The 121,896-nt window shown below is 38.8% G+C and overlaps 3 protein-coding genes and 1 non-coding gene across 5 annotated transcripts; 2 read left to right on the top strand and 2 right to left on the bottom strand.

Moving 5' to 3' along the window:
- Nucleotides 1-10,325: 10,325 nt before the first annotated feature.
- LOC113196270 (non-histone chromosomal protein HMG-17) lies at nucleotides 10,326-10,597 on the bottom strand. Its single transcript, XM_026408065.2, is given in 2 exon segments — nucleotides 10,326-10,348; nucleotides 10,351-10,597. Coding segments are annotated over 2 exon segments (270 nt in total).
- Nucleotides 10,598-46,500: 35,903 nt separating this feature from the next.
- On the top strand, nucleotides 46,501-89,738 carry Dmtf1 (cyclin D binding myb like transcription factor 1). 2 transcript variants are annotated; one of them, XM_026399345.2, is made up of 18 exons: nucleotides 46,501-46,613; nucleotides 55,346-55,459; nucleotides 56,579-56,695; nucleotides 58,272-58,394; nucleotides 67,322-67,416; nucleotides 70,978-71,092; nucleotides 72,206-72,282; nucleotides 76,799-76,956; nucleotides 78,167-78,199; nucleotides 78,959-79,068; nucleotides 80,675-80,903; nucleotides 82,185-82,336; nucleotides 83,531-83,740; nucleotides 85,373-85,458; nucleotides 87,733-87,888; nucleotides 88,282-88,659; nucleotides 89,285-89,432; nucleotides 89,626-89,738. In XM_026399345.2, exons 3-18 carry the CDS (start codon nucleotides 56,587-56,589, stop codon nucleotides 89,733-89,735), a joined length of 2,289 nt encoding a protein of 762 aa, XP_026255130.1. In that variant the 5' UTR covers nucleotides 46,501-46,613; nucleotides 55,346-55,459; nucleotides 56,579-56,586; the 3' UTR covers nucleotides 89,736-89,738. The 2 variants fall into 2 exon arrangements, with proteins under 2 accessions (XP_026255130.1, XP_026255131.1); XM_026399346.2 differs by lacking the exons at nucleotides 46,501-46,613; nucleotides 55,346-55,459; nucleotides 67,322-67,416 and having other exon boundaries at nucleotides 56,609-56,695.
- On the top strand, nucleotides 79,361-79,433 carry Trnah-gug (transfer RNA histidin (anticodon GUG)). Its single transcript has one exon. It is a non-coding gene; the product is annotated as a tRNA-His (tRNA).
- Nucleotides 89,739-91,189: 1,451 nt separating the features above from the next.
- Nucleotides 91,190-111,055, bottom strand: Tmem243 (transmembrane protein 243). Its single transcript, XM_026399347.2, has 5 exons — nucleotides 110,889-111,055; nucleotides 110,111-110,394; nucleotides 93,316-93,366; nucleotides 92,154-92,258; nucleotides 91,190-91,323 (listed from the first exon to the last, which is right to left on the bottom strand). Exons 2-5 carry the CDS (start codon nucleotides 110,186-110,188, stop codon nucleotides 91,201-91,203), a joined length of 357 nt encoding a protein of 118 aa, XP_026255132.1. The 5' UTR covers nucleotides 110,189-110,394; nucleotides 110,889-111,055; the 3' UTR covers nucleotides 91,190-91,200.
- Between the last annotated feature and the right edge of the window lie 10,841 nt (nucleotides 111,056-121,896).

The raw sequence follows: 121,896 nt of genomic DNA on the forward strand, positions 1-121,896 counted from the left end.
ATCAAAACTACTCTAAGATTTTATCTCACTCCTGTCAGAATGGCAATTATCAACAATAGAGGCATTAATAAATGTTGGTGAGGATGTGGCCGGGGGGAGATACACTCATATATTGCTGGTAGGATGGCAAATTGGTTCAACCACTATGGAAAGCAGTATGGAGATTCCTTAGAAAATTGGGAATGAAACCACCATTTGACCCAGCTATCCCACTCCTTGGTTTATACCCAAAGGACCTAAAACATACTATAGTGACACAGCCACATCATTGTTTATAGCAGCTCAATTCACAATAGCTAGACTATGGAACCAACATAGGTGTCCCTCAATAGGTGAATGAGTAAAGAAAATGTGGTATATATATTCAATGGAGAATGATGCTGGTCTTGGGTTTAGTATATATAGCTTTTACAATGTTGAGGTGTGTTGTTCCTACTATCCCCAGGCTTTCTAGTGTTTTGAACATGAAGTTGTGCTGAATTTTGTCAAATGCTTTTTCACATTGCATTTTTAGACAGTGCTCCTGTGGAATAATGTGCATTCAATGAATGATGGGATTCTAATGCTGATAATATCTTTTGGCAGTTGATCTAGATGTCTCCTCCAGGTTTAAAGAAGAGTGAAATTATGGCATTTGCCAGTAAATGGTTAGAGTTGGAGAATATTATGCTAAATAAAATAAGCCAGTCCCACAAAACCAAAGGCCAAGTTTTTTCTCTAATATGTGGATGCTAATTCACAATAAGGTGGAGGGAACTAGGAAAGAATAGCATTACCTTAGATTAGGTAGAGGAAAGTGATGGGAGGGAAGAGGAGGGAATGTGGAGATAGGAAAGATAGTAGAATGAAACAGACATTATTACTGTATGTTTATATAGGACTACATGACCAATATGATTCTGCAACATATACACTCAGAAAAACGAAAAATTATATCCCATCTATGTATGATATATCAAAGTGCATAAATTCATTCTACTGTCATGCAAAACTAATTAAAACAAATTTTAAAAATTTAAAAATGCAATGGGAGTTATATTTAAAGGGCAAGAGTGCTGATATTAATTAGAGAAAATAGAGTAAGGGAATTATGGCAACAGATTCTTTGATTCTACTAAGTGTTAAGTGTTTTTTAAAAGCCATGCTTCAAATTCTTTTTTAGATAATTAATACAGGCAACTATGATGGAATGCTGTCTCATTAGGGAAGTAATCTTGCAGCACCTTTCCCACCACTAGCTCATGTTCAGACAGTTATGTTCACAGTAGATTGTGTGGAAACATAAGAATGTTTATGCCAGTTTCATAGCACAATGATGTAACAATATATTAATGTAATATTTTATATTTAATTTTTATTAAATTTAGGTTTTAAAACTTAAACCATTAAAATACCATAAGAATATATACATTAAAATATAAATTTTATATTAATTATTATATATAAGTATACAACAATATTATTATGAGAAAATATAATATTTATAATTTAATAATATCAAAAGGTATAACATAAAATGCTATAACATAATTTTATATTATATTATTATAAATATTATAAGAAGAATAATTAATACAGAATGATTTTCCCCTATCTCGGAAGGGTCTGACAGTCAATTTCTCCCTATTCTTAAAGACAGGGAAAGGAATGGGTTCTTAATTTAATGTACTTCAGCCTATTATGAAGGAACACAGACTAGGTTTGGGAAAGAGAAAGAGGAATTTTAGGGAAGTCTATGAAATTTTTTTTAAAAAAGCAAAGATCTTCATAAGACCAACAGGATATATGAGGATGAAGGAAAGAGAAAGTGGAATTTGGGGGTGGGCTGGGGGCTGGAAAAGTTTCTTAAGATGTTTAGAGCTCCATGGTGTGTGCCTGTAGTTTCAGCTACTCCAGAGATTAAGACAAAAGGATCACAAATTTAAGATCAGCCTGGGCAAATTAGCAAGATCCTATCTCAGAAATTAAATAATAATAATAATAATAATAATAATAATAATAATAATAATAATAAAGGGTTGGGTATATATCTCTGCGGTGGAATGTCCATGGGTTCAACTACCAGTACCACCAAGAAGATAAAGAAGGAGAGGATTAAGGAGAAAGAAAGGAGTAGTTGGAAGCCATGGATCAAACCTATAATTAATCCCAGTGACTCTGGAGGCTGAGGAAGGAGGATGGCAGGTTGGAGGGCAAGCTCAGCAATTTAGTGAGTGAAGGGAAATTGAGGGACGAGAGATGAGTAAGTCAGAAATGAAACATGGAGACCAGGCAGAGATACACACGACAGTTTATTTGTCAGAGCTGAAAAATAAAGGCCATCTCTCTATAGGAGAGAGGCAAAACAGGCTTGGGTTCTGGGACTTTTGTAGGGCAGACTCAGGAATCAGAGCTGAGCGGGTCCTAATGTGGGCAGTTAAGGGTTGGGTTGGTATGAGGGAGTGGTGAGCCTTTCTCAGAAGTGCCCTTGGGCAGGAAAGAAACTTTTTCCTTAAAATGAAGGCTGTCACTTAAGATGATCATCCAGATGCTAAGCAAGGACCTTATAGTAAGACCCTAAGCAACTTATTAAAACCCTGTCTCAAAATAAAAAATAAAAAGGACTGGCGATGTAGCTAAATGGTAAAACATTCCTGGCTTCAATACCCAGCACACCCAATATAAAGAGAGTGGGAAGAACATCGCCCAGGATGATCTGGGTAGATGGATGTCGCCAGTGGCACTATTAATAATTCCTCCGGGATGGATTGTCTTTAAATGCAAGCGTATATTCAATCACACCAATCATCAAATATAAACAATTAATCAATACACACTAATTAAACATTATAAGCTAGTGACACAAACCTAAGGGCAACCACGAGCCCCCAAAATACCTCCACTGCCCGGTGACTTCTTGTAGCCAAAGAGCAGAGTTGTCCCTGTCTGGTGGTTCTCTCCAGCCAACAACTGGATGTCAGGAAATGGTGGAGTTGCTCTGGGGATGGACAGTAAGGCGGCCTGTCTCTCTGATATCCTCCGAATAGCCTTGTTGATATGACAGGACAAGTGATTTAAATATAGTTCCAAGTTGGTGGTGTATGTTGGTGATTGATTTCACCCAGTGAAAGTCAACGTCCACTGGTTTAGTCCAGTGAGATAATGTGTAATTGCAACAGGACATGTTCTTTGTGCATGTCCATGGAGCTGTGCTCCCTATCAATTGTAACCGGTCATTGTTAGGTGTGCCTATTGCTAGTGCTCCTTACAGCTCCTTATCAATTGCAACCAGACATGACAGAGCATGCCTATGGCTGATGTTCCTTATGGTCAGCAACTTAATGAGTCCCAGCATGTTCCAACAAGTCCATGGCTGATGCTCCTTACAATTGAGAAAGCACCTCTATGAGGATTATTGGTCTTGCACCCAGGAACTTCTTGGGAACTGAGCCACCACTTGCAGTTGTCTTGCTTTCATTCAAGAAAAAGTCTCCAATACCTGTACTAGAGGACAGTGATAACTGCCTTCCCTTGGGGTCCATGAGGATGTCATGCCTCTATCATTTACCCCTACTAGGGATAGGAGGACTTGCAGTCAACACCATCTCCTACCTGTTGTGATGGGCAAATGTGCAACTTACGCAGTCGAGGGGGAGAAATAAAGAATGTCCACATGCTTCTGTACTTTCAATGCTTTATTTACTCAAATCACTCAATATAATTTCACTCTATAGGTTCTTTTTAAAATTTTATTTATTTTATTCATTTTAGTTGTTGATTGACCTTAGTTTTTATTTATATCTGGTGCTGAGAATTGAACCCGTGCCTCAAACATTCAGGCAAGCACTCCACCACTGAACCACAATCCCAGCCCCATCACTCTATAGGTTCTTAATCAAGAAAATGACAATCCTAATGCCAGGCACTGCAATAGACATAATCAATCCACAGCAAACAACTCTAGATTAATTCTAAACACTGCAAACACTCTTAATCATGACAGGCTCATGACAGACATTCCCTCTACATGCTAAGCTCAAGTGTCAGATCTAAAGTCCTAAACCTTAGGCTCTAAATTCACCGGATGCACACACACTCAGGCTGCAGTGATCAGGTCAGGGACTGATGTAGGCTTCTCCTGGGGTGGTGCTGATGGCCAGTTGAGGAGAGGGTCATGGGGAGAAGTTGCATTTCTCACCAGGATCAAATTGTGACTATAGAATTTGAGAGTGGTGAGGAAGATGGAGAGGATCAGGCAAACGATGATAAGAGTTGGGATGTCAGTCCAGGTCCTCATCAGGCTCTCTGGCATGAGAGAATCAGTGTCGGCTGGCTGAATGTCTGTTCATTTGCTCCATCATTCATACTAAATTTGGGGGCTTCTGGGGGCTGGGGTTGTGGCTCAGCGGTAGAGCACTTGCCTAGCATGTGCAAGGTGCAGGTTCGATCCTCAGCACCTCATAAAAATAAATAAATTTGGGGGCTTCTGACCACCCTTTCAATCCCTGAGCTACTACCAGATTTCTCAGTGACATCATTTGCCCTGAGGTTAAATCATCTGATGGTTAAAGTATCAGGTGGTCCCCACCCTGATATTCTTGCCTATCCCCCTTATGGGGCAAGGGTAACATGACATAGACCTCACTCTGAGTTTGTCAGGTTGGGGAGAAGTTGCCTCTAATTCCAGCAGCTTGGGAGGATCACCGGTTCAAAGCCAGCCTCAGCAATGGTGAGTTGCTAAGCAACTCAGTGAGACCCTGTCTCCAAATAAAATACAAAATAGGGCTGGGGATGTAGCTCAGTGGTTGAATGCCCCTGAATTCAATCCCTGATACCAAAAATAAATAAGTAAATAAGTAAATAAATATAAAAATAAATGCTGGGGAGTGGCTGTGGATATGGGTTAGTGGTTAACACCCTTGGGTTCAATTCTTGGTACCTCTGGCCTTGCTATACCTCAGAAGGATTCAATCTGAGGTCAAATAAATAAAATATTTAGTCACCAAAGTAATAGATTAAATAATTCAAGTAATCTCTTTATTAGCAGAGACAGAATATTTGTGAGCCTGTGAATATTCATTATCATTGTTTTGTTTAATAAATAGTTATTTTGTGCTAGACACTATTCTAATTCACCAAGAATTTGTGTGGTAGACACTATTTTAAAACAGTGAAGATATTAATTCATTTGATCCTCATAACTGGCCTATGGGATGATGATGATCATCATCACCTCTCATAGATAAGGAAATTAAAGTCCAGAGGTTAAGTAACTTCCTTGAGACAACACAGTCAATAAGAGTAAGAGCCAGGAATTAAAATTCAATCAATCCACTTCCATCAACTGTTCTTTCCCCATACCCTGCCTGGCACTGGGGATTGAACAATAGGAACACTGTACCCTTGAGCTACACCCCCAGGCTCTTTAAATTTTGAAACAGAGGTTCTCTAAATTGCCCAGTCTGTTCTCAAACTCAGCCTCCATAGTAGTTGGGACCATAGGAAAGCACCAGCCTCTATGCCTGGTCACAGAGCATGCTCTCTACTAAATCAGGCTTCATCATCATCCTTGCTGCCCTTGTTGTCGTCGTCATTGTCATCACCACCATCGTCTTGAACCATAAACTGAAGGTGATGCACAAGGCATTAATGTGTACATATTAATTGATTATTAAAGTTTTGTTTACACAACAAATATTTTCATAAAATGTGTACATCACTCAGGTAACCTAAATTATATTTTAAGTAAAAATTTTGACTTGCAAATGAAAAAGTACATACAGAATCATTCAAAAAGGTTAAAAAATTGTTAGGTCAAAAACTATAAGAAGGGATAGGGTTGTAGCTCAGTGGTACAGTGCTAGCCTAGCATGTGTGAGGAACTGTGTTCAATCCTCAGGACCAAATAAATAAATGAATAAATGAAATAAAGGTATTGTGTCCATCTACAACTCAAAAACATTTTTTTAAAAACTGTAAGAAAATTTAGGGCCCATTCCTTATCTTTTCTTGTTTATTTGTTTGTTTGTACTGAGGACTTAACCCAGGGATCTTTACCACTGAACTACATCCCCTGCCTTTTTGATTTTTTATTCTGAGACAGCAATATTAAGTTGCTTAAGGCTTTGCTAACTTGCTGAGGCTGGTCTTGATCTTGTAATCCTCCTGTCTCAGCTTCCCAAGTCACTGGGATTACAGGCATGTGCCACTGGGCCCACCTACTTTCTCATAAATTTGCTACAAAATTGTTTCATTAATAATTCCTACTCATGCCAGGCCCAGTGGCACATGCCTATAATCCCAGTTGCACATGCCTGTATTCCCAATGACTTGGGAAGCTGAGAGGAGGATCACAAGTTTGAGACCACAACCAGCAATTAGCCAGGACCTGAGCAACTTATCAAGACACTGTCGCAAAATTTAAAAATAAAAAAGGGTTGGGCACTAACAAAAGAGATGAAAGATCTTTACAATGAAAACTATAGAACTCTAAAGAGAGAAATAGAAGAAGACCTTAGAAGATGGAAAGATCTACCTTGCTCATGGATAGGCAGAATTAATATTATTAAAATGACCATACTACCAAAATCACTATACAGGTTCAATGCAAGTTTGGCATTCCTCATAGAAATAGAAAAAGCAATTGTGAAATTCATCTGGAAAATAAGAGACCCAGGATAGCTAAAGCAATTCTAAGCAGGAAGAGTAAAATAGGTGGCATCACTATACCAGACCTTAAACTATACTACAGAGCAATAGTAACAAAAAACAGCATGGTACTGGCACCAAAACAAGCTAGTAAACCAATGGTACAGAATAGAGGATGCAGAGACTAACCCACAAAATTACAACTACCTTATATTAGACAAAGGTGCCAAAACCATGCACTGGAGAAAGGATAGCATCTTCAAAAAATGGTGCTGGGAAAACTGGAAATCCATATGCAACAAAATGAAATTAAACCCCTATCACTCACCATGCACAAAACTCAACTCAAAGTAGATCAAGGATCTAGGGATTAAACCAGAGACTCTGTGTCTAATAGAAGAAAAAGTAGGCCCTAATCTCCATTTCGTGGGGCTAGGCCCCAACTTCCTTAATGAAACACCTATAGCATAAGAATTAAAACCAAGAATCAACAAATGGGATGGATTCAAACTAAAAAGTTTTTTTTTTTCTCAGCAAAAGATATAATATGTAAGGTGAATAGGGAGCCTACATCCTGGGAACAAATTTTTTACTCCTCACACATCAGATAGAGCTCTAATATCTAGGGTATATAAAGAGCTCAACAGGATAAGCACCCAAAAACAAATAATCCAATCAATAAATGGACCAAGGACCTGAACAGACACTTCTCAGAAGAGGATATACAATCAATATAAATATACGAAAAGATGCTCTTCATCTCTAGCAATCAGAGAAATGCAAATTTAAACTACTCTAAGATACCATCTCACTCCAGTAAGAGTTCCAGCATTATGAAGACAAACAACAACAAGTGTTGGCGAGGATGCAGGGGAAAAAGGTACACTCATACATTGCTGGTGGGACTGCAAATTGCTGCAGCCAATTTGGAAAGCAGTGTGGAGATTCCTTGGAAAACTGGGAATGGAACCAACATTTGACCCAGCTATTCCTCTTCTCGGACTACACCCAAAGGACCTAAAAACAGCATACTACAGGGACACAGCCACATCAATGTTTGTAGTAGCACAATTCACAATAGCTAGACTGTGGAGCCAACCTAGATGTCCTTCAGTGGATGAGTGGATAAAAAATGTGGCATTTATACACAATGGAATATTACTCAGCTGTAAAAAAGAATAAGATCATGGCATTTGCAGGGAAATGGATGGCATTAGAGCAGATTATGCTAAGTGAAGTTAGCCAATCCCCAAAAAACAAATGCCAAATGTCTTCTCTGATATAAGGGGGGTGACTCAAAACAGGGTTGGGAGGGAGAGCAAGGGAGGAAGATTACCTCTAGATAGGGAATAGAGGTGGGAGGGAAAGGGAGGGAGAAGGGGAATAGCATGGATGATGAAAGGAGACCCTCATCATTATACAAAATACGTGTATGAAGATGTAAATTTGGTGTCAACATACCTTATATACAATCAGAGATATGATAAATTATGGTATAAAGGTGTATTAAGAATTGTAATGCAAAAATAAATGAATAAAAATTTTTAAAAATCACACACAAAAAAAGGGTTGGGCAGGCTGGGGCTACAGTTCAGCAGTAAAGGGCTTGCCTCATAGATGCAAGGCACTGGGTTCAATCTTTAGCACCACATAAAAATAATTAAAGATATTGTGTCCATCTACAACTAAAAAATAAAAATTAAAAAAGGCAGTAAGGGGGCTGGGGATTTGGCTCCATGGATAAGTGCCCCTGGGTTTAATCCCCAGTATCAAAAAAATGATAATAATAATTTCTACTTGCTCTCAAGTTAATAGAATGACCAAATACAAAGCACTTTATAAGCCATTCTAAAAATAACAAAAAACTGTAGAAATGTAAGCTACATTATCTGTCATTTATACCCCAACAGAAACAGAGCAGTCTTCATTTGTATCCATTATAAATGGACACATAGATGCATATACATCCTTGGAAAAAAACTTAAAGCCTGGGGCTGGGGTTGTGGCTCAGTGGTAGAGTGCTTGCCTCACATGTGTGTGGCATTGGGTTCAATTCTCAGCACCACATATAAATAAATGAATGAAATAAAGGTCTATCAACACTAAAAAATATTTTTAAAAATATTTTTTAAAAATCCTTAAAGCCTATATAATAATATTCAGTTCATGTTGATTGCCACTAGGGAAATTTGATTACCACTCTGACAGGGACTTAATTTTTCTTGAATCCCTCTCTCTCTTTTTTTAAAAACTGAGATCAAATAATGATATAAAGAAATAGCACCAGACATAATTTGACTAGAGGGGCAATAAAGAATTCAATTTCTGGGGCGGGAATTGTGGCTCAGTGGTAGGGTGCTCCCTGGTATGTGTGAGGTGTTGGGTTCAATGCTAAGCACCACATGCAAATAAACAAATAAAATAAAGGTATTGTGTCCAACTATGATTAAAATTTAAAAAGGGGGGAGGGCTGGGGATGTGGCTCAAGTGGTAGTGCGCTCACCTGGCATGCGTGCAGCCCGGGTTCCATCCTCAGCACCACATACAAACAAAGATGTTGTGTCCGCTGAAAACTAAAAAATAAATATTAAAAAAATTCTCTCTCTCTCTCTCTCTCTCAAAAAAAAAAGAATTAAATTTCTGTACATTGTAGTGGTACCCACCTGTAATTCCAAAATAAAAAGAACTGGGATGTAGCTCAGTGATAGAGTGCTTGGCTAGCAAGTGGGAGGCACTGATTTTGATCTCCAGAACAAAATAAATAAATAAATAATAGTTACAACTTCAAAAGTTCTAGGCACAAATTTAGTAACTTATTTACATTATTGCATATCTAATGAACCAAAATATTGTCCAGAGCTTCTTTTTTTTCCAAGCCAAACTGTATCCAGCTTTATTAAAGATACTTTCATAAACAATTTCAGGTATTTCAGGCAGGACATGGGCAGTCTATCATTAATAGTATACAACAACTTTCAAACTTCCTTCTTGAATGGACCACCAAAATCAGAAAGCCACTATAAAACCCAATGAAGTCTTCATTTGATGCTCTGAATAGGGAAAGTTTAGAGTGAGGGTTGACATTTCACATTTAGCATGTTGTTTAACAATTTTTCACAAGCCTGACTTTCAGGAAATGAAAGGAAAATGGCAAAAATTATTAATCTGAAGATCCACAATCTAGGAAAGGAACTGCTGCTCTTCTGAGGGACACTATTCTCAATGATGTCACTGGAAAGTCCAGATTGCCCCAAACACTGGTAAAACCAATTGTTGGGAATCAGGTCCCAATAGGTCTGAGTTTAGGGGAATTAAGTCTATGCCCATTGGCAGAGAGGGACAGGGGGACATACAGATGAGTTTGAGTTTTTCCATACCACAAGGCATTTGTGCCAAGGTGGCTATGTGTGCCAACATCAGGGAATCCCTTCCTCTTGGGAACAAAGAGGAAGTCTCTCAAAACTAGAAGGGAAAGGTATCTTCCCCCACAGCAATCCAGCTTTGGAGACATTCTACTAGTGACATATGCTCCTTCCCCCCCCCCTCCAAAACAACCATGAAGTGTTCTGTGTGCTAACAACATAGCTTTAAAAAAAAAAGGTAAAACAAAATTCTGCATTTTCATAAAACTTGATAAAAAATAGTATTTCAAACTGTACAGTTACCAGAAGTACACCGTTATCAAAAACGCACACACTTCACTTGGCATCTCCAGCACCTCAGCTGTCTGTGCCTGGTCTGTTTCGGCATCTCCATTTTCTGCAGGGTTATTCCCATCCTTGTCAGCGTCAGCTTTTCCCTTTTTCCCTTTGGGTACCTTCTCTCCCTTCTTTGCAGGGGCCTTTTTAGGCTTGGGATCCGGCTTTGGAGGAGCAGGTTTGGCAGACAACCTTGCAGATCTTCTCTGTGGTTCCTCTTTCACCTTGGCTTTATCTCCTTTAGCATCCCCTTCAGCCTTTCTCTTAGGCATGGTGGCGAAGGTGGCGGGACATTACTAGTAATGTTTTCACAGGAGTGTCGCTATTGTGTCTATCTCTTTGTTTGTTTTTGGTACTGGGGATTGAACCCAGAGGCAATTAACCACTGTATCACATCCCCAGCCAGTTTTTTTATATTTTGTTTATAGATAGGGCCTTGGTGAGTTGCTTAGGGCCTTGCTAAATTGCTGAGGCTGGGGTTAAACTTGCATTCCTCCTGCCTCAGCTTTCCAAATTGCTGGGATTACAAGGCACTGCAGGCTTTCTATTTTTTTTAATGATTTTTTTTGAGTTCTTATTTTTTATTGTTTTTTTATTGTTGGTAGTTCAAAACATTACATTTATTTTGATATATTTCACAGTTTGATTCAAAAGGGTTATGAACTTCCATTTTTACCCCGTATACAGATTGCTGAATCACATCAGTTACATCAATTACATTTCCATTGATTTACATATTGCCATTCTAGTGTCTGATGAATTCTGCTCTCTATCCTATTCTCTACTATCTCCCCTCCCCTCCCCTCCCCTCCCCTCTTCTCTCTCAACCCCCTTTACTGTAAAACACTTCTTCCACTTGTATTATTCTTTCCTTACCCCTCACTTCCTCTTGTATGTAATTTTGTATAACCCTGAGGATCACCATCCCTTTCCATGCAATTTCCCTTCTCTCTCCCTTTCCCTCCCCCCTCTCATCTCTATTAATGTTGATCTTCTTCTCCTGTTCTTCGTCCCTACTCTGTCCTTAGTTACTTCCCTTATATCAAAGAAGTCATTTGGCATTTGTTTTTTAAGGATTGGCTAGCTTCACTTAGCATAATCTGCTCTAATGCCATCCATTTCCCTCCGAATTCTATGATCTTGTCATTTCTTAATGCAGAGTAATACTCCATTGTGTATAAATGCCACATTTTTTTTATCCATTCATCTATTGAAGGGCATCTAGGTTGGTTCCATAATCTTGCTATCGTGAATTGTGCTGCTATGAACATCGATGTAGCAGTGTCCCTGTAGCATGCTCTTATTAGGTCTTTGGGGAATAGACCGAGAAGGGGAATAGCTGGGTCAAATGGTGGTTCCATTCCCAGCTTTCCAAGAAATCTCCATACTGCTTTCCAAATTGGCTGCACCAATTTGCAGTTCCACCAACAATGAACCAGTGTATCCTTTTCCCCACATCCTCGCCAACACTTGTTGTTATTTGACTTCATAATGGCTGCCATTCTAACTGGAGTGAGATGGTATCTTAGGGTGGTTTTGATTTGCATTTCTCTGACTGCTAGCGATGTTGAGCATTTTTTCATGTACTTATTGATTGATTGTATGTCCTCCTCTGAGAAGTGTCTGTTCAGGTCCTTGGCCCATTTGTTGATTGGGTTATTTGTTGTCTTTTTGTCTAATTTTTTGAGTTCCTTGTATACTCTGGATATTAGGGCTCTATCTGAAGTGTGAGGAGTAAAGATTTGTTCCCAGGATGTAGGCTCCCTATTTACCTCTCTTATTGTTTCTTTTGCTGAGAAAAAACTTTTTAGTTTGAGTAAGTCCCATTTGTTAATTCTAGTTGTTAACTCTTGCGCTATGGGTGTCCTATTGAGGAATTTGGAGCCCGACCCCACGGTATGTAGATCGTAGCCAACTTTTTCTTCTATCAGACGCCGTGTCTCTGTTTTGATATCAAGCTCCTTGATCCATTTTGAGTTGACTTTTGTGCATGGCGAGAGAAAGAGATTCAGTTTCATTTTGATGTAAATGGATTTCCAGTTTTCCCAGCACCATTTGTTGAAGATGCTATCTTTCCTCCATTGCATGCTTTTAGCCCCTTTATCAAATATAAGATAGTTGTAGTTTTGTGGATTGGTTTCTGTGTCCTCTATTCTGTACCATTGGTCCACCCACCTGTTTTGGTACCAGTACCATGCTGTTTTCGTTACTATTGCTCTGTAGTATAGTTTGAAGTCTGGTATCGCTATTCCACCTGATTCACACTTCCTGCTTAGCATTGTTTTTGCTATTCTGGGTCTTTTGTTATTCCATATGAACTTCATGATTCTTTTATCTATTTCTACAAGAAATGCTGTGGGGATTTTGATTGGCATTGCATTGAACTTATAGAGAACTTTTGGTAATATCGCCATTTTGATGATGTTAGTTCGGCCTATCCATGAACAGGGTATATTATTCCATCTTCTAAGATCTTCTTCTATATCTTTCTTTAGGGTTCTGTAATTTTCATTGTATAAGTCTTTCACCTCTTTTGTTAGGTTGATTCCCAAGTATTTTATTTTTTTGGAGGATATTGTGAATGGAGTAGTTGTCCTCATTTCCATTTCAGAGGATTTGTTGCTGATATACAGGAATGCATTTGATTTATGCGTGTTGATCTTATATCCTGCCACTTTGCTGAATTCATTTATTAGCTCTAATAGTTTCTTTGTAGACCCTTTTGGGTCTGCTAGGTAAAGGATCATGTCATCTGCAAATAGTGATAATTTAAGTTCTTCTTTTCCTATTTTTATGCCTTTAATTTCTTTCGTCTGTCTAATTGCTCTGGCCAGTGTTTCGAGGACTATGTTGAACAGAAGTGGTGAGAGAGGGCATCCCTGTCTTGTACCAGATCTTAGAGGGAATGCCTTCAATTTTTCTCCATTCAGAATGATGCTGGCCTGTGGCTTATCATAGATTGCTTTTACAATGTTGTGGTATGATCCTGTTATCCCTAATTTTTCTAGAGTTTTGAACATAAAGGGATGCTGTACTTTGTCGAATGCTTTTTCTGCATCTATCGAGATGATCATATGGTTCTTATTTTTAAGTCTATTGATGTGGTGAATAACATTTATTGATTTCCGTATATTGAACCAGCCTTGCATCCCAGGGATGAATCCTACTTGATCATGGTGCACAATTTTTTTGATATGTTTTTGAATCCGATTCGCCAGAATTTTATTGAGGATTTTTGCGTCTAGATTCATTAGAGATATTGGTCTGTAGTTTTCTTTCTTTGAAGTGTCTTTGTCTGGTTTAGGGATCAGAGTGATATTGGCCTCGTAGAATGAATTTGGAAGTTCTCCCTCTTTTTCTATTTCCTGAAATAGTTTGAAAAGTATTGGTGTTAGTTCCTCTTTAAAGGTTTTGTAAAACTCTGCTGTATACCCATCCGGTCCTGGACTTTTCTTAGTTGGTAGTCTTTTGATGGTTTCTTCTATTTCCTCTATTGTCATTGGTCTGTTTAGGTTGTCTATATCCTCCTGACTCAATCTGGGCAGATCATAAGACTTAAGAAATTTATCTATGCCTTCACTATCTTCTATTTTATTGGAGTATAAGGATTCAAAATAATTTCTGATTATGTTCTGTATTTCTGAAGTGTCTGTTGTGATATTACCTTTTTCATCCCGTATGCTAGTAATTTGGGTTCTCTCTCTTCTTCTCTTCGTTAGCATGGCTAAGGGTCTGTCAATTTTATTTATTTTTTCAAAGAACCAACTTTTAGTTTTGTCAGTTTTTTCAATTGTTTCTTTTGTTTCGATTTCATTAATTTCAGCTCTGATTTTAATTATTTCTTGCCTTCTACTTCTTTTGCTGTTGTTTTGCTCTTCTTTTTCTAGGATTTTGAGATGAAGAATGAGATCATTTATTTGTTGGTTTTTTCTTTTTTTGAGGAATGAACTCCAAGCAATGAATTTTCCTCTTAGAACTGCTTCCAATGTGTCCCATAGATTCCGATATGTTGTGTCTGTGTTTTCATTTAACTCTAAGAAGTTTTTAATTTCCTCCTTGATGTCTTCTAAAACCCATTTATCATTTAGTAACCTATTGTTCATTCTCCAAGTGATACTTGATTTTTCCTTCCTTCTTTTATCATTGATTTTCAGTTTCATTCCATTATGATCAGATAAGATGCATGGTATTATCTCTACTCCTTTATATTGTCTAAGAGTTGCCCTGTGACATAGTATATGGTCTATTTTTGAGAAGGTTCCATGTGCTACTGAGAAAAAAGTGTAGCTACTTGATGTTGGGTGGTATACTCTATATATGTCAATTAAGTCTAGGTTATTAATTGTGTTATTGAGTTCTATAGTTTCCTTATTTAACTTTTGTTTGGAAGATTTGTCCAGTGGTGAGAGAGGTGTGTTGAAGTCTCCCATGATTATTGTATGGTGGTCTATTAGACTCTTGAACTTGAGAAGAGTTTGCTTGATGAACATAGCTGCATCATTATTTGGAGCATATATATTTATGATTGTTATGTCTTGTTGGTGTATGGTTCCCTTGAGCAGTATGTAGTGTCCCTCTTTATCCCTTTTGATTAACTTTGGCTTAAAATCTATTTTATTAGATATGAGTATGGATACTCCTGCTTGTTTCCGCAGTCCATATGAATGTTATGATTTTTCCCAACCATTCACTTTCAGTCTATGTATATCTTTTGCTATCATATGTGTCTCCTGTAGGCAGCATATTGTTGGGTCTTGTTTTGTGATCCATTCTACTAGCCTGTGTCTCTTAATTGGTGAGTTTAAGCCATTAACATTTAGAGTTATTATTGAGATATGGTTTGATCTTCCAGCCATATTTGTTTATTAATGTTACTAAACCTGTTTTGTTTTCCTCTTTGATTACTTTCTCCCTTTTACTGTCCTACCTCCCGCTGTTGGTTTTCAATGTTATTTTCCATTTCCTCTTCCTGAAATGTATTGCCAAGGATTTTTTGAAGAGATGGTTTTCTAGCTGCAAATTCTTTTAACTTTTGTTTATCGTGGAAGGTTTTAATTTCATCTTCCATCCTGAAGCTTAATTTCGCCGGATACATGATTCTTGGTTGGAACCCATTTTCTTTCAGTGTTTGAAATATGTTATTCCAGGATCTTCTAGCTTTCAGAGTCTGTGTTGAGAGATCAGCTGTTATCCTGATTGGTTTACCCCTAAATGTAATCTGCTTCCTTTCTCTTGTAGCTTTTAAAATTCTCTCCTTATAATGTATGTTGGACATCTTCATTATAATGTGTCTAGGTGTGGATCTCTTATGATTTTGCACATCCGGCGTCCTGTAGGCTTCTAGGATTTGGGATTCTGTCTCATTCTTCAAGTCTGGGAAGTTTTCTCGTATTATTTCACTGAATACATTGTTTATTCCTTTGGTTTGGAGCTCTGTGCCTTCCTGTATCCCAATGACTCTTAAGTTTGGTCTTTTAACGTTGTCCCATAATTCCTGGATGTTCTGCTCATGGTTTCTTAGCAGTCTTGCTGAGCTGTCTATGTTCTTTTCAAGTTGAAATACTTTGTCTTCATTGTCTGATGTTCTATCTTCTAAGTGATCTACTCTGCTGGTAGTATTCTCAATTGAGTTTTTAAGTTGGTTTATTGCTTCCTGCATTTCTAGGATTTCTATTTGTTTGTTTTTTATTACCTCTATCTCCCTGTGAAATTGATCTTTTACTTCCTGGATTTGTTTGTCAATGTGATCTTTCATTGTCTGATTTTGCTGTCTCATGTCTTCCTTGAGACTCCAGATCATCTGAAGCATGTATATCCTGAACTCTTTATCTGACATTCCATCTGTTGCAGCTATTACCTCTTCTAAAGTTGAGTTGACCTGCATTGCTTGTGGTCCTTTCTTTCCTTGTCTTTTCATGCTGCTCACGTTTCTTTCTGCTTGGTGAAACTGTTGTGTTTATGAGGTTTTTCCCCTAATTATTTATATTGCTCTTGTATAGTTGAAAAATCTCCCTTGCAGGGCGGGTAGTGGCTGTGTTCCTCCTCTAATTGGGGTGATCTGTCTACCGCACTGGTGGGCCGCTAGGCCTGCTCTGCCGGTTGTTCGCAGGTCTACCCACCCTGCGGGTGTGGGTGGTGGCTCTGCTCTGCCCCCACTCCAATTGTGGCGATGTGACTACCACCCCCTCGGGTCGTTGGGCCTGATCCGAATGCGGGTGGCTGTTCTGCTCTGCCCCTACTCCAATTGGAGTGACGTGTTTACCATGCTGGCAGGCCTCTAGGCCTGTTCTGCTGGTGGGTCTCAGGTCTGCCTGACTCTGGCAGTAGGGGGAGTTGGGGGTCGAGAGTCTTTTGGTCCTTGCGGTCACGTCCTCGAAGAGATTTTGAAGTTTCCCGGTTGTTCGCCAGGTGGGCGGGGCTGTTAGCAGAGCCCGGAGGGCATGGCCATGTGCTGGGCCATGCGGGGACTCTTCTAGCTGAGTCGGGCCACTGGGAGCCGCCTGAAGAGCGGGGCAGCTGTGTTTGCGTGGCTAAGATCCGGGCGGGTGGTTTGGCTGCTCGCAGAGCGAGAGCAGGGCCTCCCGGGAGAGCCGGGATGGCGGGGGCGTCTGCCGGTTTGGGCTGCCACTCCACTCCAGGCCACCGCCGCTTTCAGAAGCTGCTGGTGGCTGCGGGATTGGACCTCTGCGCCCGCCGGGGGGGCCACCTGTAGAGCCGGGTAGCTGCGGCCGCGTGGTTAGGAACCGGGTAGGTGAGGCGGCTGCTCCCAGAGCGAGCGCTAGGCCTCCCAGGGGAGCCCGGATGGTGGAGGCCGACTGCTGGTTCGGGTGGGGCGGGCCAAGCCGCTCCGGGTGCCGGCCCGCTTGCAAAGGCGGTTGCTGGCTGCAGGACTTAACTTCTGCACCCACCGCGGGGGCACCTGTAGAGCCGGGTAGCTGTGGCCGCGTGGTTAGGAACCGGGCAGGTGAGGCGGGTGCTCGCAGAGCGAGAGCTAGGCCTCCCGGGGGAGCCGCTTGCCGGAGCGGCTGATGGCTGCGGGATTAGACCTCTGTGCCCGCGTGGCCGTCCAAGATCCACTTCTCTGGGACAAACTGTCACTTCCAATAAACCTACCAGTTCACGGCAGCTCTCCTCTTAAGGGAATTATGCTAGAAGTTCCTCCGTAGGTAGGCTGCAGCTGTTCCGATGGGTCTTTCTTATCCCGTTAAAGTGGAGACTTTGGAATCGCTGCTTCCTCGCTGGCCGCCATGTTGGATCCCAATCTTTTTTTTAATGATTTTATAGAACTGTTTTAAGGGTTAGTAAGCAATTGAAGCTTTTATTTAAATAAGGTATTAAAGCATTCAATAGTGGCAGTAGGATTATAAAGAATGTGGAAATTTCATCATTAGCCCGTGAGTATGTAAATTTTTCCTGTGAGATGAGTGCCTTCACAACACTCAGTTGTTTGGGTTTTCATAAAAGGCAGTGTGTATTCTTGATGTCTTAAACCCAAAAAGAGACTTCTAAAGTGCATATATAAGCCTTGTTATGAGATATAGACAGGTTCTAGTTGAACCATCATGATCTGAGATTGTCCGTCTTTAATTTACTAGGTGTAGATAGCAGAGACCTCCATACCTTAATTTGCTGACCTGGGGATACATGGGTGCCATACCATGGAACTATAGCCCCAGTTATTTTAAACTTAATTTTAAGACAGGATATCACTAAGTTTCCTAGCTGGCCTCAAACTTTTGATCCTCCTGCTTCAGACTCCCAAGTCACTGGGGTTCCATGCACATACCTCCATACCTGGCTTCCAACTTATTGTTTTATGTACACCATTCATTTAAAATTTGGTAGTTTTGCTGAGTGTAGTGGTGCATGCTAATAATCTCAGAAGCTCAGGAGGCTGAAGCAGGAAGATCATGACTTCAAAGCCAGCCTCTGCAACTTTGCAAGGTCCTAAACAACTCAAAACCTTATCTCTAAATAAACACCAAGTAGGGCTGGGAATGTGGGTCAGTAATTGAGTTACTCTGGGTTTAATTCCTGGTACCTAAATAAATAAGTAAATAAAATTTTCTAGTTTGTTATGATATAAAAGTTTCCAAATTTCAAAATGAAAAGAATAAGAATAATAATTTATTCACTTCCTTTATATACTTATTGGTAAAAAAAAAACAATTATGCCATCATCCTAAGGTACTGAGTAATGCATATATCACGATTTATAGTGAGAACAGGTTTATGCTAATCAACTAATTTGAAAGAAGTGTTTGTGAGAATGGCACAGAATTCTTATACTTTGTATCACTTTGTAACTTTCAGAAATTCTTCCCAGCTCATCAAAGGTAAAAATACAGTGGAATATTGAGAATGAAGAAGAATGCTATGCAATTTCCTTTCTCTATACTTTCACTAAAATTAAAGTTAAAATTTGAACTTTGTTTAACCATTCACCTCTATGCATTGTGAAATCCTGCTGACTGTCATTTGTTGTGTATGACAGAAATGAGGAGATGATTTAATGAATCAGAGTTTATTGAAATACAATGAGAATTGTTGTGTAGATTTACAATGCTCAGACGGGAGAGAATAATGTAAAAAAAAACCTCATAGAATACACCATGTAGATGTAGTACTTTAACTACATAGTAGGGTTTCCAAAATTCTTAAAGTCCACTTGTTCAATTAATATGGAAACAGACCTTGTGAAAAGTCAAGTCTCATTGAAGCTGAGGTTTTCCTGTACAGGAGCAGTTCTTGGAGAAGCCAGCTTGACCATCTCCATGGACAGTCACTATAACAGATAAGGTCTCTTATTGCTAGTTGGTAGCAGGTGGTATTGGTGGGTGATTAATTTGCAGCTGATGAGGCTTTGCCTTGTCACTGCTTGGCTCTAGGCTTTCAGAGAAGTGTCATGGGCTTTCACATGACAGTCTGGCTCTACCTTAACCTAAACTCTCAAGGTGTCTGTCAAACTCTTGAGTTAGGATCTTTTCTGAAGCTCAGTAGTTTAGATCAGTAGCTGACATGTGGGGAGTCTGATGGGACATATGAGGTGGCAACACATCATGCTCTAGCGAGGAGGGAACACACTCCAAAAACATCAAACTTTAGAATTATTTAGAATCATTTCATAGTTACATAACACACAGTCCAACACCAAAACCAAGCCACCCTCTGCTCTGGTTCCAGGCTCAACCCATGGACAGTGGACACAAGGTGTCATTATTCCAAGCCTTTGTACATTCTGAAGTCTGAAAAGGCTATCCGGGAACTATAAGAAAAAAGTGGGTAGAGAGAATGAGTTCTTAGATGAAGAACCCGACTGGTCTGGTGGCCCATGCCTGTAATTCTAGTGACTTGGAAGGCTTAAGCAGCAGGGTCGCAAGTTGGAAGCAAGCTCCAGCAACTTACAAAACGCTGTTTCAAAATAAAAATGGCTACAGGTGTTACTCCATGATAGCGTGACCCTGGGTTCTATCCCCAGAACTGTCTTCACCACCTCCCTCTGCCTCCAAAAAGCCTGTTTGCTCTTGCCAAAAGGGCTGTGGGGTCCAGAAATAGACAAAGCATTCACACCGGGTTCCCTTTGATCACAGCCACTCTTTTTTTTTTTAACATTTATACTTTAGTTGTAGTTGTCAACACCTTTATTTTATTATTTTTATGTGGTGCTGAGGATCGAACCAGGGCCTTGCACGTGCTAGGTAGAGTACTTGCTCTACCACTGAGCCACAACCCCAGCATCCCCCCTCCACTCTTTACAAGGTTGGCCTCCTTCTCCACACCTCTTCAAAAATCTTTTCCAAGGACTTTATCTTACCCCCAAAGTTTGTAATACTGATTAAAATTACATTCATTGTGACATCTTGTTTTCAAAATTAATGGTTTTTTGACCCAAGCAGGGCATGTGTTCACTCCAGTCACCACATGTGTCCCTTATTGAAGTTTGACTCTGCGTATTTTTTATGTTGCTTGTTCCTGAGGACTTGAACTTTTTATGTATGTTGTGAAAAGGACTTTTTTTTTTTTTTTGGTGGTGCTGGGGATTGAACCTAGTGTGGTGTGTATGCATGGCAAGCACTCTATCAACTGAGCTATATCCTCAGCCCTGAAAGGGACTTTTATACGAGGTTATTGCTGATTCAGTGATTTTTCTAATGATTTTCATGAGAATGAGGAATGAGGAATTTTCTCTTTCTCTCTCTCTCTCTCTCTCTCTCTCTCTCTCTCTCTCTCTCTCTCTTCTACTTTGTGTAATTGGTTCAGGTATCGTCAGGTAGTAGAAATGTTCTTCAGCACTCCTGCCTGGTCTTTTGATCTTTAGCTCATAGCCATGAGGCTGGTTATAGAATTCAGTTGTATATGTGTAAAAAGGCTTATTCAGGTCAAGTGGATGTTGACCTTATAAAATATGTTCCTGAGGCTATGAGGTTAGATTCAGGTTCCTAATGTTTACATTTGTGGTCTTGTCTCTAGCTGGAAATGTGGCCTCTTTTATTTATTTATTTATTTTAGGTACTGAAGATTTGAATCCAGTGATGCTTAACTACTGACTCACCTACCCAACACTTTTTAATATTTTACATAGAGATGGGGGTCTCATTAAATTGTATAGGACCTCTATAAGTTGCTGAGGCTGGCATTGAACTCATAATCCTCCTGCCTTAGCTTCCAGAGCTGCTGGAATTGCAGGTAGGAGCCACCATTCTCAGCTTGAGGCATTATTTTCAGGTTTTTGTATCACTATTAGAGTTTTTAAAACCTCTTCCATTGTTGTTGTTACTGTTTGAGAGATCCACACAACCCAACCATGGCATTTTTCTCTGTACTTGAACTTTATTTCATTTAGTCAATGACTACCTGTGAGTCAAATTTGGCCTGCCACATGTTTTTCTAAGTAAGGTTTTATTGGAAAAGTCATGATTGCTTTCTTGGCACAGGAGAACAGTTAAGTAATGGTGCAGACTGGATGATCCACAAGGCAGAATTATTTACTGGTTGGCCCTCCAAGGAGGCATTTTCTACTCTGTGTATCCCTATATCCTTCACCTCCTCTGGACAAGGCTTGTGGCCTGTGTTAGTTATGTTTTTGTCACTAACAACAAAGTACATGACAAGAACAACTTAAAGGATTAAAATTTTATTTTGGCTTGTAGTTTTAGAGGTTCAGTCCATGGTGGACATACTCCATTGCTCAGGGCCCAAAATGAGGCAGAATATCATGGTGGAAGGTCATGATGGAGGAGTGCTGCCCCATTGTTGTTGGCCAGGAGACAGAAAAGGGGAAGGGGAAGAGACCACAGGGAATATGGGCCCATTCAGGAAAGGTACCCAGTGACCCACTTCCCCACCTGCTTATGATTCCCACTCATTTATTCTATTCAAAATAAGGTGAACTGATTTAGGTCACAGCTCTAAGTCTAATCATTTCACCTTTGAATAGTTCTGCATTAACAGTTTTTCAGGACACTTCATGTCCAAATCATAACATGATCCTTTTCAATTTAGACTGCAGGGCCCTTGCTTCAGTAGTTTCCTTACCAGGAAAAATACTTCCCTTAAAAGGGTATACTCTCTAGTGGGGGAGAGATTGGCAATAGGAAATAAATTAGTAGATGGTGCAGTAAGTTGCAAAGTGATTGAGCGGAGGGTTGAGAGGAAGCAGTGGGATAGCACAGTGGACACTGAGGCTCTTCCCAGGCCTGGCATCCATGAGCTCTTCCATTTGTCCTTCAGCTTTGACCCTTCAAGTGAAACTGGACTTTTCACACCTCACTGCTTCACCTCCCCAGCTGCAGCCAGTGCCCTTCTTGGTCTCTACAAACTGTGAGTATTCAGGGGAAGAACCTACTGGACAAAGTCCTAGGGTGAGTGCAGCTGAAAATGCACACAGGGGTGTGTGGTTGGGGGTGAGGAGCTTCTGGAAGAGGGAATTGGAAGGGAAGTGTTGTTAGGTGGCCTGGCCCATGCAGATGCAACAAGGTGGACCCTCTTTCTGTGTCAGACCCCTTGGTGGGTCTCTTGGTAGTCTGTCTTGCTTTGGAGTTTGTACTTGACCTGTGGGCATTGACCACATGATATTGACATGGGAGTTATAAGGATTTTGGTCACTTGTGTGTTTTATAAAATGATAGAAATAATGGACCCACATTAGGACTGTAATGGAAATTCAGTAGAAGTTTGTAAAGTCTGGCACATGGTTAAGTACCAGCAACATTTGCCAAATGAAGTAAAAGAGTTGTATTCCACATAGTTATCAGTGCTCAGGAACTTTGGTTTTTATGCTTAACTGTTAGTAATAGTTGAGTTTTATCTTCTATAAGATGGAAGGGAATGATCAACTTTAATTTCCATTTACTATTCACTCAAATGGTTAAATATAGGTTTTTTTTTAAGAAAAATGAATATAAGATGTACTTAAGGAATACATTTGTTATTGGTTCATGTTAATGTTTTTAGCCATGTTTCCTTACTGGGAGGCACATTTATATTTTCAGTATAAAGATTTTATAGAAAAAATAAGCCAAGTGCCTTTATCTTAAAATTAATAATAATTTCAGTTATGTATTTAAAAAATTAAAATACTTTTGTATTGGTACTTGTCATCAAGTTCCTTTAGGTTAAAGACTCCAGGATATTAATTGTGAGGAACAGAGACTTAGGCAAGTGGTATATTTCTGGTGGTGTAACTAATAATTTTATTAAGTCAATATTTGTGGTTATATGATTGAGGTTTTATATATTTGCTAAATATTTTTTAAGAATAAGTTTAGGGCTGGGGTTGTGGCTCAGCAGCAGAGCACTTGCCTATCATATGTGAGGCACTGGGTTCTATTTTCAGTACCACATATCAATAAATAAAATAAAGGTCCATTAACAACTAAAAAATAAAAATAAATAACAAAAGAATAATCTCACATGAAAAAATATAAAGATGCTATGTTAGCTTTTCATGGCTGTGATCAAAATACCTGAACAAGAGCAATTTGGAGAACGAAGAGTTTATTTTGGTTCATGGTTTCAGAGGACTCAGTCCATGGTCAGTTATCACCAATGATCTGGGACCCAAATGAGGCAGAATATCATGGCAGAAGGATTTGGTCAGGAAAGCTGCTCAGCTCTTGGCAGCAGGGAAGCAAGGTAGAGGAGGAAGGGGCCAAAGAAAAATATAGTCCCTATAATGACCTACTTCCTCTATTCATGCCCCATATGCCTATACTTTTCACCACCTCCCTCTGGTCCATTCAAATTATTAAGCCATCTATTAGATTGACTCACTGGTAAAGTCAGAACCTTCATGAACATTCACCTCTGAACATGGTGGCATTGCCTTAATCATGGGCTTTCCAGATTTAAAAAAAAAAAGTAACAGATTCTATTATTGGTTCTATTTAGGATAATTTAGTTGTTATAACTGAGTTTCATGATGTAATTTGTTTCATGACTTTTTTTTTTTTGTAATTTCTTTTATTTATTTATTTATTTATTTATTTATTTATTTATTTTTTATTGTTGGTCGTTCAAAACATTACATAGTTCCTCATACATCATATTTCACAGTTTGATTCAAATGAGTTATGAACTCCCAATTTTATCCCGTATACAGATTGCTGTATCACATCAGTTACCCTTACATTGATTGACATATTGCCTTTCTAGTGTCTGATGTATTCTGCTGTCTGTCCTATTCTCTACTATCCCCCCTCCCCTCCCCTCCCCTCCCCTTTTCTCTCTCTACCCCTTCTACTGTAAATGACTTCTTCCATTTGAATTATCTTGTCTTACCCCTCCTTTCCTCTTATATGTCATTTTGTATAACCCTGAGGATCGCCTTCCATTTCCATGCGGTTTCCCTTCTCACTCCCTTTCCCTCCCACCTCTCATCCCTGTTTAATGTAAATCTTCTTCTCAAACTTTCGTCCCTACCCTGTCCTTGTTTACTCCCCTTATATCAAAGGGGTCATTTGGTATTTATTTTTTAAAGATTGACTAGCTTCACTTAGCATAATCTGCTCTAATGCCATCCATTTCCCTCCAAATTCTATGATTTTGTCATTTCTTAATGCAGAGTAATACTCCATTGTGTATAAATGCCACATTTTTTTTATCCATTCATCTATTGAAGGGCATCTAGGCTGATTCCACAATCTTGCTGTCGTGAATTGTGCTGCTATGAACATCGATGTAGCAGTGTCCCTGTAGCATGCTCTTATTAGGTCTTTGGGGAATAGACCGAGAAGGGGAATAGCTGGGTCAAATGGTGGTTCCATTCCCAGCTTTCCAAGAAATCTCCATACTGCTTTCCAAATTGGCTGCACCAATTTGCAGTCCCACCAGCAATGAACAAGAGTGCCCTTTTCCCCGCATCCTCTCCAGCACTTATTGTTGTTTGACTTTCTAATGGCTGCCAATCTTACTGGGGTGAGATGGTATCTTAGGGTAGTTTTGATTTGCATTTCTCTGACTGCTAGCGATGGTGAGCATTTTTTCATGTACTTATTGATTGACTGTATGTCCTCCTCTGAGAAGTGTCTGTTCAGGTCCTTGGCCCATTTATTGATTGGGTTATTTGTTATCTTATTGTCTAATTTTTTGAGTTCTTTGTATATTCTGGTTATTAGGGCTCTATCTGAAGTGTGTGGAGTAAAGATTTGTTCCCAGGATGTAGGCTCCCTGTTTATCTCTCTTATTGTTTCTTTTGCTGAGAAAAAACTTTTTAGTTTGAGTAAGTCCCATTTGTTGATTCTAGTTGTTAACTCTTGCGCTATGGGTGTCCTATTGAGGAATTTGGAGCCTGCTCCCACAGTATGTAGATCATAACCAACTTTTTCTTCTATCAGATGCCGTGTCTCTGATTTAATATCAAGCTCCTTGATCCATTTTGAGTTAACTTTTGTGCAAGGCGAGAGATAGGGATTCAGATTCATTTTGATGCAAATGGATTTCCAGTTTTCCCAGCACCATTTGTTGAAGATGCTATCCTTCCTCCATTGCATGCTTTTAGCCCCTTTATCAAATATAAGATAGTTGTAGTTTTGTGGATTGGTTACTGTGTCCTCTATTCTGTACCATTGGTCCACCCGCCTGTTTTGGTACCAGTACCATGCTGTTTTCGTTACTATTGCTCTGTAGTATAGTTTGAGGTCTGGTATCGCTATACCGCCTGATTCACACTTCCTGCTTAGTATTGTTTTTGCTATTCTGGGTCTTTTATTATTCCATATGAATTTCATGATTCTTTTATCTATTTCTACAAGAAATGCAGCTGGGATTTTGATTGGCATTGCATTGAACTTATAGAGAACTTTTGGTAATATTGCCATTTTGATGATGTTGGATCTGCCTATCCATGAGCAGGGTATATTTTTCCATCTTCTAAGGTCTTCTTCTATGTCTTTCTTTAGGGTTTTGTAATTTTCATTGTATAAATCTTTCACCTCTTTTGTTAGGTTGATTCCCAAGTATTTTATATTTTTGGGGGATATTGTGAATGGAGTAGTTGTCCTCATTTCCGTTTCAGAGGATTTGTCGATGATATACAGGAATGCCTTTGATTTATGCGTGTTGATCTTATATCCTGCCACTTTGCTGAATTCATTTATTAGCTCTAATAGCTTCTCTGTAGACCCTTTTGGGTCTGCTAGGTATAGAATCATATCATCTGCAAATAGTGATAATTTAAGTTCTTCTTTTCCAATTTTTATCCCTTTAATTTCTTTCGTCTGTCTAATTGCTCTGGCCAGTGTTTCGAGGACTATGTTGAACAGAAGTGGTGAGAGAGGGCATCCCTGTCTTGTACCAGATCTTAGAGGGAATGCCTTCAATTTTTCTCCATTCAGAATGATGCTGGCCTGTGGCTTATCATAGATTGCTTTTACAATGTTGAGGTATGATCCTGTTATCCCTAATTTTTCTAGAGTTTTGAACATAAAGGGATGCTGTACTTTATCGAATGCTTTTTCTGCGTCTATCGAGACTATCATATGGTTCTTATTTTTTAGTCTATTGATGTGGTGGATAACATTTATTGATTTCCGTATATTGAACCAGCCTTGCATCCCATGGATGAATCCTACTTGATCATGGTGTATAATTTTTTTGATATGTATTTGAATCCGGTTCGACAGAATTTTATTGAGGATTTTTGCGTCAAGGTTCATTAGAGATATTGGTTTGTAGTTTTCTTTCTTTGAAGTGTCTTTGTCTGGTTTCGGAATCAGGGTGGTGTTGGCCTCGTAGAATGAATTTGGAAGTTCTCCCTCTTTTTCTATTTCCTGAAATAGCTTGAAAAGTATTGGTGTTAGTTCCTCTTTAAAGGTTTTGTAAAACTCTGCTGTATACCCATCCGGTCCTGGGCTTTTCTTAGTTGGTAGTCTTTTGATGGTTTCTTCTATTTCTTCTATTGTTATTGGTCTGTTTAGGTTGTCTATATCCTCCTGGTTCAATCTGGGCAGATCGTAAGACTTAAGGAATTTATCTATGCCTTCACTATCTTCTATTTTATTGGAGTATAAGGCTTCAAAATAGTCTCTGATTATCTTCTGTATTTCTGAAGTGTCTGTTGTGATATTGCCTTTTTCATCCCGTATGCTAGTAATCTGGGTTCTCTCTCTTCTTCTCTTCGTTAGCATGGCTAAGGGTCTGTCAATTTTATTTATTTTTTCAAAGAACCAGCTTTTAGTTTTGTCAATTTTTTCAATTGTTTCTTTTGTTTCAATTTCATTAATTTCAGCTCTGATTTTGATTATTTCTTGCCTTCTACTTCTTTTGCTGTTGTTTTGCTCCTCTTTTTCTAGGATTTTGAGATGAAGTATGAGATCATTTATTTGTTGGTTTTTTCTTTTTTTGAGGAATGAACTCCAAGCAATGAATTTTCCTCTTAGGACTGCTTTCAATGTGTCCCATAGATTCCGATATGTTGTGTCCGTGTTTTCATTTAACTCTAGGAATTTTTTAATTTCCTCCTTGATGTCTTCAATAACCCATATGTCATTCAGCAACCTGTTGTTCATTCTCCAAGTGATGCTTGATTTTTCCTTTCTTCTTTTATCATTGATTTTCAGTTTCATTCCATTATGATCAGATAAGATGCATGGTATTATCTCTACCCCTTTATATTGTCTAAGAGTTGCCCTGTGACATAATATATGGTCTATTTTTGAGAAGGTTCCATGTGCTGCTGAAAAAAAAGTGTAACTACTTGATGTTGGGTGGTAAAGTCTATATATGTCAATTAAGTCTAGGTTATTAATTGTGTTGTTGAGTCTATAGTTTCCTTGTTTAACTTTTGTTTGGAAGATCTGTCCAGTGGTGAGAGAGGTGTGTTGAAGTCTCCCATGATGATTGTATGGTGGTCTATCAGACTCTTGAACTTGTGAAGAGTGTGCTTGATGAACACCGCTGCACCATTATTTGGGGCATATATATTTATGATTGTTATGTCTTGTTGGTTTATGGTTCCCTTGAGCAGTATGAAGTGTCCTTCTTTATCCCTTTTGATTAGCTTTGGCTTGAAATCTATTTTATTAGATATGAGTATGGACACGCCTGCTTGTTTCCGCTGTCCATATGAGTGGTATGATTTTTCCCAACCTTTCACCTTCAGTCTATGGATATCTTTTTCTATCAGATGCGTCTCCTGTAGACAGCATATTGTTGGGTCTTGTTTTGTGATCCATTCTACTAGCCTGTGTCTCTTAATTGGTGAGTTTAAGCCATTGACATTTAGGGTTATTATTGAGATATGGTTTGTACTTCTATCCATATTTGTTTGTTGATGTTACTAAACCTGATTTGTTATCCTCTTTGACTACTTTCCCCCCTTTACTGTCCTACCTCCCATTGTTGGTTTTCAATGTTATTTTCCATTTCCTCTTCCTGCAATGTTTTGCCAAGGATTTTTTGAAGAGATGGTTTTCTAGCTGCAAATTCTTTTAACTTTTGTTTATCATGGAAGGTTTTAATTTCATCTTCTAACCTGAAGCTTAATTTTGCCGGATACACGATTCTTGGTTGGAACCCATTTTCTTTCAGTGTTTGAAATATGTTATTCCAGGATCTTCTAGCTTTCAGAGTCTGTGTTGAGAGATCAGCTGTTATCCTGATTGGTTTACCCCTAAATGTAATCTGCTTCCTTTCCCTTGTAGCTTTTAAAATTCTTTCCTTATTCTGTATGTTGGACATCTTCACTATAATGTGTCTAGGTGTGGATCTCTTATGGTTTTGTACATTCGGCGTCCTGTAGGCTTCTAGGATTTGGGATTCTGTCTCATTCTTCAAGTCTGGGAAGTTTTCTCGTATTATTTCATTGAATAGGCTGTGTATTCCTCTGGTGTGGAGCTCTGTGCCTTCCTGTATCCCCATGACTCTTAAATTTGGTCTTTTGATATTGTCCCATATTTCTTGGATGTTCTGTTCATGGTTTCTTAGCAGACTTGCTGAGCTGTCTATGTTCTTTTCCAGTTGAAATACTTTGTCTTCATTGTCTGATGTTCTCTCTTCTAAGTGATCTACTCTGCTGGTAGTATTCTCAATTGAGTTTTTAAGTTGGTTTATTTTTTCCTGCATTTCTAGTATTTCTATTTGTTTGTTTTTTATTTCCTCTATCTCCCTGTGAAATTGATCTTTTACTTCCTGGATTTGTTTGTCAATGTGATCTTTCATTATCTGATTTTGCTGTCTCATGTCTTCCTTGAGACTCCAGATCATCTGAAGCATGTATATCCTGATCTCTCTATCTGACATTCCATCTGTTGCACCTATTACCTCTTCTAAAGTTGAGTTGACCTGCATTGCCTGTGGTCCTTTCTTTCCTTGTCTTTTCATACTGCTGGTGTTTCTTTCTGCTTGGTGAAACTGTTGTGTTTTGAAATTTTCCCTCTATTTATTTATATTGCTCTTGTATAGTTGAATAATCACCCTTGCAGGGCATGTAGTGGCTGTGATCCTCCTCCAATTGGTGTGATCCGTCTACCACGCTGGCAGGCCCTAGGTCTGCTCTGCTGGTCGGTCAAAGGTCCGCCTACCTAGCAGGCACGAGGGGCACCTCTATCACTCCGCAGGTTGCTGGGCCTAACCTCCCGATGGGTCGAAGGTTCGCCTAGCTTGCAGGGGGCTGCTCCCGGAGCGAGAGCTAGGCCTCCCGGGGGAGCCCGGATGGTGGAGGCCGACTGCCGGTTCAGGCGGGGCGGGCCAAGCCGCACTGGGTGCCGGCGGCTTGCAAACGCGGCTGGTATCAGCAGGACTTAACTCCTGCACCCGCTGCGGGGGCACCTTTATCGCCGAGTAGCTGCGGTCGCGTGGTTGGGAACCGGGCGGGTGGGGCCGCTTCTCCCAGGGCGAGAGCTGGGCCTCCCGGGGGAGCCCGGATGGCGGAGGACTGCCGGTTCAGGCGGGGCGGGCCAAGCCGCTCTGGGATCCCGCGGGTTGCAAAGGTGGCTGGCGTCTGCAGGACTTAACTTCTGCACCCGCTGCCGGTTGGGGCGGGGCGGGCCAAGCCGCTCAGGGATCCCGCTGGTTGCAAAGGCGGTTGGCATCTGCAGGACTTAACTTCTGCACCCGCCGCCGGTTCGGGCGGGGCGGGCCAAGCCGCTCAGGGTTCCCGCGAGTTGCAAAGGTGGCTGGCGTCTGCAGGACTTAACTTCTGCACCTGCCACGTGGGCACCTTTATTGTCGAGTAGCTGTGGCTGCCTGGTTAGGAACCGGGCGGGTGGGGCCGCTTTTCCCTGGGCGAGAGCTAGGCCTCCCGGGGGAGCCCGTATGGTGGAGGACTGCCGGTTCGGGCGGGGCGGGCCAAGCCGCTCAGGGATCCCGCGGGTTGCAAAGGTGGTTGGCGTCTGCAGGACTTAACTTCTGCACCCACCGCCGGTTCAGGCGGGGCGGGCCAAGCCGCTCAGGGTTCCCACGGGTTGCAAAGGCGGCTGGCGTCTGCAGGACTTAACTTCTGCACCCGCCACGTGGGCACCTTTATTGCCTAGTAGCTGTGGCTGCCTGGTTAGGAACCGGGCGGGTGGGGCCGCTTTTCCCAGGGCGAGAGCTAGGCCTCCCGGGGGAGCCTGTATGGCGGAGGACTGCCAGTTCCGGCGGGGCGGGCCAAGCCGCTCAGGGATCCCGCGGGTTGCAAAGGTGGCTGGCGTCTGCAGGACTTAACTTCTGCACCCGCCACGAGGGCACCTTTATCTCCAAGTAGCTGAGGCCACCTGGTTAGAAACCGGGTGGTTGGGGCCGCTTCTCCCAGGGCGAGAGCTAGGCCTCCCGGGGGAGCCCGTATGGCGGAGGACTGCCGGTTCGGGCGGGGCGGGCCAAGCAGCTCAGGGATCCCGCGGGTTGCAAAGGCGGTTGGCGTCTGCAGGACTTAACTTCTGCACCCGCCACGTGGGCACCTTTATTGCCGAGTAGCTGTGGCTGCCTGGTTAGGAACCGGGCGGGTGGGGCCGCTTTTCCCAGGGCGAGAGCTAGGCCTCCCGGGGGAGCCCGTATGGTGGAGGACTGCCGGTTCGGGTGGGGCGGGCCAAGCCGCCCAGGGATCCCGCGGGTTGCAAAGGTGGTTGGCGTCTGCAGGACTTAACTTCTGCACCCGCCGCCGGTTCGGGCGGGGCGGGCTAAGCTGCTCAGGGTTCCCGCGGGTTGCAAAGGCGGCTGGCGTCTGCAGGACTTAACTTCTGCACCCGCCACGTGGGCACCTTTATTGCCTAGTAGCTGTGGCTGCCTGGTTAGGAACCGGGCGGGTGGGGCCGCTTTTCCCAGGGCGAGAGCTAGGCCTCCCGGGGGAGCCTGTATGGCGGAGGACTGCCGGTTCCGGCGGGGCGGGCCAAGCCGCTCAGGGATCCCGCGGGTTGCAAAGGTGGCTGGCGTCTGCAGGACTTAACTTCTGCACCCGCCACGAGGGCACCTTTATCTCCAAGTAGCTGAGGCCACCTGGTTAGAAACCGGGCGGTTGGGGCCGCTTCTCCCAGGGCGAGAGCTAGGCCTCCAGGGGGAGCCGCCTGCCGGAGCGGCTGATGGTTGGGGGACTAGACCTCTGTGCCCGCGTGGTCTTCCAAGATCCACTTCTCTGGGGCAACCTGTCACTTCGAGTAAACCTACCAGTTCACGGCAGCTCTCCTCTTAAGGAAGTTATGCTAGAAGTTCCTCCGTAGCTAGGCTGCAGCTGTTTTGATGAGTCTTTCATATCCCGTTAAAGTGGAGACGTTGGAGTCGCTGCTTCCTCGCCGGCCGCCATGTTGGATCCAAGACCTAGTCTTGTCTGTTTCATGACTTTGTACTGTCCAAATGCCTAGTGTATCAGAAGAGTCCCAGACTCATAAAGGGCAGGACATAAGGGAGGTTATTAGGGGCAAGATTATAGGAGGGGCATTGATCCTATGAAGTTAACAGGATTGACATGTTCACTATAGAGCAGTACAGCAAGTTCACTTGTATTTGTTCTGGTTTGGTAGCCCCATGTTTTTGGTGGAATTAGCAGACTAAGGCTCTAGGTCTTGTTTTGTTCTTGCCATTCTGGTGATTAAAACCATTTTGTTGTTGTTGTTGTTGCTTTTTCCTGAGGACTTGAATTTTTTGTTGTATGTTGTGAAAGGGACTTTTTGCAAGCTAGGCAAGCAATCACATGAACAAACTGAGGTTTGAGAAGAAAGACTGGCTCCTAGAAGTCTCTCATGTCAGACTTCCAGGAAGGGCCAGGTTGACCCATTCCTAACCAGTAAACTCTCTGGGCACCTGTGTGTGAGAGTCATGTGACTTAAATGAAGAGGAAGAAGCCCTTTCCAAAATGAGGAGCTATATTGGTGGCCAAGCCACGATGTTCCTGCTTCAGATGGTAAGTCTCCTTCCCTCATATAGTGGTGGGGTGGGGTGGGGGTAGGGAGTTGACTAGGACTTTGGGTGTCCTGGGATTGGATTGTCATGGGACTGCTGGGTTCCTGTCACACCTGGGGCTGAACACTGGGTCACAGCGGCAGAGCTGGAAACATCACAGGCAATCTAGCCCTTTAGCTCTACCATGCAAGTGTGAGAAATAGGGTTATGAGGAAAGGCTATAGGTGCACAGTAGGTATGAGTGCAGGAAATAAGATCCAGCTGGACAGTGCAAGTGTGGGCATTGGAAATGGAGATGTTGTTGGGCAGTGCAAGAGTTGTGGCCTTTTTCAGAGGAAGCTGTAAATAGATACTCCCTAAGGCTCCCCATGCCCCAGCTTCTCTTCCTTTTGTGTTACTGGCTCCTTACACTTGTTGCCTAGATTTCTTGCTTTGGACCCTTGCTACATTTCTTTGCCACATTCCCTGCACCAATCCTGTGCCCTTATCCCATTCCCATGTTTACTTCCTGGTCTTAACAACTTGGCCTCACAAAATTACCATGCCATTGTGTACAACTTTCATGGCCATAGATTTGCATCCTTGCTCTCGGTGAAAAGACCCTTTCCATAGGCCCATTGCCCCAACACTTGCATGGGCCACTTATTCTATAAATTTGTCCAAGGTACAGACAGTCCTGACCCTTGTAAGGGACTCTTATCTCTGTTGCCCAGTCAAGTGAATGTTACTGACAAAACAAGACACAGTGTACCCCTTGCCTGGTTGCCATGTACTCCGTCGACACTTAGCCCTGATTCCCATCCACTGAGACCTTAGAGTGGATGATGTTTTCACAGACCTCCTCCTACAGGATTCCTTCCTTTACCTCCCCCTATTCTTTGCATTGGACCTCTAACCCTCCACCATGTCCTTCTGTATATGTCCTCTGTACAGATCACCTTGTGCTTGGTCCCTGGAACTGATTCCTCCTTTGAGGACATTGCTAACAATCTACCCAACACATCTGGAGGCGAGCCCTTGCGTGGGCCTTCGGGTGTAATGCTCTGGAATCACCTTGGTCATCTCATCTGTTGCCCTGTCTAGCCCCTTGCTTAGATTCCTGGTTTGATCCTTAGCTGCCTGTCCATTTGCATGGAACTAATACATGCAACGTTGCTGGGCTCCTTATTTGGGTCCATTCTCTGAACCCTCGCAATAACCATTCCTGTTCTGACATTGTGCCTTTCCATTGCCCTTCTCTCTACCCTAAAGCATGTAGGCCTATTTACATGATCCATATTTAAGAATAGCTCCTTCGCACTGGGAGAAGGAGAGATGGAGTCGAAAGTGCCATGTCTATTCCAGGGGCTTGTCCCAGGACATTAGCCCTGCCACTAGATGGGCCCCTTAGACTTTCAAAAATTAGCCCTGTTCCCCTTGAGCAGGTCATTCTCTGGGTGTCCTTGATTGAAGCCCTGGTCACACATCTCAAACCACAACTCCCATTACCTGAGGGGGGATTCTTGCTTTGGCAGCCTCCTGTAGTCCTGTTTCCTTATCCTCCATCTGCCCTGGCCTTCTCCCGTTTCCTCTTACCAAGGCCCTTGGACTTGCTCCCCAAGCCTGGCCTCCAGCAGTGGACCTGGGCCTTAGCTTACCTCTCCCTACACCATCCTCTCTCCTCCCTTCCTTCCCCAGCCCTGTCCTTTCCCCTGAGCCCTGGCCCCGGCTCCCACACATGGCTCTCCATTCCAAGGCTAGGCTCCTTGCTTGAGCCTTGGTCACCCTGCTGGAGGACCTGTCCCTGTCCCATGATCTCAGGCCCCTTGCTTAAGCCCCCTCCTGTGTTTCCCCTCTGTTTCACTTGTGCTGTGTATCCTTGCACTGCCCGCACCCTCCCCTCCCCCGCTTGCCCCTAGTGATTGGGTCCTTGATTGGGTCCTGCTTCTCCCAGCACCCCCGTTTGGGACCCAGTGTGCCCTCCTTTGGCCTTTGTTTGTTCCCGGTCTCTTAGTGAAGATCTACTCCCCTGGTGCAGAGGAGTGGACGTGGCTGCCTGTGAGCCCTGCAGGCTCCCTATGGGAAACACAGACCTGCTCCTTGACTGGGCCCCCATTGGCTGCCTGAACACTGACACCAGGCAGTGGATGTGGGCCTTGTGCCTATTTCCCCTATGCAATGCCCTCCCTACCCGTCCCCCAAGCTCTGGCCTTGCATACTTCCCCCTATCCCAACCTAGCCTTCCCTAAGCCCGACCCTTCGCACTCCAGACCCCTAAAACCCTGACCCCATTCTTCAGGTCGCGTGGCCCGGAGTGGCATCCTGTCTGAGCTGGGGCCCACTTGCTTGGGACACCTACCACACTCCATTTGGTGCACATTGCACTGCCTGTCCGCTGTCTCCTTCTCCTAAGGTAGCCCCTTCCTCCCTACCTGCTTTCCCCTCGCACGTCTCTATGCTCCTTGGTTCCCTCTAAGTCTTAGGTCCGCTCAGTCCCTAGCCTGGGCTCCTTGCTTGGGTCCTGGCTCTCACCCTCTTCACACTCACCACGATCCTGCATTGAGCCCTCTGTCCCCTCCTCCTGACTTCGTCCCTTGCCAGGTCCCTGGCCCAGGATTCTCATCTGGGCCAGAGCGCCTATGGGAAACACAGCCCTGCCCCTCGCCTGGGACTCTTGCTCTCCCTGGGCCCTTGGTCCTGCTCCCAGAACCCTGACACCTGGTAGTGGCCCTGGGCCTTGAGCTTGCCTTCTCCCTGCTGGATCCCCTGCCTTCCCTCCCCAGCCCTGTCCACTGTCCCGAGCCTGTTCCCTGGCCTGGCTACTCACTTTAGCCTCTCTGGTGGCCCTTGATGCCCAGCGCGTCCCTGGGCATTGACTGTGGGACCCTTGCTTGGGCTGCTTCCCTGTTCCTCTTGGCTTCCCTGGATGGCAGTCCATAGTGCTGCCCACCCCTGCTCTCCCCTGGCATGGGCCCTCCTCTAGGTCCCTCACCTGGGCTCCTTGCTGGGGTCATGGCCCCCACCCCAACAGCACCCATTCTCTAGCCCTTCCTGCTATGTCCTCCTTCGGCCCTCCTTTCGTCCCTGCCAGGACCCCTTTCCTGATCCCTGTCCCAGGATGCTCACCCGGGCCAGGGGAGTGGCCCTGGCCTCCTGACTCCTTAGGGGAAAACGTAGCCCTGCCCCTTGCCTGGGCCCTGTGGCCTCCCTCATCCCAGGCCTTGCTCCTCAACTCTGACACCCTGCACTAGAACTGGGCCTAGATAAGCCTTCCTCCCCCTGATCCAATCACTCCCCTTTCTCCCCTCCTTCCCCTTCCCAGCCCTGTCTATTTTCATGCATCTTGGCCCAGGCTTCATTCAGCATTTGGCCTTCGTTCCTGGGCCTGGCTCCTTGCTTGAGCCCCTGGCTGCCCTTCTCAAGGACCCTGTCCCTGTCCCTTGATTTCAGGCCCCCTTTTCCGCCCTCCTGCTGTGCCGCCCTTCTGTTCACCTTGTGCTGTGGTATCCTGGTACTGCCAGGATCCTCTCCTCCCCCTGCCTCTCTCTAGCCTGGCCTCCTTGAATGGGTTTGGGTTTTCCACCAACCTCCCCACCAGCATTCCTGGACATAAGGTATACCCTCACAGTGCCCTTCTTTGGCCCTCATTTGGTCCAAATCCTTCTCTGAGGATCTTCCCCTGGGGCAGAGGAGTGGAGTTGGCTAGCCTCTGTACCCTGAATGCTCCCTATGGGAAACAGAGCCCTGCCCCTCGCCAGGGTCCCCTTCACCACCAGAGCCCTGACTCCTGGTAGCAGACATGGGCCTTTTGCCTAACTTGCCCTGCGCAATCCCCTCCCTTCCCTCCCCTGCCCTCTTGCCTTGCATGCTAGCCTAACCCAACCCAGCCCTCCCTAACCCTTATCCTTTGTGCTCTAATACCTGGGCCTGTCTGCCTGCCTCAGCCCCTGACCGCGTTCCTCAAGGGTTTGACCTGGGGGCCCCTTGCTTGGGCACCCTAGCATACTCCCCTTGGTGCCCGTTTAGCTGCCCACTGTCTCCTGATCCTTGTTCTGTCCCTTCCTCCCCTTCCCTTGGCACTTTCCCCTAGCATGCTCGGGCCTCCTGCTCCTTGGGTCCCTCATCCTCAGTCGGTGGGTCGGTTTCTTGCCTGGGCTCCTTGCCTGGGTCCTGGCTCTCACCTTCTCTGCATCATGACCCTGTGTCCAGCCTTCCCCTCATCCTCCTCCCTTGCCAGGCCACCTTTATCTGCTCCCTGGCCCTCCATTCTCATCTGGGCTAGGGCTCCATGTGGGGAACAGAGCCCTGCCCCTGGATTGGTTTCCTTGCTCTCCCTGGGCCCTTGGTCTAGCTCCCGGAACCCAGACACCTGGCAGTGGCCCTCGGCCTGGATCCTACCTCCCCCTGCCAGATCCCCTGCTCAGCCTTGTCCACTGTTCTAATCCCCTTGTCTTGGCCCTGGCCCTTGGCTCTCCATTCCCTAGCCTAGCTCTGTTAGAGTCTGTAAACAAGTCAGGATGGCTCCTGGCATTTTGCCAGGGGGAGTGGTTTGTGAGGAGGCGCCAGCGAGCCATTGAGTGTGGAGATTCCTTATTGGTTGACTGCTGTATCTAGTTTATGTTAATTAAGATAAGCTGTGTGGAATGTATAAATACCCCTCCTGTCCTACAATAAACGGCTCCCACTCCTGCTGTATCAATGTACACAAGTTGTTCGTCACCCCCCAGTTAGTTTGCTGCAGCCGGACTGCGGCATAGCTCCTCGCTTGAGCCTCTGGTGGCCCTTCTTGCTCCGTTTCTGGGCTTTGTCTGAGGGCCCCTTGCTGGGGCTGCTTCCCTGCTCACCTTGGCTTCTCTGTACCCCAGTACCCTAGTGTCACCTGCCTTCCTGGCCCCGCCTTTCCCTGCTCTCTCCTGGCATGGGCCCTCCTCTAGGTCCCTAACCTGGGCTCCTTGCTAGGGTCCTGGCCCCCACCACCCATACCCATCCTCAGGCCCTTCAGGCTGTGCCCTCTTCCAGCCCTCCTGTTGTTCCTGACCCTGCCAGGCCCCTTTTCCTGATCCCTTTCCCAGGATGCTTACCCGGGCTAGGGGACTGGACCTGGCCTCTTGGCCCTGCCGGCTTCCTTTGGAAAAATGTTGCCCTGCCCCTGTTCTGGATCCCTGACACCTGACAGTGGACCTGGGTCTTGAACCTTCCTCCCCCTGTGCCATCCGCTCCCCCTTCTCCCCTCCCTTCCCTCTCCAGCCCTGTCTTTTTTAATGCACCCTGGCTCTGGCCCTTGCACTTGGCTCTCCATTCCTAGGGCCTGGCTCCTTGCTTGAGTCCCGGGCCGCCCTCTCGAGGAGCTTGTCCATGTCCCTTGATTTTAGGTCCCTTTTTCCAGCCCCTTCCTGTGCCTCCCCTGTTCCCCTTGTGCTGTGGTATCCTGGCACTACCTGGACCCTTGCCACCCCCTGCTTCTCCCTAGCCTGGGCTCCTCGAATGGGTCCTCCTCCCCACCGACACCCCCCCCCATCTTTGGATGCAAGGTATTCCCACACAGTGCACTCCTTTGGTCCCAGTCCCTCTCTGAGGATCTATTCAACTGGGGCAGAGGAGTGGAATTGGCTGGCCTCTGTGCCCTGAAGTCTCCCTATGGGAAACAGAGCCCTGCCCCTCGCCTGGGCCCCCTTGGCTGCCCAAACCCTGACACATGGCAGTGGACGTAATCCTTGCGCTAACCTTGGCCTGCGTGATCCCGTCCCTTCCCTCCCCTGTCCTTTTTGCCTTGCATGCTGCCCCTACCCCAATCCAGCCCTTCCTAACCCTGACCCTTTGTGCTCCAATCTGAGGTCCTCGCTGCTTGCCTGAAACCCTGACAGAGTTCCTCCTGTCTCGTGGAGTGCTTCATGTGGGGTATGACCTGGAGCCCCTTGCTTGGGCCCCCTAGCAGGCTCTCCTCGGTGCCCCTTGCCCTGACTGCTGTCTCCTTGTCCTTGTGGGGCCCCTTCCTCCCCTTCCCCTGGTGCTTTCCCCTGTGCCTCACCTCAAGTCAAAGCAGAGGAGCCAGCCAACCCTGGACTGAATCCTATGAAACCATGAGCCAAAATAAATTTTCTTCCTCCTAGTAGATTTTCTCAGGTATTTTGTCACAGCAACAAAAAGCAGGCACAGTAGTTATATTTTTACATTTCATGAGGAATCTTGATACTGTTTTCTATAATGGTTGGATTAATTTACATTTCGAATGAGTGCCAAGGTGGAAAATATGATTTTGAGATTCTTAATTATTCAATCAAAATGTTGTGGTGCTGAAGAGAGAAGTAGAAAAACCCTAACAGTAAAAATCTTCAGATTATTTTCAATGTTTCTCCCATTGCAGGAGAAAGCTTATAAACTATTTACCATGACACCTTCAAATAACATTGTTATTTATAACACTGTGTATTAAACAGTGTTGTGTTACATAGATCTCCTGCAGTTGGCCAAAATGTAAGGAAGCATGAATTTTTTTCAAAAGAGATTCTTGAGAAAATTTAGGACTAGTTCAAGTTCAAGAGTTTTCTCTGTAGAGAACGATTCCATGGCAGATTGGTCTTTAACAAAGGGAGGAAAAGAAAAACTACATCATATGAAAATGGACTCTATTTGAGAAAGGAATTTCAATTTATTTCAAAGACTTTGATAACCTAATGTCTTTCCACAACAGGTTAAACCAACACAGACCAAAGTTCAGCATAAATATAAACCTTGGGTAAAAAACATAGAAACAGGCAAAACACCAGTGGTTCTCTGTTTAAATTACATAGCTTTAAATACCCTAGCTTTTGCTAAAGTAGATATAACACTACTGCAATGGCTACAATTATAAACTATGATTATATATAATAATGTTATCCCCAAATCTAAACAGAAGTCCTTCAGAAACTCTGCCTTCCTGCTAGGTGCGGTGTTGTAAACCTTTAATCCCAGTAACTCCAGAGGTTGAGGCAGAAGGATCACAAGTTCAAAGCCAGACTCAACAAAAGCGAGGCACTAAGCAACTCAGTGAGACCCTGTCTCTAAATAAAATACAAAATAGGACTGGGGATGTGGCTCAGTTGTTGAGTGCCCTTGAGTTCAATCAACAATACCAAAAATAAATAAATAAATAAATAAGAAAGAAATATAAAAAAAGAAAAAGAAAAGAAACTCTGCCTTCTTAATCCTGTTAGCCCTAATTCCGTTAAGTTAAATATTATATATTACATGCTTTCACAAGGCCTGCTTACTTAAAATGCATTCTTTATAGCAAAAGAATTATACTTTAGAATTTAATTTGATAGTTATATTAAATATAATGTAAATATTCTTAAATTAGGTATCAAAAGGCTAAGTTGATATTTCAAGTAGTTTGAGGGGAGGAGTTATCTGCTGAATAGTGTTTTCTGCTGGGTTTTGATGTTAACTCTTACAATTTCAGGTCAAGAAAGACTTTTAGTTTGCATGTATTTATGTGTATCTGCTGCATGCATTTTAAGAGTATCCAAGGAACACCAGTAGAAGGGGATTTTACTACACAAAACACTGCCCAGAAATATGAAAGCGGGGTAATGTCCAAGAAGAAGAAACAAAAACTTTTAGAAACAGAACCTAAAATGTCCCTTTTATATCTACTGTGTGATGTTTTAAAATGCTTAAGTTAAAAATATATCTAGAGATAGACTGTGTGTTGTTACTTTAATATGTCAATGTATTAAATATATTTTTGATATCCCAAGCCTCTGAAATAGAATTGTTCTCCTATCAAATCCTACAAACACACACACACACACACACACCAAAGTTTTCTTGTCCTATTATTCTTTGTTGTGTAAAAACAAATAATATCTAATACCTTATGAGTATGTCATATTTACCAGATACTACTCAAAGTGGCTGACTTAAGCAAAAGCAATGGATATTGGCTATCTTTCCTAATTTTGCAAGTTAGCTTAATCTAATATTATCAAGTGATTTGATTTATATTGTCTTCATCCTTCAAGTTGGTGATTGTGAACAAGCATATGGGCATTTGCCAGTAATTTTGTAAGTTGATACGTTAACCCAAAAAAGGTTTTGTACAAAATGCATTGAATATGCTACTATAATGTAAGGTCTTCCCCTAGAATATATATTCCTTGAGGGCAGGGATCTTGCTTCTCTTGATCTCTACCATATTCTCTGTTCCTAGAATAGTGCTCAGCACAAAGTAGGTACTCAGGAAGATCTGCTGAATGAAATGAATAAATAAATGTATCACAAATGTGCAAATTCCTGAAAGTTATGAGGGTTATGAAGTCCCTTGTTCCTTTTGTTGTCACTGCATATTCTGTGCCAAGAAAATTAGATGTACATTACTAGAAGAGAAGATGATTAATCTACTACTACTCTTTAAATGCTACAAGGTTTATTCATACTTGGACTTCAAAGCATAATCCTTTGGTTTCATTATTGTTGAGGCTTATCCTTGATCTGCTATATACTATCAGTAGCAATTCAATTCTCTAAATTTCCATCTACTAGTAAAGCTACTATTCTGGGAGGATAAAAAAGTTTTTTTATAATAATAATAAAAAACTTGCTGAACAAAAGGGACATCTGCTGGTTAAAAGAACAGGCTATATTCTTAAAATATTTCATCTAGACAGACAAGATTTGAGCAGTATGATTTCGAGTAATGCAAACATGCCAGACATGATGGTGCATACTCAGGAAGCTAAGGCAGGAGGATAACAAGTTTAAGACCAGCCTCAGCAACTAAGTGAGGCCCTGTCTCAAACTAAAAAGGGTTGAGAATGTGGCTCAGTGGTGAAGTGCCTCTGGGTTCAATCCCCAGCAACAACAACAACAAAAAAGAGTAACAGCAGACATGTGACACTGTTAAAATAAACTTCTTCCACTTGAATTATTATTATTACAAGCTAATATTTATTTATTTAGGAATTGACCATGTAGTGATATTCTCTGAAAAAAGACTAGTCATTCTCCTGTAGACAGTAGCTCTTGCAAAAGAATATAAATGGCTATCCTCTGGATCATCTGATTTAAGACAATTCTTTGATATCAACAAACATTTAAATATCTACTAAGTTAAGGTATACTGTGTTATATGTTGGAAAACTACAACTATGACATGGTAGAGGTGGCAGATGGTTCATCTTTGGTCTGTCTGGGCATGTGCTGAGCCCTAGTCTTAGAGTAGTAGGAACACTATTCAGCCTTTAACAAGAAGGAAATTCCACAATATGTGACAACATGGATGAACCTTGAGGACATGGAACAAAATGAAATGTCAGCTACAGAAAGATACCACATGATTCTACTTAAATGAGGTATCAAAAATAGTCAAATTCATAGAATTAAAAAAGAATGGTGGTCACTATGGGTTGAGAGGAAGAGGAAATGAAGATCTACTTATCAACAGGCATAACATTTCAAACAAGATGAATAAACTCTAGAGATCTACTGTACAACATTGTACCTATGGACAGCACTAGTGTATTGTACTCTTAAGAATTCAGTAAAAGTGTTATCTTATGTTCAATGTTCCTATCATAATAAAATAAACATTAAAAAATTCAGTTAATATCTGCAAGGGACTACCAGATGTCATCATTTTATAAATACTATATGGGCCAGTTGCTTTCTACAAATATACTATTTATCTGACTACTAGACAAATCCCTTCCCAAGTCCCACACTCTACTATGGTGATTTTTTTCTCATCTTTCTAGTCTCTGTTTAAACAAGTCTTGTTCTGAATTGTCTATGTAAAGTTTACTTTTAGAGCACCCAAACTTTTATATACTTGGAATGAGAGTATCTGAAATCTTAGATCTCCATTCCCTAACAGAAAAGAGGAATCTGTTTTTGCTAAGAGCTCATTAATAGGTCTCAGTAAAGATCTACTATTAAAAAGTGAAGAGGAAAGATGGCAACCAGGCTCACAAATTAATAAAAGGGCAGTGAAAATGAGACTCAAGCACAAAATGAAGTGTGGGGAAAAAAAGTTATGAAACGAAGTGTCATAAGGTCTGGAGGAAAGCCCACAGAAGAATCTGAGACAGGACTCTACCTACAAGAGCGTGGTATATGGAACTAACTAGGACAGTTTGTTCATTCTTCTAATGGCATACAAATCCCCATCAACTCTCTATAAGTTCTTGAGGACCTTGTGGTCCTCAAGAGAATTGCTCAGTGATTGTATTTTGCTTTTACTTTGAAAAAATATATATTTTTCTGAACCACACCATCCAGCACATGACATAATCATGAAACAGCAGAACATGCTTCTCGGTATTTGAAAACACTTTCATGAAAGAAAAAAGGATTCAACAATATTTAATCACTGATTGGCTTCATGAAAGTATTATAAAAAATCTGGAGTCTAATAGAGGTTATCATATCTGACAAATGCAGCAAATACCACTACTGTGCTGTAAATACTTTTAAAATACAATAGCTTCTGTTTGCAATAGAAATATTCCTCATGTCTTTTCTACAAAACATTTCTAATTAGATTAATCCTAGGATAATATTTAAAATCTCATGTATTCTCTAGGTACACATTGACTAAACAAATGAGGTAGATATAACTGCAGAAAGATGTTCTAGGATTCAAATTTGTATTACAGAATAGTCCATACATTGATTATTCAAGTTAAAAGTATAGAGGTGTTATTAGGATAATAGATAGATTAGGATAATAGATTTTGAAATTAGACATTATGATATATATATATATATATACACACACACACACACATATATACACATTTGGTTTTCATCTATGGTTCCTAGCTCATGTCTCCCTCCCCAAGGCATACCATAGAAGTTAGTATTCCTCTTTCCTAAGGGGGGGTCATAGAAACTTAACTCTAACTCTTCCTGTCTTGGAACTGGCCATAAAGAAATTCTCTGACCTATCTTATCTAATAGTAGATAGTAAGACCCCTATTTTAGAAGGAATCCTGCCCCTACCCAGGAGGAAGGAATGCTGCACAAAGGTCAAGAAGAACCTAAACAGCAAGGCCTTGCTGGGTTTCCCCACTCTATTAATATTAGATCACATCTCCTTTGTCCTATCACATTTCAAAATGGTTGTCCACGCTTAAATCACAACTACGCAATGATGTCTCTGCAATGAAAACTCAGGACAGAGTTCAGAGAGCCCCTGGATAGCCAAACACATGCAAGTTTCTGAACAGTAGCACATCTGGGGAGTGCGTGGAAGCTCCACAGCCCCTTCCTCCATAACTCCATGCATTTCTTTAGCTGTGTCCTTTGTAATATCCCTCATAATAAATCAATAAACATAAGTAAATATTTCCCTGAGTTTTTTGTGCTATACAAGCAAATTAATTGAACCCAAGAAGGTTGTAGGAATCCTGATTTGTTGCCAACTGGTCAGAAGCAGAAGTAAATGAAACTGAGGCTTGCAACTGGCATCTCAAGTGTGGGAGGGGTAATCATTTAACCAGTGGGATCTGAAGCTATCTCTAGCTAGACAGTGAAAGAATTGAATAGGAAGACACCCATTGATATCTGCTACACAACTGATCTCCACACCTCTTATTTTTCCCATACAACTTTGCATTAAGCAAATATTAAAATATACCTGTCTTTTACCTTTTCCCATCAGACCTTGTGAAACGGTAATTTAGAAAGAAACTCAACCAGAAAGAGAGAATTTAATTATAAGAACACCTAAGACCTTTTAAGGGCATTTTAACAGCAGGATATAGGCTTGCCTAAGCTTTTGCAGAATGAGCAGCCAGACTATAATTTAGATTTCACAACTTTATGCCTCAGTGAAAAGAATCCTATATAGCTGTTTCAAGAAAACATTGCTAATTAGGAAACACTTTCTCATAAATGTGTCAACCATTCTGCATAATCATTATTTCATAAAAACTGGTGTTTGGGTAGTTTAACTGTTTTTCTGGCTTAGGAATTTTGGTCTCATTTTTTTATGTTTACTATGTCAGGCTTTGAAGGTAGATCTTAAGTAACATACTCAATGTTAAGCAATGGAGACAAATTCACACTCAGATCTAATTCCATTACCTACACTGCAATTCTATCCTGCCTCACAGTTTTACTTAAACTATGTACTCATTAAAAAAGTTAAATGATGTGGCACAGCTCCAACAGGATGCAGAAATTGGGTACTAGTTGCCAACACAATAAAATGCTGCTTCTGACATTTATTTTTTTAAGATTGGTTAAACATGTCCATCCTTCAGTTGAATAAACAATCTGGAGGCTGGTTGTAATCTTGAGAAGACTCTTGCCAAAGCATATTTTGTGAGCTAAAGCAGGGTAGTTCAGAGCATAGACTATGGCGCTGAAATGAGACAATTCTCTACCACTTGCTGTGTGCCTTTGGACACATGCCCTCACTTATCTTTGGTTCCTGTGTAAATTAGGACTCATTTGTAATAACTGTAGTGACACATTTGGCACCTGTGACCATTAAGTGAGTTGAATACATTTAAGCATTCAACTAACACATAAGCAAAGAATGTTGTACAATATTCAAATCCAAAGGCTATTATTTAGCCCTTGCCTATCTTTTTAAAAGTATACTTCATTTTTTTAAAGAGTAGTTTTAAGTTCATAGCAAAATTGAATACATTCTTGGTAATACCTATTTTTATGGATTTTGATAAATGGATACTGTCATACATCTATTATCATAGTTCCCTATAGAATAGCTTTTGCTGTCCTAAAAATCTTGTGCTCTGACAGTCCCTGCTCTAACCCCTGGTAACCACTAATCTTACTGTCTCCATAGCTTTGCCCTTTCCAGAATGCCATAAAGTTATAATCATATAGTACATAGTTTTTTCCACTTGCCTTCTTTCACTTGGTAATATGCAGTTGAATTTTCTACATGTCTTTCATGGCTGGACAGCTCATTTCTTTTAACTGTTGAATAATGTTCCATTATCTGGGATATACCACAGTTTATCTATTCACTTACTGAAGGACATCTTGCCTGCTTACAAGTTTTGGCAATCATGAATAAAGCTGCTGTAAGCATAGCACACAAGTTTTTGTGTGGACTCAAGTTTTCAACTTATTTGTGTCAATAACAAGGAGCCACTGCAGTTCCATACCATAATAATGTTTAAATTTGTAAAAAAAAAAAAAATGCTAAATGCCTTCTAATGTAGCTGTACCAATTTGCATTTACATCAGTAGTGAATCAGTTTGTTTTCTCACAACCTTTCCAGTATTTGTTGTTGTCAATATTTTGGCTTTTAACCATCCTTACAGGCATGTGCCGTTATCTCAATAGTTTACATCCTTATTAGTTTTTGTAAAATACATTTGCTAGAAAGTTACCCCCAAAGAATGTCACAGTAATACTAACTACTGATGCTGAAAACCTAAGCAAAAATGTTTATTTTTCTAAATTCATTTCATTGTGGTTTGCTTATTTTTTCCCCAAAGTTTCTTTGATGAAGTAGTGTCACAGTCTTCCAACTACTCTTCCTATACAAAGGAAATCCGGATTGCACAAACAATTGAAACTGCTAAAATGATACAGAAAAAGAAGTCACTAATTATTTACTTAAAACTGATATTGACTACAATCTCACACAAAGTAGTGTCAATCTACCATAGTTGTTGGATATAAGAATATTAGTCGTCTTTTAAAAATTTCTTTCATTCCAGTAAAGAAATCAGAGTGTAACTAGTTTCAAAAACAAGTAAAATGTGATTAAAATTAAAATTGTAATACGCATCAGACTTAGGGCATTATAACCCTTTAAAAACTAAAGATTCTGAAAAATTGGTCTGGGGGCGGGATCTGAGTATAGGTCGTCTCTAAAAGCTCCTTAAGTAATCGAAGAGTGACCAATGTTCAAAACCTGTACTAAACTTTAAAGGGGCGGTGCACAACACAGTAGCTTCTTCCTAGTATAAAACAGCGAGATCACAGTCTCCAAGAACTGCATCAACCGCCCAAGCAGATAACACATTTTAAACACTTTAGCAAGGCTGACCAAGAAAACCGAGTGTGTTTTCTTCCGTACTTCAATCCGCTCCACGTAGAGGCTCCCAAGGCTCCGATGCTCGCCGAACTAAGAAACTCGTGCCGCAGAGCCTAAGTATCTCCAGGGCCAGAAACCACGGTTGCGCCAAGCTTTCCTAGCCTAAAGAGAGAAGACGAAGGGCCAACAACCGAGACCCCACCGACCCGCACAGAAACAATCCCAAATAACCTGGAGTCTTTTTTCGCGCTCTGATTTAGCAGGAAGTGACGCTAGCTCCTGGAGCGCGGGGCCGCCCCGCAGGAGAGGAGGGCGGGAGGGGGAGGGTTTGGGAGACTGGGGGCGGGGCGCGGCCGCAGCTCCGTTTCCGGTGGCTCGTTGCGTTCGCTCACTCCAGCTGCAGCCACTCTCGCCCGTGGCTGCTTCCTCCATCCTGGTATTTTTTGGAGCCTCCATCCTGGTTCTTCCAAAGTGCCCGGACCCAAAACAGGAAGTAAGTGCGATGGAACCTTCAGGTCCCAACCGCCGCCAGGGCCGCTCCGCCCAGTGGAGCCTGTCCGGCCCCCTGGCTACCCGCTAGCTCTCACAGACCAGCGCAAGCTGCCGGCGCTTGGGCACAGCGGGCGGGGTCAGAGCCTGGCCTTCGAGAAGCTGAAGCGGCCGTCCCCGCACGCTCAGGCCAGGGCCTCCTTCTCAGGGCTGGGCCGGCTGTGGTGGCTCGAGCTGCAGAATAGAGGAGCGAGCGGCCGCCGCGGCACCACAGCGATCCGGCGGGGGCGGAAAATGGCGGCGGCTTCGGAAGAGCTAAATGGCGCCGGGACCCCTGGGGGTGGGGTGGGCCGGGAGCTTTGGTAGAGAATTGGGCCAGGGAGTGGGGCCAGTAAGGAAACACTACTTGTTTTCTCGTGGTGTTCCTTTTTTGGTATTATTTTTTGTTACTGTTTCTAGTTTTGTTGTGTAGTCCCGCGAAGGAGAGGTGGGCTTGGGTGGGGTTGAGTGGGGGCGGGTCTTGCCCCAACCCCCCAACCCCTTTTTTTCCTTAACCTTATTTGCGTCGTAGACTCTTTCCTCATCTTTTTTTTTTGTGTTCAGTCTTTCTCAGCGATTCACGGCCCAAGCAAAAAGCATCGGGGTGGCCGGCCAAACCATTTCTGTCAGTTCGAGAGTGTCTTTGGAGGAGGAGGGACCTGGGCTGGGTGTGGGGAGTGTCCTAACCGAGCCTAGAAAATGCGTCTGCAAGGGAGTAACTGTAGAGTGCGGAGTTCCGAGGAAGCTTAAAATTTTGTTTAAAAAATTTTTTTTTTGTCCCCCGAAATGGACTTTGTTTTGAGAATCTCTTCGGGGACATATGTAGAGTATTTTAGCCTAGTCTCGGGTAGATTTGAGAGAAGTGTCTAAGTGCCGTTCTATGCAGTTGAATGATTCAACATATGTTTTTATAATAAAAATATTCGGTGAGGATAAAGATAACGGTGATAATTCTATGAAATGTGTCCATCAGAACTACTCCCTTTTTCTGATTGAATTTGTTTGTTTGCCTTTCTCGTGTCTTGATTCATCTTTGTGTACCTCCTTTCTGGCTGACTGTCGGCGACGCTGCTCGTTGGGACATCTGAAAAAAATTCATGTCCTGGACTAGTACTTTCTAATGTCTTAATCTTAAAATGTCGCTATGGACTTTTTAAATTAATTACACCTATATTTTAATTTGTGTACAGCAACCATTTGTAGCTTTTTTTAAAAAGTAATTTTTAGTTGTTGATGACGTTTATTAATTAATTATTATGTGGTGCTGAGAATCGAACCCAGTGCCTCACAAATACTAAGCAAGTGTTCTACCGCTGAGCTACAACCCCAGCCCCCCATTTGTACCTTTTAAGCGCTAGTTCAAGAAAGAAAAAACTATGTCGACGTTTTCACAAACGGAAAATCCATTTTTCTTTCTCAGTTGCGGATTTTCATATTTTTCTATTCACATTTTTTAAGCTAGTTTAAATTTACTTCAAATAACTTTTTGAAGATTTTTGCATCTTGCTTTTTTAAGATAATTTGAGTAATTTACCACTCACTATGTTAACGTTTAAAGATTCCAGCTGTGGGACTGGGGATGTAGCTCAGAAGTGAAGTGCAGTCTCCAGCACTGCAAAAAAGAAAAAAAGGACTCCAAAAACAAAAAGGTTAAAATTACATTCCTTTATGTATCATGCTGAGAAATACCAGTCTGGTGAGAGAATAAAGAATAAACATCTTTCCATTCACAAAGTACAAAAAACAGTTTGATCCTATCTGGGGAAAAAATACAAGTTATGAAGAACAGAACGTTATATGATTTGTGATGGTTTTATCTCTAATTTTAACTTATTAGTATCAGGTTCTTCTGTGTGCTACCAAACAACGTAATTTTTATTTCACTACATCAGTTGATAGGCTCACCTCCAAAATGCTTTTGGAATCTATCTATTCTGCATGCATCTCTTTAATAGATTACAGTTGATTTAGATGGTGGAGCCAAAATACAGTGGCCCTTTCTTTGTCAACATTTAATGAGTAAGTACTGGGCATTCCTACTTCTAGCAGTTACAGGAATAAGTATTCTATTGTGTATACATATTCATGCTATATTAACATTTTCTTTGGGTGTTAAGGCTTTAGAAGTTTTGAAGGAAAGAAATTGTAGTTTTGGATTTAGGAGTTGAGCTTTGAAAATAGAGCACGGCTGGGAAATGGTTGCTGAAAGAAATATTTAAAGTAGGTGCAGGACCATAATCCTAGTGGTTCAGGATGCTGAGGCATGAGGATTGGGAGTTCAAAGCCAGCCTCAGCAATTTAGCTAGACCCTTTTTTAAAATATAAAAAGGGATGGGGATGCAGCTCAGTAATTAAGTGTCCCTGAATTCAATCACTAGAACCAAAAAAAAGTAGGTATGTATGCTCTTTAGTGTTGTAACACCCCCAATTTTTTTTAGGTACTGTTGTGTTTTTGTTTTTGTTTTTCCAGCTAGACAAAGTTTATCTCATTCCACCTCAAAGGTGCTTTTAAAAGGGAGAGAGATTCCTGTATTTATAAAGTTAGGTAGTCATTAAATTAACAACAAACTTCCCTTATCTACCCCCCACATAATGCTTATCTTTCTATTAGACTCACTTATCTCCCCCATTGACTATAGACCCTACTGTTTATTGACAGTTTAATAAATTTATATGTCCTGAAAATAACATCTCTTTATTTTGAACAGTTGCTTTTGTCATACTCCATTAAGTACATTAGTTTAAAATTAACATCTGTGAGGATGAATAGAAGAAACAAGTGTCCCTAAGAACTTACAGCCTGGCACATAAATGTTAAAATATTGAGGGAGATTAGCAGTGTTTTTTGAAGTGTGGAGGACCTAGATCACTAGTATTCAACACACATCTCTCTGTTGCAAAAACATAGAAACTTTAGAACAGCAACAAAATTTAGGAAGGATTCATTCCACTTATTTATATCATATAGAGGCTGCCTATTAATACAGAGTTGTACTATATACTGCCTTCTCAAAATGAAGTTGTTCCTTTTTAATGCTCCATTTTTTTTCTTATCACTATAATTTTCAGCACTGTGTTCTGTATAAAAAAAGATTCCCTGGTAATTGGTACATTTAAGTGTTTTGTAATTTAAACTCCAAAAACTTTTTCTACCTCTTGAATGATATAATAGGAAAAAGTGTTCAACCTACTGCCAAGGGTTACTTGGAAAATACAGATAGTTATAAGATGTATGTACATTTGTTTTCTTTCATGTCATTTCTTTGTTTTGAAGGTGTTTTTGTGAAGAGTAGTTATGACTCCCTAGAAGTAAATGATGATAAAGTTTAAATAAAAGGACAAATCTATTTTTCATGTTTTTTCAAGTTTGTGGAAAGATAGCCTATTCTGTGTGTGAAAAACAGAAAGGAGTTGTCAGGAAAAAGCACACTGGAGAACTCTTGATGACCAGTTTTGTTTTTCTTAATGTCATATTTTAAAATGTCATTTGATTATGTACACTGTTGTCAGGTCATTCTTCCAAGCACCAGTAGTGAAAACTAATTATTCACTTACTATCCATTGTTATGTAACAAAAGAAATGGATTTTTGTTTTGTTTTAATTGCCTATGTGTATTTTTGTAAGGAAGTATGCTTTTTAAATTAACTTATATAAATCAGGGGTATGTGGTGATAATTTGTGGTTCCCATTAAAGAGCTTCTGATGGTAACCTGTATAAAAAGTGCTCAGTTTTGAAAGGATGAAATCTTACAGTATAACCAAACACACACTGTAATCTCTTCAATTATGAGCTGGATGAAAAAGAAACTCTTTAATTAAAACAATTTTTCTGCCAAGCCTGGTATGAGTCTTATACCAAGATATGACCCATATTACCAAATAATTCCATTTATTTGAATAACAATGACATTTTTTTTCAGTAGTTGATAATTGAATCAACATTTTAAGCGATTTAAATTTTATTAACAAGTCTATTGACACATTACTGTGTATTGTCATATTTTTATCTTCTTAAAACCCAAGCCTTGCTGGGCATGGAGGCTCACACTTGTAATCCCAGCAGCTTGGGAGACTGAGGCAGAAAGATTAAAAATTTGAGGCCACCCTGGGTGACTTGGCAAGATCCTGTCTCAAGATAAATTAAAAGGTCTGGGGATATAGCTCCATGAAAAAACACCCCTGGATTCAATACTCAGTGCCATAAAAATAAAACCAAACCATGCTGAACATTAGGTACCTTAATTTGTTATGCTTTCATTGATTTAAAAATCTTCTCAAACTTTCCCACAAGTATACAAAGGAACCAATTTTAGGGTTCAGCAATTATAGTCCAAGCATTCTGCCTTAGTAGAAGGTCCTGTTCCTGTTGGGGAATAAAACTGATGCTTAGGAAGATGTTATTTTTTGGCTTTGTCTGTTTTCTGACATCCCTCTATGTATTTTCAGGATGTAGGAATTCTTATGTTTTATCTGCCATGAAGATTTTTGTATTTAGTAAAGTTGTATTCTTTCAGAGTAAAAAAAAATTGTAAATGTATTTTCTTTGAATTGTTATATGTTACTATGCAAATCCTCAAATATTTCCTAAGGCATTACTTATATACAATAACAGATATGGTGTAATCATTATGGAATTTTTATAATAGCATAATCTCAAAAAACAAAAATGTTCATTAATATGTAATGGTTAGACAAATTTAGATGCTATGTATCTATTAAAAATGGGAGAATAAATATTAGTATTGAAAATTATTTTAAAAAATTATAAAAGATCTTGATATTTTAAGAACTAAAGTTGGTATATAGATAAAAGACTTGGAAGGCATTCAAAAAGAGAAATGTGGATAATTTTTTCTTATGCTACATTGGGTCAGGAAATGTGAAAACTAAATGTGTCTTTGAATTATGCCTTTTAGCCAATCTTTAAATTCATTCAATAAAGTTGTTATATAGTCTATGTTTTTCATGCCATATAGTTTTCATCTCACCTCCCATTTTAGAATCCGCTCTAGGCATTCAGGGTGTATAGTGGTGCCTCCCCTGCTTCTCATGATTTGATAGTACCTTACTTACTTACCTTACTTAGCCCCCAAAACTAGGAAGAAACATGATTTTTCCCTGTTTGGTTTTAAATTCTGTGTTAAATTAATAAATCCAGGAATGGTAACTTCTTTATGCATAGCCCTTTCTTTTTGTTCTACCAGGTTGTTTATATATTAATAGGGTCATCTTAATCCCCCTCCCCCACATTTTTTATTGGCATGTGATAATTGTGCATAATGGTGGGATTTGTTGTTACATATTCATACATGCACACAATATAACAATATAATTTGGCCAGTATCATTCCCCAGTATTTCCTCTGTGCCTCCCCCTGGTCTCTTTCCTCTCTTTTATGGTTCACCCCTGGATTCTTATGAAATCAGGGTCATCTTATCAGGAGCTATAAATACAAGCAACTGTATTTTCCTGTTGTGAAAATACATAAAAATTCCACTATAAATGTTTACTACACTTAAGGTGTTTATTTCTTGAATTTATTAGAGTATTGTTGCTGTTTAAAGATATTTACTAAATGATGGGAATATATTAAAATGTGAATTCACCAGTTAGAATAAAATGGCTGTTTAAATTTTTTTCATTATGTCTTCTCATTGCTAGTTAGCGTAAAAGTGGTACTTAAGGTATAGCCCTTTAAAACGGAAGAAGGGAACGCTAAAATATGTTGATGATGTTATATTTGTGTGTTCCAAAAAGTTTATGATAGAGTTGGAATTCTTCCTGGTATATACCCCTGATAAAACAAAGACTGGAAGGTTCCAGAATGTAAGCATAGTTCATGTATATTAAAAAAAAATTGAATAAAGGCACTAAATTATTCAACTTTTTACCTTACCATTATAAATTGATGTATCACCAACATTTCTCCATTTTAACATCATAACATTAATGGAAGAACTCTTCTAAATAACATTCTTGACCCCACTTGCTCCTTTCATCCTTTTCACCCTCAAAGGTAATGCAAATGAAAGAGGTCTTTCCAACTTTCCAATTTCTTAGTTTTCTAGTAGGCCTCTGCCCCTTCTATTTTACTGAAATTACTTTATTCATATTGCCAGATCATATAGTTATTTCTCTGTCATCTAATTCAATATAGTTGACTAATGTTCATTGAGAAAACATTCTCGTGCTTTTTAGTTCATCATTAGTTTTTTTCTTTGTGACTAGCTGGTGCTTCCCAGTCTACTTGTCTTCCTCTTGACTGTGAAATGTATATAATAGAGTGTTCTAGAGATGAGATCTAGGCCACCTCTAAATTCTTGGTAATCTGGAAGAGTAGTTTGTGGGCTGTGGATTTAGCTCAGTGGTAAAAGAGTGCTTGCCTAGCATGCATGGAGCCCTGGGTTCAGTCCCTAGAACCACATACACATATTAGTTAGCATGCCACTAACTCCAATTTATAGGTAAAATCCTGGTCTGCTGAGCTTAGTTTATATTACCAACTATCAATTTACGATTTTCTTTTGGATGCTTTGTATCTTTTTAAACAATAACACTGATATTAAAAAAATTTAATGTATAATAAAACATCTCTAGATTTAAGCGTCTCAAAAGTTATCCAAGTCAAAAGCCTGGGAATTATCTTGAGATAGCCCCTCTTTTCCTAGTCTCTGCCTTTTATTTAGAAAATTCTTTTGGCCCTTCCTTTGTATCCTCTGTTAAGCCCCTTCCCTTTGCTGCCACTTTTCTAAACCACACAGTTATCTCTTAGACAGTATATCTTTATAACATTGCCTTGTCCATTCTCCATACTGTGTCTCAATGAAATTAAAAATGTTAAGTTTTTGTTATAATCATGAAATACCAAGGCAGACTTACTTTAAAAAGACATATAATTCAGTTTTGGAGGCCTGGTGCTGGCTCTGGTGAGGGTCCCATGGCAAGTGACAAAATCCTGTGGAGGAAGAACAAAAAAAAAGCCAGAGACTGAGGGGGTTGAGGTTGTAGAGCTTACTTCTTTAGCATGTGCAAGGTGCTGAATCCGATTCCCAGTACCACAAACAAAACAGGAGACTGAGTTCCCACTATCCCCGAGGGTTTGCTTCCAACTTACCTGAAGTTTTAACACTAGGCTTCACCTCTTTAAGGTTCCACACCATCTATGGCCCAGCTCCCAACACATGGATCTTGATTGAGAAACCACGTCTAAACCATAACAAGCAGTAATGACTTTGCACCTGTCAAATGAGTAGTTGTGTTTTGCTTTGAAGTTTTTACTATAATTTTTGGTGCTGGGAATCAAACCCAATGTCATGGGTCTGCTAGATGGGCACTCGACCACTGAGCTACCTCCCTAGCCCTGAAGTTTCTTTTTAAATAAAAATGGCACAGTTACCAAGAGTAGAGTTTAAACTGAACGTTAAGTTTGTACAACCTTTTTGGAAAATAGTTTGCTGTATCACTAAAAGTCTAAAATTTCATCATATCTATAGATTAGTTTTCAGTTACTAAGGCTATTTAAGTAAATTGTATTGAATGTTTTGGTTTGATTTAAGGAAATTAAATACAGGGAACAACATACATGTCCAATGATAGAGGATTTGTTAAATAATGTCATTTTTTATGCCCATAAGTTTAAATGTTACACAAAAATTCCTGTGAAATGATTTCCTTAGCATTTTTTATTGTGAGTGAATGCTAAAGGAAGATATAAAATTGTAGTCTTTGCATATAAACCAGGAGATAAGAAGGAACCACAACAAAATGTGTAATTTTTGATTTTTTTTCATATGTGTATGTATGATTTTAAACTGCCCCTTTTTTAACCTTTTGTTCCTCTATCTTCTGTAATTGGTATTATTGACCAGCTTTTTAAAATAATTTAATGGATTCAGATATGAGAAGAATGTGGAATCTAATATCTGGAGTTCTAAAGAGCTCTAGCAGAGTCTATATCTTTTCACTGCAAATTTAGGTAAACAATTTTCTAATACAGCCATTCTGAAGAGAAGTTCTAATTAGAATGCTGAGAGAAATGGAAATTTTAATTCTTAATTTTTGTTGAAACAACCCCCATAAACCTCAGATCCTGTCTTTTTAATTAGTTGGCCTTTTCGGATGAAGATGAAAAACCTATTGAAAGAAACCTTTAAAAACTGATTATTTCAGATTGTATAATATTTTGTATTAAGAACTTAGTCGTAATTTACCTTTTCTGGTCTGATGGGGTTTTTCTCCACAAATTCCTAGATGTAGTTCACCTGTCTTCTTAAAATGGTTTATGAATGAAGATAGTTGTGTAGTTTTTAGTGCTTTAAAATAAAATCGTGGTATTATAAAGAATCCACCATAAAGAAAAATTATTGTTACTGGTAATATTTATGGTAATTAGTTGGTTGATATACACACCAGATGATGCCACAGTAACCACTAGCATAGCTAAACCTGTTTTTTCAGAGAATATTTAATTGCTTGATGAGAGACAGCTTGGGTTAAGAAACTCATCATTTTTGTCATTTCTTTATTGGAGAATACATTTTGAGGCTCATTGCCAAAGGTTCTACTTAAAAAAAGAATTTTGTTTTTGTCTTAACTTTTTTGGTTGAGACATCACAGAGACTTGAGGCTAGAGTATTTTAGCATACTGTTAGTGTTCAGTTATGAAGTCTCATTTTGTAATGCTGTTAATTTTTCAGTGTTGCAGAACATGGGGGAGAAACAATCTGGATAACATGAAAGTGATGCGGCTGGATAAGGGAAGGCAACTTGATTCTGTGGGAAGGGCTATAGCTGATCCAACCGTTGTTTAGGTAAGAATACCTTTGTTGCAAGGTCCTTCCCTCATGGTTTGCAAATTTTAGTCATATCTAGATCATGATTTCCATTCATCTTTGTTTTGAGAATGTCATCAGATGAATAATGACTTTTTAAAGTAAAATTTCAATGAACCATTGGATTTTCACAGTGTAAATGTTATTTCCAGTGAAAGGAAAACACATTAACTTAAAATGGTAAATACCATATATGAATGGATTAATATCTTGTGTGTAAAAGTCAAAAAAGCAAATATTGAGTGACTGAGTACACATCAAGGCTTAAGTCTTTCTCAGTTGGCAGAAAGTATGTGGACAAGACCAAAGCTAAATATTGAGACAGGAGCTCCATTGAACAGTATAAAATGATTCTGAAGACTTGAACCAGACCATAGATTGTAATCCAATATATTGACCCCTACTAACCATGAGATTGTATTTCTAAGACTGATCTGAGAACAAGAATAAAATTAGAAAAGCCAATGATGGATATATTTACTTGTTTCATATTATGAAAAAGACAGCAAGAATTATTATTTAATGTTCCTATTTTTTAGATAAGAGAGCCTAAATACCTATAAGAAGTGTCTTGTTAACTAATTCGTAGATCAGAATAAAAGTTTTGATGAATTTTCTACTAAACAGTCAGAAGTTAATATGACAAGGTGCCAATAAAAACAACCTGCTGGGCACAGTGGCGCACACCTATAATCCCAGCAATTTAGCAAGACTATTAAAAAGAGTGGGGGGCAGGGGTGGTTGGAGATGTGGTTCAGTGATAAAGCACCCCTGGGCTCAGTCCACTAGGACCCAAAGAAACGAAACAGATTATTTCAAACAGATTCTCATTCATTGGATATAGTAAAAACAACTCTTTTAAAAATACATGCTTTGTTTTCTAATTAAAACAGATTCTTGCAGATGATCTGATTCTAATTCATGAATATGAACTATTAATAGCAGTTTATGAAATCTGAATTTATAATTTCACATAAAGAACACTATAGGCAATACCCAAATAAACGTGGGATATTTGGTTGAGGGAGGGGTTACCACTTCATGTTTCTATCTGGAAATAATTTTTTAAATTCTAATGTGGAGTCTGTTCTTGTACAGATTTGAGTATGAGCACAGTTGAAGAGGATTCTGACACAGTAACAGTAGAAACTGTGAACTCTGTGACATTGACTCAGGACACAGAAGGGAACCTCATTCTTCATTGCCCTCAGAATGGTAGGAGAACTTGCTGAACATATACTTGTGACTCTTGGGATTTCTGAATTCCTTATCAGAAATACCCAGATAGACAGTATAGCTTAGCAGGGTAGAAAAGGAGTTAATCTCTTTGGATCATGGCTTAATCTTAGTTCATATATTTTTAAAATTAAAGTAAATTTTATGTTTTTAAATTTACCGTAAATTTTAGACTTTATCAATCTCATAGTTATTTTATAAATGGGATCTATCAAATATCCAAAGATGATGATGGAATAACTATAAGACACTTCATATATATATATATATATATATATATATATATATATACACACACACACACACACACACACACACACACACACCATTTGGTGCCAGCAGTAATTTATTTTGCATTTAAGTTCATCTTTTTTAATATGGATTCTGTTTTCTTCCTACTCTTTAAAATTCTTGGGTTACTTTATTCAAACTTGTGGTTTTTAACTAGCACAAACCCATTCAAATGATCTGTGCTTCCTATAGCCACCTTAAATTTCACACATCCCAAATAGTTCTTTCAGACACTTCCTAAACCTGCTTCTTTTTTTTCTTTTTTATTTAGTGTCCCAGGTCATAAATTACTTAGGAATAAATTCCTTCTCTCATTTCCCACATTCATTCCGTTATGAAGACTTGTTCATGCTATAATATTTTAAAAATCCATTTCTCTGTTTCAAGTCCCTCTTTCTTAGATCAAATACTTTTTTCTCATCTAAGTAACTCTAATAGCCTTTAACCAGTCTCCCACCTCTAATTCATCTTTCAAACTGCTCAAGAAATTGGTCATGATACTCAGTAGCTTAAGATTAAACCTTCCAGTGTTTAGAATATAGTAAAATCCTTTAATTTAGCACTCAGGCCTTTCATCATGTTGTCTTTCTTACTGGCCTCACATCCTGCCACATGTCATACACTTATGTTTTAGTAGTTATAACTATTTTTGTTTCCATAGCATACCTCAGCACCATTGCACATATTGCTCCTACTGCCAGGAAGAATAATCATTTACCCTGCCTTGCTTTCAGATTTAAGATACTCTGTTAGGAATCCTTCCTTCACCTCTAGTCTAATCTCTTCTGTATTCTCAAAAAGCCTCTTCATTCCAACTTTATAGCTTTATTGTTACATTACTTTCTATATTATTTTGAAATTATTGGTTTAGTCATCTCCACTGCACTGCAAGTTCCCTGACAGGCAGGATATCCTTCATTGTTCTATTTGCATTTAGAACACAGTAGGCTTTTAGTAAATATTTGTGAATTAATCATATAACTTGCTTTTGTCTTTGTATATGAAATGTTTTGAAAGTCAAGTTGGTTTAAAAGGTGGCGTCTTTGTAGTTCCTAGACATAATACTTGTAACAGTACTACAGTAGGCATAGAGAAGATTATGTTATTTGAGGCCTGTTTGCATAGCTGGGTTTAAATAAGCTAATGGGTAAGAAAATCATTGTAGAATCACTACTAGCTGGAGATTTTGTTTTTTCTTTATTGGTTTGAAGTTTTTGAGATTTTTTTTTTTTTTTTTGGTTTATTGTTCTTTTCCTTCCATTAGAAGCTGATGAAATAGACTCAGAAGATAGTACTGAACCTCCACATAAGAGACTTTGTTTGTCCTCTGAGGATGATCAGAGTATTGATGATTCTACTCCTTGCATATCAGTTGTTGCGCTCCCACGTAAGTCACTATATATTAAGAATGTAGAATTCCCTTTTGAAACCAAATTTTAGCTTTCAGGGGATTCAGTTGGCCTTTTTAAGTAGATATAGACTCTTTACTTAATGAGTGCTTACTATATGCCAGGTATAGTTATTAATGCTTTTAAATATTGCATAATATAGTCTTCTCAACTCTTTTAAATTCTCAACCTGTTGATCGACTCCATAAAGAGCCTTTTAGACATTTTTTTGTTGAGTACTCTCCCCCCATGTACTATATGAATATCTTTACTTTGTTCATAAATATTTTTTCAACTTACCCGGTAAGAACCATATTTACATGATTGGGAGAAAGCATGTTCTATAATAGGTGCTATTTTTATTAACATCCCCATTTTATAAATGAAGAAAATTAGACACAGAGAAGTCTAAAATAATATTCAGACATTGTGGTTCCTATAGTACATATTGTTAATCCCAATGTTATAGTGCCTTTTCCTTATGTGGAAATTCAATAGATACCTAACTAGTTTATTTTCACTAAAAAAGTTCTTGTTCTTAACGTGTTTATATCTAAGATCATTTAAGGTAGACTAGATTCTAGAGGACATGTAGTATTTCAGGATTTGGTTATACATCTGATTTTTGAAGCAAAGAGTCTGGGATCCTATTGAAGAGTGGTTATCCTACAAAGCCAGATGTCTTAGTCCATGGTGATCAGAATGGAGCAAGTGGTTACTGGTGGCACTCTTAGCACAAAGGAGAGTTTTGCCATACCCAGGAACTCTTGACTTTGCACACAACACCAAGCAAGATGACATCTTCATCTAGTGAAATAAAACCAAGAGTAGATTTTTAGCATGAAAAATCATGTCTTAACAAATAGATATGAACTTTGTATTCAGAGTTAATTTTTTTTAGGCAGATTCTTTACCACTGAGCTATATGTACCCTAGCTCATTTGCTTGTTAAATTGAACAGAAAAGAAGCCATTTTGTTTCAATTGACTATCACATTTATTGAAAAATTAGTGTTAGTATTGCTTCCAAGTATGACATATACAAGCATCACATATTTCTAATTGTTCCTTCTAAAAATGATTCTTATGTTTTTTTTTTTTTCAGTTCTTTCAATTGGACTGTCATTATGTTGTTGATTAAATTCTATAAATTGCTTGGCCTATTTCCTAATGTATGTGGATATTTTCTACTAGAATTTTTTAGTTACTTTGGTATAAATTATGATTAATACATTTGGTTGAAATAGAATGCCTTGTTCATGATCATAGGTTCTGACTGGGCATTTTGTTCTCTTTTATGGTATTGAACTGAATTCTTCATACCCTTTTCCACTTAACCCAAGGTAATATGGATATACTAATACTAAAGACATGGGTTGTGTTTTGTATGTGTGTGTGTACTAGGATATTGAATCATAGCAATAGTACTTATGAAATATAGTCTGGGGTAAAAGCATGAACTTCAGCCAGGTGCAGTGCTGCATGTCTAATCCCAGTGGCATAGGAGGCCGAGGCAGGAAGATCGTGAGTTCAAAGCCAGATTCAGCAACAATGGGGCACTAAACAACTCAGTGGAAATCCTGTCTCTAAATAAAATACAAAATAGAGCTGGGGATGTGGCTTGGTGGTCAAGTGCCTCTAAGTTCAATCCCCGGTACCCTCCACCCCACCTCACCCCCCAAAAAAATAAAAGGCATGAACTTTGTTCACTCACCTATCCTCATCAGTTTGACCTGCTAAGTCCCACAGGAACCATCAAGGTAACCCTGCTCACCTACCTATAGCTCTGGAAGCAGCTGGGCAACCCACTTACCCTGTGCCACTCTACCTACCAAGGCCTCCAGAAAGCAGCTAGGCATTTGGTCCTGAGAAGTTCAACCCATTAAGACCTTGGGAAACCTCCAGGTAGTCCTATATACCCACAATTCAGGAAGTAGGCAGCTAGTAGCCACCCTGAGCAAGCTAGCTCTCTGAGACCCTAAGAAGTACCTGAGCTTCCCCCAATACACTGATGGGTACACTGTCTGTAATGTATACCAGTCATCACCACTGTTAGTTATAGCTGCTATACTACTACACCTACCTGGAACCAAAGCCAAAGTAGCCTTCTCAACCAGTACCTTAGGACACATCTCCAGGAGAAATTTTTCTACTACAGAAACCACCTATGAAATGTGTAGAGGCAAATGATCTGACAGATGTGCAAACATAGGAACACAAGAAACATGAAAAAGAAAGATAACATCATGCCTCCCAAGGGAACACAAAGCTCTCTAGCAACAGACCCCAAAGAAAAGGAAATTGACAAATTGCCTAAAAAAGAATTCAAATTAGTAATTTAAGGAAACTCAACAAAATAGAAGAGAACATAGGCCAATAATTCAACAAAATTAGGAAAATAATATGATCTAAATATGGATCATGAAAAAAGAATCAAAAAGGTCTTAGAGCTAAAGAACTCAGTAAATTGAGTAAAAATACACTTGAGAGCTAAATAACAAAACCAAACAGAAGAAGGAATGTCTGAGCTTGAAGATAAATCTTTAGAAATAACCCAAACACAAAGAAAGCCTGGAAGACTTACAGGATGTCATTAAGCAAATGTCATGTTGTAGGTGTTCTAGAATAAAAAGAACAGCATAGAAAACCTATCAAAAATAGCCAGAAATTTTCTAAATCTTAGGAAAAATACATAAATTCAGGCCCAGGAAACTTAAAGAATGAAACCTAATAGATTCAACCAAAAAAGATATTCTTTGAGGAATATTATAGTCAAACTGTCAAAAGCCCAAGACAAAGTGAGAATTCTCTAGGTAAGTGTCAAGTTATATATAGTTACATAAGTGTCAAGTTAATCCTCATTAAACTAAGAGTTTTCTCATCAGAGTCCTTATAGGCCAGGAGAAATTGAGATATATATTCTAACATCTGAAAGGAAAAAAATGCACACAAAGAATACTATGTCTAGCAAAGCTATCATTCAGAAATAAAGGAGAAATAAAATCTTTCCAAGACAAGAAAAAACATAATTCATGGGCAGAGGCTGTAGCTCAGTGGCAGAGTGCTTGCCTTACATGTATAAGGCAGTGGGTTCAATCCTTAGCACCACATAAAAACAATGAAGGCATTCTGTCCATCTATAACTCAAAAATTATGAAATACAGTCTGGAGTTAAAAACTGCTTTAAAGCATGAACTTCAGCCAAGCGCAGTGTTGCATGTCTAATCCCAGTGGCATAGAAGGTCGAGGCAGGAAGATAGTGAGTTCATCATTATCAGATCTACTTTACAAGAAATGCTTAAGGGAGTTGTTCACTAGGAAAAAGAATAGTAACTACCATGAAAACATGAAAGTACAAAACTCACTAGTAGAACAGATGCACAAAAGCAAAAAAGAACACAGTTAAATCTTATGTATGGGGAATACCACAGAAATGAACATGAGAGGAAAAAGGTATGTACAAAAGAGCCAGGAAAAAAAAATTAACAAAATGACAGGATTATGTCTTATCAGTAATAACCATGAATATAAAAATGGATTAAAATTCCTAGTTAAAACATTTAGTTAAGCAAAATGAATTTTTAAAATATCCTGCTTATAAGAAATTCACTTTACCAATAGACACACATAGGCTGAATATGTAGGATTGGAAAAATATCCCACACAAATGAAAACCAAAAGCAAGTGAGAATGGCTGGGAACAGCCATAAAGATAGACTTTAAGTCAGAAACTATAAAAAGAGACAAGATCACTCTAATAATTAGAGATTAATTCAACAAGAGAAAACAAAAATTGTACATTTATATGCACCTAACACCAGAGCACTTAAGTATATAAAGCAAATATTGTTAGATCTAAAGGGAGAGACTGTAGTTTAATAATAATTGGGAATTTCAGTATTTCACTTTCAGCTGTGAACAACACAGACAGAAAATCAAATTTTGTAGTTTACTATAAATCAAGTGGACCTAAAAGTAAGACACCATTTCATCTAATAGCTACAGAATATACTTTCTTCTCATCAATGCATGGAACATTCTCCAGAATAGACAAAGCAAGTCCCAACAATTTTTTTTTTAAAGTTGAAATTATATTATGTGTCTGACTACAGGATAAAATTAGAAATTAGTAAGGGGAACTTGAGAAATTATATAATCACATGGAAATTAAACAACATGCTCTTAAATGAACAATGAAGAAATCAAAAAGAAATGAAAATGGAAATAAAACATAACAAAACCTGTGGAATGCAGATAAAGCAGTACTAATAGGGAATTTGATAGCAATGAGGGTCTACATTTAAAATAAGATTTCAGATAAGCAAACATTGTATTCAAGGACCGATAAGAGCAAGAACAAACTGAACCCCAAATTAGAAGGAGAAAAAGAACGGATCAGAGCAGAAATAAATGAAATAGAGACTAAAAAGATAATATCAAGAAAACAAGGAGTTGGTTTTGTTTGTTTTTTTGTTAGGGGTTGAACCCAAGACCTCATACATGCTAGACAAACCCTTGTTGAGCTAAATACCCAGCCCAAAGAGTTGGTTTTTTGAAAAGATAATAAAATGAACAACGCTAGACTAACCAGAGGGAAAAGAAGAAAAAACCCAAATAAATAAAGCCAGAGATGGAAAAGGAGACATTGTATCTGACACCAAAGAAATACAAAGGATCATTTATAGGCATATACAAAATATACTATATTGTAAACAACTTATGTCAGTAATTTGGAAAACCTAAAAGAAATCGATAACTTTCTGCCACAGATACCCTAATAAAATTGAATTACAAAGACAGAAAACCTGAACAGAACAATAATGGGTAACAAGATTGAGATATCATTTCACCTCAGTTAGTATGGCTATAGTTAGAAGATAAAAATAACAAATGCTGGTGGTGATACAGCAACAGAGGAACTGTTGGTAGGAAGGTACATTAGTACAGTCATCATGGAGAACATTGTGGAGATTGCATACCAAGTAGAACTCTGCCATGTGGTCAAGCTGTCCCATTACTTGGTGTCTTTCCAAGGAAAATGAGATCAGCATGTTGCAGAGATGCCTAGATTTCCATGTTAGTTGCAGCACTGTTTATATTATCTATGATATGGAGTCAATCTAGTTGTCCATCAATAGATGAATGGATAAAATGTACACAGTAGAATATTAATTCAGCAATAAAAATGTGGAATCCTATCTTTTGCAAAAACATGAATGGAACTGGGATATTGTCTTTGATGAAGTGAGCTAGGCACAGAAAGTTGGATATTGCACATTCTAATTCATTTGTGGAAGCTAAAGGGTTTTATTTCATGGAAATAATGGGGTGAAATGAGGGTTGCCAGAGGTTGGAACGACTGGCGAGAGAATAAATACTAGGATACAGTTGCATGGAAGGGTGGGTTCTAGTCTTCTGCAACACAGTAGGTTGACTGGTTCCTAACAGTTACATATTTTGTGAAGCAGAAAGGGGCTTAAGGGTTCCCAGTGCAAGGAAGTGGATGTTAGGAGGAGACAAATGCTGGTTGCCTTTGTTTGATGTTTGCACGTTTTGTGCATGTATCAAGTTGTCACACTGCCCTGTTTGCATATGCACAAGTACATGTTGATTTAAAAAAGAAGAAGAAGAAGAAGAAAGAATACTTGAAGTTCTATATCCATCACAATGATCTGGTACTGAGTAAAGCATTATTTGCCAGACTTCATGGAGTTGAATTTGTTTTCTAAAAATTATAATTAAATTTAATTTTAATATTCAAGTTTTCTGTTCATGCATTATAAGACTGATAAAATATATATCAGGGCCTTAAAAGTCTTCTCAGCATCCATAGTTACCTCTCATGTAAATCATTCTAGCTCATTTGCCACTTGTGTAGTCATCCACTACTATTGTTTATGCCATTTACTATTGATAGTGTTATATGGTGATTATTGCATTCATTTAGAGGATTCTTTCAGTACCATAATTTCTTACTCTTTTTGTTCTCCATTTTCATTCCCTTTTCCACTCTTGCCATTACCTAATGAATCTATTTGTTATCCTTTTCAGTTTTGCTTTTTTTTTTTTCTAATGCTACTTCCTTTCCATCTCACTTTTCTGGTACTCTGTAACTCCTATAGTCCTTTGTCCCATTGGAACCCATTGATCTTACCACTTTTTCATTTCATTGTTCCTTCTGTATTTATATCATTTTCCCCCCTTTACCCAGTTATGGTTTCATGATTAATCATTATAATCGCTGTCTTGCATTTACCTTCAAATCCTTTTTTCTTCTGTACTTTTATTGTTCTTTGGTGTTAGCATAATCCTATCAAAATCTGTCTTTGTTTATGTCTTTGAAGATGCAGCTAATTGAAAGCGATTAGAGAAAAACAGGACACACAAACTGATAGATCTTATTCCTTATCAATAACCAAAGTGGGCTCATAATACTGCGCACCAGTCATGTCATGCCTCTTTAGTAATTCTTTTTCCTCACTGTAAGATGACCATTTCATGTTCTGAAACTTCTGATAGTTTTTCTACCTTTCTTAATTCTCAACTGACAACCTTGGTTTTTACTTTACTGAAAATATTGGAGTAACCAGAAAATAATTTCCATACATTCCCATTACCATACCCATGTGTACCTATGTCTCTATATTCTGTTATTCTAGCTAAGGCCTATTCTTTCTTCACCAGATCCCATCCATTTTGCCTACTGAAGTATATTTTGGGGGGAGGGGTACTGGGGATTGAACTCAGAAGAACTTGACCACTGAGCCACATCACATCCCCAGCTCTATTTTGTATTTTATTTAGAGACAGGGCCTCACTGAGTTGCTTTAGCACCTTGCCTTTGCTGAGGCTAGCTTTGAATTCACAATCCTGCAGCCTCAGATTCCCAAGCTGCTGGGATCATAGGCATGCACCACCTTGTCTGTGAGGATGTCCAACATCCTTTCTTAAGGGTGTTGTTCCAATGATTTCTTTCCTCTCTTTTACAATCATTAATTTTTCATTCTCTCACTCCTATCAGTATTACAAAAAAATATTTTAAAATGCCCTTTAACCCACTTTTGGCTCCTATCCAATTTCCTTTCTTTCCTTTAACACAGAGCATTTGAAATAATTGCCTGTACTTGCCTCCATTTTTTTCTCCAGTTTTCCTTTTCTTCATGCTCTCCTCTTTACCAAACCTTTCTCCCAGGTCTCCACAGACCCCCCCTCCCCCACATTTTTTAATGTGGTACTTTGGAGAACCCAGTGCCTCACACATGCTAGGCAAATGCTCTACCACTGAGCTACAACCCCAGCCCTCCACAGACCTTCTTGTTGCTAAATCCAGTGGTCATTTTTGGTCTTTGTCTTACTTGATCTATCTGTAACTCTTCATAGTACTTATTTCCTTCTTCCTGAAATATTTTGTCACTTGGCTTCTTAGTGAGTACTTTTTCTTTCTTAAGGGTGAGGGTGGTGGACAGTACTGGGACTTAAACCTAGGGGTGCTCTACCACTGAGCTACATCCCTACTCTTTTTTCTTTTTTTTTTTTTTAAATTTTGAGACTGGGTTTCACTAAGTTGCTAGAACCGCAATCCTCCTGCCTCAGTCTCCTGAGTCACTCAGATTACAGGCATTCATTCATCACCAAGCCCAGCCATTCTGTAGTTTCTCATGTTAACTTTTCAATATCACCCAAACCTCTAAGTGTGGATCACCCCATAACTCAGTTCTTAGATGCTTTTTTCTTCTGTTTTTACTTATTTCCTAGGTGATTGCAATTCATTGTTGTAAATACTTTATCTGGTGATGACTTCCAGATTTATTTAAGTCAGATTTGTCTTTGAAATCAAGTGTATTATCCATTATATAAAGTAGCCAGCCCCAGCATTCTCTTTAAATTCTCAGGGTTTAGTAGGTATCTCAAAGCAGTATGTTTAAAACTAAGCTCTTGAGACTCCCTAAATGTTTAAATGTACTGCTTCTGTACTTTTTTCCTCATCTCATTAATGGCATGTCCATTTTTCTATTTGTTCAGATTAAAAAAAAAAAGTATCATCCTTGTCTCTTCAGTTTTTCCCACATCTGGTTGGTTCTGCAAATCACATTGTCTCTACCATTAAAATACATATAAAATTTGAACTACTGAAACCTTCACCCTGGTCCAAGCCACTGACCTTTCTTATCTGAATTACAGTACTACCCTCTTAACTGATCTCTGTTTAGCCTTCTGCCCTTCATTATTTTTCTCCCTTCATTATTTTTTCCCCATAGCAGCCAGAGTGAACCTGTTAAAATAAAAATCAAATCATATCACTCCTCTATTCAAAAATTTGCAATCATATACTACCTCATGGGTAAATTCAAAGTCTTTACAATTGTCTGTAGGGCCCCACACAGTTGCCTACTGTTATTGTTCATTCTGCTCAGTCACCACTGGTCTTCTTGCATATACTCATGAATACTCTCCAAGCATGCCATATCTCAGAGCCTTTGTACTTGGCTCTCCTTGAAATACTATTCCTTAAGATACTTGCATGACTAGCTTTCTTCCTTACTTTGTTCCAAGTCTTGGCCACTTTCCCTAGCCTCCTGTCTACAATTTCAAACACTCTATCACTCTAGCATATCTCCTTCCTGCTTTACTTTTTCTTCTTATAATCACTATCCAACATAGAATTGTGCTCATTTTATGTCTATCCTCACTAGACTATAAGCTCCATGAAGGCAGGATTTTTGTTTTCTCACTGCCATATCTCCAGCACGCAGCAATACCTAGTATGAATTAGACGTACAATAAACATGCAACAAATTAAAATGTACATGTGGGGATGTATTGACAAGGAATGTGTTAAGAAATTATATGGCCTTATTTTTTCAGTAGATATTTTTAACTAGATCCTGCTATTATTATTCTGAAGATGATGAATTTTTTCCTTGAAGTTTCAGAAAATGATCAGAGCTTTGAGGTGACTATGACCGCAACCACAGAGGTGGCAGATGATGAGATTACTGAGGGAACGGTAACACAGATCCAGGTATAGTACATGTTTTAACTGGCCTCAGGAAGGTGATCACAGTTTAGGTAATAAAATGATACCTTTGCAAAATAGCAACCACAAAATTGAGGTAAGACATCATTTAATTAAAATTCAGTCTCCACATGAGTCTCAGTTATAAGCAAAAGTAGATTTTAAAAATTCATTCCCTGTAGAGTGATTCACATCTCTTGAAACAAAAAGTGATGCATATACATTCACTACTTGTAGTGATCTCATAACAACAGTAATGATGGCAATACTATTCCTTTTGGTGCATGCAGAACTAGATAAATTTACCATGTGTAGAGAAGTTGAGTAATAGTCAGATCATACTATTTCTTAAGTGAACCTTTTAATTGTCTCTTATAAGCCCTAGCTGAGATACTTGTGCCAAAAGTAGGCAGACATGGTGGCTCGGGAGGCTAAGCCAGGAGCATTGCGAGTTCAAAGTCAGTGTCAGCAATTTAGTGAGGTGCTAAGCAACTCAGGGAGACCCTGTCTCTAAATAAAATACAAAATAGGGCTGGGGGTGTGGCTCAATGGTAGGGTGCCCCTGACTTCAGTCCCCACCCCAGTACCCCCCCCAAAAAAAAAGTAATATGTATTCTTTGCTATCTTAGATATTCTGAAGCTTAACTATATTATAAATTTACCTTTGACTGATTGCCCCTTTCTTTTTTAGTAGCTAATTCTTTTGCTCATCCCTTCATTTAATAAAATATTTATTTAATAAGATATTTTCAAGGTGGAGGCATGACAGTATTTTTCTTTTAGAAAGCATCACATTGACCATTTAAGAAGTATAATAGTTGGAAATTGATATTTAACATCAAGGACTGAGGATATCTCAGATGTGTGTAGTCAACCTTCTATAATAATAAGCTACTTTAAAAAATCACACAGTTTCCAGAGGAGTGAATATCACATAGATCAGACAGCTTTGAGTAAGGATAGAAATCTTCATAATTAGTCCTTTGATATCAATGGGTGATTTGGACAGGAATTTTTTTCAAGTCCTCTGAACCAGTAGATAATCCTTTCTTCAAAATGAATGTTGTCAAAGTTATTCCAAATTTAAAGATTATGTAGTCTCACTTCATTCAGTTTTCACACAGTAAAAATAACATCCTGTATGTGATTTGATTTACAACATAGTTATTATAGGATTGAACAGTGGTACAATATTAGTCCTTAGTGTAAGAGAAATTATAGAGTTTTGTTTAACTTTTGCCCATTGCCAGAAAGTAAATGAGTTATAACTTAATATTTAGCTTCTTGATTTTTTTGTTTTAGTGAGTGAAAAACTTGATACTAACTTCTAATATTTATTTAATAAGATTAGCATTGGGTTGTGAATTGAAAGCAAATTAAATTGTTCAGAAATAGCCTGCTTCTTACTACTTTTCTGTAAACTAGGAACATATAGCTATTTGACATAGTTCAGTTGCTAATACATTGCATCTCATTCCAGTGATGAGATTAGCTTGAAAAAATAATAAACTCTAGAGCATTCCATTATACTCAGTACTTTGTGGTTTTAAGAGACTTTGAATGGGTTCAATGTTTATTTTTAGATTTCTAAGTCCTTTATACATTACAGACATGAAATCCTGCAACTAACAAAGATTTAAGTTTAAAACAGAGGCCTACTAATAAAGCCTGTGTAATGGCTTTATTATAAAGTAGGGAAATGGAGAGAAGATACTATGAAGCTACATGTAATACAGATACTTACCCAAGTCCCCCACTATACTCAGTAAACTCATTTGTTATAGACAGTGTTAAATATTACTGCTCTTCTTGATTATTTTCTCTTTTGATAGCTATTTACAAAGATTTTAAATAATAATTATAACTCTTTATCAGGAAAATTTGAGTCATAAGGCATTAAATGCCCAGAGATAGCAGTTAATCATCAAAACAGGCTTATTCTTAAGGTTCATGAAATTGACTCTATTACATATTTAGACACACTTTGGAAGGTAGTGATTTGATTGTCTTATCCAGCTGATAAAGAGAGCATCTAAGAGTATCATCTGCAGTTCTTAAAAGTGTATAGTGTGGCGCATGCCTATAATCTCAGCAGCTTGGGAGGCTGAGCAGGAGGATCTGAAGTTCAAAACTAGCCTCAGCCAAAGCAAGTCCCTAAGCAATTTAATGAGACCCTGTCTCTGACTAAAATACAAAAATAGGGCTGGGGATGTGGCTCAGTGCTCAAGTGCCCCTGAGTTCAACCTCTGGAAAATCTACCCTCCCCCCCCAAAAAAAAAAATTGTGTAGTGTATGTCAAGGTCTTTTGATAGCTCTCTATTTCACCCTTTACAAATGCATAATTCCTGTATCACATTTCAAAGAATTATTGACAAATACAATACATTATCTGATCTGTCTCAGTTCTCTTCTCAGTCTTGTAAAAAAAAATCTAAATATCACACATAAAATAATAGGGCTTTAGAATTGTTCCCATAATTTTTAGCTGGATTTAAAAACATTCATAAATGCAGCATATTACCACCAGCTATAAAAATAAAGCAGCAACAATAGAGGCATAGCTTTCCTTGTTGTGTGCTGGTTGTTCCCTGACAACTCTTTCCAAGTAAGATGGGTTTCAGTTCCTTTTCAGATTAGAAATTCAGTTTCTTCTTATTCAAGAACTATTCCAATCTTTGTTAGAATTTACCTCTAGCGAGTTATATAATTTAGTAGTTTATCCAAATCAAGAGACTGATTGAGTTGAATGACCACCAAGCATTTGGTGGTCCTCTTATCCTGGTCTGCCTATGAATATAGGCTCATACCTGAGATGGTAGCAATATTCTTAATTTACATTGTAGCTTCCTTTTGGCCAAGGTCAAATCTGTTCAAAGATTCTTTGTTCCTGTATAATTTGCTAAAGTATGTCTGTAATTGAAATGTACTTAGTGGTGTACCTTAACTGCAAGAATAATATTAGTACTAATTATTTCTTTTAGAGGAAGATACATTAATAAGGCTGTGAATCGGCTTAGAGATAGGCTAAAACAAAGTTTTCAATAAATAGTAGCAGACAGTGATTTTGCAATAATGTATTTTGATTAGCCCTTTAATCCATTAGGTTCAGCAAGAGATTATATTATGAACAACTGTGTATAGTTTAGGCAGCAAACTACCTCCAAGGACAATAACTAGCCATAATACTCAACCCTAGTATTTCCATTTTCTTATCTGGAACTGATTATAACTATATTTATAAACTCATTTATATATGTACACAAGTGGAATAGCCTGTATTGATTAAACTATGTAATGCATTCTTGACCCACATTATTAAAACTTGAAGCCACTAGTACTTTCTAGGTACTTTCTTAAATGGTCATATATATTAATGTTTTTATACTGCCATAATAAAAGAAGCAAGAAATATATGTCTTTTAAATTGAATGTATTTTACTATACCTAAAAGAGTGAATTCCATATTATTACATTAGGTTTTTAGCATGCCTAGCATCACAAAAGTTAAGTTTTGTATTAAATCAAGCTACTACTTAGCTACTACCTTTTTTTTTTTTTTTTTTTTAGATTTTACAGAATGAACAACTAGATGAAATATCTCCTTTGGGTAATGAGGAAGTTTCAGCAGTTAGCCAGGCTTGGTTTACAACTAAAGAAGATAAGGATTCTCTAACTAACAAAGGTAAGATGTACTATAGATTTTAGTGCCCAGTGGAATCAGCTGAGGGACTTGCAGGCATGAAGTTTCTGAGTTGGACCTTTACAGTTGTGATTTGAATAGTTACAGTATTTGAGTTTTTGTAATTGAATTAAATTTTGCTCTGAATGACTTTGAATGGGACCATGAAACCAACATTTGCTTTTCAATAATTAATCATTATTTTTCTTTTTTTAATACAAAGTAGATTGTCATGTTAATTTTAGAACAAATGCATGATTGTGGTATTTAAAAGACAGTACAGTCATTGCTTATGAGAATAGGTAATCAAGCCTTTTCAAAGGTCTACTTACTGGTTTAAAAGCATCTTAAAAGATTATAGTGTTTGTAGAACTGCTGTGCTTTTGAATGTAGCTAGGGAAATTGATACTAAAAAATGAGGGTATGTACCACTTTGGAGTAAGGAGAGGAAGTAGAAAGAAGTACATTTATTATTTTCTACCCACTGTGCAATAAATATTCTAAGAAGACATTCACTTGTCATCATGTTTACCTTCCCTTAGAATCTTTTTGTACATATTCCTTGCCTATAAAACTCTTTTTTTTTAATGGGGGGTACCAGATATTGATTTCAGGGGCACTCAATCACTGAGCCACATCCCCAGTCCTATTTTTTATTTTAGTTAGAGACAGGGTCTCACTGAGTTCCTTAGCAGCTCACCGTTGCTGAGGCTGGCTTTGAACTTGCCGTCCTGTCTCAGCCTTTCAAGCTGTTGGGATTGTGGGCAGGCTTATTTTTCACAGAAAAAATTTTCAAAAAGTTTTAAGAATAATTTGATTTTTCTTATTTTTATAAGTTTCTTTTTAGCAGTTACATAGTTCTGAAAGGATGTGAGAAGTAATAGTTTTAAAAATCTTTTAGTTGTCATTGTCTTTATTCAATAGGTCAGATGTTTTCTTACTTAAAAACCAGAAGGTATGAAAGCATCTTTACCTTAGGATCTTTCAGGTTTAAAATGAGTGAGAAATTAAATTTGCTGTTTTATGCCCACTGATAATTTAATCACAAACCACATCTTTAATATTTTCTTCTCACAAAGTAGTATTTTCTGTAATGTTTCTTGCTTTCTTTTAAAGGACATAAATGGAAGCAGGGGATGTGGTCAAAGGAAGAAATTGATATTTTGATGAACAATATTGAACGCTATCTGAAGGTACCCTATGACATATTTTTGTGTTCCACTAATTTGTTTATTGCCAATTGCAAAAGTAGTGAAGCAGTATTCCATATAATTATTATGAGGTTTTCACTAATTTTTGTAACAGATTATCAACTAATATGTTATAGCTTAATAATACTAAGGTGAATGATTACAATATAAAATTTTTAGCCAATTTTGAATTCTGAATTTAAAATAGTTTTATTGCTTTTAGTTACTATCTGAAGTTTAGGCAGTCTTAATAATCTCCCAGCATATTGAAGTCTTGTCTTTTCAAGTAGCCTGTAAGTTAGAGTTTAATTTATATTGTTTAAATCCTAAGATATGCATCTGCTTTGAACTTAAGATTTCATAATAGTTCTTTGCTTTTAAAAATCTTTAAAAATAGTTACTTTTCATATTCAGACATTACTTGCTTGTTAGTTCTCTTCGTTAAATGCCCTTTTAATGTAGTATTGTTGAAATAGGACAGAGAGGACTCTCCTTAACGTAGAATGTTTTCTTTTGAAAAGCTGTGGGTTCCTTTGGGAAAACTGAAACAGGTGAAGAGTAACATAAGGCATTTTACCATGTGATTGATATATGTTTGTCACACTGCAAGAGTTTAGAGAGGAAATAGTTTATTCTCGGGATTGGAACAGTTAGAAATTTTTGTAAGAGCAAGAATTTGAGCTGAGTCTTCAAGGGGTAGAACTTGAACTAGAATAGGACTAACTAACTGGAGGGAATAGCATGCGTAAATGGTAAACAGCAAGGAATCAGAGATCAAAAGACCCTGCAGATTAATTCCTTTAACTTGAATCTTCATATATGCCTCCAGAAAACTAGCCTTTAAAAACCAGACCAGAGAATTAGAACTTTATCCTATAGGAAACAAGAGGCATTGAAGTATTTAAGAAAAAGGCTGATTGCTTAGTTAAGTGAGACATTAATAGGGCAGATCCAGACTTTTCTCCTGGAAGTCTTTTCCTGACACTTTCCACCTTTCCCCATAATGGCATTAAATTCAAATAGTCCAAGTTTGAAATGTGGAAATTAGTATTGTTTGGGAAAGGGAATGTACAGCATCTATTTAACCATTAATTTTCTTATTGTTTGATATATGTATGTATACAATATAAATGCATCATTGCTTAGAATATGAACAGTCTTCCCAAGCTAAGTTTTATAAACTATAAAGTTGATAACCTTTTATTATTTACTAATGAGTGAAGATTCCTCCACCAAGTTTATGGTTTGAAGATAAAACAGTGAACATTGAAAAGTATATCCAGAAGTATATTAAAGGCGGTTCACAGTACTAGGGTTGTGGCTCAGCGGTAGAGCACTCGCCTTGCACATGCAAGATCCTGGGTTTAATCCTCAGCACCACATAAAAATAAATAAGTAAAATAAAGATATTTTGTTCAACTACAACTAAAAAATAAAGATTAAAAAAAACAGCTGTTCACTAGTCACATATATTAGTTAAAACTGAAAAAGTGCTGTATATTTAAATGAGGCAGTAAAGCATGATTTAAAAAACAAACAACAACAACAAAAATACCACTGGGCTTGGGGAAATAAGATGGTTTCTTGTATAGGAAATAGAATAAATGATCCCAAAGACTCTTCCAACAGTGATTAATCGGCGAGTGGCAAGGACTTAAGTAGAATTATAATATACAGGGAAAAGACAGATAAGCAAGTAGAGTCTATAAGGAATCCTGGTGCTTAGGTGTTGGGAAAGAAGTAGGAGAAGAGTTGGAGTAACTTAAAAGAAATTTTAATTGGGCAATTGGGAGAATGGTGATAGAATTGACAAAAATAGGAAATGTCTACAGGAGACCCTGCCCTGATCTTGAGAAAACATAATTTGTTTGGTTTTAATATTCTGACTGTGCTTTTTATTATATAATGCTTTTCTAAAAGTGCTGTGGAGCCATTTTTAAACCTCAGAGAATTCTGAGTAAACATCATATATTCTATTTATATAGAAAAGATAATGAAATTACCACAAGCAAAAAAGTGGTGGTAGGAAGAAAACTCTTTAATCTTTGTGGTTTTCCTGCAACACGGTACCTTGCATGTAGGTGTTTAAATGTTTAGGTTTAATCATTTACAAAAGTGAAACTGCATAAAAGAGAATTTTAGAAAAAATTCCAAAATTGAGAAAGTTTTCACCATGAAGATTCATACATTCAAAAGTATCTAAAATGCATGCTTGTATAATTTTACCTGGTTTTGAAGGCTACCCATATTCATTCTCAGGGTATTTTGTAAGTTGCCCTTTTACTCTGCATTATCATTTTGATATCCATCCTCTGTTGATTTAACTGTTTTATTGTGCAGATATACTGCATGTTACTCATTCCACAGTTAATTGTCATTTGGGTTCTTTCTGGGTATTTTTGCTATGTTCACGTCTAATGTTTTGTGAATGGTATTTCTTTATGGTTTCAGTTTATATTCCTCCAATAACATTTTTATATACTTACTGGCCATTTGCCTTTCTTCTTTGAAACTCCTCTTTGTGTGCTAAATACTAAAAATGCTTTATTGGTCATTTGTGTTATAGCTATCTTGTCTCAATTTAGTGGCCTATATTTTCCTTTTTAGATATATTTGATGAGAAGAAATTTTTAATTCCAGTATTAAATTTATCATTTTACTTTTATGTTTTGCATGTTTAAGAAATCTTCCCCTAGCTTCAAAGGCATGAAGATTTTCTCAATTTTTCCTTTCATATTGTCACCTCCATAAATGTGAAGTAGGGTTTTAGTTCTATCTTATTATCCTAGCATTGTTTTGGGGGTGTCAGTCTTTTTCCCAGACTACAGTGTCTGTTCTATCCTAAACCAAGCTTCCATAAGTTTCTTTATAGGTTTTCTAGGTTCTCTTTGTTATACTTGCTTCAGTACAACATTGTCTTCAGAAATCCCAATATCTGGTCGGACAAGTCTCCTCATGAATGCCTTAGCTCTTCTTGGCTCTTTACTTTTTTATATAGATTCAGAATTAGTTTGCAGTAAATTAAAAGCTTTGATAGAATTTTCATTGGTATTACATTGAACCTGTACATCAGTTTGGGGGAATTAACATCTTTTCAGCATTTTATCTTCCTCTTGAATGTGGTATAACTCACCAGTTTTGCTAGTTCCTTGTTAAAATTTTTCAATAAATTTTATGTTCTTTGTAAAGGACTTTTCATAACTTGGCCTAAAAATTTAGTCTTGATGCCTTTAATTTTGTTGCTATCACAAATAATGACTTTTAAAATATAAGCCTTGTATAGAACTGCAAATAACTATATATTGATTTTATATCCAGCAACCTTGCTAAAATTTAGCCTTTTTGAAATCAACAATTTTTTTCTTGAAATTGGGCTTATACATGTATTGCATATTAAAATGATTACTTTCCAATCTTTTTCCTTTTTATTATTCTTGCATTAGACGACCAGAGCAAATTGTAATTTGCTCAGCTTTATTCTACATGAACATTGAATTTTTATGAATATTTTCTTGAGATTTTATATTCTGTAAATTATTGATGAGATTAATTATATTAGTAGTTTTTCCTGCAGTTGACTCAAGTTTGTATTCCTGTGATAAACTCACTTTTTACAGTGATGTATTAACTTTATACATTGCTGGATTCAGTGCTAAAATATTAGGATTTGGGGGTCTATGTTAATAAATGAGGTTGGCCGCAAAATTCTTTTCTAAAACTGTCCTTATCTGATTTTGCTACTAAGGTTACGCCAAAATGACTAAGAAAGTATCCTCACTATTTTCTTTACTGTAGAATAGTTTTAGATCAAAGTTATATGACTTTTTGGTATAATTTACCTGTAATGACAGTAGTACCTGGAGTTTTCATTGAGGGAAGAACATTCTTGTTGGTTTGTGCCTATTTGATTTTCTCTCTTTTCCAGAGTCTGTTTTGGTAAGTTGACTTTTTCTAGGAATTTACTTGTTTTACCTAAATTCAAATTTATTGCCAGAAAGTTGTATATAATGTTCTTTTATTGTCTGATCTCTCCAGCATCTCCACATAGGCTCCATTTTTTTCACTCCTAATATTATTTGTCTTTTTAAAAATTTCACCAGAAATTTTATCATTTCAAATTTTAATTGTAATATATCTTTTCAGAGAACCAATTTCTTGATTCATTTATCCTTTCTATGCTTTCTTATACTTTCTGTGCTATGATTTCCAATTAATTTAGCTTTTATAATTTTCTTCCTTCTACTATATATTTGTTTTAAAAATTTTAATATAGTTTTAAAAGGAGTTAGCAGAAATTGAATTTATTGAACCTAATACAACTTGCTTTTGGAGCATTTAAACATCACTTTATTATCTCAACATTTTAAAAGTTTATATTTGACTTACTAATGAATTAGCCTTATACTCTTTTTCTAAATGCAATTAATGAACTTTAACATTAAAACAAGTTTTAAAAGCATAGTATGTCCAGATGCATTTTATCAGAAATCCCTAAATCAAAGAAATGTAACCCATTTAGGCACGCGGAATAAAAGATGCCACAGAAATCATCTTTGAGATGTCAAAAGACGAAAGAAAAGATTTCTACAGGACTATAGCATGGGGTCTGAACCGGCCTTTGTTTGCAGTTTATAGAAGAGTGCTTCGCATGTATGATGACAGAAACCATGTGGGAAAGTATGAAAACTTGTAATGCTGCATGTTTTCATGTAATTAGGGGAAATATTTAAGTAATTGTCTTTTTTGTTTTTTTAGTTGAATTATGACTGGGGGCCTCAAGTGAAGACAGCTATGAATTACAGTTAATATTTTTATCATTCAGGTCTACCTTGATTACATGATTAAAAAACCTCATCATAAGGCCTCTTAGAAATTAGAATCTGAGTGTGTGTGTATATATATATATGTATATATATATATATGTATATATATACATATATATATATATATAAATATGGCAGAGTCTTATTTGTAGTAAATAACAAAGTATGGTAATGTTAAAAGAACTCTAAATTCATTGATGTGAATTTTTCTTTTTTGGGGGGTAACATTACTAAGTTTCTGGCCTTTCTAAAATAAAACCAGAGAGGAAAATAACTAATTCTGGACACAGTGCTTGAATTTCTGTTATAGGCAGCATTTATTTAAAGCATCATTAATTTTCTTCAGTGATTATGTGGTGTTACTGACATTTTAAATTTCTCTTTGGGAATTTTAGGTGGCAGTAATCTAGCTTACTAGATATTACCAAGCTTCAAGTGCTGCTTTTTCTCTAGCTCTTCAGCTCCTTGCTAATGAAAATATATTTGAAAGCTGAAGGGAAATAAATAGTGAGTGGGAAAAGAAATTTTTAAAAAGTGAAGCAAGAGTGACTAAATTTTTCATAAGCCTTCCAAGTAGTTAAAAAGTGATTGGCCTTTTATAATTTTTAAATAAATGGACATTTTATAAAAGAAGAGTGCACTGGCTGTATTGAAATAAAGAGCAAGTTTATGCCAGAAGTTCATGCTTGACTAAATGAAAGGAAGATAATTTTTTCAATGCCTTGAGAGAATTTTCCTTTAGCTAAGTTATCAATGAGTCTTTCTGAAATAGTTACAATTTCAGTGTGTCTAAACTAAACTTTGTTATAAAGGAAGAGTTAGGAGCATAGGAGCAAAATCATTTTAAATATTGAATTTTCATAGAGAAAATTGCTAAAATCATTGTTTTTTTTAAGACAATAGAAGCATTTAACTTTTGAGTCATTTTAAAATGGGTTACTTTAAAATATGATACATAAGCTGACTTAATATTGAGTTCCTTAAGTGAAATTCTGATTTTTATTAAGGTTTTTAGCATTCCTAATGTTAATTTATCTCTTTTTAAAATTTCTTTGTATTTCTAGATATACACCTGAAGAAATTGAGAAACTCAAGGAGTAAGTTTTAAATTGTTTTCATTATCTCTAATTGTTGGGGTTTTGTCTTGGGTTTTTTTAAGTTTCAATTTAAAATTTTGAGATTTTTGGTAGACTGGTATAGTTTAATCCTGCTGTTAAACATGATTAACCATAAAAAGAGCTTATCTGATCTAGACTTGCACAAAGTAGCTATGTCCATAGCATACCAATTTAGTCTCCTATTGTCAATCACAGAATACTCCTCAGACCACTAATAGGTTTCAGAAGAGGGCCATTTTTGGTTTGGGGGGTTTATATAATAGAATCAAAACCAAGGTTGTGCTTCACAACTTAGTCTAAAATGGTGAGTTAGCAAATGTTTCACTGAATATCCTTGCTAACTACCTTGTAAAGGTTGTTGAAGTCTCAGAAATATACTTTTGCTTCATTGAGTTAGGGTCATAAAAAGCATGGTTTAATGGACTATTATAAATCTGGGGCTTACCTGGGAGATTGTGTCAATAACCTGAGGGGAATTTGGTCTTTTTTGAACACATATCCAAGTTACTTATTTCTTCTCTGACCCAGGAAAAGGGCAATTGCTGCCTGTTTTTTTTCACCCACAGACAACTGTGGACCCCAATAAAAGGCCACACTTTCAAACTTTGGCTCTCAAAGTATTGCTGCCCACAACTTCCAAACCAGTCAAATGGGAAGAAGAAGAATGAAGAATAAATGATGAAATTAAAAGGGAGAAAACAGTTGAACCAAATGCTGATTGGCAGACTCTTGTTTTAGGCTCCGGATAAAGCATGGCAATGACTGGGCAACAATAGGGGCGGCCCTAGGAAGAAGTGCATCTTCCGTCAAAGATCGGTGCCGACTGATGAAGGATACTTGCAACACAGGTACTTTGAATGCTGCTGGTGGGAGATTTTTTTTTTTTTTTGGCGGTGGGGTCACTATTTGAGCTTCTTGCCCTGCAGATACTGCTTTTTCTTCTGAGAGGAAAAAAAATATATCATTTGCTTAATTCAACTTTTCTAGTCTCCTTTTCTTCTTTTTCTTTCTCCTCTCCCTGCCCTTCAGTTTAACAGGTCCAACTAATCTTAATTTGTGTGCTTTATTTATTTTTTTAAGGTGACATTGTTCACAAGGACACAGAATTTCTTAAGTTTCAAAAGGACTTTTCAGGGCTAGGACTATAGCTCAGTTGGTAGAGTGTTTGCCTGTGATGCACAAGGTCCTGGGTTCAATCCCCAGCACAACAACAACAAAAAAGGATTTAGGTCTAACATGTTTTCACTTATGTAGCAATTCTTGAGAAAGTATTTTAAGGCATGTATATAGAAAATGGATTTTAATTCAGGTCCATTTAACTTAATATTAACAGTACTGAATCATCTCATGTTCATAAAAAAAACATTGGTTGTTGGCAAGTCCCAAGTTAGGAAGAAGGTGTGTGTTCAAAAGATTTATATGTGTTTTGCTTATCTCAAAGTATATTTTTCCATTTTTAAAAAAACAGCTTATGACTATTGGTATTTTAATCTCCAGGCCAAACTACAAATACACACAAATTTATTGGTGATAATGTTAAACCTAACCTTCAACAACAGTATTTAGGTTCTGTTGTTAACTATCATTTAAAATATCATTTTGAGCCTCTTTCTTTAAAACAGAGATTAGAATAGAGGGGAACTAATGTTCTCTAAAGGTTCTCTAAATCTATCCTTTAAGTAAAAACAAAAACAGTTTTCCAGTTTAGCTTCAGCTTCTAGGGTATATGTAGCCTCACTACACTAAAGTGAAATCAAGAATATATCCTTCTTATCTACTCTACCTTGGGTGTTAAAGCACCCTTGGATTTTATCTCCAGTACCACACACACACAAAAACGGAATATTTGATATTATTTATTCATAAGTTCATGAGTTTAAAAAAACAGGAGTAAAAATGGGTATGAATACTAGTGTCAAACTTTATTGATCACATTAGTGTGGAGTTGGGATAGTGGGGAAAGAAGATAGTATAAGTTTAGTCTTTACTAAAATAAGTAGAGCTGGTAGATGTCCCTCATCATTCATTCTTGTGACTGTTGGCCTCTTAACTTACTCCACACTTCTGCAGAGTAGGAGTTTAGTGAAAGCATTAGTTTCTGGCCTGTTGGGCCATCATTGAGGCTCTTTCCATCTTACTGTTTTTATATAAGTTCTTGGTATAACTTGAGAATACATAATTCTTCATAGTTATATTTAGGGTAGTTTTTCTTGACTTAAAAAGTCAGTTGGTCCTTTCCATTATGATTCTTTGTTTTGTGTGTGTGTGTTGAGACCTTTACTGGGGGTAATAAAACACAATTATCAGTAGGTATATGTGGTTTCCTACCAGAGGGCCATTCACCAAATAAACTCTTAGTACTACTGCCTATTTCCCAGTACTTGGAAATATAAGGCTGAATCAAATTTGTAAAAGAAGGTAGCAGTGGTAGTTTGGATTATTTCCTTCTTTCAGGGAAATGGACAGAAGAAGAAGAAAAGAGACTTGCAGAGGTGGTTCATGAGTTGACGAGCACTGAGCCAGGTGACATAGTCACACAGGGTGTGTCTTGGGCAGCTGTGGCTGAACGTGTGGGTACCCGCTCAGAAAAGCAGTGTCGTTCTAAGTGGCTCAACTACTTGAACTGGAAACAGAGTGGGGGTACTGAGTGGACCAAGGAAGATGAAATCAATCTCATCCTCAGGTTTGTGTCCTAATAGAAACTGAATAGTTACTGTGGATGTCTTGATTGACTTTCCTGTTTTAGTTTTCCTAGATGCCTAATGTCTGAAAAACATCCTTTCCATAGAGAGCCATTCATATTGAGCTCTTTTGTTTTGTTTTGTGTTTGTTCCTTTTTAGTGGATTTAGTGCCCGGGCAAAGTACCAGATTGAAGGCGTGGAGACTGAAGTCCTCTATATCCACAGAACAGGTATGGCACAGGCAGCGGCAGTGCAGCTTTTCCACTGTCTCACCAATGTGCCTCCTAGCCTAGGGGTACATGTTTAGGGTAATAGAGCTATTCAGTCTCCATGCCCTTCAATCCTTGGCTACTGTGCTAAGATTGTCAAGAAGGGGGACCCAATCCATAATTACACCATCAGCTTCGAAAAATTAAAAAACACCTTTAAGATAATAACCCCAATTTTATTTTTTTTTTAAATTTGTTGGTTTAACCATTATGATTCAGTGACTGAAGTGAACAAAAACAGCAGCAAGAAAATATTTAAGACACTGAAGAAAGAAACTTTTGTGGCTACCGTGCTTAAAATCAAGATCATCACAATAGTTAAAACTAGAAATAGTTAATAGACCTTTAAAACCCACAATTTAGCCAGGCATGGTGGCACTTGCCTATAAACCCAGCAGCTCAAAAGGTTGAAGCAGAAGGATTACAAGTTCAAAGAGAGATTCTGATTCAAAATAAAATATAAAAAATGGGCTGGGGATGTTTTAGTAGTTAAGTGCCCTTGGGTTCTCCGTACCAAAAGAAAAAAAAAAATTTTTTTTAGTTGTACTATTGGTAGTACAACTAAGAATTTTGGTTTTGTCTTTGTGTCTTTAAGGGTATTTTATTACATTAGTCATCTTTATAAATAGCTCATTTCTAAACCCATTTGTTTTACAAATGAAAAAGATGCAGAAACTAATGTAGTAAAGGCCATACTATGAAACACTGAAGAACACTGTACAACTAAACCTGTTCTTATTCTAATCTTTAGCCTACTCCCTTTCCTTCACAGTACTTCATCTGGTTATACCCATTTGCAAGGGGTTAGTGCGCTGGTTAATACGGCTGATGGTATTTCTTAGCTTTTAACTCTGGAAGCAAGTCGGCATTCCTGGAATCCTTTCCCCATGCAGCATAAGAGTGGCATAATCTGCCATTCCTTTTATTACCAGAGTCGTCATCACCTAGTCAAAGGAGGGTTCTTAGGGAGAAATTAATTTAACAGCTAACACATGGTTTTTTGTAACCTGTAGGATAGCAGAGCTTGATGTAGCTGATGAAAATGACATAAACTGGGATCTGTTAGCTGAGGGATGGAGCAGTGTCCGTTCGCCACAGTGGCTTCGAAGTAAATGGTGGACCATCAAAAGGCAAATTGCAAATCATAAGGATGTTTCATTCCCTGGTAATGTATTGCTTGCCTTTTTAATTCCTTCCCTTCTCTTACCATATTTACTCTTTAGTGCCATGTAAAGATGTATCATGGCAGATTTTTACTTATGCCCTATTTCTTTGAGTAACTGTCTTCCCTAGAGAAAAGTTAATGTGATTGTAATACCTGAAGCCAAAAGATGAAAATATATACATTTACACATTCTTGTTTGTCAACATAAACTATAAATAGGAAATAGATTGTACGTTTTACTTTTGTACAGATTTCTTTCTCAGTACTTAAATTTAAATAAACTTTTATGAATTTTATAATTTTAAATATCTTCACAGGATTATTTAGAGAAAATCTTTGGCAATGTATTCTATAAAAGAAAAACTCTGTAAATTTCTATTTTCATTTGTTAGGTAAATCCAGAGATCCTAAATTGGGTTTGCTTATAGACAGCATACTTTTCCTTGCATGTTTTGCACTTACGCATTAAATTGAGTTGTATAGCCTATTTAATTTAGGTTGTTAAATTCATCCCTTAATATAAAATTCCAACTTAAATTTTTCCTAAAAGAGAATTAAATGCTAAGGAATTTTCACTTGATTAAAAAAAAATCTATATTTGGCCTCCCTGTGCAAGACCTCAAGAGAGGCTGCATATTACATATACTTTCCTCTGCAGGTATAAGCATACAGGCAATCAAGTGCCTTTGAATCACTGAGAGAAAAATGAATACTGTTTAAAAATAAGTTGCTTAGCATTGACAATATTCTTCGTAAATAAAAGGAATTCTGTCAGTAAGCCCTGGGAAATTAGAAAATGTTTTATTTTTACTTTTTTTAAAACAATGCCCACTCTTGGCTTTTTCATTATTATTCTTGGATGGCAAAAACATGATATTAAGAATTTTCTAAATCTGCTTCGGCATGGTGGCATGTATCTGTAGTCCCAGCTGCTTAGGAGTGGAGGATCACCTGAGCCTAGGAGGTCAAGACCAGCCTTTTCAAAACAAGACCCCCTTTTCAAAAGGGAAAAAAAAATCTGTTAGATGGATGTTTTAGTATTTTTATTGTTATTTTGATTAGTTTTCACATTCATTATGCAATTATTTATTCCAAATACTTTCCCTCCTTACCCCTCCTACCCCACCTCCCTTGTTGCTTAGATGGTGGTCTGTCGGAGAGTCATGTTCTTTTTGTCTACCCATCTCCCTTCAGTCTTAATAAAAGGTCTTAAACAGTTACATGAGAACCAAAAAAACAACCCAACACTTTTGGAGAATAAATCAGGATCTGGAGTTCCAAACAGTAATTCCAATTCCAGTGTACAGCATGTTCAGATAAGAGTTGCCCGGTTGGAAGATAATACAGCCATCTCTCCAAGTCCTATGACAGCGTTGCAGATTCCAGTTCAGATCACCCATGTCTGTAAGTGTTGGAACCTCAAGGCTCCTTGCCACTGGGATTTGTATGATTTGGTTTTACCTAAGTTGGTGAATTAAGGAAAACTAAGGCATTTTATGTTTAGCTCAGTTAATATTTATACAAAGAAAGAATGTGTAACAGGAAGGACTTAAAACCTGGGTATTGTAAATCATTCAAAACCATCTTTCTAGATTTTATAATTAACGATTCAATAAATGGGACATAACTTTCCTATGTTTCTGTATGAATACACAACCAGTGTAGTAACTTCACATTATGTACAACCACAAGAATGAGAAGTTATACTCTGTATGTATAATACGTCTAAGTACATTCTATAATCATGTATAACTCAAAAGAACAAAAAGGATTCAATAGAAATCAATTAGAAATTAAAATTAATGATTAATAGAAAACTGTCTAAAATAATGAATTAATGGAGCAGAAGATATGGAGTTCACAAGGTTAAGCACATCATTTATAGCAACTTTATCAGAAGACATAAATAGGGGATGGATTTGTGATCATATGTAGAATGGGTTTTGTTAAGGTCGAGAAAGATTTTCATATAGGAGATAAGTCAGTTTCCTACAGGAAAAATTTTTTCATCCCTCAGTTGTTCTTAGCACCTGATTATTTTGTGCTTGATGAGATTAGGGAACCCAGCAATTATTATGGGGAGGGGAAATACTTTCTCTTCAGCTCTAAGCAAAGTTGACACTTCTCCCCTTTTTTCCATCATTCTTGGATTGTAATGACAGAAAAGGAATGAGAACAGTCTTATCACTTTTTTAATAAGAGGTCTACATATTGCCTATGAAGGTTATTACCCACAAGCATACCAGTCACTTGAGCATTTTTGCATGAGGCATGTCTTCACATTGCAGGATGCCCAGTATCCCTTGACCTTACCCACAAAATGCCAATAGTGCTTTCCAATCATGACAAGCAGAAACAATTCCAAATGTATCCTCTGGTTGAGACTTACTTGGCTACCTGTTGGTTTTATTATCAACACCATATCTGTATATGATTATAATGATTGAATGGGGTAGGGGGTATAGCTCAGTAATAGTGTGCTTGTCTAGCATGCGTGATGCCTGGGTTCCATCCCCAGCACCCAAAAGCAAAGTTACCTTAGAGACATTTAAACTAATCTCAAAGTTCTTGAGTTTATTTGCTTCACCTTCCTTCTATTATAATAAAGCATTAAGAATTTTATTTTGCCTTTCTTGTTTCTGTTTTATAGCCTAAGAATTACAGAGTAACTGCAATTACTAGTTAAGATAAAATGTGTGCTACTATATTGGTTGTAAATTGATTGTGCATGGAGAATTTTAGTTTTCCGTGGGCTGACAATACCTATTAGGAAGACAGCAAACATTTTATAAATAGTAAAATAAGTTATTTGCCTAGGTTTACATTGCTAGTAAGCAGTGTTGCTAACACTTGCAGTGGGCCAGACTTGGCTGTGACATGTGTGCCATCCCAGATAAGTTCATTAGATTTCTTATCTCAATTTAAATGACTCCGGTTTACAGGCAAATTTTTCAGAATGAATTTGCCTTCATGACAATTGAGTACACTATAGAACCTTTATAAAGCATTTTATTGTTGTCCTTGTTCTTACTACAGCTTCAACAGACTCCCCTGCTGCTACTGTTGACTCAGAAACAATAACACTAAACAGTGGAACACTACAGACATTTGAGATCCTTCCAGTGAGTAATACTTAATATAATGGATATTGGCCATTTTTATGCATAAGAAAGATGAGTTGGTAACATTTTTTTTTAAAAATGTTATATATGTCATATAAAAGATGAAACTAAATATTTGAGGCCAGACGAATAGCAGACATTATATATAAATCAGACTTCCACTTTTTAAATTCATTTAAATTTGCTTTGTTCTCATCTGTACGTAATCCCATGTATTTTTACATATGAAAATGACAGTGCTAAAGAGTAGAGCACATAACATGGACTGTACTATACTGAATTATAAGTTCATTCTGGTTATTTGAGAAAAGGGTTATGGACAACAAATCATGAGCTTGAATAAGACTGATTCAGTAAACACTTTAGTAGCCACTGGGGGCACAAATTTTAAAGTTCCATTCTTAACTGGTTTGACCACTTTGGGAAAAATCTTATAATTTCTAAAAAGATCAAATGTAGTGTTGCCAAACATTCCACCAGTTCTAATCCCAAAGAACACCTAAGAAATTGAAATATATTTCAACATAAAAACTTGTACATGAATTTTGATCATGTCTTGGGCCTGCAATAGGTGGTCACAATGCTGGGAAGAAGCAGCACGTTATAGGGTCCAGTTATTCACATAATCACAAGGGTCAACAGCCAATATTTTTGGTACTGTATCAAGTAAGTATCAAGCAACTGCTGTGTTGTTAATAAGTTAGGGATATAAAATGCATTTTTTACTAAGTGGCATTTTCAGTTTATGATGGGTTTAGGTAAAAGTGTATCTCTATAGGGCTGCCATTTACTTGAAGAGTAATGGCTGACTCTGGCCTGATGAAATGGGTCATGATTGTTATATGTAGTCCTAGTCATTGTTCTTCTTTCTAAAACAAAGAAACCCAGATTAGTTCATATTTCATTAAGTAGAAAATAATAAATTGTATATAAATTCTCTCCAGATTCATTTACTTTAAAAAACATAAGGGGTATTAGTAGAAGAGTTTATTCGTCCTCTCCACAATCAAATCGCAGGAGGAAGATGAACAAAGCAAAAGGTTCTCTTTCTATCCTTAGAACTCAAAGCTTGCTTAATTGGTTTCCAAAATAGGAATATATACAAGACAACCATATGAAACAGGTAGAAAACAACTTAATTTTATGTTTTTTTATACCTTTCTAAGTAAAAATACACTTATACATACAATTGAGATTTGTGTTCAGTTTATTACTTAAAAGGTCACATTCAACTATTTAGAGATTTCTCTCCCAATTTATTTGTAGGGGATGATACCAGTAACCAAGCTTCAAAAAATGGAGACTTAAATATATAATAAGTTAAATAAAACATGTAACTTACAGAGTATTTACAGTTATAACTGTCTATATGTGATTAATACATGTAACTCTTAAGGAAAATTATTAGCTTTCACTTTTTTTTTTTTTTTATGATTGTTTCCCTCTTGGGTGCTAGGCACTTTCATAGTCATTTCTAATCTAAACTCTTCCCATGAGATATAGCTATTATTCCCATGTAAGGAATAAAGAAACCTGTATTCAGGGATTTATTATACAGGAGTTGACAAGATGATGTTAGATCAAACAACAGGCCACATAATTTCAACCCACAGCCGTATTTCAAATACATACACTTCTTCTAACTTAAAATTACATAGAAGCTTATGGTTTGAAAGGTTTATTGGTAAATAATTTTGTTACACTTTAAAATCTCAAAAGATAAAAATGTTTGATCAATTAACCAACTTTCAGATAAACATCTTTTTTCTTTAGAGCATTATTATTGACATTTTGGTAAATTTTCCCTTAATAAGAAACATTTCTTAAAATTATACTATGAAAATTTGAGTTCAAGTAAGTAAACACTGCTGTTGTGCCTTTTAAAAAATGGTAACTTTCTTTTTTAAACTGGGATACTGCCTGTTTTTATGTGCTACAGAGAAAGATTAAAGAGAGATGATTGTGTATACGCTGGGTTATTTATTGCATGTGCATCTGTGTCTTAGTGCCCTGAAACAAATAGCTAAGACCAGACCATGGGAATACATAGGAACAAAGAGTAGGATAAATGCCTTACCTGTTAAATCTCCAGACTGAGTAGTGATTTGACGCAGAGTATTACACCCTTCATTTTATTATTTGTTTGCACCCTCATAATTGGTAAGTACATTTGTAGCTATAAATTAGAATCAGTTCATTTTAAGATGTAGAGGTAGATTTAATCAGTAGCCTATTAATACATATATTGAGCTGTCTCCTTTGTTTCTCCTTTAGTCTTTCCATTTACAGCCCACTGGCACTCCAGGCACCTACCTACTTCAGACAAGTTCAAGTCAAGGCCTTCCCCTAACTCTGACTGCTAGTCCCACTGTAACCCTGACAGCTGCTGCTCCTGCTTCTCCAGAACAGATCATTGTTCATGCTTTATCCGTATGTTACATAATTTTACTTGATTTTTTTTTTTTTACTTATTATAAACCAGGACTAGTTAATAAAAAATGTAAGCACCAAAACTGCTAACTAATGTCTTGCATTATTGTCCCAGGCTCAGTATTTTGCACCCTCATTCTTCCTTCACTGGGATACTGCCCTTTATTCCTCCTTTTATGAGACAGATGTACATTATAGTAGGGAATTTAGGAGAGCCCTACTTCGTAAAGAATTGAGGTTCTAGAAAAATAGTGTTCAAACATTTCAGTTACAGAGGTGAGAAATAATGGGAGGGACCATGGGGTACTACCTATAAGTGTTATTTGTTCAATAATTTAAATCTAGTGTTACTTTCTCATTTTGCCATTGATAGTTGTCTTTAATGTTTTATAGCCAGAACATCTGTTGAACACAAGTGACAGTGTCACAGTGCAATGTCACACACCAAGAGTCATCATTCAGACTGTTGCTACAGAGGATATCACTTCTTCCATATCCCAAGCGGAACTGACAGTAGATAGTGATATTCAGTCATCTGATTTCCCTGAGCCTCCAGATGCACTAGAAGCAGACACTTTCCCAGATGAAATTCATCAGCCTAAGATGACTATAGAGCCATCATTTAATGATGCTCATGTATCCAAATTCAGTGACCAAAATAGCACAGAACTGATGAACAGTGTTATGGTCAGAACAGAAGAAGAAATCTCTGACACCGACCTTAAACAAGAAGAATCCCCCTCTGATTTAGCCAGTGCTTATGTTACTGAGGTAAGCAACACTTAATAGAAAAACAGCTTAATGGGTTCTTGCCTTCAACCTCAAATCGGCCATTTGGAAATATCACTAAAGTGATATTTTAAGATCTTCCTTCCTTTTTTTTAGATCCACAAAACAAAGTACAAAGCCCTACCTCTGACCACAAAAGTATGAGTGAACAAACACTGATGTTTCTCACAGAAGTGGGCAGTCAGAGATTTCTTGTGGCACTTGAAGGAATAAGAAAGCTGTGCTCTGTCTTAACAGTTCTTCACTACAATTTTTCCCCTCTCCACCTCAGTAAATTGAGAAATGTTTGTTAGAACAACTTCTGAGTGTGGTTAATAGTAGACTTTTATGATTAGGCTTAGGAACCTTATCCCATGGTGTTAAAAGTCTACTTTCCTCTGTATTCAGGTGACCTGTAACTGAATTAATTCTTTTTAGCTCCTTTTTTGTTAACATTTAGTTTATTAAATTATGAGATTATGTAGGTTAACGGGGCCATCTTTTTAAGCTCTTCATCTTTATGTTTGAGAATTAAGTACTGTCAAACCTAGACATACTTGGGATCTGGAAAACCGACAAGGAATATGAGTCAAATCTTTTTCTTTCTTTTTTAAAAAATATTATTTAGGACTTAGAGTCACCCACCATCGTAGAACAAGTTGATCAAACAACTATTGATGACGAAACAATACTTATCGTTCCTTCACCACACAGCTTTATCCAGGCATCTGATGTTATTGATACTGAATCTGTCTTGCCTTTGACAACACTAACAGGTAACTGTAATATACCTCTTAATATCCTGTGCTTGATAAATCTTAAGGGGAAAATTTGGGCCTTAAGTCTTTTCTTAATCCAACACGAAAATTCTAATCCCCTACACCATGGTAGAATACTTACAAAAATTCCTGACATAGGTTAAAAATTGCATATATGGAAAAGACTAACTTGAAACTTAACTCATTACAGATCCCATACTCCAACATCATCAGGAAGAATCAAACATCATTGGATCATCTTTGGGCAGTCCTGTTTCTGAAGATTCAAAGGATGTTGAGGATTTGGTAAATTGTCATTAGTTCATTCTTAGAAACAGGTAGTTAAAGCAAAAAAGCCACACTGTTAATTACAATATCTCCAAAGAAATAGGAGCAACCTCCCTTTTACCATTCCTCTGGCTTTTAAATAGCTACAATGCTTAAGCCATGCACATTGTTGCTGCTATGATTTTTTACCTCCTTTTAAGTATATCTGAGGTCCAGTTTAATGACAGTGTGTAGGTGAGTAGAATCTGGAAGATTTAACTGCACAGATCCTTGTGTTTACTGTTAATTGTCAGGACAGAATTTCATTTACTCAGCTACTGAGAAGTTTTTTTAAATCACCAAAGCAGTAATATTCATCTCTGCAGATAAACAATGGCACTCTTAATTAACATTCTCAAGTAGGCCTGGTTGTATTTCAGAGAAGTCATATCAACATGGTCTAGAGCTATCAGTGACCTTCTTCAAAAAGATTATAAATAGTATTGAGCCTTGACCAGCATAAAATACAGAGACCTAATTGTGTTGCAGTTACTTTTGGTTAACCCATTGCTGGCAGTGGGAGCTGGTTCAGGCAGGGTAAAGAGGACAGCATTAGAGTCAAGAAAATTCACTACAGGTTTTTTATTACTTTTAAAGGGAATATGGGTAAGAGTAGTAAACAACCCACTGGTAACTAAGCAGTTTCACCCCCTCATCAGAAACCACTGTTATTAGTTTACAGAGTTAGCACTTTGAAGTAAAATTAAACCAAATATGGAAAGAGATAATATTCCCCAATACCATGACTGTTTATTACATGTTTTATGACATAGACTATCCAGAAAATATTTGAGGGGGTATCAGAGTTTGCCATTCACTTAGTGCACTAGCTGGTGGAGGTACAATATAACTGCTCCCTCTCCAGCAATTTTTAAAAACAAAATAAAATTTGCTTCTGTAACAAAAGGAAATAAATCAAGAGTCATTCCTACTAGAGAAGGGTTAAGCCAAAACTAGCCTCTAGGGCTTTAATGAATATGACCCCTATAGAAAAGTCACAAAAAAAACTTGTATAAATTATTTTATTTATTATTGTAATTAGATCTTCACAATCAAAGTTGTCTTTTCACTGTCTGTGTTTTGTTAACGTGAAATTGTAGTTATAAGCAAAAGTTGGTTGCCTAGGGAACAATAATTGTATATTCAGTTTAACAGAAATAAAAGAATATTTGTCTTAAAATGCAAGATTTTGAGCGTTTGCCATGCAATTGTAAAAAATAATAATAATTTCAAAGTGAAAAGTACTTGTGCTGTATGAACTTTTAAGTTTTGGAATGTTTTAAGTGCAACATCAGCTCCTTAAAGAAAAAGCAATGAGATCTATGATATGTCTCCCTTTCAAGAGGGAATTTAAATTTACAATTAACATGAAAATCATGTATCAGACTTCTGTAGAAGATTCTTCAGCATATATCCAACATTTATTCACTGTCCTGGTAAGTATTTCTCCTTGGCAGCCTCACCTTCCCACATCATGGAAGTACAGGTTCGCACATATACATAACATGATGATAGAAAATATGATATAGTAAATTAGATTTCTAAATTTCGGTTCTAAGTCTCCTTGTCGATACCAGTAGATCTAAAAGAAGAATTAAATAAAAATTAAAGTAATAGCCACTGGGCCAACTGTTAAAATTTAAATTACAAAATTGTTTTTCCACCAATTTAACCAGTGAGACAGTCTTCTATTTAGATAAAACTACTCAATTGTATTTAGATATGTATGTATTTAGATAAAACTACTCAATGTTAGTCACTCAAGGCTTCAAGCCAGGGGAGACACTTAGCAACTGAGTCACATCCCTAGTCCTTTATTTATTTGGAGATGGTCTCACTAATTTGCTGAGAATCTTGCTGGCTTTAACTTGTGATCCTCCTGTCCCGGACAGGCATGCCTAACTGTTTTTAAAGGTTTACTGTTTTGTTTCAGTTTTTCAAGGGTCATGAAACCACTACCAACTACTGAACAAATACTGAAGAGCCATTGTGGAGGGAAGCACAGAGATTAAAATAAATTATGTTATTAGAAATAAATCCAGAATGCTATCCCTTCCATTAAAAGTATTTCTCAAAGCCTGTTGGGCCCTGAATGTAGCCCTTGAGTGAAGATAAGTAAAGTATATCAAAAGTTTTTTAGCTACTAATTTCACTAATTTCTTCCTTCACTTTTTAGCTATCTTAAGAACACAAAATTTCCCTTTAGCGTTCCAATTGTGGGACTTCTGAGTAAAAACTAATGTGCAATTAATAATTGGGACTTCTGGCATCTTAATGCAGAAACTAATGAGGACGAGTGGGGAGGTGGTATTAGACAGAACCTTTATATAGACACAGGGCTGGGAATCTATTCTAAGCACTGCAACATTAGGCCCTCAAGAATACTTCATTTAAATTCTAAATAGTACTCACAAGTATGCAGGCAGTAATACTACTCAAAGAGATGCAGACAGCAAAAAATATATTCAATGGTTTGGGAGGTAGTTGAGGGAAAACAAAAGCACTGATCAGCGTTACCTGTGTGGAGAGAAATTATATAAAGCCTTAGAATTAATTCTAAGATTTGGTAAGGGGTGTAAGTCAGAAGTAGAACACCTGTTCAGCATAATTGAGGCCCTAGATTCAAATATAAGCATCACAAAAAAGGAAAAAAAAAAAAAGATGACTTATTAAGATCAAATCTAGACAAGGTAACAATACTAGAAGAAACTTCACATTATAAAATTATTTCTACCCACCATGTTTGATTTCTGGAATGTCAATACAATATTTTATAAAGTATTTGTATATATGTTCAAATTCTTATAATAATTCCTCCTTTTCTATCCTTTTCCTTGCTTATGAAAGGAGATGAAAGATCAGTAAAACTAGCTAATCTCTATTAGAAATCATTTAAATCCTATTCCCAGAACTAATGACTGTACTGGTAAAAATGCTGACCTTCTTATTCTGAACACTCACTCCTACCAAAAATGAAGAATATAATCAAAGCTGGTTTTACTTTCACTATGAAAAATACTAAAAGGTGGGTTCCTAAAACCCATTTCTGTCTCTATCATAGATACATACAACATTATACCCATTCTTTTTATTAAGAAGTCATGAAAAAAACACTTAAGGTTAATATATTTAACTATAAAAATATACTTTTATTTTATTATATAGTACCCTAGTTTTATTATACAAAGTGGAAAATCACTATATTATATACTAACCAAATGTTTTTAAACTTACCCAGTGATAATTAAGATATTAACAGAAATAGGGAGTTACCATGGCTTACATCTGAAGGAAGTTGATGGTAGCCACTGACATTTTTACAAACTTACTAGGCAAGGAACCACTGGCAAATTCATTTGATTTGTACTATTTCTTGTATTCAACTGGGGAATTGAGGATGAAAATCAGGTTAGTTGCATCAGTTGCCAATTTGAAGTTTTGTAGTAATGTTGAAAGCATGAACACTTAACATACTCATGTATTAGCTCTGAAAGTTGTTTTGTTGTTGTTGTCTTTTTAAGTTTTCAGATCTTTGGCTGAGAGCCTGAGTGAGGCACAAAATAAAGATACTTACTAGAATCAATAAGGATGTTAAGCTGCCAACAACTAAATTGATGATTCGGTCCTGAAAGAGAAAAGAGATAATGAGCCATATGACTTGGATTCCCAGCACTCTCACAATGATACATATCAGGCCTTCGGGGTGGTTTAAAATGAAAATACTTCTATATATATTTATGCTTGCCAGACAAGGCAAGGTGTTCTGAGCCATAGGAATGGAAAAGGTACTTTGGAAAAATCAGGCCAACAAAGGAGGTTTCTTGAAAGGTTGAGAAATTTACACTAGAATCTTGAAGACTGCAAAGAACTGAATGGGAAAGGAGGTTTACAAATAATCTTGTGCTGTTGGAAATAGTATAGGGAGGACAGAGTGCTGGAATTGTCAGGCCAGAGCCAGAAAATTACCAGAAACTAGATTTTGTAGATGAGATATCTGAGTATGGGTGTTTTTTTTGTTTTGTTTTGTACTGGGGATTGAACCTAGGACCACTTGAGACAGGTCTGGTTAAATGCCGAGGCTGCCTTGAACTTGTGATCCTCCTGCCACTGTGCCTGGCTTCCACTGAGTTTTCTTGTCTCTTTCAACCCCACCCCACCCAACTCTACAGAATGTCTGCAAAACTTGTGATCTAATTCTAATCCTAATCCAATCCTAATGAATTTACAGGTTAACCAACCCAGTTTGTCCCACTGTCAGATGTGGAATACCTATAAAAAACATAATATTGTATAATATCATTCTAGATTAAGATTTGCAGTCTATTTTAATGCACCTGTGTCAATTTCATTGACATAGTCACAGAATTGAAAACTTTGTCTGAGCAGGGAACATAATATGCAATGTGAGCAGCCAATAAACACCTCAGATGGGAAGGATCACACAGCAGCAAACTGAACCCTCATTTCCAAGTTGTCTGCTTTTAAAGATAAGAATCCAAAGAAATTAGAGAGTCCAGCAGGCAACGCTGAAAGGGGAAGTATATGTAAGAAACATGTATTGGTTGTGCCTGATCTAGCCAAGGACCAACCACAACATGGCCACTGCAATTTGAAGGTTACCAGACAAAACTAATTCCATCCATAGCCTCATTATTCAGACAAATCCCACCTGGAGTCTGAAATTATGACCCTCTGCTAAGGATAGATCTAGGGCAATTTGCTTATTACTACATAAGGTATGTGTATATGAATGTGTTTAATAAAAAATGTGTATTAAGATTAAATAAATGAACCCCACTGCTTCTGCCTTGTTAAAAAGGTTCAACTACATTTTCCTCATGTTTATTCCAAGAATCTGCTCTCATCTCTACAAAAGCTAAGGAGTTGCAAAAGTTTACAAAGTCTGCTCTTTCACCAGTAGAAGCCAGGGAACAGGTTCAGGTAGGAGGTAGCTAAGAAGAGGAATCACTGATTTTCAAATGTTACAGCAACTTGTCTATCAGGATCAAAACAAGGGGAAAAATAATAGTGAAGGGACTGTAACTATCTTAACTTTCACCTATCTTCTCAAAAATTTTGGAATGAAATGGTAATGTCTATTTTATAGGTAACAAAACAGGTTCATCAAAATTTATATCTTGCCCAGTGTCTCATATCATAAATAGTAATGGAAATAAAATTCAATGTCAGGCCTGCTTTCCCCCAACAGAGAAGATCCCATTTATACTCTGCTGGATGAGCAACTACTGGTCTAGACAAAAGAAGTCAAATGGCAGATGACATCTCAAAGCCTATTTAGTATCCTGGTAGCCTATTAAGAATGAAGATTTCTGCATATGTGGGGTTTTTTTCCAGATTATTGATTAACCATATAAGCGTAACGTTTTAAACATTCTTATGAAAATGTATTTAAGTTAATATTTTCCTGCCTGCCTTTTAGACAGCCACTGAAGAAAACTGCAAGTAATTTTCATGAATATCAGTTATTATACTGATGTAATGGTGGTGGTTCCTTGGGGCTCCCAAGATGAAGGGAACTACTTAGACATGGTAGAAGTGTTTCTCACAAAATGTTCTTATTGCAAGCAAAAGCCTATTAACATATCCATGAACCCAGGTCAAACTTTGGGAGATATCCCATTTCTAATGCTATCTTCTAAACTCTCCCTACTGCAAGTGTGGTATATGGACCAGCAGCACTGACCTCACTCTATTAATTCTGTTTCTACTACCTGTTACATGGTTTTTAATTTTATTTTTACCCTAGCTCCATCTACCAAAACTGTTCTCCCCTCCCAGAGTTTTAAATCTTGTACTATTACTTAATGCCCTATGTAGGCCAGACAGGAGCAAGATCAGCCTGGATTCTTACCTGCTGAGAGGAAAAGGATAAGGATTTAGAATATCCCTCTCAAAAAACAAAATATTCAACAGAGTTTTCATTAATACTTCATGTACACTGTAATACATGAACATAAAATACATACTCATGTACATATATGTATTATTTTGAGAAGGGTTCTATATATTATATATGTTATTCATTTAAACATTAGTGTACGCTAGATAAAACCATCTCCACTCTCCAGAAATTTATACTATCCAGAGTTCAGGAGGCCACTAAGGAAAAAGGGAGAAAGGAATGTTGGTAAATCAGGGAGAGACTACCAGAGAAAAGTCAACCAAGGACTGGCAAATCAGAAGGAAAGGTGGTTCACTAAGAGGAATTCCACAAAGACCCAGGGAAGAACAAAAGCACTGTTATTAGGGGAAAAAAAAAAAAGGAACAAATGGAAATAGATGGGCAAACTTCATGAGCTGAATAAGAAATGGGAGAGGGCTGGGGATGTGGCTCAAGTGGTAGTGTGCTCGCCTGGCATGTGTGCGGCCCGGGTTCAATCCTCAGAACAACATGAAAACAAAGATGTTGTGTCCGCCGAAAACTAAAAAAAAAAAAATATTAAAATTCTCTCTCCAAAAAAAAAAGAAGTGGGAGACAATGTACCCTGAAGAGATCTTCCTGAACCCAAAGGAATCACATCATTGTTTTCCTCCAAAGAAAGGAGAAAAAGATGATAGGCATATGCAAACAGTTTGTATTTGAGATGGTAGAAAATTACCCTGCAGCAGCTTGGGAGGCTGACACAGAAGAATTGTGAGTTCAAGGCCCACTTCAGCAATGGCGAGGCGCAGTGAGACCTATCTCTCAATAAAATACAAAATAGGGCTAGGGATGTGGCCAAGTGCCCCTAAATTCAATCCCCCCACCCCATCCCCCGCAATGAAAAGAAAGAAAATTACCCTGTAAAGCAAGTAAGCAACACATTATCTCCATTTATCATTGTGTGACTGCAAAATGTAAGCCTAGTGAGCAGATCACAAGAATTCTTAGACAGTGGATATGGGCCCTGAAATTAAGAATATTCTCATCCCATTATGCCACTGGCTAGCTGTATGACCTCAAGTGGATCCCCTAACCATCTATCAGAAAATTAGGCTAAAGTATGTCTTGTCCTTTTCAGTTCTAATAATTTACAGTTCCAAAGAGTAGGCCTAGCCTACTTCCTTGGTTATCAAAAAATAGGGAAGCCCCCAATCTTGCCTGGTCAGTCACTGGCCAGCAATTTGATATAAGACAGAATCCCAAACTCATTCCAGAAGCTCAGGTAGTAATGATCACTCAGAGGAAATTGATGTCAATAACCAAAAGCCAGCATCTGTCTTTAATTTTAAGGATACAACTCTAGTATTCTAGAGTTTAGAATGCTATAAATACCTTGTTCAACCTTCCATTTCCATGGCAATTCATGTTTTGCCTAGTCCCCAAACGGATTTGAAGGGCATGTGCTAAATATAAGAAAACCCTAACCCATTTAAGCAACAATAAAAAGATGAGGCCAAAATTTCTAAAGAGGTTTGGAGAATGTAAAAAAGGAATAAAAATTATCTGTGGTCAACAGTGGTCAAAAAATATTAAATGGGAGATTTAAAATAATTTGTTAAGTTTTAAATTGTACGCCATTCTGAGTAGCATGATGAAATCTCAACACTGTCCAGCCCTGTCCTGGGAAGATCTGTATCATCCCTTTGTCCACCATATCCATAGTTAGTCACCTTAGTCACTTAGTCGCCATCTCAGTTATCAGATTGTTGCAGCATTGCAGTATTTGTATTAAAGCAACCCTTATTTTACCTAATAATGATCCCAAAGTACAAGAGTAGTGATGCTAGCAATTCAGATGTGCCAAAGAGAAGCCATAAAGTGTTTCCTTTAAATGAAAATGTGAAAGTTCCTTACTTGATGGAAAAACTGTATGCTGAGGTTGCTCAGATCTATAGTAAGAAAGAATCTGTTACCTGAAATTATGAAGAAGGAAATTAAGGCTAGTTTTGCTGTTGTATCTCAGACAGTAAAAGTCACAGTGCAAGATAAATGTTTAAAATGGAAAAGATGCTAAATTAATAGGTTCACAATTTCCAGCATCTCCTATGGAAAAAGGAGGATACTGTACTAAGATTCCTGGCAGCAAGGTGGGAAATTCAATGGGGTTTTAAATTCTAGCTAATAAAAGTAACCATGCTGGATCACTAGAGGAGGCAAACTTCTGGCTCTGAAAAGAATTTGTTGTATAAGTCTGTATAAAAATATAGGGATACGGGAAACAGGTATTTTGTATAGTTGTTTCTTATACTGGTCCACAAGAAAGGCTGTGTCAGCTCTGTCACAAGAGAATGTGTCCTCTATGCTAAAGATGGGCATGCAACGGCACAGCAGAAGCTGTGGCCAGGTCTTGCAACCCAAGGTCATGCTTTTGCCAGCCACAGAGGCCCAACACCCTCACAGGTGCTTCTAGGAATAGGCTCTTTTGATTCCAAGGAAATATCAATAGAAAACCATAAGAATCTCTGGGGTCCAGGTTCTGTTAGCCTAAGTACAAGGCCAGTCAGTTACTTTCTGATAGAATAGGACCAAGACATCACAGCTCTGAACTCCAGCAAAACATACATCCAGCTGGAGGCCTCATCCTTCGACAATACTCAACCCTTGTAGGAAGGAACAAAGCAAAACTGAAGGCTGCTGCAGAAAAGAAAAATCCTAGATGGACAATGCTACTAACACATTTCCTTCCATTCTCTTGAGGGAGAAGGTGTGGTCATATAGAGAATTCTGTTTTTGGCGTTCAAATTTTCTGTGTAGCTCCATAAAAGTCCTCCTTGGTATCACAGCCCTATCTAGAGCCACATCCCTCCCCAGGTGCTCTCACTCCTACCTAGGTCATCTCCCAAAGAGCCAGGAAGTACTGGAAAGACAGGGCATTTCCAGTTCCCAAAGCCAGCCTCAGCAATTTCAGTAATATCCTCCACTTCTAAAATGTATGGCTCTGGGCATTCTCTTACCAACTTTTTCCTTTCCTCTTCTCAGTTACCTCAATTTCAGCATCTGTTATCCCTCTTCCTCCAATCTTCTATTCTTCCCTCACTCCTCTACTGCCCTCCAGTCTGGCCTTCGCCCACATTCACTGACTAGAATATTCCCAATCTGCTACATCAAAGCTCTGATTTGAGGGCCTCCTAAACAATCTCTGACCATGATGCAGCAATTTCAGCAAGGCACAGAAGACTCCTCGGTGGATATGTTCATCTGCTATAATGACTTTCTTTGAAGATCCAGCCCCAAGTCACCTACAAGCCCCCAATCATTTCTGGGCAATGTTTCTAAGCCTTGTTCTGATTATTTTTAAACTGTCCTAACCATAAATGCTACTTTACTTGTCTGTCTTCTCTACAAACAAGGTCTGGAAGAGTCAAGACCATGTCTTCCTTTTTCACTCTCATATTCTGGGGGTCACTGCATATGGCAGAAGTTCAGCCCTGATGCTGCTCTTTCTAAGCTTGCACCCTGACACAAGCTCATATCCACCTAGAAGAAGGAGAGCCTTATTCTAATTCAAAGCCAAGCCACATGCCTACGGAGGCTGCAACTACCTCGAGTAGAAATACCTTCTGATTGGACAAAGATGCCACTGTACCCATCTGCTAGCCACAATGTCCAACACATTTCATACGATCAAATACTAGTTAAAGGAACAAACTAACTGGGAGAGTTCATATGGATAGATCCATGCTTTCTATCCTTAGTTGGGCCTTCATATGTCTCCACGGCCTTTTGAGTTGTTAGCCTGACTCTTCAGAAAGTGGTTTGAAGCTCCACCTCTCCTCCATCTCCCCATTCCACTCCTGATGTCTCAGGACAGTAGACATTCCTTCAAAACAACACACCAAGAAAGAAAGGAGGCCACCAGGCATGGTAGTGCATGCCTGTAATCCCAGCAACTGGGAAGACTGGAGGCAAGAGGATTGTGAATTCAAGGCCAGACTCAGAAACTTAGTGAGGCTCTAAGCAACTCAGCAAAACCTGTCTTAAAATAAAAGATAAAAAAGGGCTAGGGATGTAGTTCAGTGGTTAAGCACCCCTGAGTTCAATCCCTAGTACAAAAAGAAAGAAAGAAAGAAAAGAAAAGTAATTAGGGCTGGGGATGTGGCTCAAGTGGTATCGTGCTCGCCTGGCATGCATGCAGCCCGGGTTCAATCCTCAGCACCACATACAAACAAAGATGTTGTATCCACTGAGAACTAAAAAATAAATATTAAAAAAAATTCTCTCTCTCACTCTCTCTTAAAAAAAAAAAAAGAAAAGAAAAAGAAAAGCAATGAGAGGAAGCCCTTCCTCATCAATGTCCATCCTTCCAGCCTAAAAAGATTCCAAAAGTGACCTGCTGCTTCCCATACCCTTGCTCAGTTCACCAATTCCATTCTTACCTCCATTGAATCTCTCCTTCATGGAGGCCATCTCTGACCCAAAAATCTGAAGTCCCTCCAACGTCAGAAGGGCCCTCCATCTATCATGTTTCCCTCTTAGATGTTAAGCATTCATTTTCTTTCTACTTGCTAAGCAGTAAGAAGAAAATAAAACAGGGTAGATGAAGGTAGAGATGGGGAGCTATGTAAAAAAGGGAGATGAAGCTGGATGCAGTGATATACACTCATAATCCCATTCATGAAGTATTCTGAGGCAGGAGGATCCCAGGTTTGAGGCCAGCCTTGGCAACTTAGCAAGATCGTATCTCAAAATTTAAAAAATAAGCCAGGTACTAATGGAAGAAAAAGTAGGCCCAAATCTCCATGATGTCAGACTCAGCCCCAACTTTCTTAATAAGATTCCTGTAGGACAAGAATTAAAACCAAAAATCAATAAATGGGATGGATTCAAACTGAAAAACTTCTCAGCAAAAGAAACAATCACTGAGGTGAATACAGAGCCTACAGAATGGGAGCAAATCTTTATACCACAAGCACAGATAGAGCACTAATCTCTAGGATATATAAAGCACTCAAAAAGCTAAACACCAAAAAAAACAAATAACCCAATCAATAAATGGGCCAAGGACCTGAAGAGACACTTCTCAGAAGATGATGTACAATCAATCAACAAATACATGGAAAAATGTTCATCATTTCTAGCAATTATCTCACTCCAGTCAGAATGGCAGCTATCAAGAATACAAACAACAATAAGTGTTGACGAGGATGTGGGGAAAAAGGCACACTCATACATTGCTGGTGGGACTGCAAATTGGTGCAGTCAATCTGGAAAGCAGTATGGAGAACTGCTTTCTTGGAAAACTGGGAATGGAACCACCATTTGACCCAGCTATCCCACTTCTTGGTTTATACCCAAAGGACTTAAAAACAGCATATTACAGGGACACAGCCATATCAATGTTTATAGTAGCACAATTCACAATAGCTAAATTATGGAACCAACCTAGATGCCCTTCAGTAGATGAATGGATAAGGAAACTTTGGTATATATATACAATGGAATATTACTCAGCATTAAAAGAGAATCAAATTCATGGCATTTGCAGGTAAATGGATGAAGATGGATAATATAATGCTAAGTGAAGCAAGCCAATCCCAAAAAACCAAAGGCCAAATGTTTTCTTTGATATGAGGATGCTGACTCCTAATAGTGATGGTAGGGAACATGGGAGGAACAGAGGAACTTTAGATAGGGCAAAGGGGGAGGGAGGGGAAAGGAGGGGTAAGGGGATAGAAATGATGGTGGAATGAGTTAGATAGACATCCTTACCCTAAGTACATGTTTGAAGACACGAATGGTGTGAAAATACTTTGTGTACAATCAGTGACTTGTTGTGCTCTATATGTGTAATATGAATTGAATTGCATTCTACCATCATGTATAACAAATTAGAATAAATAAATAATTTAATATTTTAAAAAGATACATTCAATTTAAAAAATAAATAAGTAAATAAGCTGGGTGTGGTGGTGTATGCCTGTCATCTCAGTAACTGGGGAGGTTGAGGCAGGAGGATTAATTGCAAGTTTGAGGTCAGCCTCAGCAAAGTATTGAGGCCCTAAGAAACTCAGTGAGACCCTGTCTTAAAATAAAAAATAAAAAGGCTTGAGGACATGACTCAGTGGTTAAGTACCCTGTGAGAATGCAATTCCCTGGTACCAAAAAAAAATTTTTTAAAAATAAAAACACTGGTGTTGTAGCTCAGTGGTAAAGTACCCCTAGGTTCAACCCCCAATACCCCCCCCAAAAAAAAGTGGGGTCAAGTCCTGGGGATGTGGATCAGTGTCAGAGCATATGCAAGGCCCTGGGTTCAATTCCTAGTAATTGCAAAAAAATAAAAGGAATTCTCCCTGGGGATATAAAAATTGAGCAGGAAATTTGTAGGAAAAAGCCATGAGACATACAAGGATCTAAGAGAAGTGTATTGCAGACAAGCTAGGACAGGAAGTTCAAAGTCCCTGACTGAAGCAGGAATGAGGTTGTCAAATTGCCCCATGCTGTAAATAATGCTGTCCCCTCCAGAATTCTTACTGAATTTAATCCCCAATGTATTTAAGAGCTATGGCCTTGGGAGGTGATTAAGTCAGAAGAGTTCTGCTTTCATGGGTGGGATTAGCACCCTTATAAAAAAAAAAGACTTCAGGTTGAAGGGAGTGCTCTCTTTCATCCATCCCTTCTACCATGTACAGATAGCATTCCTCCCATCGGAACAAGGAAACAAGGCACCACTTTGCAAGCAGTCCTCACCAGATACCAATCCTGCTGACACCTTGATCTGGGACATACCAGCCTCTACAACGGAGAAAATAAATTTCTGTTTTCTATAAATTACCCAGTGTGTAGTATTTTGTTACAGCAGCACAAATGTACTAAGACAAAAGAACAAAAAGAAAGCCAGGATGACTAAAGTTTATTATGCAACAGAGAAAAACAAAGATTTATTGAATACCTTTCTATCTCCCCCATAGTAGATATGCTCCATGAGAAAAGATATATTACCCAGCACCTAGCCTATTTCCTAGGATGAACTTAATAACTGAATAAAAGCATATATATAGCCAGGAGCAGTGGTGCACTCCTGTGATCCAGCAACTTGAGAGGCTGAGGTAGGAAAGGTCACAAATTCAAGGACCCTGAGCTAACTTATTGAGACCCTGTCAAAATAAAAATAAGGGCTGGGGTGTAGCTCTGTGGCTGAGGTAGATCACCCCTGGGTTTAATCTCCATTATCACAAAGAAAAAAAGAATAATATATGCATGCAAACTCAACAACCTTCCATGTCCAGAGCAGTCGAGGGCCTAACAGCAGCCCGGTTGAGGGTCTAATCACAAACCAGCAAAATTCAAATCTTCAAAAAGGAAAACTCAATAGACCATCAATTTCAGAGCCAAGTCTCAGTTTAATTTTTTTTTATACAATATTGTCTTACACACTCATTCACAATCCTCTGACCATTCCACCCTAACTCTAGGCTCCAATCACAAGGGAAAACTCACATTCCTTCACATCCTACACTTTCCTGCTCCCAGCCCCTTAGACTCAAAGCTACACCCCATACTTGGTATTCCCTGTCACCTCCTCCTATCAAAAATCAGTCCTCTGATTTGACACCCTTGTAGAACTATTACTTCCATGTTCCCTGGCACATTGTTCATTCTCTGTGAAAGGGCTCCATCCCATTTTATATTCTGTACTCACTTATCTTCCATATTCCACACATTCTTCAGGTCTCTATTAAATCCCAAAGGGTACGAATTCCAAGATGTACCTAGACTGAAGCATCCAGATCCTTGAGCCACTGATAATTTTGCCTCTGAACTTTTGAATTTCTCAAACTTAAGGATTCTGATATCACAAATAAAAAGTTGATTCTTCAAAAAATGACTTTCCGTACCAAATCAGAGGAAAAGTTCATGTCAAAAAAGTTCTAGAGATGGCCCAGTGAGAATAATATATACATTGAGATGTGAAATGTGGAAGGGGTTTTCTCTCTCTTTTTTTTTTTTTTTTTTTTTTTAATCCAGCTGCAGCAAGAAACAGGAGGCCCTGTCTAAGGTTTAAATTTGGTTCCTCCAGAGCAGTATGGCTTTCCCAAACAGGAGCTTCCCTTAGAGAGTCACCAAAGACAACCAGAGGGACTGTATCTGCATGTGTGAAGATCAAAGACATCTTCCCTTACAGGCTAATTCTAGGGCATAGTGAATTCTGCTCATTGGTACAACTGTTCTGAGACTTGCCAAAGAATACTGAACTTTGAACATTGCCCAAAGCAGAGATGCATGAGAAAGGGTTTACAAGAATGCAGGCACACCCACCTTTTACAACTCCCCCACTCTGAACTTTCTCAAACACGGGACCTTCACTGCTATATCTGGACCTGAACACCAATTTTTCCCTCATTTATATCTACTATATCCCCTTATTTCACAGATTCATATTTTTAAAAAATTTTTTTAGTCGTAGTTGGACGCAATACCTTCATTTTATTCATTTATTTTTATGTGGTGCTGAGGATCAAACCCAGCGCCTCGCACGTGCTAGGCAAGTGCTCTGTCACTGAGCCCCAGCCCCAGCCCCAGATTCACATTTTGAAACCTCTTTCAGTTGTAGATATTTTTGTATATTTATTCTATCAGATTCTCCTCACAGAAATACACGTTTACTTTAAGTATCATATTTATGGAAATCAGATCAGAGTAAAAACAGAGAACAAACCTACCCAACATGTTTACAGGGAAACTGATCCCTAGAGTTGGTACCCTCAGGAAGCACCCTAATTTGATGTTCTCTGAGCTTCAGAATGGGAGGCAGAGCACAAAGACTGAGGTGGGAGCCTGACCTGCCAGTGGCCTTGGGTAAGTCACTTAACTTTTAAGTCTTTTAGTTTCTATTTTTATACAATGGTCTAACATCCAGGGTTGCTTTAAAGATTAGGAAATAAAACATTTGAAGCCCCTGCAACAGAGCACTATGATCTACTGAATAGTAAAGCTAATATGGTATTAGTATTATTTTTTCCATGTCTAATGGGGAGTATTACAGTGGGAGCTGAGCTGACCCCATACCCTGGCCCCAATTTCTAGAGCAGCCCCAATTTTAATATATTCCATCACTCCCAGAGGGACATTCAGGTTTGTCATTTGGCAGCCCAGAAAATGTAATAGTTTTATCTATACAATTTGTAACTGACTATAAGGAAAAAAATGACACAATTCAGTAGACCCAGCCAATTATCACATACCAGCAAAATTCAAATCTTCAAAAAGGAAAACTTAGTAGACCACCAACTTCAGAGACAAGTTTCAGTTTAACTTTTTTATACAATATTGTCTTACACACTCATTCACTATTACCCTCTTTGCTATACATATATAGCTCAGCAGGAAAAGGAAAGACAGTGATGATTTTAATTGTATGAGTACTTGAAATGCCCCTTCCTGTTTTGATAGCCAGTATACTTAGGTTTCTGAACATCAGCCTTTGTCTTCTGTTGCTTTAGAACATCCAAAGAATGCAGGTTACTTTTTGATGATGCTAACCAATTTCTACTGAACCAATTATTTAGCACAAGAAATTAAAAGTGATTTGGCAGGCTGGATGAAAGAAGACAACTGTTTCCAGTCTCTCAGGTGACTAGCTCTCCTCAGAAGAAGAGAAGAGCTAGAAGCTCTGTCAAGAGAGAAGCTAGAAGTCTGCACTGTTTGAAGGATAGCCTTGGGGGCCCTGGGCAGGGAGGGGACTGGCAAGCACATATACAGCAATTGTTTGACTAGTTCTACAGTTCATGAGAAGACTTTTGGTTTTTTTCCATTTTTATTCACTTGCTTATTTATTGGAGAAAGGGGGAATGCAGGAAAAGGTTTTTGCTCTGAGCCTCAAGGTCTACTAGATTGCCCCTTTGTAAAGTTCTTTCCTTCCAGGTGTTATCTTCTGGGAAGTTCTGCTGATATACCTCCTCACAGTCACTTACTTCACACATCACATCTAAGAAGGGATAATGGGACTAGAACTGTTACCACCCTTGTTGGATGATCAATCACTTATTTTGTGATCAGTGAACATCAAAAGAACAGGCCAGTCTAGAAACTGGTTTAACTACATCCAACAGGGAGTGTTCTTTCTTTTCCCATTTACACTAGCTAGGAAAATTTTGCATTCTCTCCCAAACAGAACCACTCACCCTCCCTCCTAGGTTCACTAATCTGGATTAGCTGAAACTGATTTTGGATGTGTTGGCAGCCAACTCCAGAAATGAAGACTGAGTCTCACAAGCCCTGAGAATAACTTAATGCCCTTCTCTTACATGGACAGGAGGGGGCCACTGCCCCAAGTGTGTTGTCTTAAAGCAAACTTAAAGACAGCTATGGACACAAGAGGGAGGAATAGCTCCAGTTCACAATGGGGAGAAGAGAGGATGAAAGAGGAAGGAGATTCTAGAGCAAAAAGTGTTCTATAGAAACTTCTTGTAAATGTTCCTGCAGGGAGAAGCTGTGCTGAAGCCAAAAAGATCATACCACCAAAATATCTGAGAACTACTAACAATTCATCCTGGCCAACTAGAGTTACAGTGGAAATTAGCATACTAAAGCTTCTCAAAATCCCACAGAGAAGAAAAACATTTCACAAACATAACTACAGGACCAGCATAAGTAGTAATTCACTTGCTTTTTGAATAGAACTATTCAAAATAGTAGTACTAGCCCTATGTGGCTACTTATGAGCATCTGAATTGTGGCTAATTTAAATTTAAATGAGCTATGAATGTAAAATACATACTGGATTTCAAAGGGTTAGTGCAAAAAAAGTAAAAATATCTCAATTTTTGTATTGGTTATATGTTGAAATAATGAATATATATGGGTTATAGTTATTAAAATCAATTTCATCTGTGTACTTTTTTAAAAGGTTAAATCTAAATTACATATATGGCTACCATTATATTTCTATTGGCTAGTGCTCATTTAGAAAATGCTAAGCTACAACACAAGGTTTAGAAAACTTTGGATATTTCTTTTCTTTTTTTCCCACCCCAAGAGATTTATTGTCAGTAGTATGGAGCAAAACGACAAGGCTCTCCCTCTGAGGAGAGCAGCCTGGATATTTCTTATTATCTTGATTTCTTTGCCATATTTGTTTTTCATCTGAAAGAGATGTACTATAGCACAGAACTTAGGAAGTATTTAAGACATGAAAAAAGCATCTGGACACATGACCAGGATTTATTGCAATACATAATTCCAAAGATATCAAGGAATGAGGGATGTGTTTCTTACAAAAGATGAACACTTTTCCCTTTTGTCAATAACCCCCAAGATATTTATTTAACAACAGAAAACTATTTTACTTTTCCTTTCACTCCACAGCTCAATCTGTAAAGCTATTCCTAAACATCATACTGAAGAATGAATACATTTATAGTGTTTCGGTTACTGAAATCACTATGTGCGCTCAGTATAGGTGAAGAAATAAGTCCTTTCAAGGCTTGATGACAAAGGTACTTACTGTTCAAGGCCTATTGTTATGTATTTATTGTTCAGTAGTAGATTCTAGTATTTTTCACTATGTAACTTAGAGCAAACCACTTCACCCCTATTACCTACAGATTGGCAATAGGAACATGAATGCCTACAGTGTTTTGAGAAACATGTGGCTCAGGCTGCATAAGTAAGACACTATTTACTCGACTTTCAACTCATAAGATAGTAGGCAAAATACAACCAGAGAACTAGCTGTGTGACTGAACAAATAACCCTCTACAGTTCTACTTCCTTAGTTGTACAATAGAAATAACATCTATCTTATGAGAAGGAATCTGATGAAAACAAAAGGAAAGCTGAATGCCCAGTGTGTTACTTAGCACTGAGGAAACACAAACTCCTCTCCAGACTCTGTTCTTTGGTCTCAGTCTTCACTACCCTAAAGTTAATAGCTGCACCAAAATTGACAGACTATATATTGTAAGTTGTTATAGCAGAAAGTTTTTTTAATATATATTTTTAATTTTAGGTGAACATAAAACCTTTATTTTAGTTTTTGTGTGGTGCCAAGGATCAAACCCAGTGCCTCATGCATACTAGGCAAGCACTCTACCACTGAGTCACAATCCCAGCCCATAAGCAAGAAAGATTTCTAAAAGCTCAGAAAATCTGTCAGACAATTACAGGAAGTGGGCTTTGCAAAACCCTCCTGGATATTCCTCGGAGTAGAGGTTCACTACTAACAGGTTTCCATTGTAAAGTGGCTATTGTGTCCAATTTCCTGGCACCTAAAAGACAGCAAGCTGGGGATGCCCACATACAAGGGCCAGTGATGGGTTTTTCAGGGTACCCAAGAATCCCCCAGTTCCAGCAGTTACTATCCTACATAGGAATGGCTCCACTGCACTGTGGTTTACCCTTTGAATATATATATATATTTTTAATATGTTGCTGAGAATTGAATCCAGGGCCTCGCACGTACTAGGCAAGCACTCTATAGGTGAGCCACAACCCTAGCCATTAACCTTTGAATATTGAGGCTCCATTCCTGTGTCTTGCCCACACAAGGCCCTCAAATAAAATTTTCATTTGACATTAACAAAGATAGATGCTTCTCCTCCTTTAGATTGGTATCCCAATTTATTAGAAATATATTTTCATCCACCTCAGACCTGGGATCTCTTTGCTTTCTCCATTCTGTGGAATTTCTCTATATCCAATGACTGTCAGCTTCACAGAGTGAGCTAAGAGGATCAATTTTGAAAGATCTGGAATTATATATTATTTATTCTTAACTTTTTCTTTCAGAGTAGATGATTCTATTTTAATACCCTAAAGTTGCATAAGTAATGCAGGAGATATATATGCTTGGACTAAATAAGTATACAATAAACAAGAAGAGATACCTGGAAGAATTAATGTTTTAGATGGATTTCAAATGGATCATAGGCAACAAGAAATTTAGGCACTGGATATTTCAGCCTTGGCTTTTCAGAAAATGTCAATATTTCTCAGTATCTATATTGTTGTTCTGGATTGTTTTGTTAGAGGGGTCTCACTACATTCCCCAAGCTGGTCTAGAACTCCTGAGCTTCAATGATCCTCAGGCCTCAGCCCCTCAAGTGGTAGTATTATAGCTGCACACCACCTGCCAGGCTTCTAAGTGTCTATATAAATCAACACGTCCATTACCAAGACATCTACCTCTGTACTACAGCGCCTAATGGGGTTAAAAAAGGTCAGAGATCTGAATCATCCAGACTCCCAATCTATGTGCAAAAGTATATGCAGGAGATAATGAACCCACTTTGGGGGACAGCTGGACAGACTTCCCATATAAAAGCACCAGTTTCTTCTCTGTATCCCTAATGTGTCCTCTCTGTGCCCCTCATGGCCCAGATTCAATCACATTACATTTGTTCACATATTTCCCCCATCTAACTGGGTTCTTTGAAACCCAAGGACCAAGGACATTAACCAATACTCAGTAACATTTGTAGAAGTAGGAACATCTACTGGCCTGGAGCTAACTTTATGGAATTATGAAAAGCCACAAGGTCCATCTTCCTGGAGATCAAGCTTAAAACGTTTTCTCACTAAAACTGTAAGATGAAGCAAATCCATATGGAGTTTAAAAAATAGTCTTTTAATAGTGGCAGGCTGGCAACTTCCAAATTCAGGACTGTGTCCCTGAATGCCAAGTATACAAGTGCCTTATTCTTTGTGGTAGAGGGACCCTGCCAAAGCTAAGATATCCAGGAATCTGGATTCTCCAAGTGCCTTAACTTTTAAGAAGCTGACAGCACTTTATCCAGGGGTCAAAGACCACAAATGCCACTTGTAGATGGGGGTGGGGCCCGCGGGTGAACTGGCTAATATTGCCCAAACTACTCAGAAAGTTAATGCTGAGTACAGGAAGAGAGCTCTCATCAAATGCTAGCCCAGAACATTACATAACTAAACTTTTTGAAAGGTGTTAAACTTAAAAGCCTACCTATGCTTCTTTGGGTCCTGGGACCCTTTGATCACTTCCTGGAACGGAGGCCATCACTAAAGACACCCTCTTTTAAGGCCTCTCTCCACAGCAGTAAGCCCTTAGGGGCACTACATAAACAGGAATCAGAAGCACCTCTCCTGGGCGCTATCCATGGGCACTTCCAGCGCACACCTGCAGCCTCCAGGAGGTCAGAACTCCGGATGGAGGTGCGGTTGCGCAACCACCACCTCAAACTCCCTCCAGAGAGGGCTCCCGCACTACAGCGAAAGGCTTCCAAAAGCCCAGAACTTTCTGAACTTTTCTCCACCCCCAACTTCAAGGCTCTTGGCCAACTCCGTCCAAGAGCAGGGCGAGTGGCAGGGCAAACATCCTGAGAGGGAAGCTGGACTGCAGGACCGGCTCTCCAACTACAAGTGCCTCCGGGGCCGCTGAAGGACCGGGACTCTGGAGGGCCGAAGGACAGGGCACAGAGACACGTACTCCCCGCCCGGGGACAAGGTCCACACTCACCTTGGCCGACGTCTCCCCGAACAGAGGTCTGTTGTCCAGGCCACTGGTGCCGTAGGTCCTAGTAGGAAAGTCCTCCATTTTGGGGCTTCTTCACTCGTCCCGAGCCTCTCAAAAGCCAGCCCGCATGACTCGGTCCACGACTCCAAACACCTTCTCCTCAGGGCGCACGCATGGCGGCAAGCCCTGGCGTCCGGGAAGTCCCCGAGGAGGCGGGAGGGTAGCGCTCACTCCCGGGGGACGCGGCCGCGCCGCCCGAGCGCCGCTGTCCTCCTCATCCTGAGCAGCTGCCGCAGGAAGTGGGAGGAAACAAACACCGCTTGGCCGACTCTCAGCGGGACGCCCCGCCCGGGCAGCTCCCACTTCCCCAAATCTCGGCTCTCTGCCCCGGCGCCGCTCGCCGCCGGTTGCGGGCGGCAGGCGAGCCCGACTCCCCGTCCCACCCAGCCCCGCGTCTCTACAGCTCCCGGGTTTTCCAGATGGTCTAGTCAGCGCGTCTACCTTCGTGCTCACGGGGGTAGTTCTCATGGGAGAGCGCTAGGAGCCCCTCAGCGAGCCCGCTGCGCCCCTCAGTCCCCGAGCGGCGAGAGGGGAAGTTGCCGAGCACAGCCGAGCGCTCCGCACACCCCTCCCGCAGCGCGAGGACTCGGGACGCGGCCGCGCCAAGCGACTGGGATCCCCTCGCCTGGGCGGCCGCTACCCGGGGCCGGCCGCGCGCGCCGCAGGAGCACCCGCCTGACCCCGCACACCGTAGCTGCCCTCCCGCGCCCGCAGGCCAAACCTCGGCGTCCCCGGTCCACGCCCCCGTCGGGATCCCGCGCCGCAGCTAGCAAGGAGGCGGACTGGCCGCGTGGGGGAGGAAGAGCCTTTCAGCGCGGCGGCGAGCGGACGCACCGGCCCAGCGCAGCGCTGCGGGTCCGCTCTCAGCTTTCCCGGCTCGGACCCGCGGCCACTGTCGCAAACAGGCCCGGCCCGCCCCGTCCACGTCACCACCCAGGCGGCCAATCCCGCAGGCAGGGGCGCCGCATTGGCTGCGGAGCTTTATTTCTAGAGGTGCCAGTTTATCCTCCGCGGGGCGGCCAGTCTCCACGGCTACACATTTCTCAGCCTCTTAGTAATTAGCGTCAGCGCGATCCACGTGGGTGAAGCACGTTTCCGAAGATAGCCTGCATTTGGCAGCAAGCATCTTAAAAACAATCGGCCTGCTTTCACCACTCCAGACCGCGCAACTAACACAGTCATTGGCACTTTGTGTTGCTTGTATATTTGTCTTGCGTTATTCTGTGGAAAGGATTCTAGATTATTTCCAGAAACAGTCGGGAGGTAGTAGTGCTTTGACTGTCTGCTCATTCTGCCAGGGATAGTGGCTGACTGAGCATGTTTACTGCCACAGAGCCAGAGCTCCACGTTGTCAATATCTCCTTCGGTTCTTAGGCCATAGAGAATTGATCAGGCCCTTAAAAGTAACATAGCTTCGCTATACATTTGGAGTCATTTATAAATATTCAGAAACACAGCCATGCTGAATTCTCTGGACACTATACAATGCCTAGATTGAAAAGAGCTCTACAAATGTTTGTGTTTAGGGATAGTCTGAGTTGGAACATTGTAGCCACACACCACTTAGAATCAAAAGCCATGATTCCAATTTAGGACCAGGATGGACCAAGAACCACATAAAATTTGCAACCCTGAGTAGAATTAGGGATGAAGAATATCTGATCTATCAGTTACATATTTTACAAATGATTTGTTTGTTCAGTGCTTTTTGTCAAAAGAGCAATGCTACACAATCCTGCACTCCGTTCTATTAAAAGGTCGATTGGTTTTACCACTAATAATTTACATTTAGCCACAGTTAACAAAATACTTTTGAGAATCTGTTATATACCAGAAAAGTATCAGTTAGAATAATAAAGTGATCAAGATGGGTTTGAGCAATAATCCTGAAAGACACAATCTTGAATGCAGTAATCCCAAATGTTGAAATACAGAAAGATCAAAATCCCTAAAGTCTAAAATCCTGAAAGATCAAAATCCTGAAAATATAATTCTGGAAAAAAATAATTTTAAAAGTGAATTAAAATTTACATTTAGAAAAATTATTGGAGAAACAAAAAGAATAGAACACTTCATAGGCAAATTTACACAATAAAATAGGCAATGATAGCACACAGAATTTTTCAATTATATGCACTCTGGCTATCCTAACAATAAGCATATACTAATGACAGCTCCATGGGTACAGTTATAAGCAGACATATTCATAAAGAAATAGGTCAAAAAGCAAAATGTATAAGTATATATCGCTATTGTTAACAATTGTGTGCACCCAGCTTTATAACTGGTTATCTGAAATACCTCGTTAGACAACCTACATCTTTTATTTATTTTTAATTAATTTTTTATTTATATATGACAGAGGAATGCATCACAATTCATATTACACATATACAGCACATTTTTTTCATATCTCTGAATAACCTACTTATTTTAATGGGGTCAATCAATCATCGATTGTGTATGCAATTATTCAAAGACCCGAGATTTCAAGAATTTTATCTTTCACAAAAAATACAGATGTTCAAAAAGAAATATCTTCATTTATTCAGGAAGTTTCAATATTGTAACAGTGCATTTGTTACTGAAAAATGCATAATATCTCTAAAATTCTTTATACTCTTTAATCCTCCAACATTGACAATGATGTGAAAATGAAATACAGAACATAGCGAATTACAAAAGCAAATAATGCTGACAATTTTTTAAGTGGGTAAAGTTTTAAGCCAAAAAGAAAATTCAAATTATGAGAAAGTATATTACAGAGGAAAACTATGGGCAATTGCATGGACATGGTCCCTAAGAACTGGCCAACTTTCACAATCATTAACTATGTTTTGAAGTCTCGCCCCTCAGTGAATAGCTGGTTGTTGGTTTTTGCTTCCTCTTGTTTTGTTTCCTTTTATGGCATGGCTGTTCTCAAAGAATGCATTCACATTCATTTCCTATGTGATGCTGCTCTTTTTGAAATTCTTCTGTGATTTGACATACACCAACTTGAGCATTTCCTATAAAAATTCTCTCTTCAGTCACATACAGGCCTCAACCTTGGTGGAAATAATTTTGGTGATTGAATAGCAATAAATACTACTGTATAAGTGTCTTCTTCTACTCTGCACTTAATAATTTTCAAACCACTCAGTAATTTCTCCTGCCACTTCAATTCATTAAAAGCTCCTAGAATTTCATCACCTGAAAGGAATTATTCACAGAAACAGTCGGGAGGTGTTAGTGCTAGGTATTTCTTTGACTGTCTGCTCACTCTGTCAGGGATGGTGGCTGACTGAGCAACGCAGAAAAAGAACTAATTTTTTTTAAACTGAAATTTTCATCATTGCCATACACATGCCCTATCTATTCCCCAGAACTCAGTTTTCTAGCCCTCTTACATAGCCCTTTTGGGGGAGAATTGCAGTTTTCAGGATTTCAGGTCTCAGAATTTCAACATTTGGGATTTTAATTCTTTGAGATTGTGGTTTGGGGGATTATAAGCTTTTGATCATTTGGGATGATCATGTTTGGGATGGTGTCTTTTGGGATTATGATCAACCCTGGGTCAAAACTCAGGCATAGTCTTAGTCTTGAAACTGGAGTGGAAAATAGAGACATAATTACAATTTAGAGAAAGAAGGTGTGGCACCTAAGAACACAAGCTTTGAACTTGATCATATCGGTCCTCTAACCCTGATGCCACCATCTACAAGCTATGGGATCCTAGGCAAGTTATCTAACCTCTTCTGGGATCCTTTATATGTAAAAAGTAAAAATTACAATAATAAATAGCACTATAAATATCTAATATCAATTCTTTTTAAAGAAAATATTTAATAGTGGATATACAAAATACCAACAAGTAGTAAGTATCCAAGTGGTGATTATCAAAGATGATGACAAGTGCTGTAAACTGGACACTAGTTAACTAGCTTCAGGAGGCAGGGAAAGCTTATTTGAGGAAAATTAAATCAAGATCCACAAAAAAAAGGATGAGTTAGCCAAGACGAGGAAGAGAGGTAAGAAACCAGGCCGCAGAGGCCAAAGCCTCATGCAGGGTGTATTTGAGTGGGAAGGCTGAATCAGAGGTAATGGTCCTACTCTTGAGCTGCTTATGCTGTATGTCATCAGTTTTCTATGTCTCTACTTCATTTTTCCCTTTAAAATGCAGCTTCTTCATGATTACTACTCCTCCCAAACTTCTACTTACATACGGTTTTAGCTTGTTTTTTTTTTAATATTTATTTATTTTTTTTAGTTGGTGGACACAACATCTTTGTTGGTATGTGGTGCTGAGGATCGAACCTGGGCCGCACGCATGCCAGGCTAGCGCGCTACCGCTTGAGCCACATCCCCAGCCCCCGGTTTTAGCTTGTTTTGGTACTAAGCTTGGATAAAATGGACCTTACAGCTCCAGTGCCTGCTACTGCTTGGAAGCCTCAGTTTCTGTTTTTCTATACAGATTACCATTCCCTTGAAGACTTTTATTTATTTATTTATTTATCATCTGTATTGGGGATTGAACCCAGAACCTTAAGCATGGTAAGCAAGTGCTCTACACAGTACATCCCCAGCCCTTCCCTGTGAGGAGCAGTGACCTGAACCATCAGCTCTGATTGCCTCGTGGCTGCTGGGAACTTCCTGTGCAAAGTTGTAGGTTAAAATGGCCCAGTTGCTATGGTAACACAGGCCCACGTGTGCAAAGGCATGTATCAGTCCAGACCTTGAGCTCAGGCACCAGCTCCTAGGGATAGAGAATTCTGAACATAGCAAGATAACCCTAATGTTTCACCAGTCCTGAGTCCTTCAGACTACCTTCTTTGCTGAAATTGTCCCACAAATAATCTTTTGATGAAACCTTATACATATGCAGAGCCAGCTCTGGGTCACTGCTTCTCCATCAGCGGTCAGTGCCCACCTGGCCCCAGCTTTTTTTCTATGTGTGTCTGTCTTTTCTTCATCCCCCATAGCCCCTCATTGTCTTTTCCTGAATTAATGGCCAGCCATGGCTGAGAGATGAGGCCACAGCATGAGGAATTTTGATTGGCTCTGTCCAGACTGTGGATTGATTTCCAGTTGCATTAAACCCTCCATTCAGCCAGTCAATAGGAAGGGCCAGGTGGAACTAGTATGTTCCGAGTCCACCCTGGGTGTCATGGAGGATTGTTCAAAAGAGGAGAGTATGCATGGAAGTCAATGACAGGATTATCAAGTGCCTTGACACTCAAAGAGTAGCTCTCCTGACCAGCAGCATTGCCCCATCTGGTAACTTGTTAGAAATGCAAAATTTCAAGCCTCAACTCAGCTCTACTAAATCACAATCTACACTTGTTAAGTCCACACAAAGGATTCAGATATTGAAGTTTGAAAAGTGCTCATTTCATATACATTTACTTTTAAAAATGGAGTAGTGCCATATAGTTAGTTGACCCTCTTGATACCATGGCTTCTCAATTCTTGATCTTCATTCTTATTCAACCACTTATTCCTAGTGTACATTCTGAACTTTGTCAATACCCAGAATTTCACGTTGTCTGAAATAAGTACAGACTGACGATTTGGTAAGCCTCACCCACTAGTCCTTCCCATTCTCTCACTCATGGGCAATATATCAATCCTTTGGTCATTGTAGTATCTCTGATCTTTTGGTCTCTTGACTTTAACCTGGTGGATATTCTTCCTATTTTCACTTTCTTCTAATTTAGATTCTGTATTCTACTACTGACGTTACTCTTTGAGTAATATCTTCAGTTCCCTTGCACTATTTATTTTATTATACTCATGCAGAAATTTCCCTGAGATATTCATTAGTCTGCCTGTTTCCTCAGCTTTTGTGACCCAATTCTAATGCAGCTAGATGGCAGGGGAGGGGAATTATAAAGGCCCCTGATTGGGATGATCTTAAACTGAGGACAGCCGTCATCAACTGTGTTCTTGAAACCATCTGGAAATCCTGTGTTGCCTGGGAAACTCTCTCATATGGTGTCTACTTTCTTCAGACTCTGGCTTCTTTCCACTCTTCCTTTAGTCTCAGCAGATGAGTCAGCCATTTCTCAGGAAAGAAACAAAAGCCATCAGATGGGAATTCCCACAATCCACAACAAACCTACACATTCCCCTATACCCACCCTCTTCCATCACTCCTTTCCTCCAATTAAAATAGAAGAGATACCTACCCACCTCTCGAATTTGACATTCCCTTACATTCCACAATCACAGAGGTCTCACTCTACCAATTAAATATTTTTTTATGAAAAACATTTAAGCATATTCAGTTTCAATCATGTGAAAACAAACAAAAAAAATCTTGCACTGAGCTCATGTCTCCGGCTGGCTACCACATGCTCTCCCCACATCCTCTGTGGCACTCCTGATTGCCCACACAGCCATCTTTCTTCTCTCGATTCTTCCTTGGAAACAGAGTCTACCTTCCAATAGGAAGGAAAAGAAAAAGCTGAATGTTCATTTTCAAAGACTCCCTGCAGCTGGGAGGAGATGTGAGTGCTTAGGTCACTGAGTCATTAGGGCAGTGTGCTGGGGCATGTCAGGAAGGTTTCCTCTGATAAAGGAGAGGGGCACATGAGGATAACCACCCCTCTAGATGTCTTCATCTAAGGAGGTGATGTGTAGCAATGTTTCCAACATCTTATGACCATGAAGGATGGCCAAGAGTATCCCAGAGAAGTCAACCAGAGTCTAAACCTGAGACCTGCCTTCTCTGGCTTCTTGTTACCTTGTGGGGGAGGGGAAGTGCGGGGGGAAGGGGGGTGTCTATTGTAAATCACTTTTAACTCAGTATTCTCATCATTACAGCTAAAAACATATTATAACATTTTCAAAGTCAAACTTTCTGTAAAAATGTACCAATATATAGTTTATACCCACTTGCTTACCTCCCATATTTGCCTCAACTCATTGAAATCTAAGTTATGCTCACTGTAACACCAATATTCTTCCATGGAGGCTCCAGGGAGGGCTTACTGCTGAATCCTGTGGGCATTTTTCAGGACTTCTGCTATATGACCTCTCAGAAGTACTGAGCATTAAAAAAAATTGCACAGATTTTTACTTTAACTGGAATTTTTACCTTTATTAGAGCTCTCTGCTCTTCCTCTGTGCATCTCTTTACATCCCCTAGGGCCCTCTTCTTGTCCTTTTTCTCTTCTCACTATGCAATTTGCCAGGGCTAATCATCCATATCTGTAGCTTCAATTAATATTACTATACTACTTTCCCAAACCGATGTTCAGGGACTCCCCCCACTTGGCAGGAGATGTGTAATTTACAAAGCCATTTTTAGAGTTGACTTAAGTAATTCTATTCATTTCATTTGTATTCTCATCATTACAGCTAAAAACATATTATAAATTTAACTGTGTCTCTGCTTTCATCGTCTGTACAGTAGAGCTGTCTTGGTAGAGAGCAGTGATTCTCAATTCTGTCTGGACATTAAAATGCGTGGAGAGTTATTTAGTAGCCTAGGCCCACACTCCAGACCAAAGAAAGCAGATTTGTTGGAGATAAGATTCAGGCAGCAGTATTTTTAAAGTTCTCTGGATGATTCTGGTGTGTAGCCAAAGCAGAGAAGCACTGGTGTGTCAGCTTTTCATCACTGTGATGAAAACATCTGACATAAACAACTAAAAGGAGGGAGGCTCTATTTTGGCTCATGATTTCTGAGGTTTCAGTCCATGGTCGGCTGGCTCCAAGACAGAAACATCATGGCAGAAGGTGTGGTGAAGGAAAGCTGCTCAGCTTATGGCAGCTGAGAAGCAGAGAGAAGGGGCCAAGACAAAATATACCCTGCTGGGTCATGGCCCCAGTGACGTGCTTCCTCCAGCTGGGCTCTACCTCTTTCAGTTTCTACCATCTCCCAATAATTCGTTCCAATTATTAATCTTTCGGATGAATTAATCCATTGATGATGTTAGAGCCCTCCCAATCCAATTCCAAAAGCCCCCCCTCTGAACTTTGCTGCATTGGGGACCATGCTTTCAACACATGAGACTTTGGGGAACATTTCAAATCCAAATCACAGCAACTGCTTAAGTTGTACTGTGTATCCCCTCTCTATTTTCTGGAAAGTCAATAGCATAGAATGGAGTCTACAGACTTTGAATTCTGATTTAAACTATCCCTAAATGTGTGAAGTTGAACAAGTTACTTAACTATTACGAGCCTCCACTTTGACTTCATTTTTGTCTTTGGAGACTATTGGGGATCAAACCCAGGGTTTCAAGCCATGCTAAGCAAATGCTCTACTAATGAGTTACATCCCTTGCCCTCTATTTTCACTTTTGAGCAAAAAGCAAAATAATACTTGCCCTGTAGAATTTTCTCAGAATCTTTAAAAATAATATATTAAGCACCTAACACATAGTTAACACTGTATCTGTATTATGTATACATCTAAAAATGAGGATATGACAATGGTAGCAAAGTAGAAAAATTGCTTTATTGATTTATTGATAAAAATTGATTTAATGATAAAAGGAAAAAGTAAATACAAAGTAGAACCTATATAATTGGGTAAGATACCTGTGCATATTGTAACATAACAAGATGGACATATTTGGTCTCTAACCTCAGTTCATGACACAGAGCTTCTAAATCTCTCAGAATTTCCTGGGTGATAGGGGCATCTTTTGTTCTAATGAGATGACTCCTGGTGAACTACTAGACACCTCAGAATGAGAGCTTGTCACCAGAAAAGCCAAACCATGATTAGAAGTTTGGAACTTTGAAGTCAAGTGTGGGAGTGCACACCAGTAATCCCAGTAACTTGGGAGGCTGAGACAGGAGGATCACAAGTTTGAGATTAGCCTCAACAACTAGGGAGGCCTTCAGCAATTTAAAAGACCCTGTTTCAAAAAAATAAGTGAATAAAACTGAAAGACTGGGGATATAACTCAGTGTAAAGCACCCCTGGTTTTAATCCCCAGTACAAAAAAAAAATGTTTAGAACATTTGGAACGTTCAGCCTCATTTCCCCATCCTCTCCAGTGAGGAAGAGAGGCTGGAGATTAAATTAATAATTGATCATGTTATGTGATGAAGCATTCATAAAAAATTCCCTAAAAGAAGGGTTCAGGGGTTAGAGTTGTGGCTCAGCAGTAGAGCACTTGCCTAGCACGTGTGAGGCACTGGGTTCAATCCTCAGCACCACACAAAAATAAATAAATAAAATAAAGGTATTGCATCCAACTACAACTAAAAACAATATTTTTTAAAAAAAAAGAAAGAAGGGTTCAGAGGATTTCTGCATTGAACATATCCTTGTGCCTGCAGGGTGGCATGCTGCAACTCTATGAAGACAGAAGCTCCTGCACTCAGGACCCTTCCTGATCTCACCCTATGTACCTCTTTACCTGGCTATTCTCTGTATCCCTTATCATATGTTTTATAATAAACCAGTGAATGTTTTTACTGAGCTTGTGAACCATCATAATATATTATCAAAACTGACAAAGGCTTTGTAGCAACTTCCAGCTTGTAGCCAAGATATATAGAAGTGTGAGTGCCCAAGGGACCCACAATTTGCACCTGGCATCTGAAGTGGAGGCAGTCATGTGAGACTGAGCCCTTCCTCAGAAGTGAACTATTGGGTGGAGAAAGACAGTTTGCGCTTCCTCTTTTCTTAGCATCAGAAGCTGAGAATAGAGTAGAAGAAAAACAGTGTTTCTTTCTTGTATAAACCGAAACTGGAAGGAAAGGAAACATAAAAATGGTTTTTTTTAAATATATATTATTAGTCTTTACCTCCCTCTTTTCCTGGGTTGATTTCAAGTTTTTTACCTTTGTGATAAGAAGGGGTGACTGGCAATGAGGCATTTGTGCTCTCCCGCTGTCTGGGACTATGGTGGCATCATATTCCATAGCCAAGAACCAGAGATTTCAGAGACTGGTACTAAAGTGAAGACAAGACTAGGGGAGAATGGGCTTTCAAAGTCAGTCTAGGAAGTGAGAATAGAGTAGAAGACATCAGGATCCCAAATACCGTCTATGATGGGGGTTATGACAAGGATGAAGTAATGATTCAACATACTCTTTACTGGTGTCAAAAGACAGCAAGCAGCTGGGTGTCACAGTCAGAGCAGAACTGTAAGGAAGGGAGCTCTCTCCCTGATCACAGTGCTCCCAGGCAGGAGAGCATTTCCAGTAAGTTGACTTGTCTCCTAAAGGGCAAGAGGAAGGGCAGCACAGTTCCCAACTTCTGCTCTGTGTGACCTTTGGGGTTTCAGTCATCAACCCCAAGAAAAAAATGCAAGAAGGAAAAAACAAGTCAGGAAAGAAGGATGAAGGCTGTGGTACCAAGGAAAAGCCACAGAATTACAATAAGAGAAAAAGTGTCTTAGAGCAGCAGAAGAGTGAGGTGGAGTCACTGCTGGGCATGCACATGATCTGGCTAGTCATGTGATTTTGGGAAGACCAATTCTCAGAAGCAATGTGTTTAGGCATTGCAACAAATGATCTGTATGTACTCCCCACTGTGCAATAAGATCTCAGGGTCTCCTGATAAAACATGAACCGAAGGATGAGATTTCTATAAGATCTTTGCAAATCAGGCAGGTATCATGGAAAAACAGCTCAGTAATTGAACTTGTGTTGTTGCTGTTGGTGGTGGTTTGATCATTGTTCATATGTTTGTTTGTTTTGCAGTGCTCTGGCTGAAACCCAAGGCTTTGCACTCTGCCACTGCCAGCTCAGTAACTGAGAGACTCCATTTTGGTCTGAGCTGGGAGAGTAGGTTTGGTTACCAATTTCCTCATCTGCTGTTTACCCTACCATATCTAAGCGGCCAATGGGTTTAAGAACAAGTGTGGACCTAGTTTAAAAAAAAAACAAACAAAAAGAAAATTCAAAATACAGTACAAAGTACAGCATACCATTCCTCCAAAGTTCCTTGACTTAAAATCTTAGAAATCCATGGGACAACAAAATTAAATAATAGGCATAGGTAGCATACTATCAACTAAACTCCAGACTCTATTCAGAGTTCCCTATTTTTCTACAAGGCAGATGATACTAAGAACTGTGACCTTGAGCTATCTCAGAGGCTTTCCAATAAATAAAGAACATGCCTGATCTCTCACATGGTTGTTGTGGAAATTAAATGAAACGCAGTAGGCTGGATAGGTTTTTATACTCTGAATTGCTATTCACTGGAATGAGCCACAATGGATGAAAGGAAAATTTTAGATAGTTTTATACTTGACTTAGTCAGCATTGCTACTGAAACTGCAGATAAAATCTGCAGCACTGGTCTATCAAATGTTGCTGAAGGACTGTTCTCAATTTGAAAGTGCAAAGTTTGCACAGAGAAATTGGATTTAATAAATGTGTTCATTTAAGCTACTCCTCTCAAATATGACTAAATAGATTATGAGCTGATAAACAGTTTACAGAAATTCCTATAATAATTTCTCTGTTTTGTTTTTAATAATTTCGTGAGTTAGAAACTTAAAAATATAGATTCAAGGACAAGGTAAATGATTTTCCAAAGTTTTAACTGTAATTCTTAAGAAAGCTTGGGGGGAAAATAGGAGAATAATACCAGTTGCTATTTTGTTATTATTTTGTTATAATGATTTGTAATAAATTAGTTAAAATTCAGGGATAGCTTTAGAAGATACATGCAGTAGGCTTTGGCCTTTAATTTTTTTTCTCTGTTATTCAATTAACCTTAAGAGTTTCTATTTCTTCATTATAAAATGAGCATAGTGAAATAGAGGTTTTTT

The sequence above is a fragment of the Urocitellus parryii genome, chromosome 3, assembly GCF_045843805.1.
Source record: "Urocitellus parryii isolate mUroPar1 chromosome 3, mUroPar1.hap1, whole genome shotgun sequence".
Taxonomy (NCBI): domain Eukaryota; kingdom Metazoa; phylum Chordata; class Mammalia; order Rodentia; family Sciuridae; genus Urocitellus; species Urocitellus parryii.

What these genes read in the sequence shown, in the direction of transcription:
- Dmtf1 (XM_026399345.2), top strand. Translation starts at nt 56,587, where the DNA reads ATGAGCACAGTTGAAGAGGATTCTGACACAGTAACAGTAGAAACTGTG. An exon ending in GAAATCAATCTCATCCTCAG is followed by an intron (nt 80,904 to 82,184) that starts GTTTGTGTCCTA and finishes TGTAACCTGTAG; the next exon opens with GATAGCAGAGCTTGATGTAG. An exon ending in GCCTTTGACAACACTAACAG is followed by an intron (nt 89,433 to 89,625) that starts GTAACTGTAATA and finishes AACTCATTACAG; the next exon opens with ATCCCATACTCCAACATCAT.
- Tmem243 (XM_026399347.2), bottom strand. Translation starts at nt 110,188, where the DNA reads ATGGAGGACTTTCCTACTAGGACCTACGGCACCAGTGGCCTGGACAAC. An exon ending in TCGGGGAGACGTCGGCCAAG is followed by an intron (nt 93,367 to 110,110) that starts GTGAGTGTGGAC and finishes TTTCTCTTTCAG; the next exon opens with GACCGAATCATCAATTTAGT. An exon ending in GTATTACTGCCTGCATACTT is followed by an intron (nt 91,324 to 92,153) that starts GTGAGTACTATT and finishes TTCTTCTTTTAG; the next exon opens with ATCTACTGGTATCGACAAGG.